General features: G+C 36.9%; 2 protein-coding genes across 8 annotated transcripts; both read right to left on the bottom strand.

Annotated features, from left to right (window-relative positions):
• Positions 1-18,225: 18,225 nt before the first annotated feature.
• On the bottom strand, positions 18,226-72,898 carry KYAT3 (kynurenine aminotransferase 3). 6 transcript variants are annotated; one of them, XM_003767240.4, is made up of 15 exons: positions 72,385-72,898; positions 71,598-71,744; positions 62,517-62,617; positions 56,310-56,368; positions 55,146-55,290; positions 49,084-49,233; positions 47,010-47,096; positions 46,232-46,357; positions 46,021-46,141; positions 41,378-41,454; positions 34,160-34,249; positions 28,451-28,637; positions 26,140-26,213; positions 19,018-19,101; positions 18,226-18,384 (listed from the first exon to the last, which is right to left on the bottom strand). In XM_003767240.4, exons 3-15 carry the CDS (start codon positions 62,613-62,615, stop codon positions 18,325-18,327), a joined length of 1,359 nt encoding a protein of 452 aa, XP_003767288.1. In that variant the 5' UTR covers positions 62,616-62,617; positions 71,598-71,744; positions 72,385-72,898; the 3' UTR covers positions 18,226-18,324. The 6 variants fall into 6 exon arrangements, with proteins under 6 accessions (XP_003767288.1, XP_031825236.1, XP_031825234.1 ...); XM_031969376.1 differs by lacking the exon at positions 49,084-49,233 and having other exon boundaries at positions 72,385-72,893; XM_031969374.1 differs by lacking the exons at positions 71,598-71,744; positions 72,385-72,898 and adding an exon at positions 66,197-66,215.
• Positions 72,899-93,073: 20,175 nt separating this feature from the next.
• Positions 93,074-105,689, bottom strand: LOC100928456 (guanylate-binding protein 1). Of its 2 annotated transcripts, none has more exons than XM_003767241.4 (11): positions 105,525-105,689; positions 102,132-102,343; positions 100,249-100,376; positions 99,946-100,055; positions 99,417-99,613; positions 98,683-98,925; positions 97,714-97,994; positions 96,921-97,133; positions 96,614-96,716; positions 96,157-96,350; positions 93,074-93,465 (listed from the first exon to the last, which is right to left on the bottom strand). In XM_003767241.4, the coding sequence occupies exons 2-11, from the start codon at positions 102,319-102,321 to the stop codon at positions 93,346-93,348; spliced, it is 1,779 nt and encodes a 592-aa protein (XP_003767289.1). In that variant the 5' UTR covers positions 102,322-102,343; positions 105,525-105,689; the 3' UTR covers positions 93,074-93,345. The 2 variants fall into 2 exon arrangements, with proteins under 2 accessions (XP_003767289.1, XP_023357403.1); XM_023501635.2 differs by lacking the exon at positions 105,525-105,689 and adding an exon at positions 104,949-105,430 and having other exon boundaries at positions 93,104-93,465.
• Positions 105,690-135,720: the final 30,031 nt, after the last annotated feature.

The following is a 135,720-nucleotide window of genomic DNA, read 5'->3' as shown; positions in this document are numbered from 1 at the left end:
GGGGACACCCCGGAGAAGGAAATGAATGGCAAACTCCCCCAGTGTCTTTGTGAAATAAACCTTAGTGATAAAAACGCATAGAGTCAGGTAGAGTTGGACACAACTGAGTAACAACAAATATTGTGATCAATAATATTATGTAATCAATAAACAATAAGTGCTATGTGCTAAGCACAGCGTTAAACACTAAGGATATAAAGGAGACAAAAGACAGTCCCTCCCCTCAAAGAGCTTATGATCTCACAGGAAAATGACTTATCTAAAAAGCAAACTCTATCCAGGAAGAATAAAAATAACTAGCAGAGGGAAGACACTAGACTTAAGCCAAATTGGAAAAGGCTCCCTGTAAAAGCATAATAATTACTATTTTCCAAAACAGAACAACATTAGGGAGACATGGCAGTTTAGCATATTTTTGCAAATCTCTTTAATGTCTGGTTTAAATAGAAGACAGCTGGATTTTCTCCCTGCTTCCCCACTCTTTGAGTGCCTTGGAAGTCATAAAAGTTTGTTCCGAGGTGCGAAGGACAGACTATTCATAAATTTTTTTTACATTACAGAAGTCTACATATTGATAACAGCAGGAGAAAGGAAGGAGGAGAAAAATTCACCTAAAGGGGAGTGGCTTGCGATGGGGGGAAGAAAGTCTCTCTTGAAGAAGAGAATCAAAGTGATGGCAAAAATCCCTTCTTTTCTTTTAGGAACTTCTAGACTGTTAAGTCAGACTGGATGGTAGGTTTATCTACAGGGTGCAAGCGGCATAGTTTCTCAGCCTAGTACAGACTGCCTTAGATCCCAAGAAAACACAGGAAGTCCAGCTTGGGATGCAAACCACAAATTAAATCTGCTGGGAAAGAGGGGTATCCTTGACACAATCAGGGCCTCCTGCATATTCTAGGTCCAGAGCTTTTTGAAAATACTAAAAAAGACAAGTTCAGAATATTGGGATGCAGGGATCCCCAAAATATATCAGAGTTTCAGATGTTTTATATATATATATGTATGTATATATATATATAATATATATATATATATATATTAGAATTTCAGATCAGTATCACAAATGTCCCAAAAGAATGTGGAAGCTTAGATCATTTCTAAGTCAAGTGGAAAAAATTTATTATAATTGTAATACCAATTAAAGTGGGTTAAATTCCAAAAAAGGAACACGTCAATAAGCAGAGAGCAAGCAGATAAATTTATAGGGATTTAGGGAGTACAGAACAAAAAACAGAACAGGGTAAATGACATCATGGGATTGGGGTTCAGGTGATTGGTGGGAAGTTTGATAATGACCGCCTTTCTTTTTTTCTGAAACTAAGAAGTGCTCATTATCTGAATCCAGACTCTTGCATGATAAAGCAGATGTCCTTGAAGCATAGTTTGGAGCAAAAAAGATAACAGGCCCAACTCCCTTTCTTTCACAACACTCTCCAAGGTCATGTCTCTTTGTTTCCAAAAGCTACATTCCTAAGGTCACTGACTATATCATTCCCATGACCAGGTACCTTGGGGCTTTCTTCAAAAGTGTTGGGGAATTTACTACTGTTGGGGTTCCCACGATATCAAGAAGACCCTTTAACATCTCATTGATTTGTATCATTTAGAACTGAAAGGACTCTCAGAAGCCAACTAATCTAAACTCTATATATTAAAGATGAAGAAATGAGATTGTGGGACGGAGTAATGTTCACATAGATAGTAAATAGCTGAACTGGGATTCAAACCTAGGACTTTTCACTCCAAATATAGTAGTCTTCACAATGCCATGTTTCTGTGGCCCCAGTTGCAATGGAAGGCAACATGTGACAATCTTATTTCAATCCAACATTTATTACAGACCTGCTCTGTGCATACAAACTAATGAAAACCATTTGGGGCCTACATAGAGCTCCTTGCCCACCATATAATTTTGTTCGTTGGTGTTAATAAATTTATTAAAATCTTGCTTGTTCTGAATATCAGTTATCTTGGGTAGCAGAGGAAAGCATGAATGAGATAGTAGAAATAATCTTGGATGAAAAATCAGAAAGCTTAGATTCTTGCCTTTTCCAAGAGAAAAATAGTCTTTAAGATAGGAATTCGTTTCTTCAAATCAAATGTTTTTTTTTTTTTTAATAGTCAGAAAACAACAAGCACTGAAGGTTTTTAGGATTTTCCACCTCTTCTAGTCAACTTAAAAAACTGTAAAACTCAGTCAGATTGCCAAGGGTGTGATTTATACAGCAAAACAAAATGATAAAATTCATTTGGAGAAAAAAACGCCTTAGATCTAGGAACTCAAGAGATATTGGGAGGAGGAGTGGGAATGCAGGGAAAATTACAGACCTTAAATTATGATCAATAATGATCAAAACTGTTCTGGCACTAGCTCTGCAGTCAGGAGGGCTTGAATTCAAATTCAGCATCGAACATTTTCTAGCTGGGCAAGTCATTTAACCCTCGGTGTTTCCAAAACAAACAAAACACCAAAACACATGAAAAAAATAAACTATTTTGGTACTGTTTGAAAAATAGAAAAGTTTAGTGGAACACCTTGCATAAGGAATCACTGGCAATAATACTACTCAGTTTTTGTTGTTGGTTGTGGTTCAGTTATTTTAGTCATAAGTGACTTTTTGTGATGTTTTGGGAGATTTTCTTGGTAAAGATACTAGAGTTATATGTCATTTCCTTCTCCAGCCCATTTTACAGGTGAGGAAACTGAAATAAATAGAGTTAAGTGATTGCCCAGGTTCACACAACTAGTGGACTTGAACTCAGAACACACTAGGTATATGTATACACACACATTGAATAAATAGAAAAATATACAAAATAGTTAAATACAAGATAGTTTGAGAAAGGTACTAGGAGTTGGGGAAATCAGATGAAGATGATGATAGAACTCTCTCTCTCTCTTTTTTGGGAGGCAATCAGGGTGAGTGACTTGTTTAGAGTCACATAGCTACTAAATATTCCCAATTCCAGGCCCAGTTCTCTATTCACTATTAGCTGCCCTAATAATTCATGGGAAACAGTCATTTTGTAATACAAAACTCATATTAAGTGGCTTCCAAAAAATTCACTATTAAAATCATGGCAATTTTTGCATCAATAACTATGTAGAGAGAGAGAAAATTGCTATGAAGACCTAGATAAGACCCTCTATAGTAAGTTAACCTGTATGGAAATACTTGGTGATACAGATATATTTACAAATATATCCATACATCTCTCTATATCTGTCTATCTATCTATCTATCTATATACACACATACACATACATAATTATACTTGAGCTTTGCTTCAGAGAGAGAGAAGAGGGAAAGAGACAGAAAATAGAGAAAGAAAAGAGAAGAGAGAAAATGAGAGAGCACAAAGATCATAAGCAAGAAATGAGAAAAAGGGTGTTCAGAGTATACAGAACTCTCATGGTTATATATCATGGTTACAGTCTTCAAGAAGAATCAAGAAGGACAATCTAAATAATATCACTAATGATGAAAATTATTATATTTTAATAGAAAAAATGACTGACTACTAATGTGGAAGCCATTTTGAGTCAGCTATCCTTATATAACTAGGACATGAAGATCTTTTTTTTAAATAATAGCTTTTTATTTTCAAAACACATGCAAAGGTAGTTTTCAGCACTCACCCTTGCAAAACCTTGTGTTCCAAAAATTTTTCCCTTCCTTTCCTCACCCCCTTTCCTAAACAGCAAGTAATCAATAAATGTTAACTATGTACAATTCTTCTATACGTATTTCAACATTTATCAGATCTTAAAAGATCCAAATTAATATGGTATTAAAAGTAAAAGTAAAATATGAACAATTGAGATAGTTTCAATCTGATTTGTTTCAACAAGCTATTGATAGCAAAAATAGGAGAAGGATTAAAGAGCGGTAGGGACACACAATGTCCCCATTTCTAAGGACATTTAACCAGCATAAATTGATCACCATAACAACATGATCAAAGGACCTAGGAAGTACCTCAACCAGAAAATGTTTAATTTCCATGTCAAGTACAAATGTAGGACATAAAAACACAGCATTTAATAAATATTGAAATTCACGAATTCTTAGTCACTGACTTGGAATACAAACTTTTAAAAAGCCCTTTGTAGTATCTTGTGTAAGATTATAAGCAGTTATCATCTCCTGGAGTTAAAAAAAACCCAAAAAACTATTTTTGCAGAAAACACAGAAGAGATCCAAGGAAACCAGATCATCTTAAAGACTTTACAAAACTGGAAGGATAATGAACAGAAAAAAATAAGATCCACAAGAATTCCTATAATAAGATTTTCTCTATCAATGAGATTCATATTCTAACACCACAGTCCCCTAAGCTATAAAAATGGCAATTAAAAAAAAAAGACAGAAAGAAGAAGAGCTGCACTAGACCAAAAATCTACAGTGGAGGTGTTATGAGCCAGAAATTGAAACTAGGTGATAACTCAATGGAATTGATAGAAACAATTCTTAAGTTAACACCTTTGAGAGTTCACACATTAGCTCACACGTTAGTTCACACGTTTGGGAGATTTCAGGGCTCAGTATGAGATATCCAAATTCATACCTCCCATAATCCCATTCTCAGAGGAGGATCTTTGAGTTTACACCTCTAAAAGAGCATAAAAACAGCTGAGCTCAGTCAGGAGCGTCAGTTGGAGATTGAGAATCCATAAGTCAGAGTTGAGCTAGAGGCAGAAGCTGGAAGAGCTAAAAGACAAGCTACAAGAGCTCTTGGAACCAAGGAGGCAGAGAGGCCTCTAAGAAAGCTACCCGGGCCCAAGGAAAGAGACAAGACTTGGATGGAGAAAATAAACATTTGGATTTTGTCATCTGGATGATTATTACTCAGAACTGAAACTAAGGCTGCCTCCAGAAAACCTCCCCAAGAAATCTGCTCCCAAAGGGAACCATCATATATTATAAAAAAGAAGAGAACACCATAGGATGTTTGCTTTGTAGGTACTCAGTTTTAAGGATTCCGAGGAATCAGTATTAAACTCTTGGGGAGAAAATCATGAATCTTATTACAAAAAAAAATAAATAAATAAAAAGAAAAAGAAAAGAAACCAGGAAGACATCAATAGCTAACTGGCCAATGTGGTTAGTTTCTTCTTGCTACAAAATCTTTATGATGATAAGCTATACCCATATAAAGAATATAATCAATAAAAGCTTAAGAAGAACTCAAGTAGGCTCTTGTAAATTGTGTTTTACAGCAGAGTATATCATCTCAGCTTATTCAGTTTTTATTTGTATCTTTTGTTTTTACATCAGCTTCATTTCTGAACATATCTTCCCATCCCCATTCCCATCTTGAAAGTCATCTCTTAGGGGCAGCTAGATGGCACAGTGGATAGAGTGCTAGCCCTGAAGCCAGGAGGATCTGAATTTAAATACCAAATCTTTTAAAAGAATGATAAAGGAAAAAAAAATATATTTCTGGAACTAACCTACATATCACCTGAGTCAGACATAGTCGCTCCCTTTCCTCCCACCCCCAATGCATAGACACAGTTTGAAGAGCAACTGGGTGGTCCATAGTGCATAGAGCATCTGCCCTGGAGTCAGGAGAACTCAACTTTCTGAGTTAAAACCCATCTTCAGATACTTAGTAGCTGTATGATCCTGAGCAAGTCACTGAACTGTTTGCCTTAGTTTCCTTATCTGTAAAATAAGCTGGAGAAGGAAATGGCAAACCATTCGAGTAGCTTTGCTAAGTAAACCTCAAATGGGGTCACGAAAAGGCATCATCATATTAATATGCCAGACACAGAATGGCTTTTCAGTTTCCTTTTATGGGTTGTCTTCTCTATTAGATTGTAAGCTACTTGAGGGAAGGAAATATCTTTTCCTTTGTATTCCCAGCACAAGTAAGAAGTCCTTTGTTAGAATCCTTACAAAGTGATGTCAGTTGCCTAATTCAGCATGGTACTTAGCAAACTCTCTAGCTCACTAATGTATTTAAGTACTCATTGGAGTTCACACTTTTGGGAGATTCACACTTTTGGGAGATTCACAAGTCAGTATTCAGTATGAGATTCACAAATCAGAAATCCATAATCCCACTCTCTCAGAGGATGAGTCAATCTTTGAGTTCACACCTCTAAAAGAGCATAAAAAGGAGCTAAGTTAGTGAAGTGGGTCAGTTCGGAAGAAGCCACAAGTCGGAATTGAGCTAGAGCAGAAGCAAAGGACAAGCTGCAAGAGCTCTTGGAATCAAGGAAGGAGAAAATAAACGTTTGGATTTTATCAGCTGGCTGTATTTGAAGTGATTATTACTCTGAACTGAAACTAAGGCTGCCTCCAGAAAACCTCCCCAAGAAACCTGCTCCCAGAGAACCATCATATTATAGAAAAAGAAGAACACCACAGTCCTTAATATACATTTTTTGACTGATAAAAATAGGATCTCTACCCTGCTGTTTTAATGGAGGAGAAGACATGGAAAGAACTATGTGCATACATATAGAGTGTAAATGGACAGTCATCTTAGAGGGAAGATAGCAAGAACATGGTGGCCAGGCCTCCCAAAGAAAGCAGGATTTGAACTGGTCTTAAAGAAAGCCAGGAGCCAGACTAAGGGATTAATTACATTAATTTGTATAGATGGCTGAAAAATTGTGATTTTTAGCATTCTTGGCCCCCTTTTCAACCACCACCACTGCAGAGCAGAGCCATAACAAGGAAAGGGACATAGGGACCCAAAATGGGAGCTTTAGGGTCCTCCTGGGGCACATTCCATCTCCCTTCTCACTTGAACATTTGCAACTTTCTCCTGGATCCTGGCCTCTTCCCAGTCTGGTTCATACCAAGACTCTTCTTCCCCTTCATTGTAGGAGAAACATTGTGGCCTTTGAGGGTGCACTTTTCCTCTGAATCTGCAGCTGTGATTGAGACAATTCTCTTAGAATCCCTTTTCCTGTCTCCCTACCTCATGATATCCAAGTGTGGGCAGCCAGGTATATAAGGCATACAGAACAGGGCTTCGAGTCAGAAAGGGCTGAGTTCAATCAAATCTAGTCTCAGTCACTTACTAGTTCTGTGACCCTGGGCAAGACTCATAACTTCTGTTTGCCTCTGTTTCCCCAACTATAAAATAGAGTTCATTATAGTTCTTACCTCCTATGATTGTAGTGAGAATTCAATGAATATTTGTAAATTAGCAACTAGTGTCTAGCACACAGAAGTAGGTGCTTTAAAAATGCTTGTTCCCATCCTCTTCCCCTTCTCCTTCTGGTCTACAAAGCTTGGTCTTTAATCATACCAACCTTGTGATCTCAAGGGTGACCTTCTTCTCCCAAGCTAGCTCCAAGCTAGGAAAGCCTCTATTTTCTCAGAGCAGTGATTTAAGAAGGGTTTTCTGCCCTTCTAAAACATATCACCTGGTGCACAACATTTGCTATCTCAGCCACATCACCAAGTACAAGATAAGTGATACAAAATAGGACAGCAGTTCATCTGAAAACAATCTCAGGGTTTCAGTGGACTGCAAGCTTAATATAATTTAACAGCTAAGAAAGAAAATGCTATCTCAAGTACTAGGAAGAGAGTCACAGCATTATAGAAGTATATAACTGAGAATTCTATTTTTTCTTTGCTTTGGTGGATCACATCTGCTATGTTGTATCCACTTCAGGGTCCCACTAATCCCTTTAGTTTAGTGGTTCTTGAACATGGCATCTCAGAACTTTTGTTTTTAATTTTAACAAACTTATTCTAATGTGATCTATGATATGGGATTTGCCGCCAAATCATGGCAGGCACCAAAAGTTGGGGTTCAGTCATGTGAAGAATTCACAGTAGCCGTTCTCTTTGGCAAAAGGTAACTTTATTTAGAGGAGTGGGTTAAAGGCAAAATGAAGGGATGTTATAGACACCAGGAATGGTAAATATGAGAGAGTTGGAAGAGCATATGGAAGATGAGTTCTTCAGTGGAACTCACAATTATCCAGTAGAAAGGGAGCACCCCATGAGGTTGGGGCATGTCGTTAGTATTTAGGCTAAATCCTGAAAGGGACTTAGTACCCCTGAAAGAGTTAGCTGTAAGGAGGAGAAGTGGGTTTGGGAAGCATAATAGAGTTAGGGGAGATACTGGGGTTTGGGGAGGTGGAAAGGGAAAGACACCATGAGACAGAGTGTCTTGGCAGACTGATCCAAAGGAAGGCAGAGTATGGTGTGGTCATAAGTAGATTTATAGGAAAAATTTTGCCTCAGGGACATGATTGGGATTTCTGACATGACATGGCTAGGTGAGGCTGCCCAAGACCTCCATGCAGGGTGAGCCTTGAGGACTTGACATAACTTGAATTTCAGACTGGATGACCTTTCCAAAGGGCGGGGTCATGCAACTAAATTGATCTCTATCAGAGCCTTCACTTTGCTTGTCTCAGGGATCAATTCCATGAAAGCTCCAATTTCTCTATGACAACCACACCCACCATTCAGAACCTTCGCAGTAGGAAGTTGATTTCTTGAATCCGTTGAAAACTCAATATTTATGCCAACTTAATATCCTTTTATTATATTTTTCCTTATGAGGGAAGGAAACAAACATTTATTAAACACCTACTACGTATCTGGCAAGTGACTTAACTTCTGTTTGTCTAGGAGGTAACCAGGTGGTTCAATGGATCCTGAAATCAAGAAGTCCAAATCTGACCTCAGATATTTATTAACTCTGCGACCTGGTAAGTTACATGAATTCTGTTTAATTCACTGAAGAAGGATATGGCAAAACATGCCAGTTTTAGAGCAGACAACATTGGCAAGCTATGGTATCACCGGGTCACAAAGAGTCAGGGACAATTGAACAGCAACTACAAATGTATCCGGCACTCTGCTAAGTTATTGATAATAACTCAATCACTCTGGGAGGTAGATGAATTGGAGTCCTTATTGGAGGAAACTTAGGCATAAAGATGAGGTGATTTTCTCAAGATCATAGAGCTGGTCAATTTGATTCTAAGTCCAGGACTCTGCATTAAGGTGGGCACTTAGTAATCCCAGTTGAGGCACATTTTAATTGAGAATTGAGATTAATTAATTGAGATCCATATTAATTACTTTTCATCTAAAAACTTAGTGATTTCCCTCAGCTTTGTCATTTGCAGATCTGACAAGTATATTCTCTCTGCCCTTATACAAATTTTCACAAAAAAGCAGTAAATACTGGAGCACTCCACCGGAAGTATTCTTCCAACTTGACATCCAATCATTAATGATTACTCATTTAGTCAATTCTGAATCGAATTATAGCAGTGGCTATCTTATATCTCTTAAAATTGTCAACATGAATAACATGTGAAATTTTACCAAATGCTTTACTGAAGTGAAGGGAAATTTAGTCAATTCTGAATCTAATTATAGCAGTGGCTATCTTATATCTCTTAAAATTATCAACATGAATAACATGTGAAATTTTACCAAATGCTTTACTGAAGTGAAGGGAAAACTAATAGTTGTAGAGAGCTGAAACCCTTGAGTTCATGCACTGAGGTCTGGACAACCAAGCACTTAAGGCTAATTACCAATTGGACAATACTCTATAAGCATATATTTGGAAAATGGCCCTTCCCACTATCCTGTGCTGGCTCGATAATTGGTGTATACAGAGAATTGTAGGAGAAACTAGGGGGTGGAGTAAGACTAGCCAGGGTCACTTTGGCGGTAGACGAGGGAGAAGGAAGGTCACGGAGATTCTGTGTCCATCCAATTCAATCCTACCTCTAAAGACCAAGAATAAAGATTAAGGACTTTTGCTTATCCTTACTCCGGCTGATTCTAAGGTATCCAGGGTGCTAACGTGGTCATCACAAATAGTCACGTCTCAGAATCCTGCTAAAAAACCACGGGAGGTAAGTCTGGCATGACTTATTCTGGATGAAATCATGAGGGACTCTTGGTGATGGATCCCTCCTTTTTGAGAATTTACTTATCTTTCTAATGATTTGTTCTGGGACTTTGTCTGGATTTAGGCAATTTCTGCTCTGAAATTCATTGCTCCCTAGTAGGCAGAAAAAGTATAAGCACAAATAACTGATACAAAGCAGCAGGTATAAGTGCACCAACAGTGATATAAAGCATATTAGAGTTCAGAGGAGAGAGGTCACTAGAGGTTGAACTGGACAGAGAAAACTTCAGGGAGGAGTGGCATTTGACCATAGTTTGGAGATTCAGAAACCAACACTTCAGCTTTGTTATTCAATCATTTTTCAGTCCTACCTGACTCTTCATGACCCATTTGGGGTTTTCTTGGCAAAGAGAATAGAATGATTGGCCATTTCCTTCTCCAGCTCATTTTACAGATGAGGAAACTAAGGTAAACAGGATAAAGTGATTTATCCATGGTCACCTAGCTGGTGTCTGAGGCCATATTTGAATGCAGGAAGATGAGTCTTCCTGGCACCATGCCTGGTTCTCTATCTCACTGTGCTTCTAATGACTTGGCTTAAGGTGTGGCCTATAGTTAAATATGTGTGTTTATTTTTTTTAAATTAATGATGCCAGACAAGTAGCTCCTTCCATGTCGCCTTTACTGTCCTAATACACTTAGAACATCTATGTAGTTCTTTATATTCAGGCATTCTACCATAATTATTATCAATATCAGCTGATTGAGAATGTAAACTGCTTGAGGAAAACTTATTCCTCCCTCTCTCCCTTCTTTCCTTCCTCCTTCTCCCCTTTTCTCCTGTCTTCTCTTTCTTTCCTCACTTCTATTCTCTTTCCCTCCTTTGTCTTCCCACCTCCCTTCTCCTCCCCTCTCATCCTTTACCCTCTCCTCCCCTCCCTTGTCCTTCCCTTCCTTTCCTTTCTTTACCCTCTTCTCCCTTCCCTTCTCCTTTTTCCCCTTCTCTTCTTTCCTTTCATCTGACACACAGTAGGCTTTTAACAAATACTTGTTAAATTAAATTGAAGCAAGAAAGACTTCTTTCCCTGAAGTTTAAAGTAATCTTGAGACAAACAGCTCCAAAACACTCAACCATTGAGTAGTCATAATTAAATTACTGAAAGTTACTTTTGTGTTGTTGGTAGACTTTTGGAGTAAGGAGGAGAGAAATCAAACAAATGTACTATTAAATTTCAGCTTTAAAAAAAATTACATCTACAGGGGGCTCAGCATGTCAGAAACCCTTCACTGATTTTAATGTCATTCTTCTCTGGCATTCCATCTCAAAACTCAGAATAAAAGCAACATAGAATCAGTGAAGCTTTTCGCAAGCATCTGTCTTGACCCGGGTCTCTGATAGAAACACTGCAGCTAACTCAGTGGTACATTACCATTACATCCCCACTGTTAGAATATCTATGGGTCATCATTTTTATTCTTTTCAGTTGAAATCTGGCTGTGGGCTCACCTTATTATCTCTGGGCAAGAAGGGTTAGTTATTGCTTTCTGAAGCTTAGTTATTCAGACCTCTGAAAACTGGAGAGGTATTTTTTGGACTGTTTTTTAAAAAAAATCTCCAAGGTCTAGGTGTTCCTTTCAGCATATACTGCAGGTCCTGGGAATCTCCCCCAAGCAACAAATGTTCTCCTAAATCCAGTGAAATCAATCAGAAATTTCTACACTCAAAGTGGCTGGAAATTTTTTTTGTCCCTTTCAAGTCTCTATAAATGATTTCCCACCTGAGTAGGATATTGTGAGCTTCATTTCAGCCTAATGAGGATTTTGCTTTCTTTCAAACAGTTACAAAGCTCTATGGGACACTGAATTTTGGACTACTTTGACTTGTGGGTATCAAAGGAATTGAGATCCATTACTGAACTTGCTTCTCTTGAAGCAAATCAGTACCTTATTCCCATAGAGTTGATTAGGAAGCTAAAGAAAGAGGTTAAATAGCTTGTATGAGGTCATGCTGGGCATCGGTCAAGAGCTCCTGACAACTATTTTTAGTACCCCTGTCACCAGCCTAGTTTGTGTCCTCATTACCTCCTGGCTAGGCTATTGTTAATGCCTCCTAACTGGTTTCTCTGGCTCTGAACTCTGTCTTCTCCAAACTACTCTTCATACCACTGCCAGAGTGTACACACTCCCTCTGTCCCTTTTTCAAACTTCCTTCCTCCTTCTCCCCTTTTTTCCTGCCTTCCCTTCTTTTCTCCCTTCTATTCCCTTTCCCTCCTCTGTCCTCCCCCCTTCCCTTCTCCTCTCCTCTCCTCTCCTCTCTTACCCCCCTATCCTTTCCTCCTGTTCCTTTATTTACCCTCCACTCCACTCCCTTCTCCTTCCTTCTCCTCTTTTCCCTTCTCTTCTTTCCTCTCATCTGACACACAGTAGGCTTTTAACAAATACTTGTTTGATTGAATTAAATTGAAGCAAAAAAGGTTTCTTTCCTTCCTCATTCCAAAACTTTCTGCCTCACTAAGTACCAGATAAAATGAAAATAGAAGGCCTAGTAGTCATATAGTTCAGTCAAAAGATATATACGATTTAGGATTGTTTGGAGTATGGCTCCAAATTGCTTTCTAGAATGACTGTTCCAGCTTTTAGATGTATCAAGGTTATCTGTTTTGACATAGCCCCTCTAATATTTGTTATTTATTTGTTTTGGCAGAGTTTGGGAGTTACTTCCACTTATTTTTTTCTAAATATTAGCAATTTGTGGTAGCGTGTCACCATGTTAACATTCTGTAGCTGGGTAGTACCCTAGGCTGACTTCTTAAGTGGAAGACCTGGGGGGAAATCTCCAGTCAGAGGAGGGATGTACGCTGGGGGGAAAGGCTACTGAGGAGGCGTGAGTTTCATTTTGCAGGAAGATGACTTTCTAGGGACAATAATGAAATTCAAGAGAGCTGTCAGGTGGGAAAATGGTGATCTTGGTAGTTTCAAATATTTTTCATGTTCCCTAGGTATTGCAAATTATTTTCTCTTTCTCTCTTTCCATGCTGGTGTTTATTTGGTATTTGAAAAAATATTAAAGATAATGTGGATTTATTTTCTAATCTGCAAATTTGGTGAATTTATTGTTTTAATTTTTTTAATTTGACTCTTTTTGGTTCTCTAGGCACATTCTCCACCCTCTTGCACTCCTCTGGGCTTTATTATACATTCCTTTTCCTGAAAGATCACATTAACCCTAAGCAGTACCCTCAGCCCCTGGAGTCCCTCCTTCCTCTGATTGGAGAGAGTCAAGGATGGAGCAAACTGAAATCCCTTCCTAGATTCTTCATTTAAAGGGAGTATCCAGGATCAGTCAAGAATTTCCCACATTAGTGAGCTCCAGGGACTAATTTTTTTTCCCTTTACATCCCTAGCATTTGGCACAGTGCCTGGCACACAGGAACCTCTTTTTAACAGACTGATTACACCATCATATTATTTAGACAAAGGGATAATTTTGTTCCCTTCTTGCCAAAGCTTATTCCCTCAACTTTTTTTTTTTTTTTTTTAGCTTTACTAATAGTCACAATTGACATACTTGCTTCACTCCTGGTCTTACTGGAAAGGACTCTAATTTAGTCCTGCTTTAGTTGTAACATATAATCTTTATGATATGCTGTTGTAGTCTCTTTGCTAATATATCATTTAAAATTTTCACATCATCAGTGATCATTAATCAAGTCAACAAGCATTTATTCAGCTTATTATATGCAAAGAACTATGCTAACTATATAAATAGAAACAAATGGGATACAAACAGAAACAGAAAGACACCGCCTTCTAGAAGCATGTATTCCAATGAGGAAAACAACACATAAAAAGAAGTTAAAAACTGTTGGAGGAGTGAATTCAAGAAGTACCCCAGGGAAGAATTAAGAGTGGGGCTCAGAGAATGAAGGCTGCTTTCAGAAGGAAGTTTTCCTTCTCTGATTTGAGCCTCTCTGTTTCTGTATCAAGATTGTATTTGCCATAGAAGGAATTATGTGGAACCCCTTCTTTTGCCAATTTTTCAAATAGTTTGTGTAATATAGGAATAAATTATTCTCTGAATGTTAGAATTTAGTTCTATATTTCTCTACTCAAGTTTTTTTTCTTTGTCAGTTCATTTAAGGTTTGTTTAATTTCTTCCTCTGAAATTGGGTTATTTCTTGATTTAGTAATGATATTTTGTTTCGTAAATATCCATTTCTATGATTTCATCAGTGGGGAAGCTTATTGAGGCTCAGAGAAGCAGAAACATTAGCTAGAAATCTTGGGGTCTGGGACAGCTCTTCTGGAAAGAAAGATGTCTTAATCCTGGGGACCAGTTGCTATTGGGAAGTGGTGTTAGATATGAAGCTGGTAGGAAATATGTTCAGGCTGCAACAAAGTCCCAGGAGGAGGGAGGGAAGAGAATAAGAATTTAGTAAGCACCTACCGTGTGCTTAATAGTAAATTGAGCAATTGATGCAACAAGAGGATTCCCTCTTACAATATGAAATTTAGAAGGGGGGAAATTATAAGGAGAACAATTTGATTTCATTAAACTCATTAAAATTGGATGATTCATCTGGAGAGCTAGGGTGGGGAGAGAGTTGGCAGGTTAAGTTCATAAATTTGGCTTTGCCTTTTTAAATAAGGAAATACGGGAAAGATGAGATGAATATGAAATTGTGTGAGATTATGGATATGAACAAGTAGATGGTGTGTGTGTGTGTGTGTGTGTGTGTGTGTGTTAAATGCGGAATGAGGTGCCCAACTTTACTCTGGTTCCCTCTTCTGTTAAATGGGAATAAGTAGTAGCATCTACCTCAATGAATGGTTGTGCAGATTAATTAAATAAGATAATGTTTGTAAAGGACCTTGCAAACTTTCAAGGACACTTGAGGTATTATTATTGACCTCTGCAGAGCCATAACTAACACATAGTCAGCTAGGTCAAGGTGAGAACCTTTTCTCTGCCAAGGGCCATTTGTGGCCTATGCAAAATGATTAACTTATAGGACTCAAGCAGCGTGAGCTGGTTGTACCTAGTGTTCAGCTCATCCTCGCCTGCAGTTGCCTTGGTAAATGATTTTTCAGGCCTTATATGGGCCATGGACTGACCATTCTCCATCTCTGAGGCTGTTGATGTTATAAGGCACATGATGCAGAATCTGGAGTCAGGAAGATCTGAGTTCAAATTCCAACACAGTTGCTTACTAGCTCCATGATTGTAGACAGATCATTTAAACTCTATGTGCCTCGGTTTCCTCATTTGTAAAATGGGAATAATAGCATCTATGTCTCAGGGTTGTTGTGAGGCTTAAATAAGATTTGTGCAGTGCTTAGCATAGTGCCTGGCATACAGTAGGTGCTATATAAATGTTAACGATGAGATGATGATGATGATGTCAGGCACAATGGTGGGTACTGAGAGTACAAAGACAAAAATAAAAGTATTTTTCTTCAAGAAATTTGTATATTATCAGAGACCAGACCAAAAGGGTAAGACTGAAGGAAAACAAAAAGGACTGACACCCTAGGGTTCTCCCGGGAGAGGGAGAAGAGCTTGGGAACTGAGCTATGGTCCCAGTAGGAGGACAGCTGGAGGCGGGGAACCACCAAAGCTGATTTCCAAGGAAGGCAGCATGATATAGACTGGACGTCAGGATTTGGAGTCAAAGACCTGATTTCGAATCTCAGGGCTGCCACTGCTGTGATCTTGATAAGCTGCTAACTTCTTTAGCTCAGGTCTACTTTTCTGACCTCTACAATGAGGCTGGCAAAGTCCTTTCCAGCTCAAAATATATCATCTGTCATTGTTGAGAGGTCCCTCAATGAGAACTAGTAATCCCCAAGATGGTGATTTTGAGGCTTTGAGGATTTATCTGTATTTGGGGTACACAAATTTCCCTCTTTTTGCCTTTTGTAATGGCATGAACAATACATTTACAAAAATAATGGGGATCCATAAAGGCTTTATGTTTTCCCCCAGGATTCTGGGTTGGGATTCTGAGCTACTGAATGGAGAAACAGCTCCCCAAGGTGGCAGAACTCTTTGTGCCAAAGGACTCCCCATTTCAAAGGTTGCATCAGATTTTAGGTTGGTGGGGTAATATTGTGGTGTCCCATTTAAAATCTCTTAAGACCCAGATAAATTAACTTTTTCATTTACTTCTAGTAATTGTACTCATAGAATTCTTGAAAAAAGTTTATTTCTCTTTTCAATCAATGAAAATCTGCCTTTTCTTTTCTACCTTCTTCCCCATTTTTCCAACCACACCCAAAGGAAGAAAAAATCCTAGTCACAGACACATATAGCTAATAAAAGCAAAATTTCCCAATGGCCTTGTCCAAAAACTGTTTTAATCTGTACCCTGATTCTATTCTCTCTCAGGAAGTGGGTAGCCTGTTTCATTACGAATCCTTAGGAACTGATTATAGTCGAGCCTTTCTCAACAGGAATGATGCAACAGAGAAATGTAGACAGCAGGAAGACAAATAACTCCTTTTAGTTATGTCCCCCCTTTTATTCTAGGTCACTACTAGGTAGAGCCCAGTATTTTTAAAGGCATTACTGGATGGCTTGAGTTTCAGTAACTATGATTCAACCAACTATTAAATCCCTCCTATGCTATGTGCTAAAGTTTAGCTAACACATTGTCTCTGGAGAAAAAGCAAAGATTTGGATAACAAATTTAAAATCTCTTTGTGTGACAGGATCTATTATATAGTTTCTATTGGTTGGTGTCATATCAAAGTTCCAACAAAGGTTTTAAAGTTTGCTCTTAAAAATGCTAATCTGAACAATATTGGTAGTTGAAATAAATTTAGTAAAATATTTAGAGGTCTGAACTTCAAGCAAATTTTTGTTATTGAAAGTCATTGCCTATACTCACGGACTAAAAAGTTCAAATGATCAGTCCTGAAGCATGAAGATTGGGAAGATAAACATATGTAATGATACTTCTGCCAACAGATATTTCTAATTTCCTTCTACTTGCCCTCCCCCACCAGGCTTCTGATTAAAATTAGCTACTTCCAAAATTACCAGAATACATAAAATCAGAAATTATTACCAGATCAAGTGAAGGCTTCCTTTAGCCTTGGATAATTCAATAGGGAGACAACCCACTAAACTAAGAGATTGGGCTTCATTTCATTGCTACTGAGAGAGGATACATCTAATTAGCCAATCATCCCAATTAGACAGGAAGTTCACCTGCTGACAAACAGCAATCTTGGGATCGCTTAGAATAAATTGTAGAAATAATTGGCTCTCCAATCAATATTAATCTCATCATGCTATACAGCTGCTGCCGTTTCTTCCAGATCAGATATGGTGCTATTTTCTATGTTATCTAACCTGTTTGATGGCAAAATTTTTTTAGCTAAGAAGGCAAAATTTTTTTAGCTAAGAAGTCAAAGTATAATGTTTTTCTATTATGGCCAATTAAGTAGAAATAAGTTGTCATCCTTTATGAATTATAAAACTTTTAACTATTTTTTATCTTTTAGGGAATATACATGAATTGCTATAGAATTTACTTCAATTTTAGCTTTTCTTTCCTATTTTCCCAAAACTTCTATCTTTCAAAACCCATTTCAAGGATGAAAGACCAGAACTCTTTGAGTTTTTCTCCTCAAAAATTTACAAAAGGAATCTTGAAATTTTTTTAAACGAATTTAAGAATACATATTGCACTTTTTGATTTATGCATCTTGTAAAATTCTGGAAATTAATTTGCTCTGTAAACTGTAGAAGAAAGCTTCATATAATTTTTAGAAAATAAATTTAAAAGACTAAGATTGTACTTGGAAGTTTCTCTGATTTACCAAGAATTATGTCCCCACTATGTCCAGAGTCTTGTTCCAGGTTCCTGGTTCTAAATTTGTATTGGCTAAGCATGGGAATGAGCGCTGTTAAATAACCAAATTTGTAACGTGATTCTCTATGAAAGGAAAATGATGGTTTTGTTAGCATGTGGTAAATATTCCTAGGAAATCCTTAATTTTCCTCTTCCATATTGGAAAATTTCACACTGAAGTGGCAAGGGAGAAAAACTTTATATGAAGTATCCTAATGTGTAAAGTAACATATATAACATTCTATAAATAATAGTAAAATTATATAAAATATCTAATATTTTAGATCTGACACTTTGGGAAGAAAAATGTAGTTAATACATAGTATGAAGAATATATAGAGTACGAAGAAGTTTTGCCTGGAAGATTTGCCGGAACTCTGAAATGCAGCTATTTGTAGTTCTTTCCATTTTTTCTTGCACCCAACAGTCAACATTTTTTAATATTTCCACTAATTTTCCTTTAAAGTCTCCACAATAAATGACAGTGTCCTATAACATTCAAAAAGTTGTATTATTTGTACTAAAAGATTTATTTTTCAGTATCCAGCAGGTGGCAGCAACTTCATTTTGTCAAATTACAAAAGCCACACAAGTGGTAGGTTGGCAAAAATTAGGATTTCTTTGTCCAGTTCTTGATGATCTTCTCGAAAGCATCTAGGGTACTGTCTTGCTGCAAATTAAGAATATAATTATTACCAAAATTTCTAACACTTATAATTTAACAAGTATTTATTATCCCCAGGAATAGAGGGACTGATAGGTTAAAAAAATTGCTCCAGTCATCGTTCCTTTTTATTTCAGGAACTTATAGCCTATTTCAATAACTAACAATACACTAAGTGCTAGGCAAGAAATGGCTTGATCATTGTCAAAGTCTTCATGGAGGAGAAAGGGTTTGGGGTAACTGTGAAGGAAGACGACTTTTTAGGTGGGAGGGAGGGAGATGGTGCTCTAGGCTTTGTAGGACTAGCAGAAACTTAAAACTAGTGATGTGTGTGATGTGTTTGAGCTACAAGCACTTCCAGAACAGAACAGCCCTCAAGGCCTGGAGCCAGCACCAGCAGCCTTCATCCTTCTGGAAAATAGCCAGCTAAGGATTCCCCGAACACCTTCCTGACCTTGTCTGCCAACCATTTTATGACCGTCTTCCCCCGTTAGACTCTAAGTTCCTTGAGGGCTGGGGCTGTTTGTCTTTTTGCTTGTTTGTGTATTCTCAGCGTTTGGTTTTGCTTGTCTGTCTGTGTCTCTGTCCCCGCCTCTCTGGCACCAAAGTAAATTCTGTGATTCACTAATGTAAACTTACTTTAATGAAGCAAAAACGTACATATTTCTCAAACTCTTTTTTGTACTTGCTACAGAATGCTGTAACAGGAATGGCTGATAATTTCTGAAGAAAATAAAACATAAAAATGTATAATAAACTATACAATGTTAACATTGGTTTAAGTTTAATACTCTTATTTTAGTAACTATTTACACATTTGAAAAATTGATTTTAGATAGTCAAAATAGTTTTTATCTTATTTTTCCAATTACATGTAAAAACATTTTTAAATTCATTTTTTTAATTTTTGATTTTCAAATTCTTTTCCTCTCCTCCCCCCTTCACTGAGAAATAATTATATATATAACATATATTATAACAATATTACAAATATTATTATAATTATATATATTAATAATATATATGCTATACATGTGAAATCATTGCACAACATATTTTCATATTAATTACACTGTGAAAGAAAACAAATCTCTCCCTCCCCCTCAAAAAACAAAACAAAACAAAAATAAAGGATACTTCAATCTACAGACTTTTATCAGTTTTTATCTAGATATGGATAGCATTTTTTTTATCATAAATCTTTTGGAATTGTTTTGGATCATTGTATTGCTGAGAATAACTAGGTCATTCACAGTCAATCATTGTACAATATTGCTGTTACTGTGTAAAATGTTCTCCTGGTTCTACTCACTTCACTTTGCATCAGTTCATGTAAGTCTTTCCAGATTTTTTTGAGTATCCTGCTCATTATTTCTTATTTTTTAAACTTTTCTGTTTATTTAAAAAAAGCAGAATAGAAAAAAGAAAGATAGAAAAGGAAAACAAAACAAAACAAAACAGAATATTGTCATGTGCCCAGCAGAACATCAGAGAGGATTCAAAATATATAATAATAAATTTCCAATTCAAGAAAGGATTATATAATAGTAGAAGAAAATTATATTCATGAGTGTCCATCTTTTCTTTGCTTCCTTTTAGGTTATTATTTTGTTCCCTGCTGTATACTTTTTTACTTTATTCTTTTTTCCTCCTTTCATCCCTCCCACCTTTTCTCCAAGCAGGCTATAGTTAAGCTGATATATATATATATATATATATATATATATATATATATATATAAATTTTATATGTATACATATACATACATATACATTCATACCATCCATATACTCACACATACATATTTATACACACATACAAAGCTATATGCAGAGATAATTATATATATTTACACACACACACATATATTTACCCATATTAAATGTGCATCTAAAATGTGCATCTAAAACAATATTAGTACGGCTGACATACAATGCAGATTTCTTTCTTGATTGAATCATTAAGTTTGATTTTTGCCTAATGATTACTAGCCATATTTTTCTTCTAATAAATTTTACTCCTGATCCTTGTTGTCGTGTTTGTGTATATCTCTTCTTTCCTACAGCTGTTAACTCTCCTACTTTAATTCTATTCCTTAAATTGCCTTGCTATTACTTAATCTCCCACCACCTGTGGATCCCTCCCTTGTCTTCTTTCCCCATCTTTTGCTTCCCACCTCTGTTCATCCCTCCTTATTTTTTTTATTTTTTTTTATTTTATTGGAAAAAACACCTGAAAAACAGAAAAGGAAAATAAAACAGAATATTGTCATGTTACACAGCAGAACACCAGGGAAGATTCAAAATCTATAACCATAAATTACCAGGTTCAAGAAAGGATATGAAACAGTAGAAAAAGTTGTATTTATGAATGTCCATCTTTTCTTTGCTTCCTTGTAGGTTATTTTTGTTGTTGTTTTCTGCTGCGTACTTTTTTTTACTTTATTCCTTTTTTCTCTTTTCATTCCCTGCCCTCCTTCCTCAAGTAGGTATTTTAATATAGCACAGATATATTTAATAAATATATATATATATACACACACTTACCCCCTATATATATATACATACAAATGCATTCACACCCATTCACAGATCCACACACATATACATATATCTATAAACACATATACATAGAGCTACATGTAAGTATATCTACATGTGCTCAGACACATTTACATATATGCATTTACCCATATGTAAACATGCATCTAAAACAATAGTAGTATGGCTGACATATAATGCAGATTTCTCTCTTGATTGAAAAAGCTTGACTTTGTTCAAGATCAGTGATTATTAGCCATACTTTTTTTTCCTAATAAATTCTACTCCTGACACTTGTCTTTGTATATATCTTGTTCTTTTCTATTCTTGCTAACTCTTCTGCTTGAATTCTGCTCCTTAACTTGCCTTACTATTACTTAACCTTCCCCCATCCATGGATTCATCCCTTGTCTTCTTCCCCCATCCCTCCCTATTTCTTTGATTTAGATTTTAGAGAGTGCTGTGCTCTTCATGGTATATATGTAGTGTTCTCTTTTTAACCCATTCCCTATGTGAGGAGGTTTTCAGACTGCAAACTCTCTTCCCCTCTCTAATGCCTCTGTCTATTATTGCTCTGTCCTTCATTTGTATAAATCTTTCTTTAGAATTACCCAATTGCTGATATCAATATTAAACATATAGTATACATTTCCATGTAAAAAACAATTTGTCCAAGTTAAGTTCCTTGAAATTAATGTTGGATATTGTCTCTTATGTGTTAAATTTTCTATTGAGTGTGAGTTTGGTTGAAAAAATGTCCTGAAAATTTGCAAACTTGTTGCATATCCATTTTTTCCAATGAATATTATGGATAATTTTGCTAGATATGATATTTCTGACCTCTGACCTACTTCTTTTGATTTCTGGTATATATGATTCCAGAACCTGTGGTCTTTTATTGTTACTGCTGGTAAGTTCTAAATGTAGCTCCAGCATATTTTTGTATTTTTTTTTCTTGTTTCTTGTAAACCTTTCTCTTTGATCTGGGGATTTTGAAATTTGGCTCTAATATTGCTAGTGTTTTCTACAAAGTATCTCTTTGAGGGGGTAATTGGTGGATTTTCATGTTCTATCACTCCTGAACAATTTTGTTGGATTATTTCTTGCATTATGGTGTCAAAGTTTCTTATTTTGGTTGTGACTTTCAATTAGTCCAATTATTCTTTTATATTTTCTCTTCTTGATCTGTTTTTCAAATCTGTTTTTTTCCCCCAAGTGTCACATTCTGTTCTATTTTTCATTATATTATGTGATTTCTTGGTCTCTTCCCCTTGACCAATTTTAATTTTCAAAGAGTTTTCTTTTTTAAGATTTGATATTTCCTTTTCTAGTTGGTTAACTTTTTAATAATCTTATTTTTCTTGGTTTTTATTTTTAATTTTCTTAATTTTTCCTCGATTTCTCTCATTTGATTTTTAAATTCTTTTTTGAGCTCTATAAATTCTCTCTGGTCAAGGAGCCATTTAATATTACTCTTTGGGATAGAAGCAGCTTTTTTTTTTTTTTTTAACATCTATGTCCTCTTAAGATGAACCCCTGCCTTCCCTATTCCCATAGTAAGTTTCTATGGTTACTGTCTTTGCCAGTTCATCATTATTATTATTGAGAACTGTTAGTGTAAGCACCTCTAATTCTTAGGTAGTGTCTCTTGCTTCACTTCAACTCTCTCCTCTGACCCAGAACCCCAAACCAAGGGCTCCCCCTCTTGCTCCACTGCCCTTGTACTACTGGTTTGCCGATTCCTTCTTGTCCAGGGCCTTGTCTCTGCAGCACAGCTGGGCCTGGTGTTCCCAATCAGCACAGGGTCCCTCAGTCTGCCCCAACTCAGACAACAGCAGCCTTTCCTGGAGGTGAAAGTTTCTGTGGTTTCTGCTGAGGATCCAGCCACATTCAACTTGCCCCAAGGGTCCTGCTTAGTGTTCCTGTGGAGCTACCCTGGAGAGGTTTGTGCTTCACACTGGCTAATTCTCGGCCACCAGTCTTGTCTTCTGATCTTCTAGAGTTGAACAGAAAGGTCTCCTGTTCTTCCCCAAGTTGTTCTTGATTTTTCACCAGACTGGGTTCACCCTGAGGAACAAATTTGTTCTGTTTGTGGGAGAAATCTGGAGAGCTTGAAATTTACTGACCTAGGCCGCCATCTTCCTAGAATTCTCCCCTCATTATTTCTTATAACAAAAGTAATCCATCATAGCCACACACCACAATTTGCTTAACCATTCCCCAGATGATGGGCACCTCAATTTCCAGGTCTATGTCACCACACAAAGAGTTGCTGCAAATATCATTGTAGAAATAGGACCTCTTCCTACCCCAACCTCCTTTTAAAAAATCTCTTTGGAATTTATATCTAGAAGTAACAATACTTAGTACTGTTAGGTCAAAGGATATGTAGGCACTGTTTTATAGCCCTTTAGATATAACTCCAACTTGCTTGGCAGAATGGTTTAAATCAGTTCACAACTCTACCAACCAAGCAATAGTTTTAATTTTCCTACATTTCCTCACAATATTTGCCATTTTCTTTTCTTTTATTCAATATAGGTGTTTTCATTTGCATGTCTTTAATCAATAGTGATTGAAAATTTGTTTTCATATGACTATAGATAACTTTTCTTCTGAAAACTGCATGCTCATAACCTTTGATTTTATCAAATGGGGAATGACTTGTATTCTTATAAATCTGATTCAGTTCTCTATATATTTGAGTAATGAGTCTTTTATTAGAGAAATTTACTGTAAAACTTTTTCTGACAGTTATTTCTGTGTATTTCCCCCCATCCTATTTCTCCTAATTTGTTCTCTCGTTTTCCCCAATTTACCTTCAAAAGAGTTTAATTCTGGTGATCATCTCCTCCAATCCATCCTCCCTTTTATTAGCCTCCTCTTACTTTGTTTTTATCTCTTTCCTCTACTATTTCCCTGAAGGATAAGATAGATATACCCAAGTGGGTTGTGTAGGTTATTCCCTCTTTGAGCCAATTCAGGTGAGAATAAGATTTAAGGATTGGCTACCATCTCTTCTCCCCTCAATGTTCCCCTTCCCTGTAAAAGCTCTTTTAACATCTTTTTTATAAGGTAATTTATCTCATTCCACTTTTCTCTTTCCCTTTCTCTCAACGGGATCCTCCTTCTCACTCCTTAATTTGATTTTTTTTAGATACTACCCTATCATAGTCAACTCAAACCTGTGCCTTCTATCAATGTATACCATTTCACTCTAATAATGATAAAATTCTTAGGAGTTACAAGTATTATTTCATGTAGTTGAATTCCTTATGATTTATCTTTCCTGTTTACCTTTTTTATGCTTCTCCTGAGTCATATTTGAAAGTCAAATTTTCTATTTAGCTTGGTCTTTTCATTAGGAATGTTTGAAAGTCCTCTATTTCCTTAAATATACATTTGTCCTCCAGATGGATTATATTCACTTTCATTGGGTAGGTGATTCTGGTTGCAATCCTAATCCCTTTGTCCTCGGGAACATCATATTTCAAGCTCTCAAGTTCCTTTCAGTAGAAGCTAACTTTTGTATGATCCTGATTGGCTTCATGATATTTGAATAGTTTATTTCTGGCTGCGGCATATTTTCTCATGGACTCTGGAGAACTCTAGAATTTGACTATAATATTCCTGGGAATTTCCATTTTAGAATTTCTTTCAAGAAGTCTTCAATGGATTCTTTTAATTTCTATTTTTATTCTCTAATTCTAAAATGCCAGGGCAGTTTTCCTTGATGATTTCTTTAAAAATTATGTGTAGTTTCTTTTTTTGATCATTTTGATCAGTAAGTTGAATAATTCTTAACTTATCCCTCTTCAATCTTCAGTTCAATCAATTTTCCAGTTCAGTTAGTTTTTCAATAAGATATTTCAGATTTTCTTCTATTTTTCATTCTTTTGGTTTTGTTTCTTGATATTTGATGGAGTTATTAGCTTTTACTTGCCCTATTCTAATTTTTAAGGAATTATTTTTTCACTGAGTTTTTTGGTACCTTTTCCATTTGGCCAATTGTATTTTTTAAGAACTTCTCTTCAGTGGATTTTTGTGCATCATTTACTATTTGAACTATTCTGTTTTATTAAGTGTTTTTTTTTTTTTGTGTGTGTGTGTGTGTGTGCCTCCTTTGCCAAGTTGTTGACTCTTTTTTTCAATACTTTCTTGCATCATTTTCATTACTCTTCTCCAGTTTCTTCTGTCTTATTTGATTTAAAAAATCTTTTTTGAACTCTTCAAGTAATTTTTTTGGGGTACTTGAGACCAATTTATATTTTCTTTGAGGCTCTGGATATAGCAGTTTTGACTTTGTAATCTTCTAAGTTTGTGTTGATCTCCCTTGTTGAATAGTCAATTTTTATGGCCAGGTTTTCTTTGTTTTTGCTCATTTTTTAAGCCTGTTTCTTGATGTTTAACTTTATGTTAAAGTTGGGCTCTGCTCCCTGGGTCGAAGGAGCACTGTCCCAAGTTTCAGATTTTTTTGTGCTGCTGTTTTCAGGGCTAGTTTTGGGAGTGTGTAAGTTTTCAGTTCTTCCCAAGGTGGAATGATCTAAGTATAGGTGTACTTACTTGCCTGGCCTATGCTCTGGTCTTTCAACAACCACAAACACTCTTTTCTATGGTAACTGTAACCAGGTCCTGCTCCACTTTGGTCACATACTCTATTGTGCTATGCTCTTCTTTGCCCTGGGGTTCTGACAGAGTTCTGCCCCCAGTGCCAGCAAAAGTCCCCTAGCACCTAGCACCCTTTCATTTGAAGGAAAACAACTTCTGTCCAATTGTCTGACATTCTCCCCCCCCCCCCTTTAGCATCTGTGGGCTGGCAGCTCCACAATTCTGTTTCCCTTAAGACCTGCTACTAACTTGCTGGATGTGACCTGTCCTGGACTGTGCTCCATTTTTACCTCAGTGAGACAGACATTTCCTCTTATCTTTCTAAGCTGTCTTGAGATGGAAAATTGTTTTACTTCCATTCTGCTATTCCAGAATTCATTTTGAGTCATTATTTTAGAGTTGTTTGAAGATGAATTTTAGAGTCCCTGCCTTTATTTCATTTAGTCATTAATTTTCAAGAGGTAGATTTAAAAAAAAACATCTAAGCAATCAGATGTGATAGCATGATAATGAAACTTCAGTCAATATTTCCATGATGTTTTTAGTAGCAACATAAACATTTCTTCCTTTACTTTTCTAAAATAATATATTAAAGTTAATAACAAATTATTACCTTATTTTTAATCATCCATTTCACAAATTTATAGTCATAACATCCATCTTCCTTCATTTCAGAGAGGTCTATATCTAAAATGAAGGGGAAAAGTTGATTAATAAATCTAATGAAAGTCATTTCTAAGAATTTGATTATTTTTAATAGCCACTATATTCTTTTTTCCATGTAACTGAATGTAGTTTGAAATTCTCTCAGTAGAGACCAAGAGCGGGAGGGTAAAACCCATTACACCAAGGGAATCACTAGGAAACCTTCTAGGAAGAGAATCAGGAATTTAGAGATACATTTTTTAAAGTGCTCTAATATAAATATAGTTACAAATCAGGGAGTTCTATCAACTAGTCTAACTGATTATGTGTCTAGACAGTTGGAGCTTCTGGGTGAGAATCTTTCATATTTGAGAAATTCCTTTTCATACATAATAGAAGTTTCATTTTATAAGTTCATTCATTTGGAATAATTATATCACCAAATGTTCTATTCATGAACAGTCTTTGTTTTCTTAGTGTTTAATCAGCTTCTTTTCACCTCTACAATCTCATGTGGTCTTGACTCCCTCATCCCTAATATTACCAGACATCTCAGTTCTTCAAGGTCTTTTTCAAGGCTCAAAACTTGACCCAGATGTTTCCATGGGGTTCAATTTGAGTGGTACTCTTGGGTGCTTGTTCTTGTCATCTACAATTTTTTTATTTCTTATACTCAGATGTTTTTGAGTGACATTCATTAGTTTACTTTCATCAATAATATACAATTATTTATAATTTTATATTTATATTTATAATAAACATTATAAAATAATATGAAAATATTCTCCACATTCATTACACATTTTTTAAGTAGAGAAGAGTTAACTTTTATACTTGTTCCAGTGTTTCATTAAGGATTTATTTACATGTATTTTACTATGATCCTAGAAAAAAATTAAACATCTAACTCATATAAACATTTGTAAGTCATACAAACAATTTAGAGAAGATATATAAAATTACACAGACCAAATTTGTTAGGTATCCGTTATTGGGATACTTCAGTCAACCAGTCAGATAACAAACACTGATTAACCATTGTGCCAGCCTCTGTTCTAAGTCCTATGGCTACAAAGAAAGGTAAAAAAAACAAAAACAAAAACAAGTTCTTATAGAAGCTCACAGACTAATAATCAACAAATGATATAAGATAAATAGGATATAAGAGAAATTTTAAGAGGGGCTGGGAAGGGACTACTATAGAGGGAGAAACATTGAGTAGAGAGGGAGGTAGAGAAGAAAAGAGAACCTAGCAGCCATAGAATGATCTTGCACTTTAGGAAGATCTCTGGGATAGTGGAGCTGAGGAAGCCTTCCTGAGTTGAGAAAAGCTTGTGTCAGATCAATTAGCAGTGAAGGGGTCTCAGGGAGAATCTTGTGGGGCACTGATGAAGACCCAACCAAAGAAACTGAAGGGTGGTCAGAGAGACGGGGGAGAATCAGGAGAGAGAGTAGAGAAACCTGGTGAGAAGAGGCAGTAATGACAATGAGAGTTGAGAAAAGGCTATTGGATTTGGCAATTAAGAGATTATTGGTAACTTTAGCACTAGCAGTTTTGATTGAATGAGGAGGGAGTTAAGTACAAAGGAAGAGGAAAGAAATTGGAGGTGCCCATTACAGATGGCCTTCCACTTGGCAGATTTCTTTGTTCTCTGCATGAAATTTGTTCTCTTTTAAAGTTCTTAGCATGTTCTAAATATTAGCACATTTACTTCAAGTCAGCTCTGTACTTTTGCTTTTCCCAGTTTTCATAAAAGTAGGATGGGCTATGTCAAGAGGAGACTGAATTCAATGAGAAAATCCAGCCCTGCTACTGCAGCTCATCTTCATCATGATTGCTGCTTTCTTGGTGTTAAGACCAACATTATTTAGGTACAGTTACAATCCGGTTTTATGATCAGTTAACTCTTCTTATGGACTCCCAGATGCAGTTTACTTTTTAGAACATCTGTTCAAGACTTAAATTCAGGACTGTTCTGTTTTTTCCTCTTTTCTATAAAGAGACTTTTTATAACATATCTGCTAGCTTGATAATCTTTACAGAATCACATGTGTTTACTAGAACTACTTGTAGTAAATATTATTTTAAGATGGAATTGATATGATGTGCATTTTCTAAGAAAAAACAAATCTTTACCAATCCTGCAGGAAGATTGCTCTTTTCCGTAGTTAGAATGTAGATAGAACTACACAAAAACAAACAAACAAGCAAACAAAACCCAAACATTATTCCACATTTATATTTACATATGCCAACATTTTACAAAACTTTTACTTACTTAGCACTGAAACATCAGCTATGACAAAGTATCCCCCTTCAGGGATTATGGGATTCAATCCAATTTTTTGCAGTAACTGAATTATCCGATCCCGTTTCCCTTCCAGCTCCCGGGGCAGAGAATAAAAGTAGCATTGTGGATCATTCAGTTGTTTTATTTCATACCAAAAAGCTCGAGCCAAAGCTTCCTGTTATTTTAAAGATTCAAAAAAACATGGGAAAATAAATGGTTTTTCCCCATTAATTATTGTAATGCAAATTTAATAAAAAGAGTCAGCATCATTGTTGATTAATAAGCCAATGATTACTTAACTAAGCAGATAAGAGAAATTTTTTTCTAGTGTTATCTGAGGTTAATACTTTTTCTCTTTTTCCAAGTTTATTAAAACTTTTTCTTTTCAAAACATACGAATAGACAGTTTTCAGCATTCACCCTTGCAAAATTTTGTGGTCCATTTTTTTTCCTCCTTTCCTTCTTTCTCCCTCCCCTAGACAGCAAGTTGTCTGATATATGCTAAACAGTCCAATTCCTCTATACTATTTCCGCAATTATTATGCTGCAAAAGAAAATTCAGATCAAAAAGGAAAAAAATGAGAATGAAAACAAAGTGCAAGCAACAACAAAAAAATGAAGCTACTACATTGTAATTCATATTCGGTTCCCATAGTCTTCTTTCTGGATGCAGATGGCTCTCTTCATCCCATTGGACCCAGAACTGGCCTCAATAACTTTGCTGTTGAAAGAGTCATGTCAATTAGAGTTGATCATTGCATAATCTTGTTTCTGTGTACAACGTTCTCTTGGTTCTCACTACACTCAGCATCAGTTCATGTAGGTCTCTCCAAGCCTCTCTGTATTCATCCTGCTGATCATTTTTTATAGAACAATAATATTCCATAATATTCATATACCATAACTTGTTCAGCCATTCCCTAACTAATGGTCAGTTCCTTGCCACTACAAAAAAGCTGCTACAAACATTTTTGCACATGTGGGTTTTTTCCCTCTTTTTATGATCTTTTTAGGATACAGGCCCAGTAGAGACATGGCTGGATCAGAGTATGCTGATTTTGATGGCCTTTTAGGCATAGTTCCACATTGTTCTCCAGAACAGTTGGATCAGTTCACAGCTCTACCAACAATGTATTAGTGTCCCACTTTTCCCATGTCCCTTCCAATATCCATCATTATCTTTTCCTGTCATCTTAGCCAATCTGAGAGATATATAATGGTTAAAGTTAATATTTCTTTTTTTATTGACATGACTGTGGCTATTTATTATAGTTTATATATCTTTATGTGTGTATATATATACTTATACACACACACACACACATACACACACACACACACACACACACATATATATATATATATATTACATTTATTTATATATTTAACCTTGTAATTTTCTACCACACTCTTTTCCCTTCCCTTTTGAAACTACAAGGAGGGAAATAGAATGTTATCAAAGCTGTTCCTGGCTGAGGCTGACTTAATGTAATTGAGAATGACAAACTCTTCTTGTTTTTCTTTCCTTCCACCAGTGTTTCATGACCTGTCCTACACAGGGCAGGTAGAGCAGATGAGTTTGGCTTGGATAAGTGAAAAAGATATAACGAAGGTGCTGGAGGCAAGTGGGGGAAAAAGGTGAAGATTCATTGCAGTTAGGCCATGGCAAAACTCCTGTGTGAGGTTAATATTTTCATAGATTTGGTCTTCTACAAATTGCTTTGCCTTGTTAATGAACCTAATAGCTTCATTATGTTCACAAGTGTCTAACTGCTTATTACAGAGGTTATGGATGTGAAGTTATAGTCTTAATCACGATACTGTTGTAATAAGTAACATGAATACATTTCAAAATGTCATTGGATCTTTGGTCATTTCATGTTTTATTAGTACACATACTATCGGGATGGGGGTGGGGTGGGTTGAACAGGAAAGCAGCAATTGGTACCAATAAACCTGACCCAGATACTGCCTCTTTCTTCCTCTGAAGCTACCTATAGCCATCCTAGAAAAATCGAAAGCAGTTCAGGTTCCTAGGCTGTTGTTGCTTAAAATGGTTCTCATTCTATGGAAATAATTGTGTGGCAAGGACAGAGTTCTCAGAAATTAGGTCAGGACTCTGGAAAAACAGTATTATCTCTGAGAATTATTTCACAGGATCCTAAGTAAGCACTTAAAAAGATTTTTGAGCAGGGCATCCTACCATCTAGAAATTTGACTGCTTGACTAGTATGAACATTCAAAAAGATAGAGAGCAAGGAAGAATATATTGGGCCATTGGAGAAGCAGACAGATTTCATGTGCATGCAATAACTAGAAAGAGGTGATCAGTCAGAGTATGATCCTTCTAGGGAGTAGCAGTACCAATTGCCATATTTTACCCTTAGATGTGAATTCCTTTACCACTCCTTCAGTGAATCTGCAATAAGGAGTATAAGAATGGGCCCTAAGACCAGACAAGTAGAGACCAACTAGAGACCTCAGTTTCCCAAGATGCAACTATAAAGGGGTCACTAGGTCTGGAGTTTCCAATGGAGGTACCTTAGTCTCCTGTTCTAGTGTTAAGAGAAAACAAGTAACTAATGGGGGAAAAGGCCCCCTAGTGGTGGTCCAGTGTTGAGGGCGGGTGTCTTCTGCAGAATCTCCAACTCCCTTCCAGGCCCAGCTCATGTGTTGCCTCCTATAGGGAGTCTTCCTGACCCCATTAATCATTGCTTCCTCTTGTACCTTTCTTAAATTACATTAACTTTGCTTATCTGTACCCATATTATATCCTGTCAGGAGAGTATAAGTTCCTTGAGAGCAAGGATTATTTTTTTTTTCCATTTTGTTTTTATATCTCTGGTCCCTAGTAGAATACATAGTATACTATAGGTACTCAATGCTTGTTAAATTGGATAAGATCATTAACACAATTCTTGTGAGATCTATAAGCTACGTGGAGAGAAATGAGTCAGACAATAATAAAATATGTAAATCTGGACATGGCTCAGGAGAGAGCATTTGTCTAGTCCCTGCTTGGAGAAGGGTATACTCTACTCGGGGTACCAACATGCACACAGATAAGTCAATTTAAAAACTGATTCGCACATACAAAGATGGATACAACATAACTATACATTTCATGTGTTAACAATAGTTTTTTTCTTTTTGAAATTGCCCTGTGATTTTACTGGCAGAGGGAACTTCTGATGAGGGAGCTCTCCCCGATGCTGACTGGAACTTGCCTTCCAACTTACAGACTAAGAAAGTTGCCCTGAATTCCACGACCAGTTTGTGGCCTAGTCAGAGCTCAAACCCAGGTCTTCCTGGTTCCAAAGACAGCTCTTTGTCCACTAAGAAAGAACAGCTTTTGTACAGAATGTCACCAAACATGTAGAAAGTAAGTAGAAAAATATTTCAAGGGAATGCTACCAACTGGGAGGAGGGCTCAGTAATCAGTAAAGCAGTAAGATTTATTCAGTGCTAATCATGTATCAGGTGCTAAGCTAAAATGCTGGGGATACAAATAAGAAAAAGAGACAATTCTTGCCTTCCAAGAGCTTACATTCTAACAGAGGAAGACAATGCACAAAAGGAAACTGAAAAGGAGGGGACTTAGTGTGGGAGGAGGAGGATAACACTGGAGTAGAAATGAACTGAACAGCTAGTGGCAAGTGAAGAGATGGGAATCATGGGTGGAGCTCTTTACTCTGCTCTCCAGTGCCCCAGAAAAGCTGGAGAAATGGAGGGGACTAACAAAGGTGACAGCACCAAAGCTGAAGCAATCTCCATGACACTGAGTTTCCTGTTAATCTCCTAGGAGAGGCTGACGAAGATGATGTTGGACACAAAGACAGAAGTGAATTCTTGCCTCTGACATCCTTGTAGAAGACACAAATGGACCTCAGGTAAAAAGTGGCAGTTGACCCAAGGAATTTTATAAGACAGGCAAGGAGGATACATTGTCTAAAGGCACAGAGGTGGGAGATGGGCACTGTATATGAGGAATGGCAAAAAGGATAGGTTTACCTGCAATGTAGAGAGAAGCATTAGGGACGAATTCTGGAGAGACAGGCTGGGGTCAGACTATGAAACACTTGAAATACCAAACAAAAGAGTTTGCATTTTATTCTGAAGTGATTGGGAGACACGGGAGATTCTTGAGCAAAGGTAAGTGAGTGATAGTATCATCGTGACCATTTCAGAATTTCCAACTGTAATCTAGGATAAGAGTGTGGAAGAGCTAGCTAAGTGGAAAGAAGGGGAAAGATGCCAGAAAGGTAGACCTGGCAATTGATCAGAGAGAAAAAGTGAAAGAGAGGAAGGAGTAAAGGATGACTTAAATCTGCATATCTGAGGGACTGGAAAAATGGTGGAACCTTCCACCTGCTTTAAGATTCAGAGTTTTAAGACACTTGGCCAGGGCAACTTGGCCAGGCAGCCCAGGCAGCCCAGGCAACTCAGCCAATGTTGTGTCAAAACCGGGGATTTGAACTCAAGTTTTCCTGACTCTGATGCTAGTTCTTTATTTCCATGCCAAGCTATCTCTAGGGTGGAATCTGTAATGAGAAAAATTTGGATGTGATATCTAGAAAAACAATAATCAGAGCTTTCTTAAAGTGGAAGGAGCTAATAAGGGAAGTATCAGCTCTCTTGTAGGTCACTTTCAAGCAAAAAAATAATAGCTATTTGTTAGGAAGTTATAATACCCGAGAGAAATTTTTTTGTTGTTGTTGGTTATTTTATGGGTTGGACTACATGGGCTTTTGGGTTCTTTCTAATTTTGAAATTTTGAGATTTGAGCTTTTACTCAATATGCCTTGGTTGTATATAGTGAATATTACTAGTTTTGAAATAAAAGTCATTGTCTTTTTAAAAAATATTAGATTAGTATTTAATATCATCTAAATATGCCTAAGTATAAGCAGTCTAATTTTTAAAAGTTGAACACACAATATGGTTTCTTTATATTCATTCTGGGGGAACTAATTGGAAGGGACATTTTTCCCATAATAAACTTTTGAGTTCTAAACATAGAACTTTTACTTCTAATTTTCCTTTTGTTTCTATCTGGATTGCTGCAATGATTTGGGATATTGATTTTATTATACCTCTTTTATCTAGTTTCTGTGTTCTTTGAATTTGAAAAGGATGCCATCTATTATATAAAATTATTGGTAAATCTTTAAAGTGCTGCATAAAGGGCAACTATTATTATTTTTGTTATTATTGTTTTCATTGAGGTTATCAATAAAAAAGTTGTTTAAAAAGAATCCAGTGCTATTGTAATTAATAGACTTTAAAAAATATTTTAAATCCTTATTGAAAATCTGCATTTAAAAATAGAAATTTTTCCATTCAGGAGTTTTTAATGGTGGGTTTTTTGCTTCTTAGAAAGAAATACTTTTTTTTTCAATGAAAATATAATTCACAAAATATCTAACAGCCAAAAGCTAATACTTCGTCTATAGAAACATTTGTTTAGAAAAGTCACTTTTTAATATATAAAATACCTAGAATTGATAATGAAAACACTGTCACTGAAATTGGTAATTTTCTCTAAATTGTCCAAATATATTAAGAGTTGGACTTAAGATGGGGTGAAGCTTATTTCTAGGCATGGAGGCAAAAACTTAACTATTTAAAATATACATCACATCAAGTGCTAACTTCAAACAAAAAACTCATAAATTTCCAGGTACCACTTGTACTTACCTGTAAAGGAGTTGCACAAGTATAAATGACATTTTGTTGGACAATCTGCATTTGTCTTATGAGATTCTTGGGACCAATAGACCAACCAAGCTAAGACAGGAAACAGCAAGAGCAAATATAAATAATCTAACTATAACACCAAATTTAAGAGAGTAGAAAATTTTAAAGTTGTATGCAGTTCACAAATTTACAAACATAGTAAAGGCATAAATATGGGAATTGGGACTCATTTTTATCACTTTCTTTTAAAATAAAAATCTATCATTTAGCTTCATTGACCTTAAAGCCTTTACAAACTTTGGGCCAAGAAGACTGTCTGAACAGGAGGATGAAGTCCCAGTTCCCATATATCTGCTCTTGCAAAATCCTTAAGTTCCACTAGAGCAATAGAAATTACAATTAAGTGACCTTTTAAATCCCTTAACTTCTATCACAGACAATAGAAAGAAGGACCCAACAGCAAAGCTAGTATCAGAGTATGGTAGCCTTGAAGGGCAACTAAAGATGGTCCAGGGACATGTGGATGGAAAAGGGCATTCCACTATAGTCAGATACAAGAGGTACTAGATTAATAAACACTGAAACAGAGATGAGACTATCTGTTGTTCAAAGACAGCCTAACTCAGCCCCAGGGCAATTAAGTCATGAATTCTTTGAAATAAAATAACCCTCAGCTTTGTTCTAAGTCCCTTTGTATTTCCACTATGATAGTGATTGAGTAGTGGAAAAGGGACTAAGGATATCATTAATAACAGGTTTTTAGCCATATATAAACATTAATTTGATAGCTGATGACCTAAGAGTAAGGTCCTTGGCCAATAACAGTGAGATAGAAATGAACCATATTGATATTGATGTTATTGCTATAAATGGAAGTTGCAGCTAAAAGGAAGGCTGGCACTTGTTTATTCTTGAAGAGGCAAATAAAGAAGTTAGCAGAGTAAGCTTCAATCTGTGCCTACATTCAACAAGAAATGAGACAAGCCATTTAGTCATCTCTCCTTAAGGCTCATAGAAAACATTAAAGAGATGGGAAAATAATCGCAGATTAAGGGTTAAAATCTGTTGGAAAAAATAAGTAGAGAAATTCTATGAAGAATTATATATCGAGATTTAGTGACACCAAAGTAAAGATGGCCATAAGAAAAAGATGAGAAATCAGATATACAAATACAAGCTCCAATATGACTTATTAAAATAAATTATTAATGCTAAAAATGGGATGAGATAAAGGAAAAGAACACTATTATGTTTATTATAGTTTTCTATAGAACTGTAATGGGGGATAGCTAGGTGACATAGGAGATAAAAGTGCTTGGCCTAGATACAGGAAGACACTCACCTTCCTGAGTTCAAATCTGGCCTCAGACACTTATTAGCTGTGTGATCCTGGACAAATCACTTAATCCTGTCTGCCTCAGTTTCCTCATCTGTAAAATGCACTAGAGAAGAAAATGACAAACCACTCCAGTGTCTTTGCTAAGAAAACCCCAAATGAAGTTACAAAGAATGACATGACTGAAAATGACTGAAAAAAAACATAGAAGTTTAATTTATATAAAGTTGTCATTACAATGAAGAGACCCCAAAAGAGCTCAGATTATTTCAAATATTTGAATCACTATTTCAAACTGCTAGCAAGTATTTAACCTTTTGCCAAGCATGCAATTGTGGTAGCCAAGATCAGCAATCATTCAATTACAGACACCTTTGCAATTTTTTTTTTTTTTTATGGAGGATCATCATGTAAATGATAGGTATTACTGTTTCATAAAATAGCAAAGAGCCTTATTACGTATATGCAGTTCTGGGTTGCAGTTCCAAGGTAGAGAGGAGAGCCTGGATCAGTCACAAGGGAGCAGAGGCTTTGGTCCTTGTGTCAAGGCACAGAGAACTAATGGGACTAGGAGGATAGCTTGCAGTTTCATGGTAGCACGGACCTTCACCAGGAGAGCAGTGTATAAATCTCTCCCCAAATCACACCACCAAAATTTTGCAGAACCCCAGCTTTCCAACCACCTTGCCAAAAAAGCTCTGAAAACAGCAGTGTAAAAATTTTATGAAGCTTGGAACAGTGCCTTCTTTACCCCCAGGTGAGCAGAATCCAACTTTAACAAAATTAAAAGTAAAAAACAAAAACAAAAAAATAGGTGTAAAAATTAGCAAACAACAAAAAAGAAGTTGACTTTAAAAAGTCAATGGTGGCAAAGAAGGCAAAACATAAACTCAGAAGAAGACAATGTGAAAAAAAACTACAACCCCACCCCCTCCAAACAAGAATTCCTGGAAGAGTTAAAGAAAGAGATAAGAGTGAGGAAAGAATTAAGAAATAAAAATGATGCAAGAAAAATGTGAAAAGAAAATTAACAACTTAGTGTTTTTTTTAAATCTCACAAAAAACCCTAAAGATAATAACATCTTAAAAATAGAATTGGCCTAATGGTAAATAAGACACAAAAATCCACTGAAGAATCCCTTAAAAACAATTGGACAAATGGGAAAAGACATACAAAAGCTCAATAAAGAAAATAATTCCTTTTAAAAAATCCCAACAATAGTTTTTTTTTCAAAATACATGCAAAGATAGTTTTTAACATTCATCCTTGCAAAATCTCATATTCCAATTTTTTTCCCCTCCCTTCCTTTCTTTCTCTCTTCCTCTAGTCAGAAAGCAATCCAATATAAGTTTAAAATCTTCAATTCCTCTAAACATATTTCCATGTCTCTCCTGCTGTATGAGAAAAATCAGACCAAAAGGGGAAAAAATAGCATGAGAAAGAAAAACAAACAATAACAACAACAACAAAAAAGTGAAAATAGGTGAAAATATGCTTTTATCTACATTGTTTCCATAGTTCTCTCTCTGGATTTGGTTGGCTCTTTTCATCACAAATCTATTGGAATTGCCTTCAATCACCTCATTGTTGAAAAGAGTCAGGTCCATCACAGTTGATCATCACATAATCTTATTGTTGCTGTGTACAATGTTCTCTTGGTTTTATTCACTTCACTTGGCATTAATTCATGTAAGTTTTTCCAGTTTTTCTTTTTTTTGAAATCAGCCTGCTCATCATTTTTCACAGAATAATAATACATTATATTCATATGACATTTTATCCATTCAATTATCAGTTCCTTGCCTCTACAAAAAAGGCTATTATGTACATTCATACAAGTGAATCCTTTTTCCTTTTTTATATTCTCTTTGGGCTATAGAATCAGTAGGGACACTGCTAGATCAAAGGGTATGCAGAGTTTAATAACTCTTTGGGCATAGTTCCAAATTGCTCTCCAGAATGGTTAGATCAGTTCACAATTTTACCAACAATGTGTTAGTGTCCTAGTTTTCTCACATCCTCTCCAACATTTATTATTATCTTTTCCTGTCATCTTAGGCAATCTGACAAGTGTGAAGTGATACCTCAGAGTCTTTGTATTATTCTAATCAATAGTGATTTAAATAATTTTTATATGTCTAGAAATTATTTTAATTTCTTTGCCGGAAAATTCTTCATATTCTTTGATCATTTATCAATTGGGGAATGGCTTATATTCGTATAAATTTTGATCAATTGTCTCTATATTTTGTAACTGTCTATCAGAAACACTGGATGTAAAAATTTCCCCAAGTTTTCTGTTTCTAATGTTGGCTACATTGGTTTTGTTTGTACAAAATCTTTTAAAATTTAATATAATCAAAATCCATTTTGCATTTCATAATGTTCTTTAGTTGTTCTTTGGCCATAACATCCTCTCTTTTCCTCATATCTGAGAGGTAGACTATCCCTTATTCTCTTAACTTGCATGCAATATTACTCTTTATGTCTTAATCATGAACTCATTTTGATCTTATTTTGGTATAGAGTGTAAGATGTTGGTCAATAGCTAGTTTCTGTCACACTATTTTCCAGTTTTCCCACTAATTTTTGTCAAATAGTGAGTTCTTATCCCAGAAGCTGGAGTCTTTGAGTTTATCAAACACTTGATTACTTTAGGCATTGACGATTGTGTGTTGTGAACCTAACTTATTCCATTGATTCATTATTCTATTTCTTAGCCATTATTAAATGGTTTTGATTACCACTGCTTTATAATATAGTTTTAGGTCTTGTACAGCTAGGTCACCTTCCTTTGCATTTTTTCCCATTAATTTCCTTGAAATTCTTGCCCTTTTGTTCTTCCAGATGAATTTTGTTATTATTTTTTCTAGCTCCATAAAGTAATTTCTTGGCAGTTTGATTGTTATGTCCCTGCATAAGTAAATTAGTTTAAGTAGAATTATTGTTTTTTTATTATATTAGCTTGGCTTGTTCAAGAGTACTTGATATTCTTCCAATTGTTTAGATATAGCTTTATTTGTGTGAAAAAGTGTTTTGTAATTGTGTTCATATAGATCCTGGCTTTGTCTTGGTAGGAAGACATTTGAATATTTTAAATTATCTACAGTTATTTTAAATGGGATTTCTCTTTCTACCTATTGCTATTGGACTTTGTTGGTAACATATAAAAATGCCCATCTATCATTGCCTGACTCTTCTGAAATTCTGTTCACTTTCTTAACTTCTCTCATTTATTTTCTGGTTATATTTATCTAGTTCTGGTAGATGAAGGTTGAGAGTCACCCAATGGTATAGTTTTGTTGTCTATTCTTTCAACTAACTTCTCCTCTAGGAATTTAGATGCTGTATCACTTGGTGCATATGTGTTTAGTATTGATATTATTTCACTATCTATGGTACCCTTTAATAAGATGTAGTTTCCTTCCCCATCTCTTTTAATTACATCTATTTTTGCTTTTGCTTGATCTGAGATCATGATTGCTACCCCTGCCTTTTTTTTTTTTTTTACTTCAGCTGAAGCATAACAGATTCTGTTTCAGCATTTTATTTTTACTCTGTATGCATCTTTCTTCTTCAAATCTCTTTCTTGTAAGCAACATATTGTAGGATTCTGGATTTTAATCCACTCTGGCATTCACTCTTGATTAGAGAAATTCAAATTAGAGCAACTCTAGGGCGCCACCTCACACCTATCAGATAGACTAATGAACTGCTTACTGATAGGAGTACAGAATTGGTTGAACTATTCTGGAGAAAAATTTGGGGCTATGTTCAACATGTTGAAGAACCATGTATGGCCTTTGATCTAATAATATAATTACTGGGTCTGTATCCTAAAAATATCAGTAAAAAGGAAATGGGTCTATATGTACAAAAGTTTTTATAGCAGCTCTTTTAATGATGGCAAAGAATTGGGATAAAGGGATGCTCATTAATTGGTGAATGCCTGAAACAGTTATGGCATATAATAGTGAAGGAGTACTACAGTTCTATGACAAATGATGAGGGGAATAGTTTCAGAAATTATGGCGAGACCCATATAAACTCATGCAAAATGAAATGAGAAGAACTGGGAGATCATTTTAAGTAGTAACAGCAATGTTGTAATGGTCAACTATGAAAGACTGGGCTACTCTGATCAATTCAAATGTTCCATGACAATTCTGAAAGACTTATGATGAAAAAATGCTATCCACTTCTAGAGAGAAAACTGGTTAATTCTGAGTACAAATTGAAATATAATTTTATTTTCTTTATTTTTCTTGCTTTAAAAATATGGCTATTATGGGAATATGTACTGCCCTTATTTACATGTATAAATATGATATACTTCTTGCTTTCTCTGTGGGTAGAAGTATGGAGAGAGTAGATGGGAAGGAATTTGGAGCTCAAAATTTAAAAAGAAAAGAATGTCAAATACATAAATAATGAAATTTTAAAAAAAGAAATCTGGAATTGATGCAACACAATTTTAAAGGAACTCAGGGAATTGTTTTCAAGATACTAGAAGAAAAAAATGATACAAATAATCAGGAAAAATCATGGACTGTATTGTTTTCTCCCCCCAAAGAAATCAATATCTACTAACCCATATATTTACTTTCTCTTTTCTGTTAAATCTTTATGATAACAATTGATATATATCACAGGTCGTCTTATTATTATTATTATTTTGCAGAGGCAATTGGGGTTAAGTGACTTACCCAGGGTTACACAACTAGGAATTATTAAGTGTCTCAGACCAGATTTGAACTCAGGTCCTCCTGACTTCAGGACTGGTGCTCTATCTACTGTGCCACCTAACTGCCCCCAAAGTATTATTTTTGATGAAAGGTGAAGAGAACAAGAGTACATCTTGACAGTTATATAACTGACTGAAATAAGATCCTGCTGTGTTTACTGTTTGTGGATTATGGAAACTGACTTGGTAAAGTGTCACTGTCCTATAGGATATTCTTGGCAGAATCACAGTGAAAAGAGATTCTGTATATGGTAAGATAGTGTAGTCCTTCACGTGTCCTTACTTATAGATGACATTGTGTTGTTGATGGTAACAGTCCTAAAATGTTAATGAGTATGGATGCCATTTCTATTTATTTCCACTAATCAGACAGGCAAATCTGCCTGATAAGCTAGGTTCTGATAAGATAAGATTGTTGTTCATCTCCGAAAATTTTTGAAGAGGGCCAATGACATCATAGGGTAATGTGTTGGGTGTAATTGGATTTAGGTGAAGTAGTCATCATCCTTTGAGATAAGACATTACTGTAATAAAATTAGCCTTTTTTTCCTCACAGTTATAAAATCTTCAGAATATATATATATATATATATATATATATATATATATATACTCTGTTCATTTTATTTTAAATTACCCAATTCTTTTCATTATCTAAAAATATAGCAAAAATTGATAATAGGTCACAAGTACTGAATTTTAGAGCTGGAAAGGGAATTAAGATTAATTTTTTTTTTCCTGAGCCAATTGGGGTTATGTGACTTGCCCAGGGTCACACAGCTAGGAAGTATTAAGTGTCTAAAGTTGGGGATTTAAACGCAGGTCCTCCTGATTCCAGGGCCAGTGTCTATCAACTGTGCCACCTAGCTGCCCCTAAAAACTCCTAATTTTTTGAGATGAAAAAACATGCATAGAAAGATTGTCACCTAACTAGCATATCAATAGCAGATACAACTGCTTTCTCTAGAATTGGCATGCTTTCTCTAGAATAGAGATCAACATGTCCAAGTTTAGGAGAGTTAAAAAAAATTATGTATATATTCTAGTAAAGTCTTCAAATTAAACACAGAAATTTAAAAACACAGAAAGTGAAAATTCATGTCTGTTTTCATCTATAAAATTCTATAATACATTTTACCTTCCAGCCAGTTACACTGAATGTTTTTCCAGCACTTCCTATTGTTATTGTTCTTTCCCACATACCTGGCAAAGTAGCTGTATGGGAAAAAAAATTAAGTTGTTTATCTCTAATGAATTTACCTTCTCTATATTCTGACACTAAATCATGGCATTTTAACTAAAAGTCATTTTGGATTACACAATTAAAGCAAAATATTGACTAAAATATTGTACTGTTTAAGATACCAAAATTCTATATTAGCATAGTATATTTTTGTCTTTGGTATAATTTTTTCTTAAGTGATGATATACAGAGGATTTTGAAAAACCATCATATTGAAGTAGCATTGGACTTTTTGGAAGAGCCCTCAGACACTATCAAATTCTATCAATATCTGGGAAAATAGTCTCCATTCCAGTTGGTATCTGGCCTTTGACTGAAGACTCCTGGAAACTAACTGAAGATTCCTGGAAACTATCTGCCAAGTACTCTTATTTTACTTCTGAATTTCTCTCATTGCTGAAGCGTTCTTTCATCAACCCCCAATTTTATTTTTTACAATCATCCCCTTGCTTTCAGATCTGTCCTCTGGGACCAAGAAAAAGAAATTTAACTCTCTTCCTTAATGTCAGCTATTAAGATAGTTATTGATTTGAATTGAAGACAGTTATTAATTTCTCATTTTCTCCCCTCACCCCCATCCTCTTTTTCTAGGTTAAATATCTTCAGTTCCTTCACATGATTTTTATATGATATGATCCTTCTCGACATACTCAAACTTAATTTCCTTCTCACTGTGTAGTGCTCACAGTCTGATTAGGAAAGAGGGAAAAGTAGTAATTCAGCATGTATTATCAGATAGGGAAATAACAGTGTAGGAGGTTCCAATAAATATTTATGGGAAATAGTATATTCCTGGGCTTATTCTTTTTCTTATAAAAATGAAAACCACAAAGCTTGAAACATTTTACTTAGGCATACTTCCCCAAAAATACTCAAAACTCCCTAAGGTATTATTAATTGTTTACATGTCACTTTACATGGTTGTAATTGGTCAATTCCTCTAAAGGCTATGTCCTATAACTGTTAAAGGATGATTCTAGCACTGACCATCAGTTTCATTGTCTCTGTACCATGGATCTGAGGATTTAGGGAAAAGTTCAAAGGAGGTTACAGATAAGCACACAAATCACTAGCATTGCTACAAGAATCCTCAGTTGCTATCTGGTATTCATTTCTTTTAAATCAGCCAAGGCCTCTCTGTTACTCATAGGTAGTTTATACTTTTACAAGTCAGATGAGAGTTAGAGACATGATAGATAGACCAACTCTAGAAAAAACTGCCTATATGACAACATAAAAATGATACTAGCTTCCTGAAGTATGGTTAGAAACCTTTATTATATTATGTTAAGGAACCACCTTCTCCACTCTGCAAATTGATGTAATAGCCATTGTGCATCTTTCTTGAAACAAATGTCACTGCATTTCATAGAATAGATAAAATTTAATGTGAGAGAATGGCCCTGTCTAAATTGTGAAATAGTGGGCTCATTTTTTCCCTTGTTTTCTTTTTATGGTCTGTGATAAAAACTAAAAAGTTGAGTTTAAAAAGATGTCTTGCTTCTCTTTGGTAAAGCTATTTTATGTTACATTTTTACTTTGAAGGGTTTATAGTTTGTAGGTTTAAACAATAAATTTCATGGTCATTTAAAATGACCTGTTAGAACAATCCTAAATGAAGTTAACTCAAACTCTGGAGCTTTGAGCAGAGCCATTATCATATATATATTTTATGTTGGGCATAAAATACTTTTGGTTCATTAGCTACTCTTCTTCCCCCTTTAAATGAAAATCTTAAAATAAAAGTGATTTCAAATGATTACATTTCTCTAACTTCCTACTGGGGAAAGATTCAAGCCTACATATACCTCAAGCAGTTGTTTATGATAAAATTCTCATGTCAGGTCATAAACTACTCATTCAGGAAAGTACTACATTAAGTAAATAAAAGTCAAAAATCCATCCAACTTGCTATTTTTCTGGACAAAGAGTCAGGGCTCTAAAAAGGGCTTATCCAACCTGGTAGGTCAACTTGTAGTCCCAGATCTTCCAAGGTCAGAAGACTTCAAGGAAGTCAAAAGAATTTTGCATCTCAACCCATGTGGTTTAGGTTACAAATATTTTATCTAAAGCTCCAAATTAAAGTTTTCTTAAATCCTACTATCCACAAAAATGTTATTTGGCCCATTAGTTTGAAGAAGAGGCCCTGAGTAACATCTTTGATGACTCAGCCAGCACTCCTCAGCTTTTTTCCTTACAATCGTCTCCCTTTATGGCTATGGCAAGTTTATCTACCTTCAAGCTTATAGAAGAAGGTGTTCCCTAATTTGTGACAAGAGCCTTTGCCATTTAACAGCAATGGCATACTCCTTTGTCCTCAGAAATTCTGAAAAGCCTCCTTCAAAGGCAAGGTCTTAGAAATATAGGAACCAAATGTATGCAAATGGCAGTGTGGTTTGATGGTCAGAACACAAGGAGAAGACCACCTAGATTGGCAGCCATGGTTTGTAACCTTGGCCAAGTTGGTACATTAATCACTTAAATCCTGTGTCACACCTGCTTCACAGAGTGACATCTAAGATAAGTTTAGGTAAGCAATCTTATTTTATATTACACTATAAATCAACTTAATTTTCTTTCTTGTATTCAATGATCCTTGTTTTTGTTTTTGTTTTTACCTCCAGGTCATTGCTCATATAGATCCCTTAACCTAGAGAAGTGTCTCTTCTGGCAGCTATCAAAATATCATCCATCTTTTAAAACTCAGCTCAAATATCCCATCATTAATGAAGTCTCTGTTGACTCCCCCAACTAATGACATCTGCTCCTTCTCCTTTGGATCATTAGTTCACTGACATCTTTGAGAACAAATTTAATCCACCCTATGCTATAGGCATGTGTATGTATGCTTGTCATCTCTTGACAGTGACTGTCAACTGTGGAAAAGACCCCAAGAAGGATTCTGTTGCAATAGAAACCCTGGCATTATGGGCATTGGTTTGACTTGTTCAGAAGAGATGGTCCAACCCTAGGCAGCACATTCCACACAGAGGAATTAAGGAACAACTTATATTTTGGTGATAAACCAGTTAGTCATTACTAACTAGATTTTTGTGGTCTAAGGGCTGTCTTCATCTTATCAGGAAGCCAGATAGCATGGCAAAACAGGCTTGGGGGTTTGGTCTTGGGTTTGTGCTTTTTTTCATTTCAAGGGGCAGGGAAGGGAGTCTCCGAGGTAGAAGCTTAAGCCATAGGGACTTTGAGTTTTAAGATTCCAGGGAAGTTGTTGCAATCTGCACAGGAAGGAACTCTTGAGAGCCTGGAATTCTAGAAAGATGGTCCAGAGGGCTTTGGACTTAAAATGTTGCAAGAACTGAGCTGAGCTGAGAGCCTAATTCCCCTATCATTGTGGTGGGTAAAGGAGCTATCTTTGTTCTGGCTAAGCTGTTAAGTAACTGGCTGTCCTCCCCACCCTGTCTGGAATTCTCTTCCTCCTCATCTCTGCTTCCTGTCTTTCTTCTACAAGAAACCTTTCCTCATTTCCCTTAATGGTAGTAATGCCTTCCTTCTGTTAATCTTCTCCAAATTATTCTATAACTATCCTGTCTGTACATGGTTGTTTGTATTCTGTTTCTACATTATGAGTTCCTTAAGAACAGAAGACTGTCTTATCTTCATTTATATCCCCAGTGCTTAGTACAGTACAGTTAATAAATATTAAGTATTAACTGACTGTAATTCAATATAATAACCTCAAATCTCCCCTAGGTTATGACTATTCATGCATAAATCCTTATAACTACTGGCTATTCTTGGAGATAAAAGGATTATTACAGGTTATCTAGGCAAACTCCAAAGCTCTACCTGAATCCAATGAAAAAAAGTGTGTATATGCATATATATATATATATATATATATATATATATATATATATGTATATACATATATATATAAACATATATATATTTACCTACCTAAGTACTCATGTAGATAGTATGAAGATGAGTTAATAATGAAGGTGAATTTAAACATATTTTCAAAATATTTTATTTCAGAAACGTACAAAAAGATTGGCAACTTTATTATTTTAGAAACCATATGAATATTGCACATTCTTGTGATAAAGATATGATATAATGAAATTTTTTTTTGATTTGTCATTTCATAAGTCCCTCTACCAGAAAACATTCTGCAATTGCTGATAAAATGTACCTTGGATATTGCAAGTCTAAGTGACTTTCTCAGGATTCTGTGTCAGTAATGTATCAGACGTGCGACTTGCACCCAAGTGTTCCAGACTATCAGACCAGCTTTCTATATGCCACCATGCTGGTCCTCTATTGCACACACTAAAGTAAATCTTTAGTTTTACAAAAGTTTTACAAAACTTTTTTTTTTTTTTTTACAAAAAACAAAAAATTGTTGTGATTCCAGAATTGCTAAAAAGGAGAATTTACCTTACCTAATGCTATTCTCTTGTATTTTTAGGTGTCCAAGGTAAACAACCAATATCTGGTTTTAAGAAACAGGTTAGCTGGTTGTTCCACACAGATCCAGACTTAAACTTAAGATTATGGATCTACAAAATAATTAGTACCTATTTTAGTGTGTTTACGTCCAGTGTACACCAGCCATTCATAAACCTCATCACTGATGCAAATGATGTCATATTTAATACAAAGATCAGCAATTCCTTGAAGCTCTTCTTTGGAAAATATCTAAAATACAAAAATATATAAAGGAATGTGTTACTCAATACACATAAAACCTATAAATTTTAGTAACTAGGGCAAAGGAGAAAGACTTACCTTACCAGTGGGATTGTGTGGAGTATTTATTATAAGAGCTTTGGTTTTTGAACTAAATTTACTTTCCAGTTCTTCAAGATCTAATATCCATGAGGCACTGGTCCAATCTTTTCCCTTAGTAGGTTTCTAGGATGTAAAGATGAAAAATGAAGGTATGATTTAATTTAAAATATGTAATTATTGTCACTGAGCAAACAAAAATTTAAAAAATAAGTGAAGAAAGCATTATAGAAAGTTAAGGTAAAGGAAGTCTTATTAAGACGAACAAGGAAAGTAAATATAAAATATTGGGTTATTGTCCTGCTTTAGTGTCCCTAGGAGGCTTGATGTATACATTTACATTTGGTTAGAGGGGAGAACAATTTGCTAACATCCCACGTCTGCATTAGAATATATGCTCCTAAAGGGAACCTATCTTAGCTTGGCTAATTGGAATCTTTTAGCTACAATTTTAGATAGTTAATATTATACTTTGCCTTAATGTATTAGTTAAGTGGGTGGAAATTTTAAGAAATCATACCATTCTTAAAGGCTCATAAGTTTTTTGAGAGAAAAGAGATCTATAAAACTACAAAGTATTTCTTAAAATTGAGCTGCTATTATTGTTTTTTGGTACCAGTTGTTGATAATCAAGGCCAAAGATCCAATAATTACTTAGAAGAGATGCTGTTCCACACTATCATTGTCCAGAATAACCACACAATCCTTTGGAAGGATGTTTTGGATCTCTCCCTGATGATCCCCTGGCCTTTCATAGTTACCTGGTCAGCATACTCACAAGGCGTAAGGGGAGAGAGACAGGAATTGCTCCAGCCATCTTTATCATGGGCTCGTAGCAGTCAAAGAAAGGCTCAACAATGATCACCTGAGAAAGGGCCAAACAGTAAGCATCATTTAAGCACTCTGGGACAGTTTCTGCAGTCATTATTGATCTCTACCTGCCTGACTTCTCCCAAATCTATGTCCATCTCCCTCCACATCTCATTCTCTTCATATACTTTTCTTTCCAGGCCCAGGCCAGTGCGGGCTTCTTTATGAAGTTGCATTCTTTTTCCCTTCACAAATTTTTTGCATGTTAGCACATAAGTTAATGATCACTGATGCAAAGTAATCTTTTTGAAGGCAGTGATATAATCACTTATATCTTTGTAGCAGTCCAATTGAGCAAGAATTTATTAATCATTAAATATCAATTATGCACCAGCTACTGTGCTAGAAAACAAAAAAGAAACATTCCCTGCACTTTCAGAGTTTAAATTCAGTATAGGGGGTGGGGGTGGACAGGTCATATTCCTGAAGTTCTTAAAAAAAACTTACATTTAAAATTAATTGTTAAAGTAATTGTTAAAAAAAAAAAAGTAAAGTAATTGTTAAAAAAACAATTACATACAAAAACAATTTTTAATATTTGTTTCTTAAAATTTTGAGTTCCAAATTCTCTTCCTCCCTCCCTCCCTTCCTTCTCCCTATCTTCCCTGCTGCAGATGGTAAGCAATTTGATATAGAATCAACATGAGTAGTCATGCAAAATATATTTCCATATTAGTTATATCATGTAGTCTTGAAGGAAGCTAGGGATAAGAAGGCAATGGTGAGGAAGGTGAGAATTCAGGTTTCCAAGGCCCAGAGGCCAGGGATGAAATGAAATCTTTGGGGAAGAAAAATCAAATCAGTTTGACTGCAATATGGCTGAAGTGTCCAATTCACAGCAGGCCAAAAATGCAATGTGGATAGTTTTAATTTGTGGTTTTCTAAATCAACATGTAGGCCTGTCCATATCTGTTTGAGTTTGACACCCTGATGTAGAGTGCATGGAGAAAAAGACATAGGAAGATGAATGAATATCAGTAGCAAGGATTATTAAGTCAAGGAGGAAAATTCAGATATCTGTATATAATAAATGCACAAAATATGAAAATTATAGATCCTAATAGAAATGATAACATAAGAATCATAGACTTGATAGAATGGCATCATGACTGGAATATGAACATGAAAGAGTGAACATGATTCCTAAAGAGAAAATGAGATGATTGGAGCAGTGGAGAAGCATTGCAGATGTAACCTGTCGACCAGGACCCTTCTGCTTCTCTGCACCCCCTATTCCTTCTCTGAGACTCTGGGTTTACAAAGTCAAATCTAATCTTGGAGGCTTGCACATGACAGTCACTTAAAAGTGTACTTAAAAAAAAGATACTAGGTCAATGGGTATCTGTTTCATCATCACCTAATTATTTATACTTGTGCTTTATTTCTTTGACTAAATTTCTGATTTTATTCGAACGTCCATAATGGATGGCAGGTCAATGTAACTACTGATTAGAGTTCTCAAGTCTTTCAAAGTAGTTTTTCTTTACAATGTTGTTGCTATCATAATGCCCCCCCCCAAAAAAAAAAAAAACTGTTCCTTTGATTTTGCTCACTTTATTCTTTATCTGTTTATACAAGTCTTCCCAGGTTGTTTTGTTTTGTTTTTTTTTTTTTGTCATTTTAATGTTATATTAAAATTTCACTACATTCCTAGGCCATAATTCCCCAATTGATGGATATCCTTTAGTTTTCAGATGGCAATAAAAAAGGAGTTGTTATTATCCCAACTTGATTGTAAATTTCTGAAGGCAATGACTTAAGTGAGTTACCAATCTTTCAATCAATCAGTCAATCAATAAAAACCAAGCTATGCATCTATCTTCTATAATTTCCAGGATTTAATGTAGTGAAATATGAGGAGGGGGATTTTTATGAAATTTTTTCTCTATATAAATAAACTTTAAAATATGCCAAAGCAGGAAAGAAGGCAGGTTTGATAATTTGATAATTAAGCTACATTTAATATAACAGAAACAACTTACTTCTTCTTCTTCATTAACTAATCCTTGTATAGCATTAAAAAGAGATCCATATCCTCCCACTGTCACTATTGTTTCATGATTTGGATCAATTGATCTGCCATAAAAATTTTCATATAGAGAAGATAAAGCTTGCACAAGTGATGGATGACCCTGTCCAGATCAAAGAAAAGATATCTTAAATTGTGTTCCTTTCAGTTTAAATGCTTAAACTTCTGCCAAAATAACTTATATTTTAAAAATATTATAAAGCAATTGAAAATATACATTATTAAAATTACCATATCTCTGTGTACTTATGTCCAGTTTCTAAAATAGCAGCTATTTTATCATCAGGGGTAGATATTTTATCATTAAAAGGTAGCTGTCTTTTATCATTAAAACTGTGTAAATCTGGAAAAATATGCTACAATATTTCCTAGAATTTTATAAAAATTCTCATGTGTATGAGTAGTATTTTATTATTGATAAAAATAGTACTGAATGTGAATATAATTTGCATATAATAGCATTAGTTTGTGGCATAGAAAGTCAGTTCTAAGAGTCCTACCAAACTCCTTTTTTGAAACAAATATGGTACTGATATCTAAACCAAAAAGAGCAAAAACAGAGAAAGTTAATTATAGACCAATTTCGTTAATGAATATGGATACAAAAATCTTAAAGAAAATGCTAGGTAGGAGACTACAATAAAATATTATAAAAAGTATACATCAATATAGGATGGTTTAACATAAGGAAAACTATTAATATTAATTGTATCAATGATAAAAAAATCATTCTCTTAGATGCAGAAAATCTTTGACAAATAGAATATTCATTCTTATTAAAATATTTGAGATGGTAAAGAAAAGACTCACCTGAATTATCCCCCAAACCCTTCCAAATACTTTTAAATAAAGACTCTAAACAAATTTTAAAGCAGAAAAACCCACAAAAAGATGGAGTGAAATGATTTTCCAGCCCAAGACAATTTAGAAGGTAGATAGGAACAATCTGATGCAATAGAGGTGAGAGTATAGTAGTCCAGTGCAGGATCCAGCAAATTAGGAATAGGTCTGGGAGCCAATGAATCATCAGCAGCAAGAGCTGTTTTTCTAGCTCTCTCAGACCATAAATAGCAAAGGGGTTGAACAACTTGATCAGAAGGAGATTACGGAAGTATCTTTGTTAGAACAGAAGTAGGACTACTGCTTTGTTCATAGTTGACTCTCAGTTGTGGTTCTGGGCTGCAGTCCCCAGGTGAGGAGCAGCACATTACCACACTGGAGCTTGCAGCCATAAAGGATCAGGAACTCTTCACAATTTCAGAGCAGAAAATAATACATGTGGTCACTCAAAGATCAGAACACAGGCCAGGAGATTAGTAAACATAGCTCTTATTAGGAAAGAACTGAAAACTCTGAAAATAGCTGTACAAAGTTCTGAATCTTGGAACAGCACACCCTCCACCTTGGAAGGAAGGCCCTACACTTAACAAAAAGTTAAAAGTCAAGTATCAGGCTGGAAAACTAAGCAAGTAACAGAAGATCAATACACACACTAAGAAGATAACAAAGTCAAAGCTAAGCCTCAAATAAAAATATAAATTGGTTTCAGGCCATGGAAGAACTCAAAAAAGGATTTTGAAAATCAAGTAAGAGAGATAGAGAAAGAATTGAGAAGAAAAATGAGATTAATGCAAGAAAATCATGAAAAACAAGGAAATATTTTGATAAAGGAGACAAAAACATACTGAATAAAATAATACTTTAAAAAACAAACTAGACCAAATGGTCAAGGAAGTACAAAAAGTCATTGAGGAAAAGAATGCCTTATAAAGAAAAATTGGCCAAATGGAAAGAGAGGCACAAAAATTCAAGAAAATGATTCCTTTAAAAGTAGAATTGCATAAATGGCAAAGGATGACAAAATTCTCGCTAAGGAAAATGATTTCTTGAAAATTAAAATTGAACAAATGGAAGCTAATGACTTACTGAGAAAACAAGAAATAATAAAATAAAACCAAATAAGTGAAAAATTATGTGAGATATTTCATTGGAAAAACAACTGAGCTGGAACATAGATTAAGAAGAGATACTTAAGAATTATTCTACTCACTGGAACCTACATCATCTTTCAAAGAATTGTTAAGGAAAACTGCCATGACATTCTAGAATCAGAGGGTAAATTAGAAACTACAAGAATCCACTGATTTTCTCCTGAAGGAGATCCCCAAATGGAAACTCCCATGAATATTATAGCCAAATTCAAGAGCAGGTCAAAGAGAAAATATTGCAAGCAGCCAGAAAGAAACAGTTATATAGTAACAGTGAGATGAACACAAGATTTAGCAGCTTCTACATTAAAAGACTGGAGATTTTGGAATATGGTATTATGTAGGGCAAAGGAGTTAGGATTATAATCAAGGATTCACCTATCCAGAAAAACTGAGTATCATTCTTCAGGGGAAAAAGAAGACATTCAATGAAATGAAGGTTTTTGAAGGTTTCTTAATGAAAAGACCAAAACTGAATAGAAAATTTTACTTTCAAATGTAAAATTCAAGAGAAGCATAAAAAGGTAAACAATAGAGGGAAATCATAAGGGACTTAATAAGGTTAAATTGTTTGCATTCCTATATGGGAAAACAATACTTGTAACTTTCTCATTATTATGGCAGTTAAAAGGAGTAGATGTAGACAGAGGGCAGTTGAATTTGAAAGGATGATATCTTTAAAAAAATTAAGGCATGAGAGAAGAATGTACCAGGAGAAAGGGAGAGATAAAATGGAGTAATTTATTTCATATAAAAGAGGCAAGAAAAAGTTTTTGCAGTGAAGAGAAGAACAGGGAGGTAAAGGAGAGTGAGGGAATCTTGTTATCATTAGAATTAGCTCAAAGAAGGAATAACATGCATGCTCATTTAGTGTAGAAATCTATCTTACTCTACAGGAAAGTGGAAGGGGAAAGGGATGGAGGGGGTGGTGAGAGAAGGGAGGATAGATCAGTAGAGAGGATAGTCAGGAGCAAAAACCACTTTTGAGGAGGGACAGACTGAAAGGATAGAACAGAATAAATAGAGGAGATAGTTAATAAAAGTGTGAAAAAAAATTGAAACAGGTTTCTCTGACAAAGACCTCATTCTTCAAACATAGAAAAGTAAGTGTAATTATTAAAAAAAGAACCATTTCCCAAATAATAAAATGATCAAAAGATAGGAACCGTTTTCAGATGAACTAATCAAAGCTATATATAACATATGAAAAAAAGTTCTAATTCATTATTGATTGGAGAAATGCAAATTAAAACAATTCTGAAGTACCTATCATCTATCAGATTGACTAATGGGAAAGAAAAGGAAAATGACAAATATTGGAGGCAATGTAGGAAAAATGAGATATTAATGCATTGTTGGCAGAGTTGTGAATGTATCCAACCATCCGGTAGAGAAATTTGGGACTATACCCAAAGGGTTGTAACACCAGGCATACACCTGACCTAACAATACCTCTACTACGTCTGTGTCAGTCACAAAAGAAATAAAAAACAAAAAGGAAAAGGACCTATATGTAAAAAAAAAAATTATAACAGTTCTCTTCTGAGGACAAAGAATTGGAAATTAAGGAGATGACTATCATTTGGGAAATAGTTGAACAAATATGTGATTATGATGGAATGCTGTAAGAAATGATGGATGGGATGCTCTTAGAAAAACCTGGAAAGAGTTCCTTGAGCTGATGCAAAGTGAAATGTACTATGTTCAAAGTTACAGAAATATTCTAAGATGATTGTCTGTGAATGACTTAGCTATTATTCTCAGTAAAACAATTATTCAAGACAACGCTGAAAGACTTAAGATGGAAAAAGCTATCTATATCCAAAGAAAGAACTGATGATGTCTAAATAAGACATACTTTTAAACTTTCTTTTTCCTGGTTTTTTTTTCTTGGGGGATTTTATGGAAATGTTTTGCATCACTGCACATATATAATCTGTATTGATTTGTTTATATTCTCAATGAAGTGGGGTAGGAAAGAGAGAAAGGGAAAGAATCTGGAATTCAGATTTTTAAAAAAATAATGTTAAAATTGTTTTTACATATACTTGGGGGAAAACAAAATACTAATGAATAAAGAAAGAAACAAACATGGAAAGACTTACATGAACTGATGCTTAGTGAAGTGGGAAGAACCAAGAGAGCATTGTACACAATAATGACAGCACTGTGCAATTAACAACTATGATAGACTTAGCTCTTTTCAGCAATACAGGGATCAAAAATAATTTCAAGAGAATTGTAATGAAAAATGCCATCCACATTCAGAGAAAGAATTATGGAGTCTAAATGCAGATTATAGCATATTGTTTTCACTTTTTAAAAAAAAATTTGTTGTTTTCATTCTCATGGTTTTTGTTCTGATTCTTCTTTCATAACATGACTAATATGGAAATATGTTTAACATGATTGTACATTTATAACCTATATTAGCTTGTTTGCTGCTTGGGGAAGAGGGAAGGAAGAGAGGAATAAAAATTTGGAACTCTAAATCTTACAAAAATGAAAGTTGAAGACTACATGCAATTAGAAAAAATTAAATAGATTAAATGCAAAAAAACTAATTGAAAGCAGAGGTACAAATGGATTTTTTTCCTAAAAATGATAACTATTTAAAACTATCAGCAGCCATCATTTGTAAAGGGGTAAATAAGCTAAAAGCCTTACTAAATGAGAGCTGAAATGAAGCAAAGATGCCCATCATACCAATATTATTCAATATTGCATTAAAAATGCTAAAAATTTCAATAAGAGAAGAAAAAAGTGGAAAGAATCAGAAATCACAATTATTATTAAACACTTTGTATACAAATAAAGTCAGATGGGTGGCTATGAAAACATAATAAAGCCAATATAATAAAAATGACAATTGTAGCTAAATTAATCTACTCATTCAATGCCATTCCAATTAAATTACTAAAATTTGTTTTATTAAGCTAAGAAAATAAAAATAACAAAATTCATTTGGAAGAACAAAAGATCAAGAATTTCACAGGAAGTAATGAAAAATATAAAGGAAGGAGTATTAGCAGTATTAGATTTTAAACTGTATTATAAGGCAGTAATTGTCAAAACTATCTTATATTGGCTAAGAATAGAAAAGTAGATGAGTGGAACAAGAGTAGACATATAATACACAATAATAAATTACTATAGCAACCTTGTGTTCGATAAATGTAAAGATTTAAGCTTTTGGCAGAAGAATTCACTATTCAGGTGGCTCAGTGGACAGAGATCTGGGCCTGAAGTCAGGAAAACCTGAGTTGAAAACTGGCATCTGACAATCCTAGCTGTGTGACTGTGGGGAGAAATCACTAATCTCTGCTGCCTTAATCACTTGTAGGAGGAAATTGCAAAGTACTCCCAGTACCCCTGCCTGTAGATAATTTTGGTGGGATGTGATCCATGGGCTCATGAAGAGTCAGGCAAAACTAAACAACTAAACAATAGCGTGTGCTTGAGACGGAATTTGAACTAGTCCCTGAACAGTGGCACTGAAGCAGACAGAATGGTTTAGAAGGCTCTAAATCTAAGGATTATTATTTGTGACTCAAGAGACAAGGAAACCTAAGCTCATAAGGACAGTTAAGTGAAGAGTCTGAGCCTAGGTCCAGCTGATCTTACTCCAAGGCCAAGTATTCCTTCATTACTTCATTTCCATACCTGAGATATCTGTCACTACAAAAATATGAACACCAGTAGCTAACACCTGCAATCCTTACAGCTATCATTATGTTAAAAGAGAAAAAAGAATAAGCAATTTAAAAACCATGAAAACTCCAGTTTTTGATAATAAAATAAAACTATTAGAACTAAAAAGTATCTGGAAATATGATGGATTTATAAATTCAGTGTTCCATATATTTAGCAGAATATTTTACTCTAGTATGGACATTTTATAAAGGAGATGTCTGTGTTTTTTGTTTATAGGCTCCTACATTACCAATGGAGTTATTTTGTTTACATAGAGTTCTCCTTTATGATCATAAAATATGTGAGCTTGCTTAAAATGTTCTTAGATACTTACAAAGCCTCGTGTGTACTGATTCATTGAATCAATTGCTGAAACCTTGGCTAGCTCTTCTTTAATATGTGCAGGAGGGGATATATCTGGTTGGCCTTGGCCAAGATTCACAATAGAGGGATGTGCAGATAGATTAAAAAATTCAACCCTAAGATGGAAAATAGAGTGTTGGTGTTAAGTCAAAATTATTAAAAATAGTCAATGTTTCATGTTTTGGGTATTAAACTGGCAAATTTTAATTGACTGTCATAATTAAAGAGAACAGGAGAAGAAAAAGAAAAAGGAGGAGCTGGGAGAGAAGGAGGTGACAAAGAGTGAGACAAGAGAAAGAGAAGAGAGCATGCATTTATTTGCTCATAAAGTATCCAGCTATATTGAACTTTATTAATGCTGCTTTTTCTGACCAATTCTTCTTATAGCTATCCATAATTAGTTTAAAAATTATAGCATATACTTCATAAATATAAATATAAAACAGAGTTATAGGCAAGATACCCCCAGAGGTGGATTGTGTCACTAAGAGTCTTACAAAACTAACAAGTGTGGCTAGATAGATACAAATGTATTACAACAGGGGGAAAAAGCTCACTCAAAGTATATGCTGATGATGGAGATATCAGTGGCATCTTTGTATAGGAAAATCAACATCAAGCTAATGTGTGCCTGAAGTAATTTATGCCTGAAGCAAAAACATTTTAGAGTTCATTTGCAGATAAAAGTTTCCTCAACAATTTTAAAAAGACAACAAAAGGAAGGGGTGGTCTTGAGTTCTCTTGGAGTCCACTTTATGTCCTTTTATTCATGAGGCAGATATGACCTCCTCACTATAACAGCTATATAGATATATATGTGTATTTACACACAACACACACACACACACACACACACACACACACACACATAAACACTTAAAATTGTGTATTTTTTTTGTTAACTCATCAATGCTGTGGAAATTGGCCCAAGGTGAAGTCAAGACTTCTTATGCAGCATATTTTGTTTCTTCTAAGTGTTTCTACTTTCCTTATATTTCCTAAGTTAGAAGATGATATTGATTTTATTCACAGGTGATATCCCCCCCTAAACATGCCCTTCATAAATTCCAAATAAGATAAAAGCCTGAAAATAATGGCAAGCAAATGGTAACATTTTATAGATTGTTATACTCACCACACATTACTACCAAGTCCTTCAATTCGTCTTGCATTTTTGAACTTCTTAGACATTTTCTAAAAGATGCAAGCACACAAAGGAACTATTTTATAATAAAAGAAATCAGAAGATGTCCTCTTTCTGATAGGTAACTATTAGATGGCCATTAGATTATTCCTAGGTACAAATTCTTTTTAAAACCATTTTTTTAAAGGACCTAAGCTCCTATGCACACAACAATCTGCAATGCCCTTAAAATCTATGCCAGAGCTCTCTAAAGGTCTTTGGAGGAATTTCTTTAGCCCTTAATCCTTAAAGGGTCTGTTTGCTTGGTCCCTGGAAGCCTACTCAAATATAGGTATTGTATCATTTTAATGAAAATATATGCCCATGGTTATTTTAAAAATATGAAAACTTACCAATGGACACTTTGTATACCATTTATACATGCAAAGTGAAGCAAAAAAAGGCTACAATTTCTTTCTTGTTTTATTTATTTTAATAATTATAACTTTTTATTGACAGAACATATGCCTGGGTAATTTTTTACATTATCCCTTCCACTCACTTCTGTTCCGACTTTTCCCCTCCCTTCCTCCACCCCTCCCCCAGATGGCAAGCAGTCCTATACATGTTAATTATGTCACAGTATATCCTAGATACAATATATGTGTGCAGAACCGAACAGTTCTCTTGTTGCACAGGAAGAATTGGATTCAGAAGGTAAAAATAACCTGGGAAGAAAAACAAAAATGCAAACAGTTTACATTTATTTCCCAGTGTTCTTTCTTTGGGTGTAGCTGCTTCTGTCCAAAATGGATACAATTTTTAAAATTATTTATCTGAAACATCTGGATAGCGAATTAAAACACTCTGTTTGCTTCCATTATTTCAACAGTTGCCTCAACAGTTGTCTTTCTTTTTAACATACTAATACAATTTCTAAACAATGAATCATCCCAATGGGGAAGCATGGCTTTCCACAGTCAAGGCTGCTGGGTAGAGAGGAGGCTAGAGCTTTGAGTTTGTAGTGCTGTGTGGCCTTAAGCAAGGCACATTCTTTCTTTGGCTCAGTTTCTTCATGTGTAATATGGAGATAATACCACTTATTTCATAAGGTTTTGTGAGAATCAACTGAGATAATACAAACATAAATTGCTATGCAACCCTTAAAAGCATTATATAAGTTACATAAGTGAATTTTCTAGATAACCTTTTAAGTATTGAACCTTTTGGTTATTTTAGATGACGTTCTCTACCATACAACAGATTTCCCAATCTTAGTAAACATAGTATGCCAAATATAAATTAACCCTTTCTTCATGACTCAGTGTCATTGTTATAAACATCAAGTGCTGAATTGTGCTGTTAACATGTTCTTTATGAATGATGGAGCACTGTGTAAGCAGAATTGCATTGGAGACAGAGACAACTGATATTCAGAGAAACTGGTTGTCAGGGCTCAATTATTGATTGTCCAAACTTTAGAAAAAAGTTAATAATGTGGAGTAAATTTTAAAAGGTGAATGCACATTTTTTTCCTTCAGAGGCAGTCATTGTTAAATATTTAATCAGCACATTACTATGTGTAAGGCTTTTCTTTGGATTCTCAGCTCTTAGCACAATCCATGGTACATAGAAAGTATTTCATAAGTGCTTCTAGACTGTTTTATTTGGATTGTATCCTCTTCTACAATTCTGTTGGCCTCCGATGATAGCAGTAATTAAACATCTTGAAATTTGGTTCTGCTGAATTCTGTAATGTTGTTAAGCTACCAGTTTCCGTATCTGGAATATGAGGACTTTGAGTAGATTATCTCTAAATTTCCTTCTAGCTCTAAATATCTGATCCTATCATAGGTAGGGATTCAATTTCAGAATACTTTGCATATTATGCCTGGGGACTGCACTACAACCTGCTTGTTTGATTTGGAGTCAGAGAACCTACATTCAAATCCTGGAACTACAAATGACCATATGAGTAATTCTAGCCTAAATCAGTATAATCAGACTTTCAAGAGAGGAGGAAGGTAGAAACTAGTTATCTGGAAAAACTCCATTCAGTGGCAATGCTAAATAAATTAGACATTATCATAGTGTTGTTATTTCAATTATTTGTTTCATATAAAAAATTAAGTCCTTTATTATAGTCTTTGAAGAATATAAGACAAAGGAAAATCCAAGCAGTTAAAATATTAAAAAGATAAAAAAGCAACAGTTAAATATTAAAATAAATAAATAAGTTTAAAGATGTATATTAAACTAATCTTAATAATATGGGTTGAATTCCAAAAGTGGAGGTCCTTGAAAATAACCTTTCTCCATTTCAGTGACTGTTTGACCAAGGATTCAAAATGGTTATTAAAATGAGATGAGAAATATAGCTTGGGAGAACAGTATTTCTTTTTGTTTTATTTTATTGTATTTTTATTTATTTTGTTAAATGTTTCCTAATAATTTTAATAGTTTTTCCTGAATTATATGTAAAAATAATTTTTAACATGTTTTAAAATTTTGTCAATTTTTTTCCACTTCCTTCCTCCCTTTCCTTCCCCATTCATTGAGAGGGCAAGAAATTTGATTTAGATTATACATGTGCAGTCATGCAAATATATATTTCCATGTTAGTCATGTAAAGGAAAAGAGACATTTCCCTTTCCTCCAAAAATAACATCCAAAAAGAATCAAGAAAAAGTATGCTTTTCATCTTTCATCTTCATTCTTTCTCTGAAAAAGGAAATCATTTTTTACCATGAGTCCTTCAGAATTGTCTTGGATCATTGTACTGCTGAGTCATTGCTAGGTCTTTCATATTTGATTGGCATATAATATTGCTGTAACTGTATGTGGTATTCTCTTGGTTCTACTCACCTCACTTTGTATCAATTCATCTAAGTCAAGTACCAGTATTGTGATGCAACTAATTCAATGTGCTATGTGTGAAATCTTGTGAAATAAATCATTAGAAAACTCTCTTCTAAAGACTGATTCCTTCAGATTGCATTTGTGTTTCAATTCTTTATCTGTGTAAGGTACAGTTCTAGCTAGTGCTTATTATTTAAACTAAAAAAAACACAGCATGAAAAATAGTTGAAAACATTTTTTATAAATACCTTTTGCAATCCCAATGTAAAAACTGAAAATTCCAAAGACTTTATTATGGCACACAAATTTAGTAATAATAATGTTGACCTTAGATGAAGAGATTTGACTATACATCAGGGATGCTTAATCTAAGCTTTTAAAAAGTTATTTAAGTATATACACATTTTGGTAGATGTATCTCAATTAAACTGGTTTTCTTGGTAGTAATGTGTTATTTATTTTATATATTTAAGCATGTTCTGAGAAATAGTTCAAAAGATTCCCCAGACTACTGCCAATGAGAAGGCACCAGAGCAGGATAGATCAGATAGTCTTTAAAGGTTCCTTTCTACCTCTTAAAAGTCAGTAAAGTAAGTGACTTAAGTAAAAATCTTATTTGACTTCAAATTCTTGTGTTTGGATTCAATTATTTTTATCATGCGAATGTGTGCATTAGTTTTCCTTTTATGATTTTTTTTTAAACTGGACTTGTCACTTTGTTGGGGAAGGAACTTCCCAAGAAGAAACTCTTCTCCATGAAATCAATACTTTTCTGGTAGCTTCAGTAGTCTTTGGCATTTGTTCAGAATGCAGAAAAAGTCATTGATTTGCCTCACAGGCACAGATTTTGACTCTATACAAGTCTTCAAATCCAAGTTTTTCTGACTCCAAAGATGACTTTTCTATCTACTACACCACACCATCCCTTAATTTTATTTAATAGCAAAAAAAACCATCTCTTCACTTGAATTATCACCAATATACTATATGGAAAACAAGCTAACTAAAGTGACAGTAGTGAACTTTTCTTATTATGTCTGTTCATAATACGTGTATTACATATACATAAATGTGTACATGTACATAGATATACAAACATATACCTATTTACTCTTACATATAAGCACACACATGTAAAACATATTAAGTACGTAATATACCCACATATCCCAGGATATATCCCCTCCAAACCACAAAGAGCATATGCTATCAATAAAATTGCCAGTGATAGCCTTAATATAATCTTTTAAAATGTAAAGGCTAATAATATTGGGGTCTGAAATGGTCCATTTTTGGCCAGTGTCTTTGAGTGGCATCTGCTGGCCAGACATGTGAGATCTTCATGGATGGACTATGTGTTTGCGTTCCATCTCCAGGAGATGGGACATGTACAAATGTGTCTTCTGTTGAAGTGTGAGAACTGTACAAAGAGCACAAACACAGTTTGACTTTTCTATATAGTTAATTTTGTTGCTATAATGTGTTTTAGGGTTTGAATCATTACAAATTTGGGTTTGGGGATAGTATATGTGAAGCGAAGGCAGGAAAGTCATTGGTGCTTCTGACCTCTGGTTGGTTCTGAATTCTGGTTGGCAGGGGAGGAAAAGCTTCTGGGACAGTACTTCCCAATTCTCTAAATTATCCACCTTGGAACAAAGCTCCAGTGGATCAGCCCAAGTTATGGTTTTGCTCCCTAATACAAGCCCAGAGTGGTTTAACCATCTGCTTTTTTTTTTTTTTTTTTTTTACTATTTTCTCCATTAATCCTGCCTCTCCCCATCAGCCACCAGATACTTTTCTGTTCAGAATGTCTCTCAAAGTCACCTTTTTCTCCAGTCCCACTGCTATCAGCCTGGCTCAGGCCCTGTCTGCCTCTTGTATGCATCCTATTACAGGAGTTTCTTAAGTATTCCTGCCCCTGAACCATCCAAAATATCATTGTCAGATTAATCTTCCTCAAACATATGTCCAATCGGGCCACACTTTTGTTTAAAAAACAAACAACAAATACCCCTACCCAGTTGGGTAGAACGTGAACAGTTTGGTATCTGAGGCCTACCACCTGCCTCTGATCTATGCTGCATGTGTTTGTGATTTGGGCTTTAGCTTCTTGGTTCTCTGCGTTATAGAGGAAAAACAATTGCTGATCTGCTTTAGTGCAGGGAATCTTGGATATCAAAGAGATCACAAGTGCAGTCAAAAAGAAGAGTCATCACTACTTGATGGCTTCCAGACTGGAGATTCAAGTAGTGATAAACTTTTTTTTTTTTTTTTTTGGACTGGTTTCAATGTTACAACCTGGCTTTTCAGTCTTGTCTTAGCTCTAAAGATATGACCTATCCACCATCGCTCTGGTTCTACTACTTGACATTATCTGTGCTTGTCTGATTTCTCCTACAATTGATTCTAAGTTGCTTGGTGGTAGGGACCATGTCTTATCACAGAATCCTAGGTCAAGAGCACAGGGATCAAACACATGACCCATGCATCTTGCAACACTCCAGAGTTTAGCCTGAACCAGATTAAAATGTAATTGAGAAACACTCAACAGAATAAATATAAATGCAATAGATGATAATGTTCCTATGTGGTTTTCAAAATCAATATATAACCTGCAAGATCCTTATGAACCATTTAATGGCCTCCTCCCATTTCTATTTGAGCTTTACACCATACAGTTAGATCTATAGTTAGGAAGGAATTCAAGAGACCATCTATTCAAGCTTCTCTTTTTATAAAGAAATTGAAGCTTAAGGAAGTCAAGTGACAGAGCTGGTGAACATAAGAGTTAGATTTGAACTCATGTCTTGAGCCACTGCCTCCTTGAGGAATTTGTTTTCATATCAAAGTTTCCACAGCAGTGCCTCATGATAAATAAGCTGTCAGTATAACATTAGTCATCAAAAATTCAATTCACGTGACCAAGAAAAGTGTATTGGAATTGATTCTTTAATACAGTGGCTATTTCTCCACTCCTAGAACAAAATTATTTCCTGTGCATTTTCTTACAATGAGGTCCTGAACTGACCTGCTATCTTACTAGTTTTATATATTTAAATTATTTTTTAAAATAATTTTTAATTAATTTAAATTCTTAAAATTTAATTTAATAAATGTATTATATACTTATATAATATAATATAATATATATTTATATAAAATATTTATAATGATAAAAATAAAACAATGAATTAATATAAATTAATAAATTATGATGGTAATTAATTAATTAAAAAAGAAAACCATTTAAAATAGCCTAATGGAATATCCACATGCATCATCTGAAGATAGCTGCATCTTTTCTTGCTAAGATGAACCATGGATAAACTATGTAATTTATAAGTTATCAGCAATACATACAGCAGAAGTAGAAAAACGAGGGCATCCTGAAGCACAAATGATCTTCAGTAGTTCTGCTTTATTGTTGAGAGAGCAGAGACACCTCTGAATTAAAAACATGTCTGCATGATAATTCATAAAGAAGGGAAAAAAGAGAAAAATTAGTTTTCAAAAGTTTGAGAAAGAACTACCTTAGCAATGTATAACTATTAATGTATTTTATACAATAGGTTTAATATTTCGGGAACTGAGTCTCATGTCCCTCATTATATAATCTCTTTATACTGGAATTATCCTGATAACTTTCTTTCATCTTAAAGACACAAATGTATATGTGAATATTTTTAATCCACAGGTCAGGAAGGCAAAACTAAACATTTGACAACATTATCACAAATAAAAGTCTTTTCTTTCAATATGGGTAAAATCCAGGCTATTATATTCTAGGGACTGTTCAAAGCATAGAGGCATTAAGGCATCAGTCTTTGATTTAAATGCAACCCATATCAGCAGTAAATAAAGATATTACAAACCAATGGCTATTCAGAACTCATATGGAGAGAGTTGGTCTCCTCTAAACAAAAAGAGAGATCAGATTATCTCAAGGAAAGCCTAGTTACAAATTATGGATGCATGTTGAACTTGCTATGTGTTCACAAAAAAGGCTTGTTATCAAGTGTAATCCTGACATTATACTCTCAATCAAATGGGCTGAGGCTACTGAGAATTATATTCCCTGAATTTCCAGAAATGAAACAACAACAGCATTAAAACAAATTGGGTGTGCCAAAATAAATCCCAATGCTGTTCCTTTTTGTTGTTTAGTCATTTCAGTTGTGTCCAACTCTCATAATCTCAATTGGGGTTCTCTTGGCATAATTACCACAATGGCTTGCCATTTCTGAGGCCAGACCTGAACTCACAAAGGATGAGTCTTCCTGACTCAGGCCCAGAGCTCTGTGTTACTGTTAACAAGATGGCAAAACCAAAAGTTTTTGTGAAGATTCCCATTTATATATGAGTTGGTTTACTGACCCAGAACTCACAAGATCCTGTGAAAAATGATTTTCAGTCAACTTCACCTCAGTCCAGAGCTCCTCATCACCCTGACTTACAATTGTAACCTTTTGGCTGGTTTTCTTGCCTTGTCTCCCACTCTTGTCCATCCCACCTCAAAGCTGCCAAAGTGATTTTCTTAAGTGCAAATCTGATTTTGTCATTCCTTTCTTCAACAAGCCCCAAAGGCTCTCTATTGTATCCTGTGTGTCTTTAAAGTCAACCTTACTCCAACTATCTTCCCAGTCTTATTATATATCCCCTCTGCTTCTTGAACTGTCTGGATCTGTTATTAAGCCTTCTCTGTGTCCTATTAACTCTTCACTCCATTTACCATCTCCATGTCTTTGCACTAATGGTCTCCCATGTCTAGCATGTATTCCATCATCTTTAACTCTTGGAATTCCTTAGGCACCATTTTTAGTTAAGAGGCCTTTCCTGATGTTCTCTTATTATGATCTCTTTTGTGTAGTCTGTATTTTGCTGTGAATATGCTGAATTCCAATAGAATAAAAGCTCCTTGAGGGTCAGGATTTATTTTTTTCCTTTTTTGCATTTGTATCCCTAGTGCCTAAACTATATGCATGCACACTAGCAGTGTGTTTGTAAAGTTTTGTCTAAAAAGCTTTCTTTTACAATTCTAAGAATATTTTAATATTTCCCCTTATCTTTTGCCTTGACTAGGGAATATCTTCTCACTCTATTTCTCCATCTCCCTTGAAAAGTACTGCAGGATTTTGCTGACTGGTAAATCTGTGCTCCAGTCAGCTGTTTTCTTAGCATGCTAGTGAATCTCTTTTAATCTGACTTTCCTCTATTTGAACTTCAGTCACCGGGCCTCCACTGAAGGTCTGATTCTTCTAAATTTTTATATTTCTTTTGGTTGACAGAATTTCCTGACAATTTGGTTCAGAAATAGGATAACTGAGATACAGAGCTTGTGAAATGATCAGATACCTGGGACAGCTAGAGCATATATAAAGTAAATTTTTTGCCTATGTTAATCTCCCCGGGTGAACTGTATTCTCCTCCTACTCATTGGACAGGAGTCATTTTCTTCAAATTTCAATTGTCTGAAGGAGAGAAGAGTGAAATACATAAGAAAAGATATGGAGGCTTCCAAGCTCTCAGCTCACAGATGGTAAGAGGATGAAACAACTGGTCAGAAAGGAATTACAGGGCTTCCTTTGTTACAATTGGGTACAGCTCTTTGTTGCATTGCACATATTCAGATCTGGTTGCAGTGCTAGGAAGAAGAGAAATACTAGCATACTAGAGCTTGTAGCCAGAATTACAGTTCCAGGGCAGAAATGAGTAATTGTGGTCAATCACAGCCCAGAGCACTGTTTATGAGAGTAGTAAATATATCTCTCCTTAGATCATCATTTTGGAAGAACTGAAAGCTTACAGAGCCCCTAAAACTAGCTCTGAAAATAGTTGCACAGAACCCCTAAAGCTTGGACAAAGTTCCTTTCACCCCAGGGAGCAGAGACTAACTTTAATACAAAGTTGAAAAGTCAAGAAATAAGCTTGAGAAAATGTGCAAACAAACAAACAAACAAAAAAGATCCTAACTTTACTATTGTGACAGGGAAAATCAAAACACAAATTCAGAAGACAATAAAGTCAAAACGTCTACATCGAAAGCCTCCAAGAAAAATGTGAATTGGTCTGAGAACCTGGAAGAGCTCAAAAGATATTTTTTTTTTAAGAGAAGTAGAAGAGAAACTAGGAAAATAAATGAGAATGATGAAAGGAAATCATGAAAAAAAGAGTCAGTAGTTGATAAAGGAGACACACACACACATACACACAAACAATTAAATAATACCTTAAAAACAGAATTGACAAAGCATTAAAGAGGCACAAAAATTCACTGAAGAAAACTTCTTAAAAAGCAGAATTGGCCAAATGGAAAAGGAGACCTAAAAGCTCACTTAAAGAAAAAAAAATTCTGTATTTTTTTTTTTTTTTTTTTGCAAGGTAATTGGGGATAAATGACTTGCACAGGATCACAGAGAAAGTATTAAATGTCTGAGGCTGGATTTGAACTCAGGTCCTCTTCACTCCAGGGCTAGTGCTCTGTCCACTGCACCAGCTAACTGCCCCCTGAAAAAAATTATTTAAAAATTACATTTGGGCAAATGGAAGCTAATGACCCCATGAAACATCAAAAAACAATAAAATAAAATCAAAAGAATGAAAAACAATTTTAAAATGTGAAATTTCTCATTGGAAAAACAACTGATCTAGAAAATAAAGAGATAATTTTAAAATTATTAGACTACCTGAAAGTCATAATTTATAAAAGAGCTTAGACATCATCTTTCAAGAAATTATTCTTAAAAAAAAAAAAAAACAAACCTGCCCTGAAATTCTACAATCAGAAGGTAAAATAGAAATTGAAAAAATCTACTGAAAGCGATGCCTACATCAAAATTCCCAGGATTATTATAGCCAAATTGCAGAGCTCTCAGGTCAAGGAGATAATATTACAAATAGCCAGAAAGAAACAATTCAAATATTGTGAAGCCACAGTCAGGAAAACACAACTTTTAGCAGCTTCTACATTACAGGAACAGAGACCTTGGAGTATGATATTCCAGAAGGCAAAGGAACCAGAATTACAACCAAGAATTACCTACCCAGAAAAACTGAGTATAATCCATCAGGGATAAAAATGGATATTCAACAAAAAAGAAGACTGAAGAGAAGACCAGAGCTGAAAAACAAAACAAAACAAAACCTTCACTTTCAGATATAAGACTCAAGAAAATCATGAAAAAGTAAACAGAAAAAAGAAACCATAAGGGATTTAATATGGCTAAACAATTTGCATTCCTTCATGGAAAGATGATATTTATAACTTTTAAGAATTTTCTCTTTATTATTATATAATTAGAAGATGTGTACATAGAGGGCACAGAATATAATATTTTTTTTGGTTTTTTTTTTAATGTAAGGAATGAGAAAGAAGAATGTGCTAGGAGGAAGGGAGAGGTAAAATGTGGTAAATTTCTCACATAAAAGAAGCAAGAGACACTTTTTACTTACTCTTATTGAAACTGGCTCAAAGAGGAAATTTTATATATACACACATACATACACATAAACATATGTATGTATGTGTTCAGTTAGGTAGAGAAATCTATCTCATCCTACATGAAAGTAGTAGAGAAAGGAGTAAAAGATGGGGGGGGGGGTGGTAAGAGAAGGGAGGGCAGATTGGGAAAGATGGTGATCAGAAGCAAATCATGTTTGAGGATGGACAGGGTGAAAAAAGAGAATAATAAATGGATAAAATAAGATGGCGGTAAATACATTTAGTAATTAGAACTGTGAAAAAAATTTTACAGCAAGTTTCTCTGACAGAAGCCTAATTTCTCAAATATTAGTTAACTAAGTAAAATTAATAAAAATAAGCCATTCCCCAATTGAGAAATGGTCAAAAGATATAAACAGTTTTCAGATGATATCATCAAAGCTAGTTATAGCCATATGAAAAAAAATGCTCTAAAGTACTATTGACTAGAGAAATACTGATTAAAACTCTGAGGTATCACTTCATGTCTATCAGATTGGCTAATATCAAAGAAAAGAAAAAATGACTATTGGAGAGGATATGGGAAAATTGAGACACTAATGCATTGTTGGTGAAGCTATAAACTGATTCAACTATTGCAGAGCACATTGGAACTTTTAAAAAGGCTATAAAATCATGCATATTCTTTGAGCCAGCAGTACTACTACTAAGTCTACATCCCAGAGAGATAAATAAATTAAAAAAAAAATGATACATACGCACACACACACACATTTATAGCAGTTCTTTTCTGGTGGCAAAGAATTGGAAATTGAGGAAATACTTATCAATTGGGGAATGTATGAATAAGTTATGGTATATGATTGCGATGAAATACTATTGTAGCACAAGAAATGACTAACAGGATGTTCTCAGGGGGGAAAAAAAACTGAAAAGACTTACATGAACTGATGCAAAGTGAAGTGAGCAGAAAACCAGAAGAACATCATACACAATAACAGCATTATGTGATGACTGTGAATGATCTGGCTATTTTCAGCAATACATTCATCTAAGACAATTCCAAAGGACTAATGATGAAAAATGTCATCCATCCCCAGAGAAAGAAATGATGGGAATTTGAATGAAGATCAAAGCATTTTTAAAATTCTATTTTTAAAATTCTGGAATGATTTACCATTTCTTTCTTTACTGGATTAAGACAAAGAGGTTAAAATCATTTCTAATGGAGCAGTAATGAACTGAACTAGCTATGCCCAGAAAAAGAACTCTGGGAGATGACTAAAAACCATTACATTGAATTCCCAATCCCTATATTTATGCACACCTGCTTTTTTGATTTCCTTCACAAGCTAATTGTACAATATTTCAGAGTCTGATTCTTTTTCTACAGCAAAATAACGTTTTGGTCGGGTATACTTATTGTGTATCTAATTTATATTTTAATATATTTAACATCTACTGGTCATCCTGCCATCTAGGGGAGGGGGTGGGGGGGGTAAGAGGTGAAAAATTGGAACAAGAGGTTTGGCAACTGTTAATGCTGTAAAGTTACCCATGTTTATATCCTGTAAATAAAAGGCTATTAAATAAAAAAAAAAAAAAAAAAGACAAAGAGGTTAAATGACTTGATCAGGGTCATAGAACTAATAAATATCTGAGGTCATATTTGAATTCAAGTCTTTCTGATTCCAAGTCTAGTACTCTATCTATTGAACCATCTAACTGTCTCTTTTCTTTTTTTGCTGAGTCAATTAGGGTTAAGTGACTTGCCTAAGGTCACACAGGTAGGAAGTGTTAAGTGTCTGAGATCACATTTGAACTCAGATCTTCCTGCTTTATCCACAGCACCACCTAACTGCCCTGCTGCCTCTTTTCTTAAGGAAAATAAACTAGAATGGCTGGATGCAGGAACCTCATTCCTCAATGGGGACACTTTTATCTGAGCAACAACGGGGGTAGGACTAAGACTTAATTCTGAATTCTATATTTCTTGAATCCTAGAAAAATCCTTCTCCACTCAAATTAGCAGAAACAACCATCTGCTGGGACTGTAAGAATGCATGAATGACAGCCAGTGATTGCATGACTGAGTGTTGAAGTCTGATCCTGTCTTGAGGTGAGATTCCTAAAAAGTTCAGGGTAGTCAATGGTTCCCTTTTAAGTCCAAGAAGAGTCTCATTACATACATTAGGGCATATGGATTAAATATAGTCCTCCTGTATGTTGGATATCGATGTAAACTCTCCTTCCATGTTTTATTTATGTAAACTCTCCTTCTGTGTTTTGTTTGTTCTATGTAATATAAAGTATATGCAATCAACACTATCTGTATTTTGTATCCTATTATGTCTAGCTGAACTTTTCCTATGGTCTGATGAGTCAGGGAAAAAAAGGTGAGAAGCATGAGAACTTTTCTACCAAAAGTTTTGAAGCTTTCCAAGGAGAGTCTCATTTCTGTGCTCTCAAAATTGAAATGCTTTACTTGAAGAAATGAGAAAATATCTACATAGTTTGAAGTTTCCATTCTAATTGGAGAAAATCAAAGTTTTGCAATTTGTGAAGGGGAGATTTAATGGGGTTATGAGATTAGTTCTGAAGATGGTATAAAACATTATTTGGAAGCAGAGATGGAGGTTTGAGAAAGGAACAGTATTGGGGGGAAAAGTGGAACATGGAATCAATATGGAAAGAGAAGCACAATTTCATGATTTTCAAGGTTCAGTCTGGAGTTAATTGGTGTGTTACAAAGAGATGAAAAAAAATAAGTTTACTCTGACACACTGTAGACTTGAACTCAAAGGGCATTGAATATGAAGGTACTCTTAAGGGTCAAAAGTTATAAAAATGCAACTCAATTTTGATTCCCAACAGCAGAAATAAAGAATTGCTCCCCACCCCCTTTTAACCGCAACTAGGACACAATACAAAGTCCTCATTTTTTGTTAGCCAGGCTTCCTATTAATTCTTGGAGAATTTCCTAGCTTGTTGAATTAATAAGGAGAAAGAGAATATACTATGTGCCAGGCAATGTTAAGCACTCTACAAACATCTGATCCTCAAAACAACTCTGGAAGATGATATTATTATCCCCATTTTACAGTTGGGAAGATTAAGACTGTGAAAGGTTAAGAGGTTGGCTGAGGATCATTCAGCTAGGAAGTATCAGAAGCTAGGCTGGAGCTATTCTGACTCTAGGCCTAGTGCTCTGTCCCTTGTAGAATCACATTGGAGAGACCGACTGGAGCCAGATTGTGAATGCCTTTAAGAATTAAGCAGAGGAGTCTTTTATCATTAGAAACAGAAATGTGTTTTGTTGAGCAAAGGAGTAAGACTAGAAATTTGGGTAATGGATGATAGTGAATATGAATCAGGGTAACTGGAAGGATGGTGGTGCTCTCAAAATAAATTGGGAAGAACGGGTATGTCTTAGGAGAATGATAATGGGCTATTTTGAACTCGTTAAATTTATCTATAGGACATGGTAACCAATCAAAAGGGAATTAGTTGGTAAAAAAAAAAAAAAGGAACTAGAATTTGGGAAAGAAATTAGGAATATATAGCACTAGGAGTCATCTTCATAGAAAGGATAATTCTATCCAAGGAAACTGATGAGGCCAATGTATGAGAGGCTTTATAGAGAGAAGATTGGGATACACCCACAGTTAAAGAGGATGGAGCACTTTTGGACCTGCAAAGGAGAATCAGGAGGAAGCACAGATTATGTATAATGTGTGACACTATGCAGTGGGGATTACACAAAGTGAATGGATATAATCAAATAATTAGGAAAACCAAGGCCTGATAGTAAAAACCGATTAAAAATGAGCAGAATGGGCTCCAAAGAGGTTAAGTATTCCATTTCTCTGGTTGTTCAGTGACAAGAGTGGGGCTCTGGCTTGCCTCCATACTGGCCAGTTTGCCTGTAGTTCATCAGAGCTAGGAACAGCACAATTGCCATTCATTTGGCTAAATTCTATTGTTGTTATGTCTGACTCTTTGTGACATATTTTGATGTTTTCCTGTCAGAGATGCTGGAATGGTCTATTCCTTTTTCACATCATTTTACAGATGAAGAAACTGAGGCAGAGGTTAAATGGTCTGCCTAGGATCACACAGCTAGGAAGTATATAAGGCTGGATTCAAATTCAGGAAGAGGACTCTTCCTAATTCCTAAGTCTGGAGCTCTATTCACCTAAAGCTGGCCTAGATTTGGCTAAATACTATGCCTCAAAGAGTTAATATTTTATATCTAAATCACTTGTATTCCTCTCACTCTTCAAATTTACCTTCATATATATATATATATATATATTTAAATGTGTATGCCCACCTACATACTGTGTATTAGCTTTATTTTATTATTATACCCTTTATTTCTCTTAGGAGAACCTAGACTTGACTTCCTCCTGGCAGACCAATTCTTTTCCTACACCAGCAAAATAGCTGGCACGTGGTAAGTAAAATAAAACATTTATTAAGATTGGTCAGCAGTCCCCTCTGTATAGGGCTAGTAGTTGAATTTCATTGATAGAGGAATTTCCTGCATGAGGAAATTCCGATGCAGGTTGGTATCGCTGGTATTTATACCTCTATTTTCACAGAGAAATCGATCCTGCAAGAGGCACATTGACTTAAAAAGTCACAAATTAACTTTCTAATCTAGTTCAGGACAAGTTTCACCACCGAAGCACAGAACACATGGCTCTTCCAGGCAATGTCAAAATCAGAGCTCTCCCACTCTTCCCTCCCCGTTTTCACCCAGCCCGTAAATCACTGAATGGGCGTTGCCTTAAACTGGGACCTGGGAAAGACCTTAAGTTAGGAAGACCAAGGTCGGCCCCGCCAAGCGTCTTGACTTTCGGCTCGCCAATGACCTTCGGAGCAGGGAGGCGTCGGCGCAGCTCTGCATCCCTTACATCTAGTTCACGTGCACCAAGCCCTCGCCGGGACGCTCTCCAACCCAGAAGAGCACACACCAGCTGGACAACACGCATACTTACTGTGGGGCGTGTTTAGAGGCAGACAGGTGCTCTCCAACAGTCAATAAAGCAGGTAACAAGGCTAAGTGTTCGAGCTGGCCGGGACCTGTCTCATCCCAGACGGCTCCGGCTCCCAGTCCGTTTAGCCTTGCATTACTCCGAACTCCGCTGCAGAAACACGGACCATGACTGTTATTGCTACCGAACCAGCCCAGCCTTCCCTCCCAGAGGTCCTACTCTTTTATGATTCTCCGTGACCTTGGGCAAAGCAGCAGAACCTGGCCTGGCACTTGCTGGCACTCGGGCGGAACGGGCAGCTCCAGGGTCGCCCAGAGGGGAGCACAGACTTCTCGAGGTTATGTCTAAAGATGTCAGTGCGGTACCGCCTCTGGCCGCCCCCCAGCTCCCGAGCCCTCTCCACTGGCTCGAAAGCCATTCGATTCGATGGCTCTTGGACAGCCCGGGGGTAGGGGCGTTGGGATCCAGGCTCCGAGAGCCTTCTGAGGCCAGTGTCACGTCTGTGCCCCTACCCTTTCTCATTTTACAGACGAGTAAACTGAGGCGCAGGGAGGTCGAGTCCCGGGACTCCGCTAGGTCTCACTTTCCTCCTCTGAAAGAGAAGGGCTCCTTTTCTGGGGGTCGCAGCTAGACCCGGGGCAGCACCGCAGGGGGCCAGAACAGGGAGCCCCAGGCGGGCCGGGAGGGGGCGAGTGCTCTTCTTCCCACCCCAGGCCCCAGGCCTTTTTGGACCCCTCCCAAGGGTCGTTCTTCATTCCCCTAGGCGGGGGTCGTAGGCGTGAGGACTCACAGCTGCGGCCACCAACGACTCCAACGCTTCCCGAGCTGCCCCGCCGCGAATGCCTGAAAGGGCGGGGCCTCGTCTAAGAAGGATAAGGAGAGGCGGTCCTAGAGGGCGGGGCCTCATTGGAGAAGAATAAAAGGGCGATTCTAGGGGGCGGGACCTCACGTAGATAGGTAAAGGGGCGTCTAGAGGGGGTGGGGCTTCGTGTGAGGAGGATTAAAGGTGAGTGGTGGTTTTAAGGGACGGGATGCTCGTAGGGTAGATAAAGGGCCGTCTGCGGGGCGGGGCCCGTGTGGGGAAGGGGCGAGGTCCGAGGGGGCGTGACCTCTTGTGGGGAGAATAAAGGAGGTGGGGAGGGCGGAGCCTTGTGTGAGAGCGGTCCTACATAGGTGGATAAAGGGAAGGAGGTCTGCAGGGGCGTGGCCTCGAGTGGGGAAGGGGCGCGGATCCGAGGGAGTGTGACCTCATGTAGGGAGAATAAAGGGGCGGGGGGAATGAGGCATCTTAAAGAGAATAAAGGGCGCGGTCCAAGAGAGCGTTACCTCTTGTGGGGAGAATAAAGGAGGCGGAGAGGGCGGAACCTTGTGTGAGGAGGATAACGGGAGCTGTCCTAGGGGGTGGGGCCTTACGTAGGTGCTTAAAGAGGAGGGTCTGCGGGGTGGGGTCTCATGTGGGGTCGGTGCGCGGGTCCCGGGTCCGGTGGAGAGCTTGAAGGGGGACGGTTTGGGGAGGGGGTGGAGCAGATCTACTGAAGGGCGAGAACTAGTGGCTAGGATGGGAATATCGGAACTAAGAGGGATTTATCTGCGGGGAAAAAGACACGGGGAGCGCGGCCTGTAGAAGGAGCGGACCCTAGGGGAAGACAATCTAAGCGGAGGAGGAAGGGATGGGCTTAAGAGGAGAGAAGGCGCTCGGAAAGCGCGAGGCTCCAATTTAAGCGAGGCCGGGCTTGGCGCGAGGACCGCAGGCCCGAGCTACTTCCAGTCATTGAGGCTGCTTGGGTTCCCCGCCCCCTCTGTCCTGCCGTCCTCACCGTCCGTTCAGGCTCCCGACATTGGAGGAGAGATTATAATCTTTATTATAATTTCCCTCTCTCCACGTTCAAGCTATGGCTCAGGCGGGTCGATTTCTCCTCGGCCACGTCCCTTTAATGCGAGCCCTTCGCTCCTTATTTTCCCCTCGAGGGGCTGCGTGGACAGCAGATGGAGCGCAGGATCCAGACATCCAGTGGTCCAGTCTCTGCCCGGACCCATCTGAGCCGTGTGACACGAATCTCTGACTCCCCTTCCGAATCTGTTGAATGAGAGGTTGGTAAAGGTCTTTTCGGACCTTAGACCTCTGTGGAACGCTGCCAGTATAGGGAAGGAGCAGGGAGCAAATGAAGCATGTACTGGGTGCCGGGCCAAGTGTGCCTGATGGGTCATCCTCCTGCCTCCACGCAGCCACCCAAGGACCTCTGGGGAGGGTCTGACCATGTCAGCCCGTCCCCTCCACCACCGTCCCCCGCCCCCTCCCAGGCAACTCCCCTCTAGTTGGTGCTCAAAGCTCTCATCGCCCCTGCCCCTAGCCTTTCCCCGTACTGTCCAGCCAGTGACCCTGGCTTCCTGGCTGTTCACCTTGGAAGACCCGGCATCCACTGACTCCGAGTTCCTCCCCAAGTTCCGGGGAGTCCCTCTCCTCATCTCTGCCTCCTGGCTTCCCTGTCTTCCCAGTTAGTGTTAATACTCTCTGGGTTGACCGTTCCCAATTGATGCTCTCTCTAGCTTCATTGAACAAAATTACTTGCCTGAGCTACTTGAGAAAGCCCTCATGCGTAAAGCCAACACTCCCTGCATAAAATTAGAGCCTCATTAACAGAACATATGATGATGTGGCAAGGGGAGGAGAGGACATAGAAACATATCAAGGAGTGTATGTAATGAGAGTGTCATGAAATATTCAATTTTGGAAATTCTGAGGAGGGGATGGAGAGGAAGGGCGAGATTGTGGAATATAACTGCTGGTTTTAGCTTCTGTAAATTTTATTTATGACCCTCTCAAAAGGGGCATTGGCACCTGCTTCTTGCAAGAAATATCATAAAACCTTTCTCCACTTCAAGAATTTGGGTCTGAAGTTTTCATTTCTAACAGATGGTGCGTTGGCCTGGAAATTTCCATCACTGAGACGGGCTCCTTTTTGAACAGCCCTGGTGCTCAGACTCAGGGAGTTTTCTCTCAGGAAATCTGAGAGCCTGAAAAAGGAGTGAGTTGATGAACCAGTAGGAAGATTAGAATGGAACTCGGAACCACTCAAAATAGAGTGCCACTTGGCAAGGTACAAAAAGTGTCAAAATTTGTGCTGGGGCCCAAAGTAGTATTTTATTGGTTGGGATCCTAAAGTAGAAAAGGATATTTAGTTAGGATGGATCAAGAAATAGTAAGAAACATACAAGGTATGTAGGGGGGAGAGGAGGTTAAGGGAAACTTCTCCTGATATTCCTCCATTAATTCTGACATGGAAAATGATAGAAAATTGGGGAGACAGTGAGCCAATCTGGGGAAAAGAGGAAAAATGATAGGAGTATTTTTGTTATGAATGGCCAGAAAACCCTAAGATAAGGGATTTAAAGTATGCATGCTGCAAAGGATTTAAAATTATGATACCATCTTGTAATTGGACTTGGTTTGTAAGTATTTTAATTGTATTTGTCTTGCCATTTTGTGTGTCCTTATCTCTGTCAGCAGAATGTCTGTCTTATTTGTGCTGTGAGCAAGATTGTTATATTAAAAGATTTTAAACGTAGCCAGAAAGAAAAACTTCTAAGAGGTGCAGTTAAGAAAAGCATTGGAAAAGATTTATTAACATTCCTGACTCCCATCTTAAAAGAAAAACAAAACAAAACAAAACCTGACTTTTAAGGTTAGTTAATTAAAGTTGTAAAGCTAAAAAACATTTTTCACTTGGTTGAGATTAATGGTTGAGATTAATCATTAAGTTGGGTGGCAATTAGTCTAAGGTACCACTCTGTAGAATTTATTTTAAAGAAAAAAAAGTTTTTATTTTTTAAAGATTTTAAGGCTACATTTTATTTTGCTTCCCTCATTTTTTTTTTTTTTTTTACTGGTTTGATTTTCTTGTGTAGCACAATAATTGTATAAATATGTATGCATATATTGGATTTAACATTTCTACCATGTTTACCATGTACTGGACTACTTGCTATCTAGGGGAAGGTGCAGAGGGGGGAAATTTGAACACAAAGTTTTGCAAGAACTAATATTGAAGAATTATCCATGCATGTGTTTTGGAAAAATAAAGTTTAAATTTAAAAAATAAAGATTTTAAGGATTTATTAGTTCTAAGGAAAAATGAGTGTATCTTATGGAAAGATTGTTGAAAAGAGTTTTAAAATCAATTGTTAAAATTGATGATTTCAAAGGAAATAGTTTCTTTTGAGACTAGTTCAAGGGCCTCACTGAGGAGAAAGTATGCTGCTAGATAAGTGGATACTTACCTGAGAGCCAGGGTTTATATACTTTTTAAATTTGGGCAGTAATAACATCAGTTACTTAGTGTATATTCCATTAATACATTCTAACTAGTCATTAACATTAAACAATAACCAGCACTAATAATCTGTTTACCACAACATACTCATAAATTGTCTACTTTGTGAAGCCTTATTTCTGTTCTGAAAATATCTTTCAGCAGGGGATAATTCATCACCAAGGTTATCTTAAATTTATATCAAACATGTTTTCCTGATGCCTATGTGTTCACATAGGGGACTTCCAAATTTATTATATCCTTGTGCTAGCAGCACTTCTTTGATCCCACTAAAGTCAGTAATAGGTCAACATGTTCTATCCTCAACCTTGGTTATGGAGGGAATGCTGAACCTGAATCTTTGAACAAGCCCAAGCTCACAGAGTAATTAACTTTTGTGAAGCTCTAGGCTGTTATTTACTGCTGGTGTTCTCCATCTCTCCTTTTTTAATTCACTGTATCAAAGGTCTGTGATTACTGATGATTTTCCATGAAACACTAACCTAAGTAAAGCACCTCCTCAGGCACACATAAGTATCAGGAAAATAAAAAAAAGTCCAAATTGTAACAACACAATTTCTAGGTTATTAAATGGATTAATCTTATTCAAGATACACAATATATCTTAGCTCATATCTCATTCTACTGTATGAACCCAAGGAGAGTTAGGAACAAATGTCCACAATTCTACATCTGTAGAGTCCTTTTGAGCAGCATCACCCACAGCAAGTGTGGATAACAGAATGGACAGCCCCAACAGCTTATTAGAAGGTAACTTTCATGGGTGTTTCTTCCTGATTCTTTTCTTCTGGGTTAGATGCATGTTGTATGTCCCATTGAACTGTTCTAGATACCAAACAGATATTCCATTCCAAGATCCAATTGGCATCCCCTCCTTTTCTCCATCTGCATCTGGAAGTACACAACCATAATCTTGATTATATGTTAATAATTTATGTGGCCCATATCATTGGCCTGTTTCTGGATCTTTCCAGAGGATGGCATAATGGATCCTTGTGCAAACAAGATGTTTTCTACTCCTGAAAATATCTTTCAGCAGGGGATAAGTCATGATCATTAAGTTAAAAGTTAAAATTAAGTTAAGTTTAAAAAATTACGCTAGATGGCGCAGTGGATAGACTACTAACACTGAAATCAGGAGGACCCGAGTTTAAATGTGACCTCAGACACTTAACACTTCCTAAAAAAAAAAAAGGTTAAACAAATTAAGGGTATATAAAACATGAGCTAATCTCATTCGGTGCTTGTTTCCCATATCCCCCTCCTCTTTGTTTTTGTAGATATGTCTTAATATCATGATGTTTGCATTCAACAATTCCCAAATACCAAACATATGAATAATATTGTAAGCAAAACTGTTTGAACTTGTTAAAAGGATAAGAAGGTCCATTGTCTGTTTTCAACATCTGGGAAACATATATGGTAGCAAATATAGAAAGCATATCTTCTATGACATGAGTTATAGAGTCACCTATCTGAAACATAGAAACAGTGAAGGAGAAAAAGGTATCTATAAGGATATGTATGAAAGATAACTGCCCAAAAGGAGAATAATGAGTTGTGTCCATTTGACAATTTTCTAAAGGTTTTGATCCTTTAGGATTCATGGGCATGCTGTGAGGTGGTGGGCAGTATGGAAGACATGATATGTAAGATTTGATTATTATATGCCTGGCCTGTTCCCTTGGGATACAAAAGTGTTCATGTAAAGTTTTGCTGATTGATGGTTTATCTGATATGATTGTTGTGCTTATTGTACTGTTAAGATGTATGAACTAATTAGTCGATCTGTAATGTCATTAGTTTCACCTATAGGTCCCAGTAATTTTGTGTGAGAATTGATATGCATACAGTATAGGGGATGATTTTTATGGTGTCTTACCTTTTGAATAAATGAAAAATGTCCTTAATGCTACTAATGATAGAAATTTCTACAACCTTCGGAGATGGAAGTCTCCATCTCCATCTTTGTATTTGACAGAGTAGTTCTGACACCCTTTATGCAGTTAAAGAAGCTTTATTGCTTGGTTACATCATCTTGTCTCTCCTCCTGCTTCCTCTCTCTTTCTCCTGCTTCCTTGTTCTTATACCCCTCTCATCCTTCCTGCCTATGTGCCCCAACAACAAGTATGTGTTTAGGCTATGTATCCAGGAGCCCAACTCCTGAGACGGTGGGGGCGATCTTGATTTGGTGCATGCTCAGTGCCTGTCCTGGAGTGTCTACAGGGTGTGTATCCTGGACCTGTAGCCAATGAGGCAAAACTCACACCTGAAGCCTCAACATCCATTCCCCAGAGTGAGCTGACTGAGATCCAACCAGCCAAAGACCACAAAGGTCAAGTTTACATAAGACTTGCCTTTGCACAGACATGTTGCCTATGCAAATGGGCCATTGTGTGCAAGGTACATGATGAAGGATCTCAAGATTAATGCAGACTCTTGTTATTCTATTCCCTAGTATTCATGTTGCTAGGTACTCTAGCACTTCTTGAGGAAATATATATATATATATGAATAACGGGGGGGGGGGGGGGGGGATTGTGTGGAAAGGTGAAGATTAAGATTAAGCATATATTGATCAGAGACTGTTAGCTGAAGTAGATCAAGCCTATAGGCCTCAGTTTTGGCTTCTCTGGAGTCACATGATTTTAGATAAGGCCTGGACTACATTCCACTGTCCAAAGAAGGGATTAAAAATATATATGTGGCCGAAAAAGCTGTATATCACCTTGTCTACTACATTCCACTGACCAAATGGGGAATAAAGGTTTATGTGACCAATCACAACATATAGAGGGTGGGATTTTGGAGGTTCTTTGTCTGAAAAATATGAAAGCTGTGAACATTTTCAAAGGAGTGGCCCTATCCTGCTGTGAAATTTGGCTCACAGACCAGGATGGGGCCCGCTTCTCAAGATTCTAATAAATAATTCTGCTTTTCTATGAGTGGTCTCTGTAGTAGTAGTCAATTTGGGTAGGTCTTTTTGTCCCAAACATGGCTTACAAAAAAAAAAAAAAAAAAGAGGTTTGTGTGAATTGGGAAATTAACAAAGAGGTAACAACACTTCACTGAAACATCTAGTTAGAATTTAGAGAATCTCAAACTAAAGTAGTGGTTAATTTTTAAATAACTTTAAATTGGTGTGTGTTAAAATGGGAAACTTAATGTACATTATATGAGATTCCTATTTATTTGGGGGGTTTTCTCTCTGAACTAAAAGGAAAACTTGTTTAAGGTAACAATTGGGGAAGCCTCCTAAAAATTCCCAGAGTTGTAATAACTTGGGGCAAGAAAATCCCACCACTTAAATCCATTCCTGAATGGTTGAGACTCAGTGAAAACTAACTGATAAGTAGATGGGTTCTTTCTAAATAGTAGAAACTAGATTTACTTTGTTATCCAATAAACTGAATGGTATTAAAGTATAAACTGAAAAACTAATAGAAGATGGAAAATATGTTTAAAATTTTTTGTTATTATCAGCCTTGCTAACTCAGTAAATGTAATGAATGAGATTAGGTGAGATCTTTCAAGATAGTTGTGAAAATGGAGTAAGGCTTCATCTACTTCAGAGTTTGAGTAGGCCTGAAGGACTTTGAGTTTTGATTCAAGAGCATACTTAAGTACCCTTCCTGCTATACTCCCATGACATCATTTTCTCCCTATTTCAATCAAATATGGGTAACTATGTACTTATTGGTCAAGTTCCATTTCTTGGGTAGTTCCCATGTTTAGAATGTAAAACCCTCAGCCAATGAGGATGAGAGTCAGTGGTGGGAGGGGGTATTTGCGTAAGGGATTAAAGTGTTAACCCTCCCATTAAAGTGTTAACCCTGCCCCCAGGAGACACTTCCTTCCTGCAATCTTCTGAAGAACATGTAATAAACTTTGCTTTGCTTCTAGAGATCGCTCCAGGTTTTTTATTAAATGGTGGCCCCTCACCATTTCTGAGCCACACAGTAATTTAGGAAATTGAGTATTTCCATCTTTGTAAGTTAAGAGGAAATTGCAAGTATTCCTATTTGGCTATTACTTATGAAAACTAAGATTTTTAACTAAATTATTATGTTACTGTCATTATATTAAAACCTAAAGTTGGTAATTACTGTGTGTGTAACAAGAGGGATGGGTGAAGTAACATCAAGAGGATCCTGTAGTAGATTGAGGAATAAACTTAGTGCAAAAAGAATATTGAAAATTTCCCCATTTTTGGAGAGATAAAGAGTAGGAAGAGGTGAGGAGGTGGCTCAGGGTGGAGTGGTCAGACCATCTGTTATTACTGTGGGCAGAATATCCATTTAAAGAGGGAGTATCCAGAATTAAGGAAGGAGGAAGAGGTGGTGCCCTCTTAATTTTTGAGTAAAATGAGGACTAGGGGCATCTGGGATTTCTTCTTTCTAGACCCCACTAGGAACTCCTAGTAAAGGGGGAGGGGAACTGTTCTCTTTAAGATTATCACTCCGAGATTGTGTCCTCTTTTCTGATCTCAGAGATCAGAATCTCCCAGGCTCCAAGGAGTTGAGACAGAGCCCATCCTCCAGGATGATAGAAGCAAATACTATTCAGGGGCAAATCAACTCCCATAGAAATTCTAAATTCTCTTTCAATTGAGGAATCCTGGTCTGATCAGCTCCCAGCCTCCACCAAGATACCCAATATAACAGCTTCCTAAAGCTAAATTCTTTATTAGAGACCGCTCTCTAAATCCCCACTTTATCTAAAATAGAGGCAGCTCCAATAAGTTCTAAAGAGGAAGAGAAAGGTTTAGAAGAGATTGTATTATGCCAAAGTTCCCTTTTAATGGGGTGACCAGTTCCTCCAATTGTCCTATTTCATAATTCTGCCTTAAGGTTATGACCGTCCCCTCTTTATGGTTGAGATAAAGGTTTTATAGACATTCCTTAATGTCATTACAATATCTATTAGATTATCTTCTATTAGGTTATCCCCACCTAGGTCCCTCCATTGTTGTTATTCCATAAAAGGTTCCCTGCCCAGAGACTTGGGGCTAGACTCTTTTAGATTATGATAGTCTGGGATCAACATGGATCCCAGTATTTCTCTCCATTTAATAAATTATTGAATTGGTCTCTACTCTCTGTCTTGCTTGTTTGTTTCTTTGGCATTACAATTGGAGCAATAACTCCTCCTCCCCCAAAGGATACTGGCAAATTACCTGATGGGAGGAGAATGTTAAATAAGATTGAAGAAGGGACCCCAAACTCTCAAACTCCAGGAAGGAGAAAATGTTCAACTATGCCTCAGTGAAGGATCCGCCCAAGGGAAACAGTTTCATTCTGTTATCTAGGTGAGGCTGGTTCAGTTTTCTTAAAGAGATACTTCCTCTGGTGTCTCAGAGTTTCTGCCTGAGGGCAGAGCTTAAAATCAGAATCCTGGAAAAGCTGAAAGGCCCAGAATTCAGGTGTGGTGAGAGAAAACTCATTTAAAAGTACCTTGAGATGCAAAGGAAAGTCCTTTGTCTCTGGAGGGGCTGGACTGAGGGAGTTTGATTCCCTTGCAACAAAACCTAAGTATCTTAAGCTTTCCAGTTAGGGGAGTTTTCTCAAGCCAAATGTCTCTGCTCAAGGAAAGATTTTAGAGGCAGAGGTGTTTCTGGTCAGTCAGGGAACCATAAATATGATGCTGTTTGAGTGGTCTAGATTAGTAGCTATAAGAGAGTTGTTAAGAATCCCCTTTAAATCAGCTGCAGGTTTTAGGAGGGAAAGAATTCACTCATTCCCGAATTATTAGTTGCAAAATGGAAGTTTATTGTTGCATAGAAATCAGTTTACCAAGAGACTGACTTCTATAGGGGCAGATTTATGGGCAAATGAAGTTTTGCACTGAGAAAATACATTCTCAGTGGACAGAAAATCCTGGCAGCTGAGTGAGCTATCAAGGTCCATCTGCAAAAGACCTTTGTTGAAGGAAGCTATTATATTGGTTCTTAGTTGGGGCTGGGACAGCCCAAGTTGGCTCATCTACGAGCTGAGTTTCAGCTTGAGGTGGAATTTGAATAGAATTGAATGCATATCTTTAATTCAATAGGGATGGAATTCTTTTGCTCAGGACTGAACCAACCCCACCTAGATAACAGAATGAAAGTGTTTTGTCTCGTTTCCCTCTAGTGGGACCCCTCACAGAGGCAGAGTTTTCTCCTGCAAGGAGTTTTATTGTTTGGGGTCTCTTCTTCAAGGTCATGAAGGAAACCGTGTGTGTGTGTGTGTGTGTGTGTGTGTGTGTGTGTGTGTGTGTGTATTTATATTCCCAAGTGCAGAGACAACCTGAAATATGAGACAGCAAAGGTCTTGACATCTAATCCTCTCATTTTACATATGAAAAAAAAAATTGTGGCCTAGCATCAGAGGTAGAGTTTGGGTTTAAAAAAAAATTTTGTACATATATGTATATTTATGTATTTTAAAAGTATCATTCTGGGGAATCCATGAGTTTTTACCAGATTGCCAGAGGGATCCAGGAAGTACCAAAGGTTAAGAACTCCTAGGCTAGAGAGAAATATTCTTGTCTTTTTTTTTTTTTTTAATCAAGTTTGGCTTCTTTATTTAACCTTTTAAAAATCATAATCAAAAGCCTTTTGAAAAAGGGCTGGCATTATTTTCCTGGGTTTATTGCAGAGCTAGTTTATAAATCCCAAGTTCATTGAATGTTACTCTAACAGTAAGTTCTTTTGTAGCATATCCTTCAAAAGTAGGCAGACCCAATATTTAAAAAGACAATATAGACTTCTTTGATATGCTTGAATATTCTTGTCTTAATTGCTGGGACTACCAGCAAGGAGATAGTGTAGGGTGATTAAAAGAGCTTGTATTTGTGAATATTACTATAGATTCCCCCCAAATAACGAGGAACACGTGAATGTAGATTGTAAAGTCCAGGTTAGTTCCCTGGAAGCCTCAGGAACACCCGGAGTCAGGATAAGTAAAAGTCTTTGGTCTTTAAAGGGAGAAATGAGGGAGACAAACTGGCATGAGGCTCCTGGATTCTCGAGTCCAAAGTCACCAACTTCTCTCCTCCTTGTCCTGTAGCCAGGTGAAGTCTGGCTTGTTTCACCCCACCCTCTAATTCTTGCCTACAATTATCTGTATACATCAAACATTGAGTAAGTATCATTGGTGAAAAGGGTTTTTCCAAACATAAGCTAATAGAGTCATTGTCAAATAGTTAATTAGCCTTAAGTGCTTGGTTGTCTGATTCAAGCACACCTTTTAAAGAGTTTCAGCCCTTTACATCTCCACTTTGTTTTGTTTTAGAACACAGATAGTCACACCATCCCTGACTTTTCAGGGAGGTAAGAATCCCAAAAAGAAGGTGATCTTACCCCCCCCCCCCCCCCCCCTCCCTCCCCCCCCCCCCTCCCCCCCTCTCCTCCCTCCCCTCCCCCCCTCTCCAACTTCTCAGGAGGAGAGATGAAAAACATCAAAGGGAAGTGGGGAGTCAAGCCAGATACTGTTAGTGGGTTTCTGGACTGAAGGGTTTTACTAGAAACAGGTATTCACAAACCCATCCACATAAGAGGTATTACACAAGCACATAGCAATAAAGCACAGTCTAGCAATGATGACTCCCCACAGCCGGTGCAGGCTCAATGTGGTGTAACTAACATGAATTCTACAGGCAAGTAGTGATAACAAACAATATGAATCAACATGGTGGTATAAAAGATTTACAGGAGTCCTAGAAGGAGGGTATGTAAACAACAGTCACACATAACGCCTCCTTCAGCAGCCAAGAGATAGTCCAAAACCAATCTATTGTCCATTACTTCATGTGTCAGGGAATCCAATGATCCTGGCAAATTTTTGAAGTCCTGCAACAGTCTTTTTATGTATTAGGGAATCCAATGATTCCTGCAGATTTTGAAATCCTGCAACAGTTTCATCATGTCTCAGAGAATCTAGTGATTCCTGAGGGAAAAGTTTTCAAGTCCTACAACAATCTTTCATGTCTCAGAGAATCCAATGATTCCTGAGGGTTTTCAAGTCTTACAACAATCTTATCATGTCTCAGGGATTCCAATGATTCCTGAGGGTTTTAAAGTCCAACAATTTCTGATGTTTATGAGTCAATTGCCATAACTGCCACGCTCTTTCATTGGTGGGCACAATCAGCAATGGAACCACCCGATATTTCTTGGGTCATCTCCTTTGTTTCAAGGGTCTACTCCATCTCTCTCTGATGGACAAGGCGAATATGGCTCATTGGCATCCATCTGATTCCTTCTCCATCTGTAGAGATACAAGCAAATCCTCTCCCCCAACCAGTTAACCTTTCTGGATCCTTCCATTCACCACTTTCTGGAACTCTCCACATCACCTGGAGATTATCTAAAGATAGTGGAGCTGCTCACATTGGACACTGCCCTTCCAGTGGGTTATAAAACCTGTCTGCTGGAGCCAGTGCATCTTTGTCAAAAATCAAGTAGTTAATTGTATAAAGAGCTAGATTTAGAAGTTCTCTAGGGTTACCTGTGGCTGCCCCTTTCATTTGGTTTTGAAGGAGCATCTTAATGTCTCTATTTCTCCTCTCTACTATTGCCTGTCCTTGAGGATTAAAAGGGTATGCCAGTGGTGTGTAAATCTTATACTGTGCACAAAAGTGTGCGAAATGTTTAGAAGCATATGCAGGTCCATTATCTGTTTGTATTGCTTGTGGCACACCCATAATTACAAATGCTTGGATAAGGAATTCAGTGACCACTCGGGCTGTCTCTTTTGCTGCTGGTATTGCAAAAGTGAATCCTAAAAAGATGTCTACCGCAACGTGAACAAAAGACTGATGACCAAAAGATGGATGGATCACATCCATTTGTCAGATTTCATTGGGTCTCAAATGACGCAGGTTCTTCCCTGGAGGGAGTGTAGGAAAGGAAGGCAAGCTATACAGGCTTTTACTATGCTCCTAGCTTCCTCTCTTGTTATTTCAAATTGTAAGGATAAAGCTTGAGAAGCCTGATGATATTTAGAAGGAGATTCTTGGGATTCTTGAAATAAAGGCGTATTGGCCAACATAATAAAAAACTAGCAGCCTTTGAATTATCATCAAAAATAGGACCTGGAAGTCCACTATGAGAGTGGACATACAAGATACAAATCTTACCTGGATGCTTTTTCACTTGCTCTTTTAGTTCCTTAAAGAGCTGATATATATTGGAAGCTACAAATTTTATTTGGGCTATGGCAATTCTTTGTACCATACCTACTGAATAGGGCAAATCAGATATTATATATCTCCTGGATAATAAGAGCTAGAATGATCGCGTACAATTCATTCTGCTGAGTGGACTGAAAAGGAGTTTTGACTACTCTCTCCATAGTTAAGTCATGAAAGTATACAGCGCAAATATTATGTTTGGATGCATTTGTAAAGATAGTTGGTGCTTTAAGAGGAACTTTAGAAACCTTTTCTTCAAGAATCCATTGCCAATTATGTAATAGTCTGGTTATCTTTAATGGAGACCCATGTGTAAAATTTGGAGCTGTGGCCAATAAAATTTGCCACTCTGGGATAGTTTCATAGCATATATCAATTTGTGCATTAGTATAAAAGGTGTATATCTTGTCAGGTCTTATTCCAGATAATTGTATTGCTTACTTAATGGCTTTTAATAAAATTCTAGCTACAAGCATTAAGGAGTAAGGCTTTGTTCTGGTTGTGCTGGGGGGTTCACCCACTTTATCACACTGTCTCCTTGATAAAGGACTGCTTTGGGTGCCTCTTGTGTAGCAAAAACTGCTATTTCCAAGGGTTTTTGAGTGACTCTTTAAACCACATTGGATAAAGCCAGTTCAACTTCTCTCAAAGACTCTTGAGCTTCTTTCGTAAGTTGGTGTGGTGAGTTTAGAGCACTGTCTCCCCTTAAAATGTCATATAATGGTTGCAATTGATAGGTAGTCAAGCCTAACACTGGACACATCCATTGGATATCTCCTATCAATTTCTGAAAGTCATTTAAGGTGTTTAGCTTCTCTATTCTTAAGGAAAGTTTTAATATTGTAAGCACCTTAGGGTATATGTCATATCCTAAATATTGAAAAGGAGCATGTCTTTGAATTTTTTCTGGAGCTATATGCAATTTGTAGTTCCTTAGCGTTTCTATGGTTTTTTGTAGACATGCTTCTAACATTTTCTCCTTAGGTGCACATCTCAATATATCATCCATATAATGTAATAACATTACTTTTGGAAATGCTTTTCTTAGTGAAGAGCAGCAGCAACATACATTTGACACATAGTAGGGTTGTTTTTCATTCCCTGTGGGAAAACTGTCCATTCACATCTTTTATAAGGCTCAGCTAAATTAACGCTGGGCAATGAAAAGGCAATTCTTTTCACATCCTCCTTATCTAGAGGCACAATCCTTAATGTCTAGAACCCAAAGAGGCCATTCTCTAGGCGACTGAGTAGGAGATGGAAACCCAGGTTGAAGAGTTCCCATAGTTTTCATCTGTTCATTTACTTTTCTTAAAGCAGTCAACATCCTCCATTTTTCCAGATTTCTTTCTTACAAGAAATACTGGGGAATTCCAAGGACTTAGAGAAGGTTATAAGTGTCCTTGGTCAAGTTGCTCCTGTACTATATCTAATAAGGCCTGAATTTTATTTCTAGCTAAGGGCCACTGTTCTATCCACACTGGTGTATCAGTTTTCCATTGGATAGAAACAGATGAAAGTGTTGGCAGGCCTTCAACAGCAGCCCTACTTAAAAAAACAAAGTACTCATTTGTAATCCTAATTGTTGTAAAATATCTCTTCCCCACAGATTGATGGGGATTTTTTCCACTATAAAAGGAGTAAAAATTCCTATTTTGCCTTCAAAAGTCCATCTCAAAGGGGTAGCACTAACTTCAGCTGCTATTAATTCTCCTATGCCAGACATATAGTGTCTGCCTTATTTTTTGGCCAGTGACGGGGCCAGTTGGCACCTCTAAAGACTGTACGATTTGCACCTATGTCTACCAATCCTTCTAATAGTATGTCATTTATATAGACAGTGAGCATAGGTTGGTCAGCTGTCACAGCTGCTGTCCAGTATATTCCTGGATTCTGTTGCTTGGAGTCAGAATCTGGGTGACTATTACCAGATTGCTTATTAGGAGTCTGTATCAGTAAACTTGCTGCTACTATTTCTCCTGATTGATAAGTCACACATTGTCTACCTGTATTAGTGACTGGGATATTATCTATACATTCCCCAATTTCCCACATCAGTGTATGGATGAACATTGTTTTGTAAGTACTCTCAGGAGGTGAAATGGTCAAGTTTACTGTGCCTGAAGGCAAGGGATCCATAGGCTGGACAGAAACAGATTTCACCTCCTCAGGGGGCATCTCAGTAGTTCCAGCTGCATACAACTCTATTCTCTTTCTCCCATCAGATTGCATCCTGGCTGATTGATTGTGTAATCTCTTTCGTCCATCAGATTGCTTGTCTGAATACTGAGCTTCTAAAGGCTCTCTGGGTGTCACATCAGCTGCCATCATGCCCCAAGTATTTTTTGCCTTAGGCCCTGGGGCTGGGCCCCTCATTCTGTTTCCCTGAATTAGTCTACATTCTGAGGCCCAGTGGAAGCCTTTGTTGCATTTTGGACATGGGGTTTTGGGTCTTGTTCTCCCACCCTGTTTTCTCACTCTGTCTCTATGCCAACACTGAGCTTTCAGATGCCCTATTTTACTACATTGAAAGCATTGATGAGTCTCTCTGGAAGTACCTTGCCAAAAGAGACCCTATCTTCCCATGTTCCAATCTTGGGAAGTCTGAACCACAGCTTGGCTATAAAAGATATTTGTGCCCACTATGGCACAGTGTTTTATGATCTACTCTAAAGGAGCATCCTTGTGTAGTCCTAGTATAATTCTTTTACAAAACTCATTAGCATTTTCTTTAGCAAGTTGCCTTATCATAATTTCTGTTGCTGCATTTTCACCAATAGTTTGTATGACAGCTGTTTGCAGATGTCCCACAAAATCAGCAAAGGGTTCATTTGGCCCTTGTGTTATTTTCGTGATGGCCTCCCCTCTGTCCTGTTTACCTGGGATAAAACCCCATGCTTTGATAGCAGTAGCCGCAGCAGCAATTTGCTCATATGCTGCTATGGGGTAATTAATCTGTGCTGACATGTCCGCATAAGAATCTACACCTGTTTGTTGGTCACAGGTGACTGGAGTATTGGGCTTGTATCCTACAGGGTTTACTATATTCAGAGAGCCACAACAAGTTTTGTCTAGGTTCTAAGCATGTCCTTGCTGTAGATTTCCAGTCATTAGGGGTTAAAATTTCATAAGCCAAATTCTCTAGTAACAACATAAGCTGATGTAGCCCCATAAAGAGTGCAAGCCTTTTTCAGGTCTCTGAGGATTTCTAGATCAAAAGGAGTGTATCTTCTACTTTCTTGACCTGAAGAGTCAAGCTGTTCAATGACAGAATACATTTCTATTCTCCAATCAGCTGTATTCTGCCCCTCCTCTTTGGTTTTAAGTAGTGCCTTTTGAAATCTAGTCATAGGAGGGATGATTGCTGGGGGGGGAGGTGCTGGTGGTATTACTGCCCCTCCCACTACTTCTCTTCACTCCATCCTGGAAGGTGAAGTTGATGGGGGAGGGTCAACAAGCTGCTTGGGTGTTGGCAGGCTTGAAGCTGAGCTGTGAGAGTGAGAATTACCATGCCCTTCAAGTTCACTTCAGTCCTCATGCCCTCTGGTGATATTGCCATTAATCTGTCCTTTGTTTTCCTCTTTTTCCTCACGCTTCCTCATCTGGCTGTTCTTAAAACTTTTCTTTATCTGCCTCTATTTCTTCTTCCTTGAAGAACCAAGGGGGCATGCATTCTAATGTATCCGCAAGTCCATCAATGTGCTCCCAAGTTACAATCAAACTCTTTCTCTTTATCAGTCTGAGTATGCTTCCTGTTGATCTCCCTCAGGGTGGGATTGGGGTTGGGGGAGAATCTTTTCCTAATATCTACCCCATTTCAGCCAGAAGATGAGAGTTACTAGTTTAGCTCTTAACAAAGTAAATTCCCTGTTTGTCTATTAAAATATTCACCCTATTTCTGGATCAATGGGGACTTCTTCAGTGGAATTAGGGTCCTTAGTCCACTTCAGATGCCAAAATGTAAAGTTCAGATTAGTTCCCTGGAAGCCTCAGGAACACCCGGAGTCAGGATAAGTAAAAGTCTTTGGTCTTTAAAGGGAGAAATGAAGGAGACAAACTGGCATGAGGCTCCTGGATTCTCGAGTCCAAAGTCACCAACTTCTCTCCTCCTTGTCCTGTAGCCAGGTGAAGTCTGGCTTGTTTCACCCCACCCTCTAATTCTTGCCTACAATTATCTGTATACACCAAACATTGAGTAAGTATCATTGGTGAGAAGGGTTTTTCCAAACATAAGCTAATAGAGTCATTGTCAAATAGGTAATTAGCCTTAAGTGCTTGGTTGTCTGATTCAAGCACACCTTTTAAGAGTTTCAGCCCCTTACACTAGACCATCCTGGGATGTTGAAGAGCCAGGAGTTTACTGGTGGGAAGTAGTTTGATAAATGAGTGGGAGTCTACCTCCCAGCCCTCTCCTCATCCCCAATCAATGGGTAGAGTCAGATCCAGAGGAACAAAGGAGCTAGGGAAAGATCTGAAACATTTTCACAACTATCATTCTCTCTCTTTGAAATGACTCTTTTCTCACACATTTTGGTGACCAAACTTTTCAGAAATATGCCATTATTCTTAAGAAATTGTTTTATTTCTGAATATAGCTCTATATTAGATATTCATATAAATGCCAAGAGAGCTCTACTTCATTCAAGAAAAGAGGAAAATGACAAAGCAGTTTATGATGTAATTTAGGTGAGCAATTAGCATTAAATGTTAAAGTAGGGTTTGGTAGGGAGGGGGACCCCAAAAGTTTGAGATAATAGACCAGTGTCTGGAGGTATTTTAAAAGAATTTGCAGGCTTGAATCTATATCTAAGTCAAGGGGTAAAGTTTTTTGTAATTGTAATGCCAATTGCAAGTGGGCTGGATTCCAAAAGAAATCAGAAGAGAAACAGAAGCAATGAGTCACATTTATTCAGCTTCTCAACATTATTATTTTAAAAGTTTACCAGGATTTAAACCTATAAGAGATTTTGTTTAACATGTTTTATATATTTAAACTTATCCTGGTGCAAAGGATCAATCATAAAACAAGCTTATAGATTCTTAGTAAATATATTTCTTGTTTATACACTATAAATCCTAAACAGGCTGAGTTCTCAGGACTGGTTACCCTGCTGGTTTCAAGAAGACTGGCAAGCTTACAAATTAAGGGGAGTTAACAGAGACCCCAAGGGAAGGGCTGAGATTGCTGTTACCCATCCCAACTATTCTTAGTGTTTTCTTGGGCTGTGCTGTTGATACTTTCCTCCACTCTGTGAAAGGAAAAAGGAGTTGTGTACCTTATACCTGGAGTAACTGATAAGGTTTAACAAGATGACAATATCTCCAAGTAACTTCATTAACAATTTTAGAATATTCCTAAGTAATAGCCACATAGTTTTAGCTTTAGTTTCTATTATCTTAAATAAGTTTCCCTTTTGTTTTAGGGAGAAAACAAGACAATTCTTAAAATTGAGACAGAACAGATTTTAAAATTGACTTAAGTAAATGAGCCTAAACAAACTGAATTGAAATTTGATTATTTTCCAGTTCATGCAAATCATTTCTCTTTGGTGAGTCAGGAAAAGGATTAAGATGCCAGTTTTTACTGACAGAGCCCTCAGAAGTCTGACTCTAGATAGCTAGTTTTTAAAGTAGTGGCAAACTTCTTTTCTGTTTTCCTTAAACTCTTCTGTTAACACTATCAATGCAAATAGATTACATTTTATATATCTCTTTAGTGGGCCTTAATTAGAGCTCCTTTAAAATTGCTTTTACTATTGTATCTCAGACATTTCCAAATTACTTTACACACACGTAGAAATCATTTATTTGTTGGTCACATTAAAAAATATATATATATAAAGCAATTATATCCAATAAATTAGTTAAACATTTATGCAGTATATTTTATGCTAAGCATTTTTGCAATCAATCATGTGGTCTTCACAACAATAATTAGTATTTCTCTTTACTAATCAGAAAACTGGGCAGAAATAAAATAATTTGCAATAAATTACATAGCTAATCTATACCCACAATTGAGACAGAGAATGGTAGCATTATCAAAGGCAGAACCTGCTGAAAGCTGGGGTGACTGGTGCCAGGATACTACTTTGATGGTAGTTTTAGGAGCCAGGACTCAGGGAATGCTGACTATTGGCTGTATGCCCACTCCCATAAAACTGGGTTGGAGAGGTGTTTGGGCAAGGTCGTGTGGGGTCCCCATGATTTTGCTTTCCCTATTTCTGCAGGTGAAATAGAATTTGAGTGGGGCTGGCAAACAGAAAGACTTGGGCTATATTAATAGATCTTGCTAGCAATCCCCACAACTGAGATACACTGAGGACCACTCCAGGGAGTGGAATGGAGAGGGTCCTTTAATACCTTCGGAATGCTTTCCTAAAGGAGCAGAAGGATGACTGCAGACAAGATAGGAGTCAAGGAAGGGTTAGCAAAAAGTTGCTATTTACCTAGTTTGTTTTTCCTTGTCTTTTCTTTCAGAATGGGATAAATTCCTGGAATTATCCCCAATGTTTCAGGAATTTTTCTTGCAATCTTAAAATGACTAATTGCCAAATTTCCTAATCATTGCTTTCAAAATTTTGAGAATCTGCTAAGATGGTTTAATTTTAATTAGCTAACTTATTTTGTGTAGCCCTGACCTTGGCCAGAGCTGAAGTCCACAGAAAAAAGTTAGACTTTTAAAGAAATTTTCCTAGCATTTTCACTACAGCATATAGGGGTTTTTTCTTGCTGGTTATATTTTAAATCTTTCTAGGTAGCAAAATCTAGCTCACAGAACAAACATGACACAGTCATTCTGCACAGACACAGACCAAATGACATGAAAATGTCCCATCTTTGCCAAAACTGTAAAATTTTGCCAAAAGCTATCCTATAGCATTTCTGTCTTCTCTGGCATTCCAGAGAGGGTGAAAGGATGGCAAAGGTCCCCTAGGAACTTTGCTGAAAATTGCCGGAATTTCCCAATCTGGGTGTCCCCAATCAAGGAAAACTTGATGAGTGTGGAGCTCATGACAACCCCGACAAACCTTCTCCTCATGGCTTCGGGTGTCCCATTATAGGATTGTGGGAGAAAAAAATGGGAGGCTTACCTTGACAAGGAGGGAATCAAGCCAGGGGAGGCCAGACTTCTCCTCATACCAGGTCATCAAATGTTAGGTTGGCAAAGGAGACCCCAAAAGTTTGGGCATCTCAAAAGAATTTGCAGGCTTGAACATAGGTCTAAGGCTAGAGGCAAGGTTTATTGTAATTGTAATGCCAATTGCAAGTGGGCTAGATTCCAAAAGAAATTAGCAGAGAAACAAGCAATGAGACATTTATCTAGCTTTCCATCATTGATATGCTAACTCTATGGCCCATTGGTAGAATGGAGGTGTGGTCTCTGAATTTGGTTCTCCCTGACAAGATTATCAGTCAGCAAGGAATTGAGGAGTAATTTGTTAATTATTGTCTCAGAGTTTGATCTATGGGAGTTTCCTGAGGCAGACTCCAAAGCCAGGGATCTAGAATCACTGACTTATTGCCAGAATAGAAGCTCTCCTAAAATCAGGAGACTACAAATCATATTACATCATTGGGGTTCAGTCAAATGACAAATTCATAAAGGCTGTTCTCTTTGGCAAAATTTATTTAGAAGAGATTACAGACAAAATGAAGAAATAAAATAGACACCTAGAGTGGTAAATATGAAATAGAGTTAGGCATTGGGGGAGGCATGAGGAGAAAGATACCGTGAGGTACAGTGGAGCACTGTGGCTGGCTAACCCATAAGGAATTCAGCAAAGTTGGCTATGGTCCATAGACAGATTTATAGAGGAAATTTAACCTTGGGAATTTGACATACCTTGGATTTCTGACTGGACATAGCAAGGTGGAGCTATCAAAGACCTGAATAGAGGTTGAACTGAACCTCATCAGTGCCTTTCTCTGCTTGCCTCAGGGTGTAATCTTATCACTATCTCAGGCTTTCTTTACCAACCCCACTTCCTTATTCAGAATCTCATTAGTTTCTATAGGAATCAAATACAAAGCAATAATCACAAATTTTCTTCCTGTTTTAAAATCATGACAGGTCTTTGGGGAAAATCATTAGGTTTTTCAAATTGGACAGAAAACTAAATTCTACCTGCAATATTGTAAAAGCCTTGTATTTCTGATAGCTGTCACAAATGTCCCACAAACTGTAGGGATCCTGAGTCCTCTGCAAGTTTTATTGAAGGTGAATAAGAGGGAGAAGGCTTAAGTTTTCAGCTTATGACACAGGGCGATGAACTCTTCTGATTCAGTTTGTTTTCCAGATTCCTGATTTGGCTTTGAAGCTGTCGAGTTTCACTTTGGAATCCTTCTTTTAGTAATAGTCTCTGTTCCTATAGAGAAAGAAATAGAATTTAAGGGCATGGAGACGAAGGAGACAACACAGAATTCAGTGAATATTATTGATATTATCCAAGTAAGCAGTCCTCCAGAGCCTCTAAATGACCTGTGTGTAATGTTTGCCCAAGACTTAGGACTGGAATGAAAGGAATGGAAAGGGGCCCAGACTGACAGTTCCTGGCACTAGTTGTCCTGGGGCACAGAGGATAGGTAGGGTAGGCTTTGAAGAGGCAATAGAAGGCAGTGGCCTGAGAAGCCAGGCCAGACATACCAACACTGAGCATTCACATAAGCATCTGCAATAGCTAATGGACCTGGGGCCTCTGGCAGGAGCTGTTGTTACAGAGCAGAATATAGGCTAGATGCCGGCCTCTCTCTGAAAGAAAGGCAAATTTAAATTCAGGGGCATCTGCCTCTCAAGGTGGTAAATAAAGTCTATAGAAGGACAAGGGGATAAAGGCAAAGTTTATCCAACAGATGAGAAATAAATCAAATAAAAACAATGCAATTAGTTCTATAATATCAAATACTGCCCATCACTTACATAGTACCTGGGGGTTTGCAAAGCACTTTGCTCATCACACCCCAGTGAAGGAAATGATGTAACCATTTTATATAGAAGGGAACTAAGACAAGGAGAGATTATGAGATTATTAGACTCATTTGGAGCTATGTAGCTCCAAATTATGTTCAGCACTCAGACTAAGATAAGAAAGGAAAAACAAAAAATCTGTACCAGAAGTGAGAAAAGACTTAGGGAGAGCAAAAAATGTACATTTTTATAAATAACAAACTGAAGAAAGGAAAGAGCTCCCAAGGAGGGGAATGAAGAACAAAGGAAGACACAAAGAAGCAACCAATAAGAATACAGAATCATGTAATATTAAAAACAACCAAGGAAGCAGGACAAGACCAGATGAAGAGAGTTGAACAAAATGATAAGGATAATGAACAAGACATTGGAGAACATTCCTAGATCTGAGGTTCAACTCTTTATAAAGATAATGGAAGATAGGTCAAGGATATCAAACATTAGATTAATTGGGATTCTACAGGGTATTGTGGTAAAAACCAAAATTCTATTCCATAATGAAGGTATATATAAGCGGAGATGATTACACAGAGTAGATCAGAGCTGACAACACCTAGAAGTGGAAAGTATTTATAGGATTTCAGCATGAGGAAATGAGAAATTCCAGCTCCAAGATAGACCATCATCAGATTTCATACTGATGAAAGAATAAAGTGTAAAAAAAAGGAAAGTGAAATTACTTAAGAAAAAATGATGGTACATATTTTCCCCAAACTATAAGTCAAGAAAAATAAAACAATTATGTTTAGTTTTATACATAGCATTTATACATACATATACATTTATATTTAGTTATTTTATACATGTGATCAAGTTCAGGGAATGTTTAACTTTCTGTTGTAATTATTTCCCATTCAAGAATAAATTATGTATACATGTATATAAACTACATGTATACATATAAATATACAATTTATATGTGTAGATATAATATGTAAATATAAAAATACATAAATATATATGTATATATATATATATATATATATATATACACATACTTTATTCTTATAGGGAAATAATTGCAGCAGAAAATTATATATACATTTATTTGTATAAATTGTATACACTATTCTTATAAGGTATGTAGTGTATATATACTATATATGCGCTCTATATTATATAATATAAAGTACATGCATGTGTATATTTTATTATTGAAGGGAAATAATCACAATAGAAAATTAAATATTCCTTGAACTTGATCATTTTATCTGGATACAGAAAATAGCATTCAAAACCCATAGAGACCTTAAAGAATTTCTTTTTCAAAAGCCTGCCAACTAGATAAAACTTGGCAGAATCTGGAATAGGAAGAGCAGATATAGTCTAGGAAGAGTTCCTGGTCTACAAACAAATCATTTCTCAACAAAAATATTAGCATACTTTAAGTATGCCATTACATATGCTGTGAAATAGACATTTGATCTTTTGTAAGAGAAAGAGAAATGATTTAAGATGAAATAAAAAGTATCATTTTTTTTAAATAAGGAGATTTTGTAAAAAGCTTATAGAAAAAATAGTAATGAAGTAATGAAAAGGGAAATAAGGAAAGGAATGAGCAAGTCTGAAATAAAAATTCTTATTTCTAATAAAAATGGAATGATAATAATATAGAAGGAAAGTCTGAAAAGAGTAGTTTATGAAATCAAAATTCACTTTGTTGCATTAGTTGATCTAGCGGTTAGAAAAGTTGAGGATCACCCCAAGGGCAAAGGAGAATCACATAGTGGACATGAGTAGGCACATTACAATTATTATTTCCTTGACAATAAGGATAAGTTATGCTATTAATCAGAGGAGTTTCATTTGAAAATATCATGTTGCAAGAGTAAGCAATTATCAGTAGACACATTATATACTTCATTAGTGTCTTTGTCAAGAAAGGTCAAAGAAGGTACCCAGCATGGTGGGTGGCTCCTCCTTGATGGAGAATTTATATGAGATCATGGTTGAGTCTATTCCAACCAGAGGGAATGTCTTAGATTATCTCTGAGGTCCCTTCAAGTTCTTTGAACCTTTTTTTTTTTTTTTTTAATACAGTATTTCAAAGATTAGAAACTACTTCATATGCTTGCACTCATGGATTACAAACCTGGAGTTTCAGAGCCAGGGCCTTCTCTTGCTCTGCTATCAACTGCTTCCTTTCTGCGTCCATCTTTTCAGTCATTTGCTTTATATGTTCCTGGTAGCTTTTTTCCTGTTGCTTCATCATCTCCTCGTTTTTCTTTTGCATTTCCTCCACATGCTTTGCAGCAGCCTCTGCAGCCTGAGATTTTATTCGCTCCACTGAGGATAATGACAAATTGGGAAAAATTAAAGAGAACTGATTCCCAGAGCAGCATTCTGCTTTGTTAATTTGTTAAATTGAAATATTTCAATTTAAATGACTTAACTTCTTGGTATTGATTACAACCATTTTCCAAGAGAGTGATCAACAAACAAATGAACATATTTGTCGACAATGTTTTGGTAACAAGAAAGAACTCATGTTAAAGTAATTTGTGGAAGGCTTGCCAGATGATCTAGGACCACTTTCATGAATTTCTTACCTTCAATATCCTTTTCCTTTGTCGAGAGTGACTGATCTGCCTGCAGTATTGCATCATTTACATCTTCCTTGGACTTCAGGTATTCCTGGAGAGTCACCTCAGCCTGGCAATGGGAAGACAGTAAATTAAGAAAAAAAGGAAATAAAGTTGTTGGGGCAAAGTCAAAGGTTGGCTGTTCACATGACACTGGCCTTGACAGTGGGCCATTTCATTTGGCATTACTACTGTTCATCTCAGTGCCTGAAAATGACTCCTAAAGTTTGCTTTCCACTCCTAGCCTGAATCAGTTGTTAATGGGAGGATTCACCTGTATCCCCTTCCTGGGCTGTTGATAATACATCTGTTTCAGCTCCTTGATCTCCTTCAGAAAGTGACCATAGCCTCCTGGTTTAGAAAAGGTACCTTTCTTCACTTCTTCCTCCAGAGGACTGAAAATATCCTTAATCAAAGCTCTGCACCGCTGTGCAGACTCATCCAGGTTCTGATCACAAAAGGCATCTCGCTTGGCATCTAGCTGGCTCTTTGAGCAATATAAAGGAAATGAGTGGAAAAGGTACAATTGAGAAAATTTATCAAGAACTTGTAAGAATTTTTAGAAATCCTTTAAAAAAATCTTGCCCCCCTCCCACCTAAGCATGTTCAGAGTCATTCCAAGCATGATCATACCCTGGTTCTACATTTGCTTTTGCAGGATTCTCTGGTAATGTCTATCCTAAGAGATCTTGAAGATTATGGGAAGAGGGCAAATCAGTCTGGACCATATGTAATTTCCTAAAGCCATTTTCCCCCATTATCTTTGTCTTAGACTATAAATGCCTGTCTTCAAAATCTTTTCATGTATAACCATCAATTTCTCAAAATTAATAAACATATAACACTATCATAGTCAATCAGCATCTTTTAGAAAACAATTGCCGTGTGACTCTTTTACTTAGTGAAGGTTGCAAATGAATTTTCAGAGTCACATGAATGACTGAAGACATAATCTTAGAGTCCAGTAAGTTGTTGTTCTAAGAAGGACCTCATTTTCCTTTCTAGGTCTGCTCTCTTTCATGGGGAAACCCCCATTTTTCCCCAATAAATAGGAGTAGCCAAGGTACCGCCAATTCCCTCTGGAATTTCTGGTCCACATCCTTGAAAGAATACTTCATGAAAATTTCAATGGCTTCTTTCTCACAGGTTGTATGTATACCCAACAACTCCTGAAGGGTTTCTGTGGGGAACTCGACTCTTTTTTTCATTGTCTCTTCATAGTATGTAAGAGCCTTTTTTACTGCAGCTGAGTTCTCTATTTGAGCCAGTGCCAGGATTGCATTTTCCATACAGGGCATATCTCCGCTGGTGATGGCCTTCACATAGGTCAGGACCAGGTTCTCTAGACCTTTGGAGAAAACAAACGGAAGATGTCAGAATGTATCATGGTAAATAATGGGTAGGTTCACTTGACTTTTCATTCTATTTTAATTATTGCACCATTGGGTATAGAATCTTGATTTCTAAATTCGCCTTTTCCAAGTCAAATACTTTATGATTTTGTGAAACTTTCAGGAAATTTCTTGATATGGGAGCAAGATGTATCCAATCTTGCTCCCATCTTGCAATGGATAGAATAGAAAAAGGTAAACAGGGTAGTTCTGACCATTTAAAAAATAACTCTATATGTCCTCTTTTGGGAATGGTCAGAATGTATCATGCTATTAGCTATAAGTTATTATATAAAAGCTATAAATTGTATATAAATTAATTATTGTATCATTCATAAAGAATTGGGCATAGAAGGTAGTACTGAAGGTTTTCAGATTAGCTTTTTAAAGTTATTTTTATCATGCTATAGGCAATTTATTTAACCTTTTAGAGATTTTCTGACATAGGAGTCAGAAATGTCCATAATGGTCAAAGTGGATGAGAGACAAGAACCTGGAAAAGTCTTTTATTATGTAATCTAGCAGATTATATCTTTGTCAGAGGCTCTCCCAGAGGGTTCTCTCTTACTTTTTCCTTTTTATATTCTCTTAAAAACAGCAGCAGAAAAATATTAGAAGGATGAAGAGGAGGGAGAAAGGACTCACGGGGTCCATTGACTGTGATGCCCCCCTGGAGAGTTTTCACATTGGAGTTACTGAAAATGTAGGAGCAGAAGCTTTCAACTTGTTCCACAAATTCAGGATCCAGTTCATTGTCATGAAGTTTCTCCAGCTGGGTAAGCTGCTTTCGGTGTGCGGGTCGGTCAAAGATAAAGCATTTCTTCTTGGGGAAGAACTGGCGGATACACTGACGAGGTAGGTTGAACATTTTAACTTCCTCAGGTTTACCTGAGGAATGGAAGGAGGAATCTTATAATATAGAATGAACCCTGGACTTTAGACATGCTATTTAAAATTATGTTTCCTTTCAGGGACCTATATTTGGGCTGAAATTAGCTTATCTTTGCTTAGGTCTTTGCATGTTGACTCCCCCATTAGAATGTGAGTTCTTTGAAAATAAGGATTGTATTCCCCCTTTCCTAGCACAACATTTGGCAAAATAAAGATGCTAAATAAAGGCTTGTTGTTGACAATGATGATAATGATAATAATGGTGAAAAAAGGAACAAATCTTTTTTTTCCAAAGATAGGGGAGGGGTTCAGTTTTTCACTGAAGTCAGTAGAGTACACTTCAGCCAAAATGGAATACTTTCCTTGTCTCCAAATAGGTAGGGAACCATACCTAGAGGAAGATAAAATAAATTCTAGAGAAGGTTCTCTTCCCCCCCCCCCCTGCTTTTTACTCCCCACATCACTGCCCAACCCTCAAACCCTGGAACCTTTCTTAGGCTTCAGTGCGATGTCCAAGTATTCATCAGATGTAATAGGTTTCCCATCAGCTTCCAACTCCAAAGTGAAATCACGCACGGTCCACACAAAGTCCGGAAAGAAGCTCACAAATTCTGAGGAGTTTTCTATCTCATCACAGGTGTGGTCAGATTTGCTCTTGATTCTGTGTGCCAGCTCAGTAACAAAACTGGGCAATTAATTAAGGAAATATTGCAGAAAATAAGCACCAGCTTTTATTCTACAATTCAATTCTCTGAAATCTTTTACTTCCCTTTGTCCATGAACCAACTGTTTACTTTTTTAAAAATCATGATGCACGAGCAATTTCTTTAGAATTTGTGACACACACACATGCATATGCACATATACATATATGCACAAACACATACACACTCTTATACCTGTCTTTAGAACATGAGGAACAGAACATGGGCATCAGAGAGAGATCTGGGGAGAATGAAAACTCTCTCCTCCTCCCTTCCCCAACTGAATTCTTCCCCCAAATCACAGGAAGGATACTGTAGCTGGTCCATGGCCTGCTGGTTGATAGTACCCATGCTGTTAAAGACAAAGGTGCTGCTCAGTAGCACAGCCAGGGAAAAAATCCATATGTCATTCTTATTGTCACCCTAGAAATCAGAATATGTTTCTTGGCATTATTACATGATACTTTTCAACCCCACAGCAGTTCCTAGATTAGCATATCTGTATACTAGGTGAAAATCCAGTTCCCTTGGGTTTTTGCAAGTCTAACATCTATAATAGTACTAATGTATTTCTCTTTCATTTTCAGTCATGAACAGTGCCATGCCCCGTTCTTACCTTCTCTACATCACCCAGCCCCTCAGTGTCCAGGAGAACGAGGGTGTGCTTTGGCTTCTTGGGATGAGGAATACACCACATCCAGATGCCTTTGGTGTGAGACTGTACTGTGGATCCAAGGGAGAAGCCTGCACAAGAATGTGGAGAGATAAACATGGAGTAACCTGTGGATTCCCATGTTTGATGAGTGCCTTGGGGATTGGTACAACTGTATAATGTTAATCATTCCCTGCAAGAAAATTGGCTACTTTCCCATAGTGAAGAAGAAAGGAGATTGCATATAACAGAATTAGTACTGTAGTTCTAGTTTTTAAATTATCACCAGAAAAATACAAAATAGACAAGTTGTCTGATCACTGAAAGTAGGGATGTTTTCTTGTGCTTTGGAGACCAGAAGAGATATCTAGGAAGTTTTCCCTTAATGATTTCCTGTTTATCCATCCATCTATCCATCCATCCATCCATCCATCCATCCATCCATTAGCAAGTCATTCTTTTCATTTATTTAGCTTAGTTTTACTGAACATTTACTTTGCGCAAGGTACTTTCCTACCTAGAAGTTATGAATAATATAGTGATGAACAGGACATGGTCTCAAGAACTTCTTCCTTCTTAAAAAATATAAGATATGCATAGAAAACTATGGTTTGTTTAAGAAATGAAATATGCCTTAGGCTAGCATAAAATGTAAAAGGAATTCAAAGGAAGAAAATTTCATTTCTTAGTTTAAGGTGCTGGGATCTCTTCAGAGAAGAACAGGGACATACATCTAAACTGGGCTTTGAAAATTAAATAGGATTTTAACCTGTGGAAATATGGCCAGGAGGAAAAAGAGAATAGTGTCAGTAAAGACACAGAAATAAATGTTGGAAAATAATCATTTGTCCAGTTTACCTAATTTTAGACCAGAGGAATAGTGTAAAATATGCGGAAAAGTAGATGAGTTACAGGATCCTAGACAGAGCCAAAGGGAGTTTTGAGATCATACAGTTTCATGCTTTCACTATGCAGGCGAAGTCAGAGAGACCAAGTGATATGCCCAGTTTAGCTAATTAGTAAATATGAAAATTAGGTCTGAGTCCAGATTCTTTGATTCCCTTTGCTTTTCCCTTCGTGTCACAGCCTCAGTAATAAAGTTTATTAGAATGCTCATATAAATCACTGTCAGTTATTCCATTTCCAAAGGGCATCTTATCTTGTTCTAAGGGGAAACTCAGTCAGCATGACATAGATCACAAGGTATGAGGCTCAAGTCAGGAAAATCTGGCTTCAAATCCTACCTCTAATACTTACAAAGTGAAGGAAACTTCTCCTTTGCCTTCCAGATTACCCTAAAGTCTAAGGCAGAGATCAGAATGAGGCTTTGTGTAGAGGGCAGGAACTCTGAAAAGGTATACTTAAATCTAGGACAGCAGGGTATTTATAGTTAAGTACCTACTCAATGTGAGATAATGGTTCTCTAAGCACATACTTAATTTAATGTAATGATGTAATCAATCTAGTTGGCATACGTTTAGGGTAATATAGTGATGTAGTGTTTTACAGTGTGAAGTAGTGATATAATCATACTGGAGTATTTAAAGGGAGTCTCAGACTCAGAAGGCTTTCTCCTGAGAAAAGACACAGATACAAGAGAAGACGCCAAGATTCCAGACTCCATCTTTGACCAGCCACATGGCAACTCACCTTGTTTCCTTCACTCCTCCACTAAAACCAAGGACTTGGGTTAATCCCAAGGTCCTCCAGAGAGCTAGTCTGGACATTACAGCCTTGTTTTCTAGGTCTGTCCCTCCTTGTTAAAGAGAAGACATCAAAATAGATAATGTACAGTTATGTGTTAAAGGAGTAACCATACCTACCATTACTTTATTGATTGCACGTACCTGATTTTTGCCTTGCCAGTTTATTCATCAGGTAGGATTTGCCAGTGCGATACAGACCCACAATAGCCACTATCACCATAGGCTCAGGTATTGAAGAAAGAATCTTCAGTGATTGCTGATTCACTATCAGTCTTCCTTTTATGTTCTCAATCAGACACACTGGGGCTGGCATTTGGACATCAGGAGCCATTTTTAAAAAAGTAGTATGTTATCTGCAAATGGAAAGTCTGGTCAAATAGGCACTGAGATACAAATTGTTATTTCTAAATCTTGAGCCAAGATACAACACCCACAGGACTGCTCTCCTGCTATTTGTGACTCTCTCCATCTATATAACAGGAGCCTCTTGTCTCCTTTGAGAACCAGAGACTTTTCTGATCTAATCAGCACAAATATATAGCTCCTGTCTCTTCAGATCCAATATGCAAGAGAAAATGGTGATGTGTACTTAATTACTCTCAATTTGTGTGAATCTGAATCACAGCATTATGCAATTGAAACCCAGAAGGAGCCTTACAACATATATAACCCAATCCACTCTCAGTACATATGAGGAAAATGAGTCCCAGTGAAATTCAATGATTTATTTAAAGTCATAAAAGTTGTTAGTAATATGGAAGCATATCTATTAAGGATTACTATTTTTTTAAATGAGGAAATAATATTAGGATAGTATCCTGTCCTAAATTCCTTAGTCTTACATGGATAGAAAACCTAATGTATATTTGATCAAATTCTAAGGAGATGAAGTCTTGTCCTGAAATCTTTTTGCTTCATTTTTACAGAAGGCCTGACCTGTTTCTCAAAGGAGGGACTTGAGTGGCTCAAGTATAAGTCCAGAGTGCCTGAAATTGATGACACTAATCAAACTCAGAGGAGGAATGTACTGATTAAACTCATGAACCGCAGTATCCTTTTTTGTTCACTTTTAACCAGAATGATCTATTTTAGGGAAATAGTTGTTGTTACTATTATTCTGTTTAAGACTATAGACTCAATGTAATGCTTTAAAATGCATAAAATAAAACACAGAATTACAAAGAAAAAATATATCACAATAGAGCATTCAAAATATTAAACAAAAAAAGTGTGGACCCCAGGTAAAGGACTTCTGCCCTAGCAGTTCTGAGAGTACAGCACCAAGAGGTTCCCTTATTATCTCTCATCACCATCCTCTCTAATAGTTAATGAAAATAACTAAGGAAACACAATAGGGCCCTCACAGGGAGTTAATGGGAAAATATTTACTTTGCATATTGATTTTGCCTTAGTTCTTTCCTTCCTTCATTTTTTCATTCAACAAGTGCGTGGCTGTTACACATGTAATAATGACTGAATTGCTCTGGGAGAAAAAGGATGTCTAAGAAAAAGGGCTGCCTTCTCATTATTAATATCAAAGCACAAAGATAGATATGTGAGCATTAAAGAATGAGCCTTTATTTAGCCCAGAGTCTAAATCAAGCATTCCCCACCTGGGGTCTATGGCCTCCCAAGAGTGCAGAAGAGCTTATGAACCTGGGTGGGAAAATTATTTCAATAACTATCTCATACAAAAATTGCCTTTTTTTGGGTAAAAATGTATATTTATGCATTTAAAAACATGATCTAAGGCTTTACCAGACTGTTACCGAGTCCAGGGTGCATAAAAGTGAATCCCTGTTCTCAATGGAAGGATCCCTTGCAGAGGATGAGACCTACCAGACAACCCCTACAGCACTGGAGAGCTGCTCCTACAATTCCTACAGCACAAAAGAGATTGAAGATAAACAGCCAAGAAGGAATAACCAAGTAGACTGGTAGACTAGAGTACCTTGGAAAGATGCTGTCCATGATATTGAGATGACTCAGAAATGAACACAAAAAGGAGAACAGTCTGTATTGCTTTAGGGTGGGGGACCTTTTTTCTCCCAAGGGCCATTTGGCTATTTATAATGTCATTTCCCCACCATATAAAATCACAACAAAATGACATTTATAGAACAGCTATTATGTGCCATGCACTGTGCTAAGAATTTGATAAATCTCATTTAGTTTTTTATAATATCCCTGAAAGAGAAGTAAGGAAGACCTGAGTTCAAATACAGCTCAGATACTTAGCCTGGGCAAGTTGTTTCATCTGTTTGCCTTAGCTGCCCCCTCTGTAGAAATGGGAAGAATTAATAGCACCTACCTCTTAAGAATTTTTGTGAAGTGTTTTATGAACCCTAAAGTGCCATACTCAAGCTAGTTATTTTACAGACATGCTAATTATTATTTCCCACATAAAGTGAACAATTTTCTCACTGCAGTAATCTAAAGCAGCTTTATCCTGAGCATCCTGGAGAGAACTGCACTGGGTTTTGGCCATATTTTGTCGCAACGTCTTCTCTACTCTGCCCCCTTCCCCCCAATCTGCTGAAGCCTTTTCACTGTTTAAAGATCTTGTGTTTTCGCTGCTTAGCACAGTGCCTGGCATCCAGTAGCACTTAATAGGTAAATTTATTGATTGAGAGAACAGGAGTTCTTAGCCTTTTTGTATCATGGACCCCTTCACATAATAATGTTTTCTAGTGTGCAAAATAAAATTGGATTTCAAAGGAAACCAATTCTATTGAAATGAAAATGTAATTTTTCCCCCATCCAAGATCACAGTACTCCTAAAAGATCTCAGGTTAAGAATCTCTCTTAAGATCCCTAAGATCCAAGCCTATAAAGATTTTATTAGGTGAGCAAGAAAATCAGAAGGAAGGAAACATCTCCTAAATCACAAAGGTTGTAAAAAGTCAGGGGAGATGAGGGAAGATTATAAAAAGTCCACGAAATAGAGGAATCAAATACCTGCAGCGGGCATTTGATACTATCTACCGCCTCCTTCAGGATGTCCACTCGGCTGACCTCTAACGTTCTCGATTAGATAATTCAGTTTTAATTTGGTGCTGGTCGTTTTCCGGGAAACTCTGATTTATTAATCAACCAACAAGCTATTAATTAAGTGCCAACTACCGGGCTAAGAGGGAGGGATACAGACAGAAGCGTCAACGGTCCCCGTCCTTAAAGAGCTTGCACTTTAGCCGGGATTTACAATAGAGAGGATGAAACCGAAAAGGCGATTTAGGACATAGGCAGTGGCCGCTGGGAGAAGAGTACCGGCATCCCGTAGCCCGTGACCCTCCAGCATTAGGGAATCCTCTGCTAGCTGGACGAGAGCGAGGACGCTCTAGCTGCGGAGTCGAGCAGCTCAAAGAAGCTGAGGGGACCGACCGACCAGCGGCGGAGCCCCGTGCGCCACGGAACCCGGGGGCTCCGGCGAGCCCGGTGCGCCCAGGCGGAGCCCCGTGCGCCACGGAACACTGGCGAGCGCCACTAGAATTGCAAGAGAGCATCCCGGACAAATCCTTATCAGTTCCCACTTACCGAAGCAGAGTAATTTCGGTTTTCTCGGCTCTTGTTTTCCTCTTCTCCTTCTAGACCGTGGGTTTTTATCCCGATGTCGTCTCTGCTTCGGAGCTTTGGGAATTTCTGAGATTTCACAATACGGAAAGCTACGCCCCAGAAGAAGCAGAAAAAGAAGTGAAACTGAAAGAAAACTAGCTTTTTTCGCTAAAACCCGATTTCTGGGAAGTAAAGAGAGTGATAAACGGGGGGAGGAGGGGGAGCGGTGAAGGAGGAGGGCAGGCTTTTGGGGTCGGACTTTCTCCGGCTTGCGAAGTTGAAGGCTAGTCTAAAATAAATTCACACGTAGCTTTGAAGGTATTGTACGTTTCAAGATTTGTGTTCTGGGGGAATTTCCAACAAAAGGCAACACAAAGGATTGAAGGAACCATTTGGATCCGTTGTTTTGCTCGTTTCTGGGACCCTAGTGGCTACTGAGTTGCCATATTTTAAATCGCACAGGGGTTTTTATTTTATTTATTTTTTGACGGGGATTGTTTTCTGGTACTTTTAATCAGGGTAAATAGGCCGTGACAATATTGGAGTTCAGAGCGGAGGAGAGGGGCAGGGTCACGTCGAAGAGAGGAAAAAGCCTAGCCCGCGTGATAGATGGAGGAAGGAGAAGAGATGCCTGGAGGAAGGTTGCCTACCTTGGTTGAGAGGGAGGATCTAGAGAATGACTAGTTTGAGGTGTGACTGGAGGAGAGGGATTTAGATTCAGGGCTCAGTCTAAATACGGAAGATGTATGATTCGATGTGGGGGAGCAGAGCAACGGGATTTGAGGACTTGAGCCTTGTTACAGTGGGCCAAGGAAGGGGCAGAATGGACTACTGGGAAATGTGTCCTAGGGTGGATGGTATAAAAGGAAAAGTGTAAGGCTCTCCAAAAAGAAAAGCTAAAAGGGGCAGGAGAATCAGTCTGATCAAAATTTAAAAGGATCTCAGGAGGTACTGAGGCAGATGAGTGGCTCAGTGGATAAAACCCTGGGCCTGGAGCCAAAACATGGGTTCAGATCTAAGCTCAGATGCTTACTGGCTGTGTGATCCTGGACAAGTCACATAACCCTGTTTGCCTTAATCTACTGGAGAAAGAAATGGATACTCTGGTATCTTTGCCAAGAAAAAGCTTTGCAGCAAGGTCTTCAGTGTCATGAAGTGTAGGATGTGATTGAACAACAACTCAAGGCTTACTAGTCAGTCTCTAATATGATAAAGCTCCCCCCCCCCCCCTTCTCCAGCATACTTGCAAATCTAGCCTTTGGGGAGAATTTACCAGCTCTGCTGGAAGTAACTAACTCCACTCTGGAGCCTTCTAAGGATTAGCATGGTTTTTCTTACCTTGATCCAGAATTTTGGCAACTTCCACACATTTTGTACTTGCAATCCCACTATCTTCAATCAAGTAGAAAAAATAGATTCCCAAAGATGGGGAAATCAGCCAGAAAACAATTTAGTCATGTCTCTCCAGTACCAGATTTGAGCTTACTTCCCAGAGAAAGAGGTAGGAGGTGGGGCTGGCAAGCAGATGCAGATGGCAGGTGAAGGAGTTTCTGGTTTCCTGGTGCAGGGACCCCAATGGTTCAGGTCCTGAGGTATTTGCAAAAGAAGCAGAAACAACTCTAAAGAGAACACAGCCAAGAAGGGCTGCTGGGCCAGATCAAGGGCATGAGATCTGTTTTGGAGGCTGCTTCCAGGGACCTCTCCCTGGACAAGGTGCATAAAGGAAGATGGAAGTCTGTGGCATTACAGGATCAGAGATGCAGAGCTGGAAGGGTTCTTAGAGGCCATCGAGTCATTGAAGAAAAAATTTACAGGTACTATTTCAGGGTTATATTAAGAGTAAGAGTCTTAGACCCACACCTTTCTGGTTCCATGTCTAGGGTTCCCCACTACCTTAAACTGTCATCGGGGGAAAATATCAAAAGTTTTTTTTGGGGGGAAAAAATTTCAGGCTGATATCAAGAAATGATTAAGACAGCATTAACAATCCCTGACACCTCTATCCCTCATCTAGTAGCTATCTAAAGTCTTTGAGGTTCACTGAGACACAGGTTGAGAGGATTTTAATAGGGAAGTGACAAGTTTTCACAAACAGTATTCCCCAGTGGAATACAGTTTTTTTCATTTCACAACTAAATTGAAAGATGTAGAAAACATGAAATCTTAGGCTTATTGTTGTCACTTTTATAGAAAGAGATTCAAAACAGAGTCCAGGTTTAGGTGAGATGTTTTGATCATGGTGAAGCCAACAATATGCTGATTGCATTAGGTTTTGAGGCTTTGCAGAGCCTCCTAGACAAGGTTTGTAATCTTTGACCTGTGGGCCCCACCCCCCTGCCAAAAAAAAAAAAAAAAAAAAAAAAAAAAAAAAAAGACCAACTAACCGAAGAGTGTCTATTGTCCAGATTTCAACAAACATCTAAACAGACATTTTGTACCACTTATAGATTTGGAACAGGCAATATGCACAATGAGCTGGGACTTAGAGTTGAAAAAGAAGGGCAGAGAGGTGCTAGATTGCTTTTGGGAAATTGAAAAGGATTTATTAACTCCAAACCTTCAAGTACAACAAAGATCCATGTTTTTCAAAACAAGCATTTCACTGATGTTATTCCTCCAGACAACTAAAGGTCATCATCACACAGAGGATGATGGAGAGATGTGGTGAGTTTTAGAGGCGGTGACATATAATCAGTGAGGAATACTGAAGAACTGCTAGAAAGGATTCGATTGAAAGAATTGTTTGGCAGGAAGAGAAAATTGGATGCTTACAGGGTGATATGATAAAGCTTTTTATTAAGTGCTTATTATGTGCCAAATACTATGCTAAGCATTAATAACATATCTATCTATGTTATTGCTACTTAGCATAGTGTTTGTGTATGTGTATATGTTGAGGACCATGCCTGAGTGTGAATCCCAGAAAGCCTGTAAAGGGTTAAAGGGGACTGTACATTAAAGGATGGGTTGGTTCTCTGAAAGTCCCCACAGCTATGAATCATAACACACTTGAAGGGATTGCAAACCAGGTTTTACTTGCACAGATATTGCTTGTGAATTGGGAATGAAATAAATTGAAGGCAAGAGGGAAGAGGAGAAAGGTCAGAGAATGCAACTGTCTCTCAGTCTCCTTATCATCCTCTCACATGGAAGGATCTATTCTGCTGGTCAGAATTAGATCCCCAGCAGCCACTACCAGGAGAATCCCATAACACCCAGCACCCACTAGCAGGTGGCTCCCATAACGTGTGTGTGTACACAAAAAAAGTAAGTTCCTGACTTCAAGGAGTTTACATTCTTTTTATAAAAATAAATTTTTGTTTTTATTTTAACATTATCATAGTTTCCTTCAGTATTTCTTCTTCCCCCTCCTAGAGAATTGTTCATATAAAATTGTATATTTTAAATAGCATAATTGATTAATATACATTGAAAAAGCTGAAAATAATGTAATGAACACAACCTGTGAACCTCCCTCCTCTGGAGCTTCTGGGGGAACATAAGAAATAGAAGGGAGCTGAATGGAAGCAAATTTCAGAATCATCAACTAGCATGACTATGACTGGCATAGGTATTTTCTCAAAAGGATTATGAGGATAGAATTTACCGTAGGAGAGTACTGAAGAAGATGCTACTCCTGAAGTGAAGGGAGCCATGAGGACAGAGGTCCAGAAGGAAAAGCTATAGATTGACAAGTGGGTGACCACAATGCTCTTGAGATGTTGGCTGCAACTGTGTTGGGCAGACACATTTGGGAACATTTGGGAAAGTGCTAAGGATCAGATGTTCTATACTTTAGTCAATACCAGTCCTCAGGTACATAACACCCACAGAGATGTTAGTACTTCAAGTTTACATTAAATTTAAAGTATTTAAATAGATTTGGGAATCTCATTTTTTGGAGAATTTCTCCCATCCATAGAGATTTAGGAGTCTTATCTAATGACAGAGATTGCAATTTCTCCACGTTTATTCATCCTGGGTGACTCATATTGGTTGTGAGGATAAAATGAAATACTATTTGTAAAGTGCTTTGCAGAGCTGAAAGCAATATATATAGGCTATTATCATTATTATTGTTGTGGTTGTTATTATGGAGATCAACGAAGGAGCTTTGAGTGGTTAAAAAGATTGTGTTAAGTGCCGTGTGTGTGTGTGTGTGTGTGTGTGTGTGTGTGTGTGTAGCTGCTAAAGACAAGAGTTTAGGGAATATGATATTTTATGATGGACTTTAAAAAAAAAGTTAATTTGTACTTTTGAGTTGTGGCTTCTAAAATTAATTTGTTGTAAATTTGTTCCCGCTTGTCCATCCCCCATATCACTTTTTTCTTTTAAATTTTATTAAAGCTTTTTATTTTCAAAACATGCATGGATAATTTTTCAACATTGACTCTTGCAAACCTTGTGTTCCAAATTTTCCCCCTCCTTCCCCCCACCCCCTCCTCTAGATGGCAAGTAATCCAATATATGTTGAACATGTGCAATTTTTCTAGATATTTCTATAATTATCGTGCTACATAAGAAAAATCGGATCAAAAAGGAAAAAGAGAAAAAACAAACCGCAAGCAAACAACAACAGCAAAGAATGAAAATGCTATGTTGTGATCCACTCAGTTCCCATAGTCCTCTCTCTGGGTGTAGATAGTTCACTTCATCACAAGATCATTGGAACTGCTCTCAATCATCTTCTTGTTGAAAAGAGCCACATGCATCAGGATTGATCACCGTATAATCTTGTTGCCATGTACAATGATCTCCTGGGTCTGCTCACTTCACTAAGTGAGTTATTTATCTAAGTGAATATAATTATTTATTATATTATAGAATTACATGTATATTAACCTAAGTGAATTATTAACCTTCATATAATTCTCTCCAGGCCTCTCTGAAATCATCCTGCTGGTTGTTTCTTATAGAACACTAATATTCTATAACATTCATATACCCTAACTTATTCAGCCATTCTCCAATTGATGGGAATCCTCTCAGTTTCCAGTTTCTTATTACTACAAAAAGGACTGCCACAAACATTTTTTTGCATGTGTGAGGGATCCTTTATGATCTATTTGGGATACAAGCCCAGTAGAAACCCTGCTGGATCAAAGGGTATGCACAGTTTGATAATCCTTTGGGCATAGTTCCAAATTGTTCTCCAGAATGGTTGAATTCAGTTCACAACTCCACCACAATGTTTTAGTATCTCAGTTTTCCCATATCCCCTCTGACATTTGTCACTATCTTTTCCTGTCATCTTAGCCAAGCTGAGAGGTATGTAGTAGTACCTCAGAGTTATCTTTCTTTGCATTTCTCTGATCAATAGTAATTTGAAGCACTTTTTCATGACTAGAAACGGTTTCAATTTCTTCACCTGAAAATTCTGTTCATATCCTTTGACCATTTATCAATTGGAAAATGACTTAAATATTTACAAATTTGAGTCAATTCTCTATATTTTAGAAATGAAGCCTTTATCAGAACCCTTAAATATAATTTTTTTCCAGTTATTGCTTCCCTTCTAATCTTATCTGCATTGATTTTGTTTGTACAAAAACCTTTTAATATAATCAAAATTATCTATTTTGTATTCAGTAGTGTATTCCAGTTCTTCTCTGGCTATAAATTCCTTCCTTCTCCACAGATCTGAGAGATAAACTATCCTTTGTTCTTCTAATTTGCTTATAATATCACTCTTGATGTCTAAATTATGAACTCTCTTTGATCTTGTCTTGGTATATGGTGTTGGGTGTGGGTATATGGTGTTAGGTGTGGGTCAATGCCTAGTTTCTGCCATACTAATTTCCAATTTTTCCAGCACTTTTTGTCAAATAATGAGTTCTTCTCCCAAAAGCTGGGGTCTTTGAGTTTGTCAAACAGGAGATTACTATAATCATTGACTATTTTGTCCTAACTATTCTACTGATTAACCAGTACCTTTATTTGCATTTTTTCCATTAATTCCCTTGAAATTCTTGATCTTTTGTTCTTTCAGATGAACTTTATCTTTCTACATCTATAAAATAATTTCTTGGGAGTTTGATATGGCACTGAATAAATAGATTAATTTAGGTAGTATTGCCATTTTTTATTATATTAGTTTGGCCTGCCCATGAGCACTTGATGTTTTAGCATTTCATTAGATCTGACTTTATTTATGTGGAAAGTGTTTTGTAATTATGATTCCTGACTTTGGCTTGGCAGATAGATAATATAAAATATTTAGGAGTCTAATTTATTTTAAGTGGAATTTCTCTTAATGCTGATGATTTATGTGGATTTATTTTGTATTCTGAGACTTTGCTAAAGTTGTGAATTGTTTTTGGTAGTTTTTTCATTGATTCTCTATGCCATCATATCATCTGCAAAAAGTGATAATTTGGTTTCCTCATTACCCATTCTAATTCCTTTAATCTCTTTTTCTTATTGTCAAAGCTAACATTTCTAATACAATATCAAATAGTAATGATGGTAGTCAGTAACCTTGTTTTATCCCTAATCTTATTGGAGATGGTTTAGTTTGTCCCCATTACATATGATGGTTGTTGATGGTTTTAAATAGATGCTACTGATCATTTTAAGAAAAACTCCATTCATTCCTATACTCTCTAGTATTTTTTAATAGGAATGAGTGTTAGATTTTGTCAAATGCTTTTCTGCATCTATTGAGATAATCATGATTTTAGTTAGTTTGGTTATTGATATAGTCAATTATGCTAATAGTTTTCCTAATGTTGAAGTAGCCCTGCATTCCTGGTATAAATCCAATTTGGTCATGGTGTATTATCCTGGGAATGACTGGCTATACTATCTTTGCTAATATTTTATTTAATATTTTTGCATCATTATTCATTAAGGGAAATTGGTCTATAATTTTCTTTTCTTTGTTTTGACCCTATCTGGTTTTGGTATCGGCACCCTCTATGTGATTTTTAACATGTCATTTAAATATATTCTTACATTTGTCATTGTATAATGGATATAATCAATGCAAACTCCATTATCTCCCCATCCCTTTTCTCAGGGACCTTCTTATTGATTGTGGCTAGAATATACTCCATAGGAGGATGCACTGGAGTCTTCCATAAACTTCTGGGAACACTTGAGGTTTGGTCTTATTCTGAAAGACTTGGCCCAGTGGGATGTTGCAACAGTCTCTAAGTCTCCACGTTGGTAGCAGGGGAAGGGGTTGATTAAGAAAAGATGGGTCATTGAGTCAGGAAGCATTTCTCATTCAGGAAACTTTAGAAGGAATAACTTTGCCCTTCAGATCCTTTCTTCCTTTTTGCTTCTGGAACTTGTAGCATGGAACTTTTTTTTTCTGAGTCTTCCTCGGATAAGGTACAGGGGCAACTTTACCCACCCTGATGAAAATGATGATTACTTGTATCTGGGGGCTCAGTTTGAACTTTAGCCTGAATCGTGGGCCATTGGCAGCATACATTGAATATTAATATTGAGATGGACTTTCTAGCCTTGCAGTTTTGGAAATGGAGAACTTTGGGGTCCCAAAATTAGTACCAACTTCATTATGGGAGCTATGCAGTTATGCTAACATTTCTTGGAGAAGCCAGCCACCAATAAAAGGAAGAGCTCACACTCTGGCCAAGCTTATCAGAAGACCTTGAGGGAGACAATGTGCAGCATCTGTGAACATGAACTACATCTGCAGTATCCCTGCAAAATGTTTCATGTTACATATCAAGCTTCTGGGAGAGTATAATAGTAGTTTTAGGGTTATGACCTCATGTTTAAATCTTTATCCTTTTGCACTCTTTAGTCTTGGATTTAAAGCATTTCTTTTGTGTGAAGAAATAAATTGCTGTCCTATACATGATGTATATTGTCTAGTAAGTCCCTTTCTTTCACTTTTTAAGAGAATGTCTTAGTCACCAACCAGATTTAAGCTTTAAGTGATCTTTTCCTGGGCCAGGAATGTACACAGCTCAAGAGCTTGGGGAAAGAATAACTTGGTACCTTTAAGGTAGGTTGCATTTAGGTCTCTTCACATTAGCTAGATTTGAGTAAACCCTGCAGCACAGAGAACATTTCAACAGGGAAATATCTAAGCTGTGAAAGATTAAAATAAGTCACAGATAAATTAGGGTATGTTGCTGACAAACAGCCCTTTGTTACTTAGGCAGCTGGAGCATAAAGGATTCTGTTTTATGAATAATGGACAGCATTGTACTGTTGACATAATTGCTTTTTCTGTAATCAGGAAGGTCGAAGGGGCTAAGTGAGGTCATTAGTGGATTCTCCATTTTGAGTGGGCTGAATTTGTCAGCTCTTGAATATCATCTCTATGGAATGAAAGGAGGCAAGGTAAGGTCTTGGTGATAAATTGAAATAGAATCAGAAATGCTGGTATGTATCCTTGGCCTTTGACAACAATATTCTTATTCATCTGTCTCAAAGCTTCTTAAACTGTGGGTCATGTAACTAAATGTGACAATGATGAAACATTTGGCAACAGTGAAAGGTTTCTGAATATGACCAAAAATAATTCAAAATCAAATGTGGAATGAATCTTGGGTATTTCTGGCAGTGTTTGCCCATATTGCATTGCATGACTTTACTGCAGCCTTGGTTCTGAACACACAACATGTGCACTTTACATAGTACATGCCAAAAACTGCCAGAAACACCCTGGTTTAGATTTAAGATGGGATTGCATAAAAGGAGGGTCATGAGTGGAAAAATTTAAGAAGCCTTTTGCTTATAAAATCTGTCATTTTTTTCCCTGTCACTATAATTTTCTTCAGTTTCCCTCTCAGAAAGCATCCTATTTAACAAAGAATATTTTTTAAAGACAAAAAAAGAGGGAAAATCAGCATAGCTAATCAGTATATCAAAAATGTCTAAAACATGCATCATACTTGAACTTTTCGCCTCTGCAAAGGGATGGGGGTAGGAGTGTATTTTCATATTTTTTCCTTTGGTTCATTTATATTATTGTAGATCTTGTATATATTGTGTTCTTGGCTCAGCTTGCTTACTTTGCATTGATTCATGTATAATTTTTCTTTCTTTGCTGTATTAATCTCTCTTTTAAAAAAAACACGAATTTTCATTACACACGATTTGTTTAACAACTCACCAATTGATGGGCATTTGTTTCTAGTTCTTTTGTATCATACACAAAAATGCTATAAATATTTTGGTATATATGGAGCTTTTTTCTTAGCGCGAATTTATCATATCCACTGGATATGAATAGTAGTGGAATGCCTGGGTCATTTGGGCATTTTAGTTACTTTACATAATTTTAAATTGCTTTCCAAAATGATTGTATTGATTTGCAATTCTACCAACAATTTACTAGTGTCCCTATCTTCCTACTTTCTTATTAATATTGACTATTCTCATCTTTTTGTGATTTTTGCCAACTTGTAGGACATTAAAAAATATTAGGATTATATTATTTTGCATTTCTTTTTTTTAGTAATTTGGAATTCTTTCTCCTTTGGTAATTAATAGTTTGCAATGCTTCTTTGGAGAGCTGTTTGTTCATATTCTTTGACAGTGGATTTTGGAAGTAGTGAATTGTTCTAATAATCATGAAGGGAAAGTGGCTAAAGCAGATGTGGAGCACCTAGAATTTGGACAACATCAAAGATGTCAAGATCATGTGCTACATCCTTGGTCATTGGTTCAGTTAAAGCTTCTAAGGTACCTAGTTTGAGTTCACTCTTCTAAACAATTTCTATATTATTGGTTTCTAATTATCGCGTCCTTTCTTCCCCTTTTTTCTTTTTTATTCTTTTTATTCTTAGAAATACCAATTCCTACAGGTGATAAAGAAGATTGATATCTTGCCCTGTGGTAGGGATTTTCCTATGTTCCTGAGTGAGCAGTTCATTACTACCCTTTGCTCTACCCCTAATAATTTCCCTTCCCAACTGTCATGAAATCTCTGGGTTGGCCATACCTTCTCACTCCTCTAGGTGTCGGTTACCATCAAAGCATTTTCTTCTGATGTCTTCTTACCTACTCTTCTGACTCATTTCTGAGCCTCTTGGGAGTCTATAACTTATTTTCCCCTTATCAGGTAAAAACTCATGAAATCTAATTTTCTGTTAGTTATGAAAGCAATAGTCCTTTAATCTCCCATGTTATTTGCTTGCCTACTTTGTATTTTACTCTCTCCAACTCTAAAACCAATCACCTGCAAATAAGCTGAGGGACAACAATATACTGCAACTTCAGGTATTTCTCTGTCCTCAGACAGCTCCTCTCAGTCAATAATCTCAGAAACAGTTCTTTTTTTTTTTCTGTCCTCCAAACTGTTTTTCTTCTCTAGTATCCTATTTACCTCTTTGACTTCTTTCTTATTTTGTGAAAATTTATTATCTATTATCTATTATTTATTATCTAATTCTGAGAGTGCAAGGTTGAGATCTTCCACTATTATAGTTTTGCTGTCTATTTCTTCTTGCAGCTCTCTTAATTTCTCTTTTAAGAATTTAGATGCTACTTTACTTTGAACATAAATGTTTAATATTGATATTGCTTCATTATCTATGCTACCCTTTAGCAAGATACAGTGCCCTTCCTCATCTCTTTTAATTAGATCAATTTTTGCTTTTGCTTGATCTGAGATCAGGATTGCTACCCCTGCTTTTTTGACTTCACCTGAAGCATAGTAGATTCTGCTCCAACCTTTTACTTTTACTCTGCGTGTATCTCTCTGCTTCAGGTATGTTTCCTGTAAACCACATTTTGTAGGATTATGGCTTTTAATCCATTCTGCTAACCGCTTCCTCTTTAGGGGGCGTTTACCCCGTTCACATTTATGGTTAAAATGACCAATTCTGTATTACTTGCCATCTTGTTAACCCCTGTTTATGCTTTTCTCCCTTCTTTCCCTCTTACCCCCCTTCCCAGTATAAACTTGTGAGCACCACTTGCTTCTCACAGCTCTCCCTTTTTAGTATCCCCTCCCCCCTTAGAGTTCCTCCCCCTATCTTACTCCTTTCCCTCAAAGTTTCCACATTCCCTTCTGCTTAGCTTATTCCTTCCCTTTTCCCTTTTCCCTTCTCACTTTTCAATGAGGTGGGAGAAGTTTCACCATAAATTGAATATGTCTAAAATTTTTCTCTTAAAGCCAATTCTGATGGCAGTAAGATACCTACTATATTCATCCCCCTCCATTCTTTCTCTCAGATATAATAGGTTTCCTTTGCCTCTTTTTCTGGTACAATGTCCTTTCCACCTCTATCTAGAACAAGGTATACATGTATTCTTTATACATCTTTATAGCAGAAATATAGTTCCCAAGATTTCTTTTTACCTTTTTAGGTTTCTCTTGAGTTCTATATTTGTAGATCAAACTTTTTGTTAATTTCTGGTTTTTTCATCAGAAATAGATGAAATTCACTTATTTCGTTGAATGTCCATCTTCTTCCCTGGAAAAAGATGCTCATTCTGGCTGGGTAAGTTATTTTTGGTTGCATATCGAGTTCCTTAGCCTTTCGGAATACCATATTCCAGGTCCTTTGATGTTTTAATGTGGATGCTGCTAGATCCTGGGTAATCCTTATTGTGGCTCCTCTATATTTGAATTAGGTTTTTCTAGGTGCTTGTAGAATTTTTCCTTTGTTTGAGGGTTCTAGCATTTGGCCACTATATTTCTTGGTGTTTTGATTTTAGGATCCCTTTCGGTAGGTGATCGATGAATTCTTTCAATGTCTATTTTACCCTCTGTTTCTATGACTTCTGGGCAGTTCTTTTTGATAATTTCCTGGAAAATAGTGTCCAGACTCTTTTTTCATCATATTTTTCTGGGAGTCCAATAACTCTCAGATTGTCTCTCTTAGATCTATTTTCCAGGTCTGTTGTTTTCCCAAGAAAGTATTTCACATTTTTTTCCATTGTTTGAATTTTTTGCTTTTGCTTGACTGATTCTTGATGTCTCCTTGAGTCATTCAATTCCATTCGTTCGATTCTGATTTTCAATGAAGTATTTTCTTCACTCACTTTTTTTATACCTTTTTCTAATTGTCCAACTGAGTTGTTTTGTTCTATGAAAATTTTTTCCATTTCGCCCATTTTACTTTTTAGAGAGCTATTTTCTGTTTCCAGTTCAATAATCCTATTTTTCAAGGATTTGATTTCTTTATCCACTATGTCTTTAAATGAGTGGGATGACTTCTCCAGACTCTCTTGCCAAGCTTCCCTCTCCTTTTCCCATTTTTCTTCTAGCTCTTTTGTGAGAGCCTTTTTAATTTCTTCTATGAGATTCATCTGTGCTGAGGAACAGATGATGTCCTCCTTAGGGGATTCAGCTGGAGACAGTCTGTTTTTAGTCTTCTCAAGGTTTAGAGTCTGCTCTCTATCCATATAGAAGCTGTCAATGGTTAAGGTCCTTTTCAATTTTTTTGCTCATTTTGCCAGAGAAGAATCAGAGACAGACTAGCAAAGAAAAAAAGAAAAAAAAACCCAAATGGAATCTGCTTTTTTGGGGGGAGGGACTGGGTGGTGTTACCCAGCTTCCTCTACAGACTGCAGGGCGGGGGCAGCAGGGAGGCACTAAAAGGACTCGGAGACATTGAGAGTGTGCTGAGACACTGTGGGGAAGGGGTGGTCAGGTCTTGGAGAGACTCCAGCTGTTTGGGGTTGTATTCTTCACCCCCCCCCCCCCCCCCCCCCCCCCCCATGTTTTTAGCTTCTCTGCTGGGCTACTGACTTGCTGCCAGGGCAAAGTATCCGATCCTGTAGCAAAGCTCACCCCGCAGAGACGGCTGAGATCACACCCCACCCCCTTCCGGTCTGCTTGGCTGTGAGCTGTTTGCCCTCAGTCTGCGCCTGATCTAAAACCGACCCGCCCTCGAGCAAAAACAGACCTTTCCTGGCGAATTTCAAGGATGTCTTCTCTTGGTAACTATTTGTGGGTTTTTTTTTTTTTTCAGTCAAGCATTAATTCAGAGGCTTGTCATGAAATGAATTATGAGAGAAAACACAGAGCTTATACAGCTGTGTGCCTCCTGTCCGCTATCTTGGCTGGAAGTCCTTGATGAAAATTTCAATGGCTTCTTTCTAACAGGTTGCATGTCTATCCAACAACTCCTAGAGAGTTTCTGTGAGGAACTGGACTATTTTTTTCATTGTCTCTTCATACTGTGGCTGAGTTCGCTATTTGAACCAGTGCCAGGACTATGTTTTCCATGCAGGGCATATCTCCACTGGTGATAGTCTCAAATGTAGGTCAGGACCAGATTCTCTAGTCCTTTGGAGAAAACAAACCGCCAAATGTCAGAATGTATCATGGTAAATAATGGGTATGTTCACTTGACTTTTCATTGTATCTTAATTATTGCACCATTGGGGAAATATTGGACATAGAATCTTGAAGGTTTTCAAATGAGCTCTTTCCAAATCTAAAATTTTATGATTCTATAAAACTTTTAGTAAATTTTTTGATATGGGTGCAAGAAGTATCCAAAATGATAATAATGAGAAGCAATGGATAGGACTACTTATAAAGTTCTTTTGGCAATTAATAATGATGATGATAGTAATAATAATAGCATGTATGTAGTGCTTTAAGTTTTGCAAAGCATTCTACATATTTTATTTGATCTTCAAAATAACCTGGTGATGTAGATGCTTTTATTATGCACATTTTACACAAGAAAGATTAAAGTTATGTGACTTGCATGGGGTCACCCAGGTAGTAAGTGTCTACAACAGAATTTGAATTCCGGTTTTCTTGACTCCAAGTCCAGTGCTCTTACTACTGTACCAACTAGATACCCAATCTTGGATAAATGTGACACATATGATTGGTCTAATACCAACAGAATATGTTAGGTATCAATGACTACCTTCAATGTGCTTCTTTTTTACACCTCCTCTTCTTTTGCTTTAAAAACAGCAGAAGCAAAGTCCTGTAAGGACAAATAATAAAGAGAAAGTACTCACAGGGCCAAATGATTGTGATACTTCCTTGGACAGTTTTTACTTAGGAATGTTGGAAGATCTAGGAGCAGAAGTTTTCAGTTTGTTCAACAAAGGCAGCCTCTAGTTCACTGTCATGTAGTTTCTTAAGCTGGGCAAATTTCTTCCCATGAGTAGGTTGTTCAAAGATAAAGCATTTCTTTTTGGAAAAGAATTGATGGATACACAGTTAGGGTAGATTGAGCATGTGTACTTCATCACTGGTACCTGAAGGAAGGGCAGAATTAGCACATTAAAGTCCAGTTTCAAGCAGTTCCCTGACATTTTGTCCCTTCTCAATTTTTTCATCAGTACATTCTTAGTACTGGAAGTGGGGAAAGTTGTGGATGATTAAACAGAGAGACTAAGGAGAAAAACTTCTTTTAGGGCTGGATTGTCATGCAGATTCCAACTAAGCACTGAATGACCTACTCTTGTCTAAATAGCCAACTAGATAAATATAAATTCAGACAGAAAATCATGGTTCTACAGAAGGTGGCCCTGTCCTCTTGTTCCCAGATATTAGTCAACTTTCAATTTGAGACCTTCTTTGAGTTTTAATGCCTTCTCCAGGTGCTCATCAGAGCTGATGAGTTGTCCATTGATTCTGAGCTCAAAGGTGAAATCATGTACAATCCATACAAAGTCTGGAAAGAGGTTGACAAAATTAGTTGAGTCTTTCTTAACTGCTGTTCCAAGGGAGGATTTGATTCTGATTCGCTCTGTCAGCTCTGTCACATAGCTGGATTGTGAATTAAGGAAATTAGTAAGAAAAGAGAAGGAGCTCACCTTCTTCACTTCATTAAGACCCTCTTTCATTTCCTTCAAATAATTTATTTCCTACTTGATCCTGAAGCAACATGTGTCAGGTTTTAACTTGGCCCCTAAGTCATCTTACTAGGTATAAAATTTTAGGGAGTTGCTCCAAAATAGCTTTCTCATGTCTCTGGAAATGTCATTATTGGATTTATTTTGCTCCCAACAGGGGCTTCATTTCTCTATAAGCATTCAGGTTAGCAGAATTTTTTGAATCTTAAAAATAAATGCAAAAGACTTGTACCTAAGTCCTAAACAGTCAAGAAACCTATGATCCATTCTCTTCCATCACTTTGGGCAAAGTACTCAGCCTGGACAGAGAGTTGATCTCCTCTTTTGTCCCTTGTGGTTTAGGGATGATAGTGATCCAATCAGTTATGTCCTCTTGATGGGCCCACTTTACTGGTGGTGAAGAACTCGGTCACTGGGGAACCAACCTTATTATCCCATCCCTTGCATAGTTTGTGTTACTCATGCTACTAGGAAAGGGGGAGAACTCCAGGTCATCTTTTTGGGGCCTATGATTCTCTGCAGTGTCAGTCTGTTTAAGAAGCTTCATTGTAGGTGGACAGAACAACTAGAGCTAAAGGCAGGAAAAACTGAGTTCACACCCTACCTCAAACATTCAGTAGCTGTATGGCTCTAGGTAAATCATTTAACCTCATCCTCAGTTTCCTAATTAATAGCATCTACCTTACGGGGCTATTGTGAAGATTAAATGAAATTTTTGTAAAGTCCTTATTTGGCACAAATTCTTGGTTTAGACTAGACACTTAATAATAGGTGCTTGTTCCCTTCTTTTCCCTTAGCATAGTCAAGGTCTGTGAGTTGGCACTTTATTGTCATGAATTTGTGTCTCTTCACTCCCCTTGCTGACTTTCCTGGCTTCCATTAAGCCCTATTGTCTTCAGAAAGGTTTCACTTCTCAATACAAATGACTTTTGAATCTCCCTCTTTGTGTCAGGGGAAGGTCTGTGCTTTGATAGCCATTTTGGGTTTCTATTTGACTCGGGCACCTAAGTGCATGGGGCACTCTGGAGTAGCTTTGTGCATGTTCAAGTCTCTTTTCCAATTCCAGCACCCCTTTCAGTGTCTTTCTTTTCTGTCTCCTTTAAAGACAAAGTTCAGGGGCTATAATAATTCCTTAGGGGTCGACTCTTTGTTCCAAATCTCGTTCCATGAATGATTCTCTATTTCCGCTCCAGGCATTTTTTCTGGCTGTCCCCCTGTTTGAAATGCTTCTCCTCCTTAACTCCCCTTGCCGACTTTCCTGGCTTCCATTAAGCCCTATCTTCCTCAGAAAGGTTTTCCTCATCCTTCTTAATTCTAATGTCTTCTTTTTGTTAATTATTTCCTATTCTGCATATTGTTTGTTCATATTGATTTGCTTGTTTGCCATTTTTTTCTCCATTAGATTATGAACTCCTTGAAGGCAGGGATTGTCTTTTATCTCTTTTTGTATTCACAGCACTTAGCACAGGGACTATTTGTTATACAGTAGGTGCATAATTTTTATTGATTTAATATCAATTAATTGATTGGTACTCTTCAATCCTGCCTAACTTGGAAACCATGAACTTGAACTAGTGCCTTCCCCCTGGGACCAGGAGACTCAGGACAAGGAAAATTAATACTTTGTCCTGGAGCTAGCAGAGAGGGCGGGGAGATTATTCTTCCTGACCATATCTTGGTATTATTATCATTAAAAGATAGAATTGACCAAATGGAAAAAAAATCCACTGAAAAAACAACTCCTTTAAAAATATAATTGGCCAAAAGGAAAAGAGGTACAAACTGAGCAAGTAGAAGCTAATGACTCTGAGACATCGAAGGTCAAATAAAATTTTAAAAATGAAAAAAAAAAAAAAAGAAAATGTAAAATGCCTCATTGGAAAAACAACCGACTTAGAAAATAGATCCAGGAGAGATAATTTAAAAAATTATTTGACTACCTGAAAGCCATAATTATTAAAAAAAAAAAAAAAAAAAAAAAAAAAGCTTGGAGAACATCTGTCAAGAAATTATCAATATAAATTGACCTGATATCCTACAACCAGAAGGTAAAACAATAGCTGAAAGAATTCACCAATCTCCTCCTGTATGAGACCTCAAAGTGAAAACTCCAAGGAATATTGTGGTCAAATTCTAGGCCTATCAGATCAAGGAGAAAATACTGCAAGCAACTAGAAAGAAGAAGGACAGTGAAGGATCTCCTAATGGAATTCAAAGGGATGCTTTCGACCAGGAGTTGTGAATCAAAGGTGCAGGCTTCCTGAACTGATAATGCATCAGTCAAGAGGGGCTGGGAGTAATCTGAATCACAAATCAATCTAAAGGGACTACCACACTCTTCAACACCATGGGTAAAATGGAGAGACAGACATATGAAAAGTTGCCCTAAATTACTATTGATCAAAATGCAAATTAAGACAATTCTGAGGTACCACTATACACATCTCAGATTGATTAAGATGAGAGGAAAAGATGATAATGAATGTTGGAGGGGATATGGGAAAACTGGGACACCAATACATTGTTGGTGGAGTTGGGAACTGATTCAACCATTCTGACAAGTAATTTGGAACTATGCCCAAAAGGCTGGCACAGCTTTTAATTCAGCAGTGTTTCTATTGGGCTGGTGTCTGAAAGAGAGTGTAAAGGAGGGAAAGGGATCACACATGTGCAAAAATGTTTGTGGTAGCCCTTTTTGTAGTGGCAAGAAACTGGAAACTGAGTGGATGCCCATCAATTGGAAAATGGCTGAAAAAGCTATGGTATATGAATGTTATGGAATATTATTGTTCTATAAGAAATAATTGGCATGATTACTTCAGAGAGGCCTGAAGACACTTACATGAACTGGTACTAAGTGAAATGAGCAGAATCAGGAGATCATTGTAAATGGCAACAACAAGATTATATGATGATCAATTCTGATGGATAAGGCTCTTTTCAACAATGAGATGATTCAAAATTCCAGTGGTCTTGTGATGAAGGGAGCCTTTTGCAGGGAGAGAGAAGACTGTGGGAACTGAGTGTGAATCACAACATAGTATTTTTACTTTTTTGCTGTTGTTTGCTTGCATTTTGTTTTCTTTCTCTCTTTTTTGATCTGATTTTTCTTGTGCAGTATGATAATTGTGGGAATGTGTATAGGAGAACTGTACATGTTTAATATATATTGGATTACTTGCCATATGGGGGAGAGGAAGGAGGTTAGGAGAGGAAAAATTTGGAACACAAGGTTTTGCAAGCGTCGATGTTGAAAAACTTATCCATGTATATGTCTTGAAAAAAGAAAGCTTTAATAAAAGAGGTAAAGACAGAGACACACACAGAGAAAGACTCAAAGAGAGATACACACAAAGAGAAGGAGGAAGTGGTACAAGTAAAGGAGGCAAGTAAAATACTGGGGAGGAGATAAAAGAGGGTAGGTATAGGTACCTTTAGATAGATGAAAAAAGCATTGATTTTCTTTCAATAAGGATTGAAAAAAAATTAGAGCTCTTTTGGAATGGGACAAATCTCCCATTTATTTTTTAAATAAAAAAATTAATATTTTGTTTTTCCAAATATATGCAAAGATAGTTTTCACCATTCACCTTCGCAAAACCTTGAGTTCCACATTTTGCTTCCTCTTTCTCTGCCTCTTCCAGTTAGCAAGCAATCCGGTATGGGTTAAATATGTGAAAATCTTTTAAACATGAAATCCTCCATTTAAAAGGGACCAATAGCTATCCCTAATTTTTTCTGTTATGCCCTCAAAATGCCAATCTAAAATGCACACCTTGCAAGCAATCCTTATTAATGTCTAGTTACTTATTTACTCGGCAAAGAACTTGCTTTTCCTTTTCAGTGTGTTCTTCCTTGTATAAAAGGTTTTGTTTTTCAGTAGTTGGACTTACAAAGACCTGGAAATTCTCAAGGCTTAGGAGCTCAGGCACACTGCCATAAAATATGGGAAAGAACATCCAAGCATAGTTTTTATTTATTTTTAGAAGGTTTTGAGTTGCTATGATTCTGAGTGTGTTTTCCTTATTGGGAATTCATTTCAACCAATGGCAGGTATAATTAAAGGAAACTGTCCTTTGTCTCCATCCAGATGCTTCCTCTCACTGCTTTAGCTGACTTTCTTTGGACTAAACAGAGAACATAACTCATATGAGTGCAAAGCCTCAATGTAAACAGAATTTCTCTGTGATTGTCTGAAAGAGGCACTGTAGGCTAGATTTGACACTGTCAGATCTAATGACCCTTTCCTTAACTCGCCATTTGTCACTGTTAACCAGCTTGTTCTCCCAGCTCTCCTCCCTTTGTTGTTTTTCTTATACTGCTCTCTCTTGGTTCTTCGCCTATCTGTCAGACAATTCCTGAGTATTTTGTGTGTCATTTTTATTTCATTTCTAACTAGGAGTATACCCCAGATCTCTGACTTAGGCTTTCCCCTCTCCTCTTGCCCTGTCCTTCACTGTCCTGTCCAGTAATGTCTGGTTCCATCCTCTCCTCTTCTGTCCTGCCTCTCCGATCTGCTTTTCTTCTTGCCTTTCCCACATTCTTACTTGGGGATTCATTTAACTCCCATGCTCTAAGTATTGTCTCTATGCAGATAATTCACAGAATTGTATATTTGGTTTTATTCTCTATATCCAGTTAGTTACAAAATCTTGTTTTTTTTTCTCCATAATACTTCACCATTGTCTCCCCTTCTCTCTACTCAGAAAGTAGCTATTCTTGTCCAGGGCTTCCTTCCTCATTGCCTCAATTTACTACAAGAGCATCCTAATTGGTGCTCCTGTCTCAAAGCTCTCCTCGATCCTCAATATAACCTCCAAACAGTTGCCAATGTATTTTTTTAAAATAAAGTATAAATCTGACCATGTCACCAGCCTACTCAAAAAACCCTGAAAAATCCTCTCTGTTGCCTCTAGGATCAAATACAGGCTACTCTATAGGCTCTTTTGGTTATAAAGGCTCTAATTCCCTGTCTGGTTCCCACAAAATGTAAGCCTCCTCGAGGACATTGACTCTTGTTTTTTATCTCTGTATCCCCAGAGTTTGACATTGTGCCTGGTACGTGGTAGTTGCTTAATAAATGTAGGTTGAATGAATGAATATCATCTCTACCCTGTCCATTTTCTGGAATCCCATTTTATCTAGCATCTTCCTTAGTGAAAATTTCCATCTTCTTTCCTCGATTCACCAATCAGATGCAATATCCTGCTGTTCTTTATAAAATCACCTGGCTGCCTTCTGCTTTACATTGATATATAGGGTAATACACACTGAATTGGAGAGATATAGAGATGGGAAATAGATAAATGGGTAAGAGCTTGACACAATCTGGGGTACAGTTCTTTTTTCCTCTTTATTTTGAAATTATTATTTTTTTAATGAACCAAAATCTGTTTTTTCCTTTACTCTCACCTTAGGCAGCTAGGTAGTACAATGGTTAGAGCACTGGGCCTAGAATCAGGAAGCCCTGATTCAAATCTGCCACAGACATTTAGTAGCTATAAGGGGCTGGCCAAATCACTTAAGTTCAGATTGCCTCAGTTTTCTCATCTGTAAAAAAGTAACACCTCCCCGGTTGTTGTGAGGACCAAATGAGATCATATTTATAAAGTATTTAACACAGTGTTTGGGACATTGTAGGCATTTAATAAATGCTTATTTCCTTTCTTCTTTTTTTTACTCTATCAAGATAAAAAAGCGAAACAAATTTCTTGTAACAAATATGTATAGTCCAACAAGACAATTTCCACATTAGCCCCATCCAAAATGGTTTACAGTTCTGGAAGGCACTTCCAGTATGGTTCTCTCTTTCTTTCTTCCTCCTTGCCTGGAATGAAGATAATCTCAAGCATGACATACTGTTCTGCTTGCTTGGGAGCAGGAAGGATGGGTAGAACTGGGGGAGGGGTGAGGGGCTTTAGAAGGCCAGGAACTAATCTACCAGAACCAGTTCTTGTTGGGGGTACAGTGGGATGTGGATCTTCTTCCAGCCTGGTGGTGATTCCTTAAGAGGACAGAGAGAATGCTATAAGGAAAGAGGCTCAGCCCCTGCCCATAGAGGCCAACATGTGATTTGTGAATACAGGCCTTGGTTCTTTGCTTCTGAGTGTGTGTTTTTGTCTCAGGTGAAAGAGATTGTAGCTTATAATGTGGTGAATTTTAAAAGGGCAGGAGATTGAGCCACCAGCATATCCAAGCACAGAGTCTATTCTGGGGCTTGGAGCCAACTTGTCCAGCTTTGAGACCCCTAGGAGTGAGGAATGATCTAGAGGACACAGTCCTGCAGTAGCTAAGAGCAAGATTTATGTGGTAGCCAGGCCATACTTGGGCACAAACATGGAAGAATCAATTCTATGTAGAAACTGTTTGAAGGGTGAGCCCACTCTTCAATAACTGGTTTTGTATAGGGGAAATTGTGGTCGTGAAATGTTGGGAGTGAGTGGGAAATGTATTTCTGTTTCTGCCATATCATTGATGTAAAAGTCTTCTTGACAAAGCCAATTTTTTTTTTTAATTTAATAGCCTTTTATTTACGGTCATTTCTTACATTTGTTGGTCATTTCTTACAGAACAGTAATATTTACGGTCATTTCTTACATTTGTTGGTCATTTCTTACAGAACAGTAATATTCCATAATTTTCATTTACCACAATTTATTCAACCATTCTCCAACCGATGGACATCTATTTAGGAAATCTGAAAAAAAAAATGCCAGAAATTTCTTCTGGCTCTGAATAGTCCCTTTGTATTTAGATAAAATCTAAGCTCTTCTCCTTCCTTGCTTCCTCTGCTTCCTGAACAAAGCACCAGTACTCAGTTCCCAGCCCTTTTTAGGAAAATATTTTTGACTTCATCAAATGACAGTTCATACTTTGTTTCCTATAAACTTTGAGGTAGGTGGAAAGTGAAACTGCAACTGATTGAATTCTAGGAAATCAGCCCATTACTTGGTTGTTTGTGAATGTGTTCGTGTATGTCTCCATGGAGGACTTTGAACACCAGAGGATTCTATATTTGATCTTAGAGGTGACTGGTTACCTCTGGAGATTAAGGAATAGAGATATGACATGGGCAGACCTGTATTTAGAAAGATCACTTTGATTGCTGGATGTATGGACTGAAGTGAAGAGACATGTGAGGTCAGTAGTCCAGGGATGAGGCAAAGAATCCAAACACTAGGGTATTAGTAATGCCAGAGGAGACATCATAAAGTAGAATCAATAGGACTTGGCAATGGTTTGGGATGGGGAGTAAGAGAGAGTGAGGAGTTGAGGATAACACCATGATTAAGATCTTGGATGACTGAAAAATATAATCTTCTGTTTACTATTCTTTAATGGTGTGATTTTAAAATATATTTAGATCCTTGATCCATTTGGAAATAGTTGTAGTATATAGAACAGAGGCTCAGTCCTGATGAAGAGTTGGTCAATCAAACTGAGAAAAAGTGGTCAGATGGATAAGAGGTGAATCAGGAGAGAGCAGTGTCACAAAAACCTAAAGAGAGGATCAAATTAAAAAGGGTGATCTATAGCTGAAGCAGCAACTCACCCTTAGGGAGAGACAAGAAGCAGTATGATTCAGGCAAGGCAAATCAACCCATCACCCCCCCACCCCATCTGCTCTCAGACTTCTATGGGATAGATTCTGACCTGAACCCAGGACCTTGGTGAAGAGCATTTTCCTTCAAACCACCAGAACTGCTTCAGTCTAGGAACTGTGCCAGTACTAACGGAAGTCAATTGTGGAGAGAGAGAGAGAGAACTCACCTTTCTCATGAAACAGCAGCAACAACTGCTACCTTGATGCTATCATGAGTCAGCTTAGCATGGGAACCCCAGCTGTTACTCCTCATTATTACTGCTTTTAGTTCAGCTCTCATGGCCACCAGGTTAGTTCCTTCTGGCAGGGTCCTTTTTTCTTGTTCGTGTACTCTTCTAGTCTCCTTCCCAAAGGTAAACCTAGCCTCTGTTACCCTTTTGGAGGATGGTCTGGGATGGTCCTGTTGCTTTTGAGTATTGAGTATGTGTTATTTTAGGATCTTGGGGATTGCCTGAGGGCTTGCAAGCTTCCAGTGTTCTCAAAGTGATTTGATTCAGAGCTAAGTCTGCTACCTGCTTCCCTGTCTGTTATCTTCCCCAGCCCACCTTTTCCCTCGTGAGATCTTTTAAATTTCCAGACCTGCTTGATCTGGGTTTGTGTCTGTGAAAGAGAAGACTTCTGATGGATTCTAGATCTGTTAGCTACTGAAAAACTGTTGATTCAAAATGGCAGAACTGTAGATTCTCATTTGGGCAAGGACTCCTGCATTGGTTATTTTTTGACAGGCTGGGCTAGATGCTGGAAATGAGACTAAACTTGGAGTCCGAGCCACACCTGAGCTGCTGTGGGCTTCTGACTTTGTTCTCTTTTATAAACGGCTCAGTGGTATTCTATGTAGGAACACCACTTCTTCATAGTTCTCTTTCTCATCTGCCATAAATCTGGGACCCAGAACCAGAAAGCAAATGACAAAGCTGCCATTTTGTGCCTTATCCTATTAGAGTTCCCTAGTGTGGATGTGGTGGTGCCCTCTATGCATCTCAGACCCTTCTTGCCCTGGGACACAGGCTTTCCCTGGGTGTAGCAGTGCCCCCATTCCCAATATAGACTTCCTGTCTCTCTCCTTATGCTGAGCCAGGCTGGTCAAATGACTGACTCACTGTGACTTTTTTATTCTGCATTTTCTCTTAAAGATTAGGTCTGGTACTTTCTTTAGATCTGTTTAGAGGAATCTCACCTCACTGCTTTCTATTGCTCTGCCATCTTGGCTATACCTCTAAATAAGGGAGTTTCCCATCTTTTTTTGCAGCTAAAATGTTCTGTACACATTGTTTCCCCTGTTAGTATATGAGCTTCTTAAGATCAGGAATTGTCTTGGTTTTCTATTTGTATTCCCCAATGCTTAGCATATAGTAGGCACTTAATAAATGCATTATTCATTCAAAGACTACACAGAGGACTAGATTGTTGAGACCTGAAAAAAAGCCATTAGATTTGTTGATTGAGAAATCATTGGCAACTTTAGAGAGAACATTTTTATTGAATGAGCCCCCAGAAGCTAGATTATAGAGTTAAGAAGAGATTGAAAGGAAAGGAAGTAGAGGTTCTGCTAGTAACAGGTCTCAGATCTTTTGCAGCACACAGCTCTCCCTCCATGGGGCTATCTGTCGGTTTGTCAGGCCCCAGGAAGCTTCTGTAACTTTGAATTCTGCCTAGTATTTGGGTGAGCAAAGCTCCAGAGTCTGAAGCCAGGATCTGCATGGCACTGGAAAGAGTTCATGAATTTTCCTCTTTATATCTGAATCCTCCTGTCCCCCCCCCCCCCCCCCCCCCCCCCCCCCCCCCGCCTTTTACCCTTTATCTTCCTCTCCAGAAGGAAGCACCTCCCCTCCATTTCTTCCTAGAGAAAGACTTGGTGAACTTTTGAGTTTATATAACTAACTCTGAGTCAGATGGAAACTGAAATTGCTTTGTTTGTGGGAAATCAGCCCATATTTGTGCTTTCTTTGCATGCATGCCAAAGCTGTGAGCTTCATAATAAAAAAAAGAGATAGAGAACATATTCTCTACATGAAGAAACTAACCTTTAAATTTTAAAAGAGTCACTTGAATTGAATTTTAGAATATAATTGTCAAGAAATTGCTTTGAATCTGGAAATACCCCTCTATCATGGAGCAGGCTCCTTCGCATTGCTGTGTTATTTCTAGAGGCCCCCATTTTGGAGATGTCCCCAGAAGCCTGCTTCATTCCTCTTTTGGAGGAACTTCTTATGCTCTCCTTCCTCCTACTTCGTTGCTTTTCACCCCTCTTTAATGTCTTGTCATCTTCCATCAGAAGGTAAGCTCCTTGAGGACAGAGACAGTATTCTCAGCACTAAGGAGAGTACCAGGCACATTGAAAGTGCTTAATAAATAATGTTCCTGGCTTTGTCTTGATATATTCCCTGGAAACCTGAATCCTTCTGCTTATGGTCTATTCAAACAATTTTGCTCAAACATTGACATTGCAATGTCTTATTGTAATGATTTGGGAAACACAATGATTTATTTGTGTTTCCTCTTTTTCTTGCTTTCCCTTCTCCTCTTCTTCTAGTCCTCAGTGTCAGCAGACATGATAAACTCATATTTTAGTAATATTTAAGGCAAGATCCCAAGTATATATTTTTTAGGTTTTACTTAAGACTTTGTAATTTGGAGTTAGATTGAGCTATCATGTGAAAAATATGAACTTAAATTAGCATATAACTGGGCAGTCAAAATAAAAAATAAATCACATGGTTATCTTATTGATATAATGAATTTGTTGAAACAGAATAATACATTGTAACTGTCGTTACATTTTACTTGCATACTAACTCGGCTTTAATTTGCAATAGGGATTAAGTTCACTTTGCATTCAAAATATAAAACATGTAGATGTGAGACCCTAGATATAAGGATATAAGAATTTAACACGTCATCATCCTTCCTCTATTAATGAGTTTTGGAATTGTTCTATTTGTTTTCAAGAATTACAATTTAATTTTAAATTAAATATAATGATGCACAAAGTATATGAACTAATTGAAAATGTCTCCAACTCCAATTGACCTCAAAATTTCCATAATTTGCCCAAATACATGAAGGAGGAAAAAAAAATGCCAAATTGTTTTTATTGTTTTTGAGGGATCCTTGATTTCTATTTCTTAGAATTCATTTAACAAATCAATAAATGTTTAAGTGTTGCCAATGTGCCAGGCATCATGCTAAGGTCTGGAAATGACAATGTTGGAGTTCAAGGAGGACCCCCAAAAGTTTGGCGTTCCAGACTGGTGATGTGAGGTATCTCAAAAGAATTTGCAAGATTGGGCCGATCTCCAAGATAAGGGCAAAATTTATTATAATTGTAACCCCAATTAAAGCAGGCTAAGTTCCAAAAGAAGTTAGCAAAGAACCAGGAGCAAGAAGATAAATTTATAGGAAAAAAGTTAAGAGAGACCAGGTACTTCATGTCACTGATATGCTAGTTTTATGGCTTAGTGGTGGAGCTGAGGAGTGGTGCAACTCATTATTATCTCAGAAACTTTGTGATCACAATGTTTGTGGAACTATAGCACTCCCAAGGCCAGGTGGCCTTATAGTTAAGACCAAGTAGCCTTAGGATTATTGCTATATCCTCCCTAAGAGCCATACCACATCATTCCCTCCTCAAGCAGTTGGTACTTAAATTCATTTGGAGCAAAGGGATGAAGGTCTATTCTTCTGGAGCTGCTTATTCTGGTAAGGGGTGTAGAGCTGGTTCTTCTTAGTGGAGTCCAGAATGAGGAGGTCAGACACGTGACTTGAAGATGGCAGCAGCATCCAGGGAGTGCTGAGTCTCAGAATTAGGCAGCGGGTGGTATTCAGGCTGAACAAGTAGTTGGAACTTAATGGCCTGGAGCCTAGAAGAGACAAAGCTCAAAAGAAAGTTGAAAAACAGTTGGTAGGGAAACATGCCACTCTTGCAAGCAGCTACTTTCTACTCCTAGGGTAAAAGATTTGGGGAGGATACATAAGTATTCAATCAAGGCATTTATAAAATAAGGTATTTATAAAAAGCATATCAGGACATATAATAAAAGCAGATGTTATTTCCATATTAGTAACAAACTTGAATAAAATTAACTTTTTCATTGATGTAACACAAAATACCCCATTGTTACATGTCTAAGAAAACTGTTTGCACTAAAATTCTCTTGTCCAAACCATAATGAAGATATTTCAGATTTTGTTTCAATAATCAATGGAATAACAATTAGGTCTCTTAGAAAGTGTATCAGTTTAGGGATCTAATTTAAAAAAAAAAAAATATATATATATATATATATATATATCTCAGAAGATTGTGCCAAATATTCATTTTCCTAATTACTTAGAATATAATGACTACATGTTTTCAGATTGAAAATAGCAAGATCTTACATCTTTGTATTGTACTCATGGCTTCAACTTACCATTTTCTGTGATTATAGAAATTTGTATGAGTGGAAAATTCAGGGATGTGATTATAATAGTATCAAAACGCATCCTTCAGACTTTAGCCTGAGAGCACACAGGATAAAGCATAAGGCATTATTTGACTTTAGGTCATAATCACAGTTGATCACCAATCATGCAGTATAACAATTCCACCTCATAGCCAGATTTAGGAATGGTCATCTGGGAAACAAAGGAATATACCTGGAAAACTGAGTCAGAAGGATCTGACCTTGGCAGAAGCCAAGGTTGTCTTCCCTGCTCTTGTCCAGATAAAATGTCCACCTGTGACAGTCTAGGAAGACATCCCTCTGAATAACTTATGACATTTCTCTCAAATGGTAGGTTACTGACTTAATGATTCATCAGACAATCAAAACTCAAAAGGATACCAGTTATAGTCCCAAGAAATTTTATCTCAAATAGAAATTTCTACTAATTACAGCTTAGTGCTAGATACGTTATTTTTACTCTCATGAAGTTGGGAGAAGAAATAAAAGTTTAGTAGGATGCATACACATAGAAAATTTTCCTTTTTTTAAAATTTTTTTTCTTTTCTATTTATTTATTTATTTTTGAAGATTTTCTTTAATATCTTTTAAATATTTTTCTTTTCTTGTTATTGTGTTTAAACTTATCCTCATGCAAGTACCAATCATTAGAAATCATTTCTATATAATAAACAAGCTTATACATTTTTAGTAAAGACATTCCTAGTTTGGGAACTACACATCTCAAACAAGCTCATTTTTCAGAGCTGATAACTTGCCTACTCACGCTAATAGTTTAAAGAAAACTCATAAGCTTATAAATTAAGGAAATTGACAGAGACAAAGGCCCCAGAGAAGAGACTGAGCTTGCTGTTCCTACCTGCCCACCCAATTATCGGTTTCTGTAGGCTATACTGTTTGATATTTCCCCCAGCTGTGAGATGGGTCAAAGGATGCTGCACACCTTCATGAAGTAGAACTGATAAGTCTTTTACCTCATTCCTCTTGTTTCAATGCAGTAATTATCAGTTGTAGGTTTTTATGTAATGACAACAACCCCAAATAATTAGTTAACAATCTTAGAATTTTCATAATTAATAACCAAATGATTTTAGCTATATTTCCCTCTTAATTTTCTAGCAAACGTGAAAATACTTATCCCTAAATGACATTTAAAAATATTATTAAAGTAGAAGTTGGCAAGGTTGAAGAAATATAGTTTCCATTTTCTTTTAGTTGTTCATTTTATTCTGTCCTGAAGTTGTTGCAGCTTTGGAAGTTCTCAGGGAGGATCCCACCTTTCCCCTTCCTTTAAATAAGTATCCCTTTTGTTGTAGGGAGAAAACAGGACAGGTAATAAAATTGAGATAGAACAAAATCTACCAAAAAATGAATAGAGGTCTCAAAAATGAATAGGGGTCTCATGTAAATTAACATGGTGTTTCCAATTTTAAAATTCACATCACTTACAAAAGTTATTTTAAAATTGACTTTATTTTAGTTTATGAGATTCCCTAAATTTTAATTAAATGTTCTAATCAAATTGAATTACTACTTGGTTATTTTCCAATTCATACAAACCTTTTCTCTTTTGTGAGTCAGGAAAGGGTTAAGTGTCAATTTTTACTGAGAGGGCCTCCAGAAGACTGACTCTCCATAATGGAAAAGCAGACTGTTTGCTGCCAGAATTTTTAAAGTAGCAGCCAACTGCTTTTATGTTTTCCTAAAGTTCTCCACCTCTTAAATCTTCTATTAACATTGTCAGTGTGAATAGATTACAATTTACATATTCCTTTAAGAATCTTTGATTAAAGCTCCTTTAAAACTGCTTTTACTGTCATATCTCAAATACTGAATTTCACTGAACTGAATATATTTTCTTTTTCTCTCTCATCACTTCATTCATATATCCCTGCTGCAGTCAAAAAAGGAAGGAAGGGGATAGAAAAAGAAAGAGACAGTCTTTCTACTATGCACTATCCTTCTAGTCCTGGGGAGAACAGGCTGGTGATTTAATTTAGTTGAATTTGTTTCCAAATTACTTTATACACACACATACACACACAAATAAATAAAAATCATTTATCTCAACATTGGCATTGTATATTGGTCACATCTAAAAACCTATATTAAGTTATCAAATGTGAAGCAACTGTATCCAATAAAACAAGTATAGGATTAGGAATTTTTTTTTTATTATAGCTTTTCATTGACAAAACATATGCATGGGTAATTTTTCAACACTGACCCTTGCAAAACCTTCTGTTCCAACTTTTCCCTTCCTTCCCCCCACTCCCTCCCTTAGATGGCAGATAGTCCCATACATGTTAGATATGTTAAAGTATATATTAAATACAATATAGGTATACATATTTCTATACTTATCTTGCTGCACAAGAATTACCAGATTTAGAAAGAAGGTAAAAATAACCTGAGAAGAAAAAGAAAAATGCAAGGAAACAATAACAAAAAGAGTGGAAATTCTATGTTGTGGTCCACACTCATTTGCCAGTGTTCTTTCTCTGGGTATAGATGGTTCTGTTCATTACAGATCAATTGGAACTGATTTGGATCCCTTGTTGAAGAGAGCCACGTCCATCAGAATTGATCCTCATATAGTATTATTGTTGAAGTGTATAATTATCTCCTGGTTCTTCTCATTTCATTCAGCATCAGTTCACTACGTCTCTCCAAACCTCTCTATATTCATCCTGCTGGTCATTTCTTATAGAACAATAACATTCTATAACGTTCCTATGCCACAATTTATTTAGCCATTCTTCAAATGATGGGCATCCATTTAATTTCCAGTTTCTAGCCACTACAAAAGGGCTGCCACAAAGATTTTTGCACATATGGGTCCCTTTCCCTTCTTTAATATCTCTTTGGAATATAAGCTCAGTAGTAACACTGCTAGAACAAAAGGTATGCACAGTTTGATAACTTTTTTGAGTATAGTTCCAAATTGTTCTCCAGAATAGTTGGATCCATTCACAACTCCACCAACAATGCATCAGTGTCCCAGTTTTCCCCTATCCCTTCCGACATTCGTCATTATCTTTTTCTGTCATCTTAGCCAATCTGAAAGGTGTCTTAATTTACCTTTCTCTGATCAATGATGATTTGGAACACTTTTTCATATGAGTAGAAATAGATTCAATTTCTTTATCTGAAAATTATTCATATCCTTTGACCATTTATTAATTGGGAAATGGCTTGATTTCTTTTTTTATTATTTTTTATTTTTTTATTTAATAGCCTTTTATTTACAGGATATATGCATGGGTAACTTTACAGCATTAACAATTGCCAAACCTCTTGTTCCAATTTTTCACCTCTTACCCCCCCCCCCTCCCTAGATAGCAGGATGACCAGTAGATGTTAAATATAT

The sequence above is a fragment of the Sarcophilus harrisii genome, chromosome 4 (genome assembly GCF_902635505.1).
Source record: "Sarcophilus harrisii chromosome 4, mSarHar1.11, whole genome shotgun sequence".
Classification (NCBI taxonomy): domain Eukaryota; kingdom Metazoa; phylum Chordata; class Mammalia; order Dasyuromorphia; family Dasyuridae; genus Sarcophilus; species Sarcophilus harrisii.
The sequence above is the reverse complement of the archived record's forward strand: the minus strand, read 5'-3'. Positions and strand labels throughout refer to the sequence as shown.

Coding starts and splice junctions, on each gene's coding strand:
- KYAT3 (XM_003767240.4), bottom strand. CDS start 62,615: ATGTTTTTAATTCAGAGGTGTCTCTGCTCTCTCAACAATAAAGCAGAA. Junction 49,234..55,145: donor ATCAGTACACACGAGGCTTT/GTAAGTATCTAA, acceptor TGATCTGGACAG/GGTCATCCATCACTTGTGCA. Junction 26,214..28,450: donor AGCTGATGTTTCAGTGCTAA/GTAAGTAAAAGT, acceptor CCTTCATTTTAG/ATATAGACCTCTCTGAAATG.
- LOC100928456 (XM_003767241.4), bottom strand. CDS start 102,321: ATGGCTCCTGATGTCCAAATGCCAGCCCCAGTGTGTCTGATTGAGAAC. Junction 100,377..102,131: donor ACTGGCAAGGCAAAAATCAG/GTACGTGCAATC, acceptor ATTCTTGTGCAG/GCTTCTCCCTTGGATCCACA. Junction 96,351..96,613: donor AAAGGAAAAGGATATTGAAG/GTAAGAAATTCA, acceptor CATTATCCTCAG/TGGAGCGAATAAAATCTCAG.